The sequence below is a fragment of the Chelmon rostratus genome, chromosome 19 (assembly GCF_017976325.1).
Source record: "Chelmon rostratus isolate fCheRos1 chromosome 19, fCheRos1.pri, whole genome shotgun sequence".
In the NCBI taxonomy this organism is placed as follows: domain Eukaryota; kingdom Metazoa; phylum Chordata; class Actinopteri; order Chaetodontiformes; family Chaetodontidae; genus Chelmon; species Chelmon rostratus.
Window position 1 is genome coordinate 18,335,861 of NC_055676.1, and position 105,212 is coordinate 18,441,072.

At 40.5% G+C, this 105,212-nt stretch overlaps 4 protein-coding genes and 2 long non-coding RNA genes across 6 annotated transcripts; 2 read left to right on the forward strand and 4 right to left on the reverse strand.

The window, feature by feature from the left end:
- The first annotated feature begins 35,928 nt into the window (after positions 1-35,928).
- ptger4b (prostaglandin E receptor 4 (subtype EP4) b) lies at positions 35,929-40,040 on the forward strand. The gene is made up of 2 exons (XM_041960181.1): positions 35,929-37,109; positions 38,450-40,040. The coding sequence occupies exons 1-2, from the start codon at positions 36,330-36,332 to the stop codon at positions 39,011-39,013; spliced, it is 1,344 nt and encodes a 447-aa protein (XP_041816115.1). The 5' UTR covers positions 35,929-36,329; the 3' UTR covers positions 39,014-40,040.
- Positions 40,041-44,664: 4,624 nt separating this feature from the next.
- On the reverse strand, positions 44,665-57,162 carry ttc33 (tetratricopeptide repeat domain 33). Its single transcript, XM_041960370.1, has 5 exons — positions 57,073-57,162; positions 56,382-56,609; positions 52,550-52,631; positions 48,462-48,593; positions 44,665-45,875 (listed from the first exon to the last, which is right to left on the reverse strand). The coding sequence occupies exons 2-5, from the start codon at positions 56,606-56,608 to the stop codon at positions 45,501-45,503; spliced, it is 816 nt and encodes a 271-aa protein (XP_041816304.1). The 5' UTR covers position 56,609; positions 57,073-57,162; the 3' UTR covers positions 44,665-45,500.
- A 610-nt stretch (positions 57,163-57,772) lies between these two features.
- prkaa1 (protein kinase, AMP-activated, alpha 1 catalytic subunit) lies at positions 57,773-70,283 on the reverse strand. The gene is made up of 9 exons (XM_041959769.1): positions 70,113-70,283; positions 67,580-67,721; positions 65,625-65,718; positions 65,175-65,319; positions 64,069-64,156; positions 63,732-63,956; positions 63,067-63,586; positions 62,729-62,855; positions 57,773-60,743 (listed from the first exon to the last, which is right to left on the reverse strand). The coding sequence occupies exons 1-9, from the start codon at positions 70,207-70,209 to the stop codon at positions 60,460-60,462; spliced, it is 1,722 nt and encodes a 573-aa protein (XP_041815703.1). The 5' UTR covers positions 70,210-70,283; the 3' UTR covers positions 57,773-60,459.
- A 5,048-nt stretch (positions 70,284-75,331) lies between these two features.
- Positions 75,332-87,157, reverse strand: aif1l (allograft inflammatory factor 1-like). Its single transcript, XM_041960179.1, has 6 exons — positions 87,017-87,157; positions 86,770-86,831; positions 84,461-84,527; positions 81,297-81,338; positions 80,599-80,761; positions 75,332-77,434 (listed from the first exon to the last, which is right to left on the reverse strand). Exons 1-6 carry the CDS (start codon positions 87,039-87,041, stop codon positions 77,347-77,349), a joined length of 447 nt encoding a protein of 148 aa, XP_041816113.1. The 5' UTR covers positions 87,042-87,157; the 3' UTR covers positions 75,332-77,346.
- Positions 87,158-100,318: 13,161 nt separating this feature from the next.
- On the reverse strand, positions 100,319-102,581 carry LOC121623529. The gene is made up of 3 exons (XR_006007829.1): positions 102,404-102,581; positions 102,097-102,139; positions 100,319-100,569 (listed from the first exon to the last, which is right to left on the reverse strand). It is a non-coding gene; the product is annotated as an uncharacterized LOC121623529 (long non-coding RNA).
- On the forward strand, positions 102,372-104,016 carry LOC121623530. The gene is made up of 3 exons (XR_006007830.1): positions 102,372-102,558; positions 103,815-103,865; positions 103,966-104,016. It is a non-coding gene; the product is annotated as an uncharacterized LOC121623530 (long non-coding RNA).
- The last annotated feature ends 1,196 nt before the right edge of the window (positions 104,017-105,212 follow it).

Below are 105,212 nucleotides of genomic sequence, written 5' to 3' on the forward strand. Positions count from 1 at the left end.
ACTCCACAGCTGATGTCATCCGCAACGAATCAAACGCCTCCGGAAGTAACTCAGATCTGATGCTTTGTATTGTCTATACTTATCAGTGCAGGACTCATTATTACTTGTTCCTCGTTACAAATACTTCATTAGACAGCTACAGGTTGGTCTTGAGTATTTTTACCAACTGACCAATCAAATATTATCAAAACCACTTCAAGCCCTGCAAAAAAAGATCTGATTCACAAGATTCATTTTCTGGCTTTAAGAAGTATTCAGGGGCCTTTAAATAAAGCTTTATTTAATCTGCTCAGGAAAGGCTTTATCGATGATCATGGAGATTTTCTCTGTGGAAACTGTGGACGTTGACCTCTATCTCTGTATTGATGTTTATTTGAATTGTTAAAGGCGCTCTTCATGCCAACATGCTCATCACGAGGAGTACCAAACAGTTACAAGGTGCAGATGTGGAGTTTGACAGATATGCAATTTTGAATCAGGAATGGTCTAATGAAAGATGCTTTGAGTTGCATTATGAGAAAATGGGCTCCAGCATTATATTTAATGATTGTTTCTTACAATTCCCCTAATTTCATTGCACTACAATACTAATTTGCTGGAGTATCTTTCCAACTGAAAGCTCTGGTGTGATGATTGTTTTGCTCTCTGAATAAATTGGGAGCAAAGGTTCATAAATAAGAGGTTTAGTCTAATTCTGGGTGATAATGTGCTGTTTTCTTTATTACTCCGCTTTAATGCCACGGTTTTGAACACAGTACAGTGCAACTGTATAATTAAGATAAGCAATTATTGTGTGAAATGGTTGTAGTAATTGCATAAAATTAAGTTAAAATGAAATAAGGTTTCTTTAAAGTGGTATTCAATGCCTCTATTAACAAGTTCACAGTTGAATAACAGAGCAGAAATGACAGGAAATGTAAGAACCGAGCCCTTAAAACCACAGCCTATAAATAAAGCTTTATTTAATCTAATTCAATTTTAGTTTTAGTGTAATTCACAGTTAGGAGATGGGGTTAATGACCGTGAAACAAGGATTGTTACTGAAATTGAAAGATTTTGTTTCATTCTTTATTTCGTTCAATGAGACATTTTTCCATCCTCTTATTTTTGGTGAAGTCGTTTTAGTTAATTGTTTTAAAAATACTGAAAACATCATATTTTTGATGCACTGACTAATACTCAGCTTTTCAGAGAAGCCCAGTCTTCCAGCATCAGCACAGCAAATTATGCATAATATCAGAAGGGGTCCCGAGCTGTGTCCATGATGAACATGATGCCTGTGTTTTATTCACTCACCCCCCATTATTTAGAGATAATGAACATATTGATGTCTGATCACATGTGTCCATCTTTGATCTCACTGAAGTCTGTAAGGTGGAGTTTTAAGAGATTCACTTAAGAAAAAACAAAAACCTCTCTGATTGAGGAAAGCTGCCATCTGACAAAAAGCAAGTTTTCATATGAAAGAAATATGAAATCAGAGGGAGGTTAAAGATGGACAACTACACATGGACAGAAAATGAAAAGAACTGAGATCACAGGATTCCAGTCTGTCATATTTCATTAGAGAGGAAGTGTCCTGTGTGTGTGTGTGTGTGTGTGTGCGTGTGTGTGTGTGTTAAATGCAGCTGGCAGTAAATAATAAGCCATTCTCTCTTATGATTTAGGGATAAAAGATGCTCAGTTTTCCCAGGAGGATAATCTAAAGTAGCAGCTGAAACTTTGCCCTTTGTGAAGGCAGACAGACTTCTGAGCTGCTGCCGACTGTTGCGGGAACAAACGCCACAGATTTGTCGGAGACAGCGCAGGATGCAAAGATACGAGCACAAAAAGGACACGGACGAACCCTGACTTTCACGCTGGATTTCCCTCCGGCAAGCCTCATTGATGTGATTCGGGCTCATGGATGGGGTCACCGCAGGTGCGTTATTGACTTTAAAAAGGCTATCAGAAACAGGAGTCCACTCAGCAGCTCCTGGACGTGAATATTTCAGGGCCTTTGTGGCCTGGTGGGCCGGGCATGGTCATATTCTCTGAGGCCATTGGAGGTCGAATCAAACATTCATCAAACACAGCTGGGAAAGAAAGAAGGCATTAAAAATACAACAGGCTGCCACCAAAAGTCTCCCAGACACAGACAAGGATGCGATGAACGTGTGTGTGTGTGTGTGTGATGTGCATGCATGCATTTGTGTGTGTGTGTTGTGTTGAGGAGGATTGATGGATAAGAACACTATAGGATTTTGTGTAGACAGGCAGTTCAAAAATGAGCGTGGTGGGATTTTAATAATTCAAAAACTTAAACCCTTCTGGGTCTTACAAAACATCAAATCCTGTGATGCCTCAGGTCAAAACAACAAAGAGGTTAGATGCAGTGGATAATGCACCGGGTGGGACCTATTTGACAAAGAAACAACAGTAAGAAATGTAAATGTACACCTACAGACTACAGTTTGGGCAAAATGATGAAAACTGATGTTTCCAACGTGGATTTTATGTCTTTCACATGTCTCATGCTTTTCAATACTGTTTGTCCTTTTTATATTAAATGATTTCGCAGCTGTTTCTAACACTGCATCTGCTCTGTCAGAGCTTGCTTTGTTCCCTCGTGTCGCTTTGAAAATTCACATATCAAAGTGTCGCTTGCCACACCTCCTTCAGCTAGAACATGCTGCTAATTGTGATTCAACCTAGTGGACACACCAGTGGCTTCAAGTCTTCAGTGCAAAGTTCAAATATAGTCCGGATACTGTTTCAGAGCTCATCTGCTACTCAGGCATGAAGGATATAGCTCTTGAATGGTTTCGCTCCCACCTTTGTGAAAGACGTTGCACTCCTGACATTGGGAGGCCTCTTTTGGCCTGCCTCCCTCATCTGTGGTGTCCCCCAAGGGTCGATTTAAGGTCCTCTTTTATTTTCAACAAGTCCTCCAAATTAGAGTACTTAAGTACAAGTAACAACAAATATTTTCAGTTAATTTAAAAGTGAATGTGATTATTCTGAATCAGTAGTTTGTAGCAGTTGTGGCTGATTCACAGCATCTTATTTCCTTGTTAAAAGACAAGTGAAAAGCCGCAAAAGTCACAGAAACAAATATAATCTAAGAAATCTGAAATGTGACAGCTTGGATTAGCAACATGCTTAACGTACTAAATCCGTCTGAATCAGTGACAGTGTGGCTGCATGAACAGTTTACTTACTGTCGTACATACCGAAGTGCCTTTGAACAGTGATGTGACTGCTTAGCTTTAACAAAAAATGTGCAGGAACTACATAATCAGTGGCTAACGACTCTTTAAACTTTGTAGCATTTTTAATGGTTTTGAAAAACTCACTTTAATCGAAAAGCCTTTTCTCAAAAATTTTCCTTTTTAACCTGTTCTGTTCTCATATTCTGGTTATGTAAACATATTTTCTTATTGATAATTTTACAGTTAAACACTGTTTTCATTTTAACAAAGAACATAGAAAAGAAATGTTTTATTATTATTGTTATATTGCATCGAAATACCGACCACGCTTACTGTTTTTGCACTCACTGTACGTGAGACACAGGATCCCTAAATCAGCAATATTAATGGCAAATACCTGTAAAGCAACATAATAAAAACTGATGTGAAAGGGTTTATTTTCATGATTTGTTGGCATGGAGACCACCATCTGCCCTGACTTGGCGTGGGGCCACAATTAAGACCTGATTGCCATGGTGCTGCTGCAGAGAGAGAGAGGGTTTGTGGGTAAAAACATCTTTTCGCCGGCTGCATCTCGCTGGCTGCTCCTCTGCAGAACTGGCACATAATCGCACATATGTGCATGACAGTTATAAACCTTCATATTAATTTCAATATTACATATATTTATTCCGGACATATACTTTAATTGCAATAAATCATTGCAGACTTTTGACATGGCAGGGGACGCACAGGTGTAATTAAAAACATTTAAGAGCCCCAGTAAGTCATGTGAGTGCCAACACCCAGCAGCGACACTGCCAACAGGCGCCATGTGCTCGACGAGTGAAACTGTTCACCTTGAGAAAGGTTAATGTGCAATTCAACATTCATCTTTATATAATAGACATCACATGAGTTTTTGAATTAGAGCAGTTAAACCTCCTAAACATGAATTACAGTATATGTTATTGAGTGAAGGTAGTACTTGGATCAGTTGACCACTCCTATATTTCAGAGAGAAATATTACTTTCTACTCCACTATATTTAACTGAAAGCTGGAGTTATTAGTTAAACTGCAAATTAAGATCAGTTCATTTGGACTATTATAGATTAAACTACCCAAACGTTGCATTAAGTAGTGTTAGATAAAATTAACTCCACCTTGACTGGTTACAGCATTAAAATGCAAATGAAACTTAAAGTTAGTGCATCAGTAACAATCAATTATAATTAAATTACAGATCTTATTGCTTAGCACTGACAGTGACCTCTCCATCGCGTCCATGTTCCCCTCTACCCTCCATACGAGCCAATCGTTGGTTTATATTAAACTTCTTTATAACACTGTGCAGCATAGGAGAGAGAAAGAGTGAGTATCTTTCATTGTGTGGTGTGTGGGATTGGGAATCATGATCACAAAGCAGAGTCCGTTACTGGCACTGCACAATTCTGTGAAAAACAAAGTAACATGTTAAGGTGTTTCACAGCCATTAGTGCACATCTTCAAAGAGAACAAGAAAATGGAGGAAAATAGGTTTTCATGCTGCATTAACCGAAGAAAACAGGTCTTGAAGCGGAAAGCACAGGTGCACAGACAACGCTCCATCACTGAGGAGTCCCTCGCTCGGCCCTCCCTGGTATCTCTGTGGTGTTTCTCTGGGCCAGCCGACACCCTGCTGAGCTGACAACACCAATGTGTCAGCCCGTTGTGTGTGTGTGTGTGTGTGTGTGTGTGTGTGTGTGAGTGCGTGGGTGTCTGCACATGCAATTGACCGAGAGAGACAGAAACAAAGAGGCAGAGAGTTCAATCAATCATACAAGCAGAGAGTTTTACAGGGTCAGTTATGACCCTCTGTACAGTATATATACAGTATCCAGGATATCAGACGTAGGATTTACCTTTCTGTTATTTCCAGACATTATCCTGCCCGGCATCGTGTCTAGACGTCGGATTTTTAAGGAACACCAGGCAGAAACGAGCAGCAGTATGTGTGTGTGTGTGTGTGTGGTTGACTCTTAGTCTTGTATTACATATACCGCTTGGAGAAAATGAAAAGGGAGCTAACTTAAGGCTTTTACATCAATGCACATGGAAAGAACATATTGTTCCCGCCATACAGACATGCATCTGCGAGCCTGATTAAGATTCAGTGCATTGCTGTTTTGATTCTAGAAGCTTTTCTGGTCTCATTTGCTGGTTCAGGATGAAGCTTGTGTATTTTCTAGGCTGGCAGTCACAAGCTAGAAGAGACAGAGACACTGCAAAGTCAATAACCTCCCTCCTTGGCCCTCTAATCTGCACTTTAGAAAGTGATCTCCTGCAGAGGCTGAGAAAGGAAAGGTATTATTGGCTGGAGAGAGGTGAAATGGCTTTTTGGTAACGATCCCAGGAGGCATTAGCTCTGATTTAAGGACCAGAACAACATCCAGATGCCACAGAGGTTTCAAAAAAAAAAAAAAAAAAAATCTGTGCATGCAGTGGTGCAAACTGCTGTGAATGTCTGGGATGACACAGCAGGAAAAATGGGAGCGATGCTTCATGAAGTCACCCATTTTTAATGTATAGGAAAGTGTTTTTAGTTCAGACCATGTTGGCAGCTGTTCAGTATCTTGCAGAGGAAGAGTGCAGGAGAGGTTTTGCTTCAGACTCACAGCTCCCTCTCGTGACAATGCTAAAGAATGCAGACTCTAAAGCAGCTGACTCAGGATTTCATTAAGAGTTTACATTTTCAGTGAGATTGAAGATTATTTAATTAGCCATGTTACTTCCCATCATCCCCCATGTGACCACAGATTTGACTATTCTGTGGGCTTTTAAAAGCATTTATATTGTCATTTTATTTATTTATTGTAATGTTTTTGTGTTCATTCTTCTATTAGATTACAAGAAGCTAGAGCTTAATTCAAGTAAAGGATCTGACTACTTCCTGCCCCACTGCTTAAATAAAAAGAGCAATACCACTCTGCAGAAATACTCATAACAATGGAAATAACTATGTGAGCATTACCAGCAGAAGGTACTTAAAATATCAAAAGTAAAAGTACTCAAATGTCGCAGAAAAATATTTTCTATGATATGATTACATTATTATTGATGATTAAGTTGCACTTCACTGTTGGATGGTTGAGATGGAGCCAATTCAAAGAACTTTATACAGTTTCATCAATAACAAGCATGGTGTGAAGTAAAAAGTACAGCATTTGCTCTGAACTGTAGTGGAGTCAAATAAATGACAAAGCACTATAAACAGCTTTGTCGGGACAAAGCTGTTTATAGTGGGAAATGCGGACACCTGAATGAATTACACACTGGGGAAGTAGTTGACTCTACAACCTCCCTCAAACTGCCAGTTTGTCTTTATCTTTCGAGGGCACCGATTCTGATCACAGAGCTTCCTCCTCAGTTAAAGAGCTTGCCGCTGGTCCTGGCCGGCAAAGACGAGAACATTTCATTGCCGCCCACGAGGGCTCAGCTTCCTATCTCTACGTTTGATCTGTCTGAGTCACGACTACGTCACTGGCTTCACCCTGACACGGCCTTGATCATTACAACATGTACTTCCGATCTGATTCGCACTTAAACTGCTCAAACTTGTCATTACCTGAAATTCACACACTGACGAGAGGTTCTGGCAATGGCCTTTAGATAATTTACATAAAGCACAGAGATGTACACTCTGTGAGGTCTTCTTGTTGCACCACTCGGCTTTTATTATCTAACTGTATGGAGGCGCTTTTTCCACTGGAGCAATGTGAGGTAGGCCCCCAGCAAAGCCAGCCTGTTTGTTAACTGAATTCCTGTATTTTTTGGGCCTTCATTTGTGAATAAAATACAACCAGGGGGTGGCGCTGTTGTGCCATAAAATGAAGAAATGACACCTGCAGACAGAAGGGAAACTACTGCATCCACAGAGTGTGTGTGTTTCTTTGTGAGAACCACTTTGACATTGTGACATTTAGAAGGAGCACAGATTAGGAAAGTCAGATTTTGAGGCTTTAAGTTTACAGTTAAGGTTATGAGAGTTAAAAGGAATAATTGTCAGACATTGTGGGAAACACATGTGTTTACTTTCTTGCCGAGAGTTAGATGAGAGGATCGGTAACACCTTCAGTAGCTTAGTTTAGCAGAAAGACTGGAAACAGATACAAAAATGAATAAAATCTGCTTACCAGCACCTCTAGAGGTCACTAATTAACATGTTACATGAATTTTCACAAAAGCCAAAGTGTAAAAACAACAGTTTATGGGTGATTATGTGCAACAAGACTGCAGGTAGTCACTGCTTCCATTGAATCAGCTGGTTAGCTTATCTTAGCATACAGACTGGAAATAGGGGAAAACAGCTAGCCTGGCTCTTTCCAAAGGTAGCAAATATAGCTATCTGATTTGTTTGATCACAACAAAAACTTAGCAAACAAACATAATAGCAGTATCAATCTGCTCATCTAAATAAGGGATTTATGTTAAGCTAAGCTAACTAGCTGCTAGCTTCATATCTACCATACGTATATGCAAGCGGTTTTGATCTTCTCATCTGACTCTCTGCGAAGAAGAGAAAAAGCTTTATGTGTGGGACTATTTCTCGCACAGAAACAGTGACTTCCTGGGGTCTTGTCAAACTACTCCTTTAATGTAAAAACATAAGATTACATTAAGATATGAGTAAATTATGCATTTCACTTGTTTTCTGATCTTTGTATTTGGCTTGATTGTGCTTTTTGCTGACACTACATGGCTTTGACTGTTGTCTTTTTATTGCCCTTGTCTTGCACGGACCCCTGGTAGCAGCCTTTTTGTATAACCTAATGGAGATCCAAATAAAGAATAAAGAGCAGTGCTGGTGTTTAAGCTTTGGTTTAGGAGGTGGGGAACAGATGTTACACTATGTGCACATACATCATCTTACACATGTGCACTCTGCTTTGTGTGCCAGCTGTTTCCATTTCAACAGGGGCATTAAGACAACAGTGGGTAACATTAAATCCACCAACACCAGTTCAGTGGATACACTTGGCACCTGCAGCACAATAACACATGGCAACACCCTTCCCGACATCTCAGTGTGCTGGAGCAGCTCAGTAATGTCGGTAAGTAAACCGAAGGAGAACACAGAGACTTCAAAACAGAGAGTTTCCTCAACCAACGCTGGACCAAAGCACTGCAGCAGAGAGTAAAACCTGTTAATGCAGTCAGACAGCAGAGGCCACCTTGTTTGGCATTAATCAGTGTAAATGGTAGATAATTATTATCAGTTCCTTTTAAAGTCATGAAAATATCATAAATGTACCTTTAAATATTCTCTTATAGGCCAAACAAAGTAGTATAAAGATAGTTACTTAATAAATACCACAGATCACCTCAGCACTTTCCATTCAGGGAACATTTACAAATAAACAACTTCAATCTTCCAGTGAAAAGCAAAGGTTTTCCATTTTGTCTTTCCAGTCCTTCCTGTGCTCAGCACAGAAAGTTAAAACATGTTATTCCGTGCTGATTAGTACAGAGAAAAGTCTCGTGGGTCCATGCTGTGCTGGTTTCTGTGGCTCTTTGTCCTGGTTCCTGTCGGTTAAAAGGCTCAATGACTTCTTATCAGACTCCTCAGCTGTACGTTATCCAAAGGCGGGCTGACTGATGTTCATCCAAAGCTCTGCGTGTGCGCGCGCGCACACACACACACACACACACATTTTTTTGGCTGACTTAATTTTGACCTGCCCTACGAAACACAAAGATAGGTATCAACGGTCATCACAATAAAATAAACATACTATTATTATGCACAGCTCTGCTCAGTAATTTCTTTCACATGTTTTTCTACACTCCAGGTGTATCTGAGCAACATTTTAAATGAAATATATAACTTAATATGTCCACCTTTCAAGAAGGGTTAGGTGAGAGGTGTTGATTAAATTTCATGGTCGTTATGGGGGCTGTAGCGTGTTGTGCTGTGAAAACTGTATTGTGCTGCACTAAGAGGAGCTTTAATATTCTCCTTAGCCCATTTATGTTAATGATGGGAGACTAAATATTAGAAAGGCCTCTCTACACCTCTGCAATTTAGTGTAAATTACCCTTAGGATTTTAATTAAGACTTTATTATTACTGTAACACTGAGACAGGTAGCTGCATAATCTCTACTGACCTCAGGATGACCATTACGTTTTTTTTTTTTTACCAAACATTTTACTTATTTCATATGTCTTGTGTTCTGTAAACTGCATCAATGGGAATCAGAATCGAACCATCAACAGGATGGAAATTAAAGCTGCTATACTAAGTATTTTCATATTAACAATGGATCACATGGTGACTCTGTAGCATTTGTCGTTTCCAGATGCAAAAGGCAGCTGTTTTCAGACAAAAAGCTAAGATAAGCTAAGTAAAGCGCCTCTGTATGCTACCTGACCAGCACCAAAGTGCAGACAGACAAAGTTAGCAACTAGCTGGGGAACAAAGTGGAGCATTTAGCAGCTAAAGAGCTACATAGAGCTACTACCAGAAATAAAAGGAGAGTGAATACTGGACTTACGCTATGCTCATCAGTACAGCATACTCTGCTGCCCCCCCAGTGGCCACACAAATCAGTTAACACAGGTTTAACGATCACGTCATACACTGTCATTAGCTTTTTCATGTACTTAGGTGTCAATACTCAGCTACATATTTGAGTCTGCTCATCTAAAAGTTTTTTCTCAATGCTCAGAGAAACTGATGCTCAAGTTTAAAAACATGAACAGTGAGTCGAGGAGAAAGTTGAGAAGGGAAAGGTAAAGGTAATTTAATCTCATCACAGAAAATTAGTTATATACAGACACTGAAATTATTGACATACATTTATCACTTTCATCTGGGTTTTCCTAATAGGTAAGTTTAATTAATTTAAACAGCGGTGTATATTAATGCAAATTTATATCATTTCCAAGTCTGACAAACATTAAGAAACACACCAAGAAAAAACAGAGTACACAGCTGAATCTGACTGAAGTTACTTATTCAGAACTGTATTTTTCTGACTGATACGTGCAGAAATAAACAAAAATGTCTCTCTGGGTTTGATTGGCTGTTTATGCAGTGACCTCACAGCGGCTCAGGTCTGACATCTGGGCATCAGATGGAGTTACAGCAAAGCAACACTGTGATGCTGAAGATAGCTGCAGAGTTTCTGTGGAAATGACCTTTACTGGAAAAGTCCTTGAAAGGTTCATTGAAAGGGCTGGAAAAACAAGTGACTGCACACCCACACACACATCACATTAACAGGACAGAAAAACAAGTGTTTGCAGTGAGATTGTCATGTTAATACGTTCAGTAAGTAATGAATGCAAAACACAAAAGCAAAAAGAAACACAAGACTATTCTACGGAAAATAACTACTGAAATACAGTAATGAGAATGAATATATATGCAGAGAAAGTTACTCATGGAGAGTTAAGAAGTAATTATAAATACATGCATATTTCATTAACAGATAAAAAGAATGAAGACTTAATATTTTATAAAATATCCACATCTTTTATTAAATTTAATGTTATATATATTGATTATAAAGCCTGTACTACAATTATAGTGCATTATAAGCAATTTATTTCTTCTTTATATACAGTTTAAAAATGCTAAAAAGAGGGTAAATTAAGTGGTACCCTGTGTATAGATTTAACCTTAGCCTCTGTGTCATCTCAGCCAATATACAAAACCAGCCGGCCAGCAAGCAGCTGAGTCACTTCTACACTGTTAAATTTGCAGACTTAATGAAATTAACAAAATGTTCTCCAGTTTATCTCCCCTTTCTGTTGGCTGACTGTGCACTTGACGAGTCAGGCTGGTTTTATCACTGTCTTTCTGTGTTTTCAGTTCCTTATTCCCAGAGGAACGATTAAGGGAAGGAGCACTGTTAATTTTTTCCCTTGCCAAGCAAAACCGGCTAACAGCACAACACAGGGCTAAATCAAAAAGCAGATGTTTGAACTTGTGACTGTGTTCAAAGTTCAAAGTTTTTTTTTTCATCGGGAACAAATAAGTGCTTGCTCAGTGGGTCCTCTCCATGCCTCAGCATAGACTTTAAAAGTAAGGTCATGAGCCTCTTCATCTCCCAGACATCAGAAAATTCAGTAGAAATTTGTGTTAATTTTGATATTGTGCAATGTTCAGTTATTTTTCTCATCTCAACATTGTCCTCCACTTTAAATGAATGCAACATATGTAACTAAGGCAGCTTAAAACCTGCATTAGCTCTCTTTTTTTGGACACTTTGGGTCAGCAGAAAACAAAAAAACACAAAATTGATATATTACCACCTTAAAAACTAGATATAGTGAACGTGTTGGCAGTTACTTATCCTTCCAGAAAATACAAAGTGACAGTTGAATTAGCTTGGAGTCTTGTTTCTGGCCACCTGGAGAACATAAGTCCAATATTGACTTTCTTTTTAGCTCAGTTCTTGGTCTCCACCAACTCTTGAGGGAAATATCTGGATATTTAGAAGCTGAATCTCCACCAGCTAGTCGCCAACCATCCAAACTTATGTCCGTTTGGTGCTGGGAAGGGAGCACAAGCTGGATTAATCAGAGCTTTTTCACTGAAATGTAGCTGAAAACAGCAGCGATGAGTGAACAGGAACATTAAAGTTACAGAAAAGAACAGCAGAGTTGGGTAAAAACTACCTTTCACATTTACATATTATCAGTTGATCTATTGATTACATAAAAATATTGATTAGAGCAGCTTTAAACGATACAATCAGTATGTGTTAACAGAAAAAATACAGAGGACGTGACCTGCATGTCGTTAATGGCAGATACAGCCCATGCTGCTCATGCATGAAAGATGTGTTTAGCATTGTTGGTTGGCGTAATTAAAACTGTTTTAATGTCTCACATGGCCTTTCAGTCTCTCTTTACATTTTAAAATGCTAAATCTCTGTCTGCGTTCTCTTCTCTTCTGGTCTCAACAAAACCTGAACCAGGCCTGTTCTGTTGAGTGTCTCCTGGTCTGTGTGGCAGCAGTGGTAAGGCCTGGCCAGTGTTATTGTCATTTGCCAACAGGGATGCCAGCTTGTTACTGTGCTGATCTTCCCTCCAAGCCCGCAGCGCTTTTTGGCAGTGTTTACAAAACCAAGTAAGGCGAGCTCTCAAAAGGCCGAGGGACAGGCATCCTTGGGAATGTTTTAGAAATGTTTTCATGAAATCGTCAGGGCGAAATCGAACACGCACATTACGGTCACACGGGAGCGAGTGGCAGCTAAGAACAATTTGTCAAGTTAATCCTCAAAGAGAGCCACCGAATCACCTAATCTCACTTCTCATCTAGTTTCTAAAGAGACTTACTGGTAATCTCTTCGGGTCTCATGATAAACAAAGGTTTTTCTGTGGGTAGCTTGAAGAAAATGCCTGACCCAGACATTATTCCTTTGGTGAGAACTTTCCCAAAACCAAGATGCACATTTGGATGAAGACCAGCTATGAAAAGTATGACAACATAGCCTCCACACTACTGCGCCGCATGTTTTTTGCGACATGAGCGTCTACAGGCGAACACACTGATGATGGTGCGCTAATGCAGCTCGCTGCAGGTTATAAAACGGCTTGTGCACTTCCCAAATGTATTAAACAAAATAGTGTGAGGCTTTAAGAAAATAAAACATATTCACATATGAAATAGTTGGGATAAGCATGTAGAAATTCCTGCTTGGAATTGGTTTAGTGTTAGCATATGGCGCACAGTATTACCTGCCGGTTACAGCTGTCACCTGATCCTTCATTCCTCGGACATGACACATACACTCCCACACTTTCAAGGCTCTTGACGAGAGATGGAACAAAATGCTCACTGGATGAAGCGATCCCACACAGATATTCACTCCTCCGACACAAAATAGGGCATTGGCGCAAAATGAAGCGGCGAAAACACAAATTTGGACAGCGAGAAGTCACACGTGCCTACAAACATGCTCACCCCAGAGGAAATTAAGAGGCATCAAATGGCCTCGCACACTCTGGGAAAGCATTTATCTTCGACAGATCACACAGTTAATTGTTTGGCCTGGAGTCCGAGATCAGGAGGGGACACCAGAGCCTGCATCCTGATCACAGACGTAGTCCAGCCAGGGTCACTCAAAGTGCCGTGTAGCTCTGACTGCTTTCCCACGGAAACAAGGAACAGCCTGTCAGGAGATGGCAGACCAAACTGCTGCATGATTTTGCTTCTCATATAACATCCGTTTGCCTTTTTAATGTACAGCAGCTCACACCTTCTTTAGATTTTACAAAGTATGTTTAAAATGTCACCAAAATGCTATAACACTGCGGAAAAATACTTCACAGATAGTTTGACATCTGTGGAAATTTGCTTTCTTGCTGAGAGTTAGTCAATTAGCTTAGCTTAGCATAAATGCACAAATGGTTCTGAGTGAAGTATTAAAATCCACCTTTCAGCAGCTCTAAAGCTCACTATTTAGCATATTAGATGGAAATTCAGAACAAATTTTATACCCAAAGGCAATCCAAAGTGCTGTGCAGGGGAAAACATTAAAAGCAAGCAAGCAAGCGAATGCGCAGAGAATAAAAACAATCACACAAGCTAACATATTTGATTTAAAAGATTCATTCAGAGTTATATGAATTCAAAGTAAAGGTAAACAGGTACGTCTTTAGTTTGGATTTGAAAGGAGTCGTGCAACAAAGACTGCTGCAAGTCACAGTCAAGAAATGTTGCTGCACACCTCCCATATGCTTTTTCACATTTTTGGCCACTCTGATGTTTGTACACTTAATATGAAGCTACAATCAGCAGCTGGACAGTTTACTGGAACATAAAGACTGGAAACACAGGGAAACAGTTAGCTTGTCCCTTTTCAAACATCAAAAATGCTCCTCCATGCACCTAAAACTCACTAATTAACACAATACATCTTGTTTGAACTGAAACTGAAATGCAAAAACGACGAGGTGGTTGTTTACGGGGGGGTTCCATGCTGTAATGTTTTGAAGCTAACCGGCTGGTAGCTGCTTCCTTTAATGACGACAGACAAAAATAACTTTTAGCACTCTTTCTTTTATGGTATCAGTAACAGTATCATGTTTTCCAAAACCAGCTGTACACTGTAAAAAGACACTGTCACAGGTGAAAGTCCTACATTGAAAGCATTACTTGAGGAGACATATGTTAATATAATCCTGTGACTGTTAAACTATTATATATTATGTCATTAGATTATTGTGAGTCATGCATTCATGTTAAAGCAGCACTGACTGTATCAATCAAACTGTGAGTCATTTCACTCAGAGCCTGCACCTTAAATCAACATGACTGGCACGCAGCAACAGGTAATATCTTCACAGGGACGGGGTTCATATAAACATAAACTGCAAAAAAAAAAAAAAAAAAAAACGCGAAGAAGTATTTCAACACGCACGAACTTTTTTCCACAAGAAGTGCTGTTATCTGTTTTATCTACACTGTCTGCAGTACATTCCTTCTGTCGAACATCTCAACTTCCTCCTTACACGCCATCACAATGTCACATAAATCCAGCGCATACATTCCCCTTCGTGTCTCGACTGGTTGTCGTGGCAAATGGCATTCATTGGTTTGTGGGGCGTCCTATTCTTTTAGCAGGGATCAGCATCGGTAAAGACTAGAGTGCATTAAAAATAGTGCCAAAACAAAATGGACTTTGGAGCAGAGAGGCAGTGATGTGGGAGATATGCTGCAAAGCTTTTCTCATGAAAGAAAACCACAACGTTTCCAGATGAATGTGAAGGGAAAATGGGTGATTTCCTAAGATTCCTGAATTAAAAGTGCAATTTTCTGCTAAATGCACTGGCTCAGGCTCTCTGTTGAGTTTGTCCAATATGGCGTCAATTTCCCTCGGGCTGATGATCCATGAGTTCATTTGCGCTGCTTCCCGCGTACTTGTACATATCTTCATATCTCTTACCTCCTCCTGAACGCCCTATCGTTTCATCCTGCTTGTTAATACAAGTTGCAGCCGTTGAAGTGCTTTTTCAAATCAGCAGCTGGGACATTTACGTGCTTTGGTAATTCTAAGGCTCACATTTTGAAGGGCTCTTGGTGATAAGGTCGATCCAAGTGATTACCACTTGTGCTGGACTGATATTCAGCAGATGTGGCTCCCATGAGATTAGGATTTTGATGTACAGACTGGTGAGATACTGGATGCTTTTTACTGCAAACAAACTTTTATCTAAAAGACTAAAAGCTTTGTTATGACTTCCTAATGTCTACTTCATATTTTGATAAATATTAGATTAGAAATTCTTCACTCGATGCTTTCACAACATTTTTGTTTCATTCGCTCTGGGGACTCTCTGTCCACCCGCCTGAACCAAGGTCCAAAACCAGCTACTGGATGGATTGGAATAAAATGGAATGAAAGACATTTATGACCCAAAGAGGATGAATCTGACTGACATTTGTGGTTCTGAGTTAAATTTATCTTTAATTTCTCTAATGCTTTTGATTATGACTGAGTACCTGCAAAACAAATGACATATTATCATCAGCTGCAGTTCTTGTTTAGTGGTAGTCAGCAATGTTAGCATGCTAACAATTTCACACTGTTTGTTTAAAAAGTCAATGTAGAACATCAAATTTTAAGAAGATACTTTAAAAGCTGCATTTTTAACATTTTTCAAGGCACCAGTGTTCAGCAGATGTAGACGTAACAGCTAACTGACCAGCAGAGCATCTTCTGTATGTAGGTATCTGAATTTACATGTAATTTACATGACACAGACATGTCCAAATATAGTGTGATACACTTATAGAAACTTACAGAAATCATTGAATAGAACAGACAGCGGCCTAAAATATTCAGGCCTGCATCCATCATTCCCCGAGGCATGAATCTCATAATTATTTGTAGACAAATAAAATACAAACAAATCATTATCATATTATCATGTTTGTAGCATTTTTAAAGTCAGGCTTATCAATTAATCTGCTTTAAGCCCTATTGGGGAGCAATTCTTTCCATTCACTCTTGCTAATAAACATGCACATTCCTTGATACAATTCGCTCCGAGGGACAGTAGTGGGTGGTCGTACGGCTGCGTGTGAATGGACCGGATCATCAGCAAAATCCTGGGTGGCTTGGCCAGCTGATTGGCCCGGAGCGTGGCCAATCTTAAAAAGGCTAAACGAAAGTAAAACACTGGACGGCTACAATCCCTCAGAACTGTAGACCATCAGCCTCCTTGTCTGCTTTTAACCCAGTGGTGTGACATCTACCTGTCACTTCATGCGATTGGCTTCAAGCACGTAATCATTCAGCTACAGTATGTATGTATGTATGTATGGAGCGTGCATATCCGAGCAGCGTGCAGAAAAAAACTGCCAACAAGGGTGAAAGAGAAAACATGCTGCTACATTATATATTTTCACAAGTGTTTTACAAAGAAACAATATAAATAATATAAAACATGGTAACATGCTCTCTGCACATTATTATTTGACAGCTATCCTCCTGAGTTGATTGCATGTTGTGAACAACTAGTTATGTCGAAAAGGAAAGTAGGAGATGCATATGGATGAAAATAATACTGAAAATGAAGACCTGTATGCTAATTTCTGTCAGGTGGAAGTACCTCAAGTTCCTCAGAGCTACCAGAGCTTCATAACGAGCATTCCTATCAGATCTCTGAGGAAATGTCAGGTTCAGAACACATGAGCATTTACCTCCGTGGCCTTAATTATAGCAGTTGACTAACACTCAAAAATCAAGAACTGAGGCTGAGGTTAGATTCCTGATTATTCCCAGCAATTATCCCAATCCGGCAGATCAGGAGCATAGAAGCTGCAATGTGTCCAGAGAAGCTGCCGTTCATTCACCACCTTCACATTTATGCGTGATTTGGTTAAAATTTTAATAATGTGATGATCCACAAGTTATGACTTCAAATTAAGGTTCAGATTTTGGTTCAAGTGGACTATGGAGCAGCAGCAGGAATCATGGGTATTTTAATCAATAGTGAGATAGCACAAAGGTCAGGAATCTTAAGAATCTGGAGAGGAATGCTGGCACATATTGTATCTCTAAAAAGCAGGATATCAGCTTGTTGGGGTTTGGCTCTGCACAGACTCAGTGACGTGCACGAACGTCTAGACGGAGATGCTGGGCTTGGTTGCACATATCCCTGTGTACAAAAAATGTCATTATACTATTAATCACTTCAAGAAATCTGGTCAAAGTCCTTTCCCAAGCCAAGCAAACATTTCCCAGGATTATACCACATCTCCACGCTGCCAGGAAAGGCCGATCGTGGCAGGGTCAGCAGTCTCTCTCGTAGCATTTACTGGTGATGATGAAAGTCGGGCATGGGAACGTTTGCAAGGTTGCAATAATTCACGAGAAGGAAAACGAGCCGAGAAGAGTATAATCAGGAGCATCTTTGTCGGTAACAGGAGCTTTTCACCGGAAACTTAACAGCTTGAATCTGGCTGGTTTGAGGTCAGTATGAGTTGACGCTTGGAGAAAACTTTTAACGCCAGCAGCTTTGTGATCAGTGATTGGATAATGAGTATGGAGGCAGCTGAAAAGAGTCATAAAAGATTTGCTAAAAATAAGAACTGGGCAGTAAATATGCAAATAATATATTTTTTCTGTATTTAATTATTTCCATATTTATTTATTTTCACATATATTTATTTTTGAATTATTTGTCATCACATTACATTCATGTCCACATGATGATGAGGGTGGTGTTAATAATAATAATAATAGAAATAATGGAAACAAAAAGAAGTAAAGAAGTAAATAAATGTGGAAATAAATAAATGTGAAATAAATAGACATACATAAGGACATTTTTAAAAAGTAATAATATTTAGTTCTTATTCTTCACTTAATTTCCAATTAGTGTATTTATTTTTCTTGTTTGGCAATTTTATTATGTATTTTTTTTATTATCACTCTCATTAATTAATCAATTGATTTAACTATTTATTTCCACTGTTATTTTATGTGATTTTTTGACAGCATAGAGGTAGCAATAAAGACATCTTACGATATTGTAATTGGTCTGTGTTCATGTCCTGCAGGTTTAACCCGTCTGAGGGATTCAGATGTGTTTGAGACAAAGCTTTCACAATCTGTGGTCAATCCTGTTCACAGAGGCTCACGTCTGCAACTACAGGTTCAGACAGATTAATTACCAAATTACATTACATAAGGCATCTAGTGATGTTTCAGTTTCCCTCCACATGCTCTATTTCTAGGTCAGCCAGGTCAAATGACGTAAATTGACCCATTTAGATCCATCTAGGCTATCGATTTAACCTTTAACATGTCACTGTGATGGTCTGAGGATGACACAAAAGACACAAGCGTGTTCACGGGCAGCAACGTGGAAAGCAGGAGGTTAATTATGGCCTCTTGTTTAAATCAAACACAAGCTGATCCTACAGCAAACGAACCTTCGTGGAACAAGACAACACTGAGGATTAAGACAAGACAAGAGCAAATAGCATCAAGAATATTTGCCAGAGTGAGCTTTTTAGAAAGGAGGAAGAAATGTTGATACATATTTCCTCCCTCTGGAGACATTTTGACATCATCTGTCAGAAGAAATGAGAATAAAAATGCATCGCACAAAGGTTTGTTCAATTCAAATTCAAGTTTTTGTGAGGCAGCTTCCCTTGTTGTTATGGATAATACAGCCGGGGCAGCAGACTGCATTGATCATCACCTTTTTAAGTTAATGTGGTGAACTTATTAGCTTCCTTACAGCAGTCGTGTTTCTCTCCACCTGATGAGTGTAAGCCTAACATTTACTCTTTTTTTGGTCTCTACCATCTCCAGAGGGAAATTTCTGCCAATTTAGCGGCTAGATATTCCGCTATGTTCACTAACTTGTCACTATAAGTGTGTGTTTGGTGTTCGGTGCTGAGCAGGTACTGCACAGTGGAGCTTTTTTTCGCTGCAAACAGCTTCCTGCTCTGGTGAAAACAAAACTCTGAGAGGTGGGAGCGTAACAAAACTCAGTGTAACCAGCTAGGTGCTTGTTAAATATGAGCTGGACAGACGTCAGATGTCAGAACAAGCTGGAACCAAACATCCCATTCAAACCTTTTTTTTTTCCTCTGTTTTCTTTCACTTGTGGTATTGAGCTAATTTGTTCTCCAAGTTATCATCAGATGTTTATGCTCAGTTTGGTGTCAACACACTGAGTGAAGTGGAAGATAACTGACAAGTGGCTCACACAACAGCAGCAACAAGACTGAACAAAGGACGGGTTTTCAAGGTTTGCTGCAGTGGCTCTAATCAACCAGATGATTAGATTCACCTGTGCTGAGTGAGGGGTTGTGGGTGAAAAGATGACATTATAATAATAATAAAAAAAAAACTGCCTGTGTGACATTTGGCACAGACACAAGGGGAATTTCACAAATTATGAGAAATATTTTCCTACATTGGTTACTCCAAGTTGAATTCAGCACATGCTTCTCATGTTGCGCCTTTAAATGACTCGTTTGGGGTTAAACATTTGAAAAAGTGAGAGACGTGATGTCATGTCTCGCTGCCAGATTACACCCACATCGGAACTTTTCATCACACAAGTTCTTAACGTCTGACCTAAACCTGGCATTTGTTGCAAGAGTTTGTGCAACAGGAGTGAACAAGAGGATGAGCTTCAGGCCTTGATCACACGTATATTATGGAGGTTTTCTCTTGAAAACTCCATCTAGGGTCACTAAAACTTTGAGATTCTTTAAAACACCTGCTCAAAAGTGGAGATTTTTCAACACTTCAAAGAGCGATTTTTGGGAAACAATGACGTCATCACCTCAGTTCACTCATGGCAGTTGTTGCTTGGTGTCATGAGGATGCGTCTGAAAGGATGACAGCGGCACACAGCTGGTTAGATTACGTTTGGTTAGCACTGCGAGGCTGTGAGCCAGAAAGGTCTTTCTAACTACAGATAATCAAATAAATTGTTGGTATTGTTTTAATTTTTAAGTTACCGCTGACAAAGGAAAATAAGCACATCCCACCTCCTCTTGAGTGCTCCTCTCTAGTATTTGACAAATGGTTGAAGTCGACTTTACCGCCACCTACTGGCCGGGCATGCTTATTTGAGCATTTGGAATCATTCGTGCGTATGATGATATTTTGTAAATGAAGGTCTTGTGGACAGTTTTAGTTGGTTTTTTTTTTTTAACAGAGGGTAAAATATTTGTATACATGTGGTCAAGGCCTCCGCCGCTGTCTCTGATCAGCCAGCAGATTAGATTCACATATGCCAATCACAGAGTTAAATGGAGACAAAAAGCTTTAAATGCTAAAAAACAAAAAGACGCTCACAAAACTATCACGTTTTTGCCTGTATTTATTTTCCAGATTGGAATTATACACATTGTTTTGAGTGTTTTTATAAGCCTGCGAGTTGCTAAAAGAACCTTTTGGGTTTGATTCTCTTTAAAAAAAAGATGAAAAGTCCGTAATCACTGCAAACCAGGATGTCGATCCTTTACTAAGCATCTCACAACAAAATTCCACCCACGTAGGATTTTTTTTAAATCTCACATAAACATATTTGCCCACAGCATTGAAATTCCACTTGTGCGAACATGACATAATTACTTTTGACCTTTTCTTAACATTTGTTCCGATCTTTTATGCCTTTTACACGATGTTACTGATGAACTGAGCAGATACAGTACAGGCGTGTTAGTGTGGCTTGTGGCAGGAAAAAGCACGGGATGCATAAACGTATGTGATGTCACTGTTGCATTCTGTTGTACTAGTTGCCAGGATGCACAATATTAGTTATTAGTTACACCTGTGTTTGAAAATTACAAAAAGTGCCTTTATGTAGTCACAAGTAAGTAGAGCTATGATATATCGACTTTTATTGCAACACATTTTACACTGTATTACTCCCTCACGTAAACACTGTCAGCATATGGCGAGTGTGGTAACTTTAAACAAGTCTGTTTGATTTAACTGTGGCAGACTGAGTGTGAGAACAACCAGGTGGGCTCTGCAGACATTCAGTCCAACATGAGGTCGCCCAAGTGCAGCAGTTTTTTTGTCTGTGAGGTCGGACCTGAACTGCAGTCACAGCTGTGGCACTGTGGGGAGATTTACACAAACCAGGCTTTCTTATTATGTTGCAATCATATCCAAGAAAGGGAGAGCCTCGTTTCAAAATCAGGGGTTCGTGATGGAGCGTGAAGCCTCCGACACACATGGATGCCCCCTTCACACAGCCCTCTTCGCTGAGGCAGAACCGGATTCAACGGTATTTGTGTTTTCGCGAACCCACTGCTTGTTTTTGTTAACAATGTGTCACGGCGGCGTGATGAAGATGGATGACACTCTGCTCGGCCTTTCCCCCGCCGTCTTGTGCTCTCTTCGGGTTTCGAGCTCAACCTGGCCGAGCTGGTCTGACGCTCAGGAAGCCGCCTGTGCAAGCTGCCTGCCTCAAACAGGAAGTGCTTTGTTTTTCTCTGCAAATATTTCATCACTCTGCCTACAGGCCCCAACGGCCCCCTGCTATTCTGAAAGGGATGCATGAAAATACACTCACATCTGCCTTATATGATGTAACGGTATATCTTTCACACACCGTGGGTGTTCTGGACCACTCCTTTTCAGTCACTTTGCCTTGTTGCACCCGTTTTGTTCTGAGAAGGACTTACCTTTAAGCATGAATGTATGTATCAAAACACTTCAATGAGAACTTGGCTGTCCTGTAATGAGCAACAGCGTATTTGCATAGTTAATATAGGGAAGTAAAAGATGCAGTATTCATGGAATAAAGTAGCTTTGGCCGTAGTAAGTTGCTGTCCTCTGATGACCTCTGAACTGTGATCGTGAAATACGACGTGCCGTGATTGGTCGGGGTCATAGGTGTAGTCTCGGCAGTCAACCGGCCAAGACACGTCAAGATTAATATGAGTATATGAAATATGAGGGATAAGACCACTGGCCTTTTCAGGATAGTGACTTCATTTCTTCTTGTGTGTGGGACGTCAGCGCTGCTTGAGCAACGTTTCTCTTTGGCACAGAGTAAATTATTTTGCTGTCTTTTCCTGCAAAGCTCAGTTAAATTCAGACAAACGTAAGCAGAGAGTGATTTGTCTTTTGCCTTCCTGCATTTTCCCTCCAACTTCTCCATCCCTCTCCTCCTCCTCCCTGGCCTTTTCCCTCTGACTTTTCGCTGATAACGGCCACAGATGTGAGGGACTGTGCAATAAAGCTGAATAATGAAACATGGATCATCCCTGTTTGGCCACACAAGCTTATCATATTTCATCTGCAAAAAGCTGTTGTATTTAAAGCAGTACTTTCATGTGACGGAACTTTTAAGCAAGTGAATCATTGAATGAGTTTGTCAAAGTTTAAAAAAGGTTTTGGATGTTGACGAGTTTTGGTTCTGTGCAACTTGCCTTTCACACTCTACCTCTGTTGTAAGGTGCATTCAAGATGAAATGCAGCACAGTGTAAATATCCGGAGTGACTAAAGCAGCCCACATAACGCATTGTTCCCCTTACCTTTTACCTGTATCCTTTTCCTTTAGTTTAATGTGGTGTCACAGATGAATGTCTGTCCAGAGGACCAGAGTTTTGAACAGATGGGCAGGAATCGTACCTGCATGTCAGGATGTGAGGTCGGGTGGTCGTAGAAAGCGGCAGAAATTTCCTCCTCGTTCCAAAACACACATCTTTCTATGAGCAGGCAGGGCAAAACTCACTTTACAGACATATCCGGTCTGCAGAAACACACACACACACACACACACACACACACAACAATACTGAAATTAAAGATTTTGAAGATGAGATTTTGAGGGATTTCACGTGACTTCAATAACTTAAATGACTTGAAATGCATCCATAATAAGCACAGTACAATCTTAGATGTTTCTCTTTAAAACTGGATCACCTCATTATGCAGAGAAATAATTCTGATAGCTTTTTGCTTTTTTCAAGCTTAAGGCTCTTTTTTTTTCCGAAAATAGCAATAAAAATAGCTTGATGGAGGCGCACTTACCGTTTGTAAAATGAACCAGAAGAACTGGTTATAATCATTGTACTGAATCTCATTTAGGGTTTGAAACATGTTTAATGTTGCAGGTTGTTAGAGGAAATCTTTACTGTTTTGTTTTTTTTGTGTGACAGATAATCCACATTAAATAACAAACGGTAATCACAGCTATTCTTCCTACAGTGCAAAGTGTCAGATTTTTCTATCTATCAGCAGTTTGGACAATAACGAGGTGTTCTGCAAACTAATGGCCAGATTTCCATGAAGCGTCGTGGTCCCAGCAACCGAGCAAACAGAAAACCAAACACTGGAAACAAAAGCCTGGCTCCGATTTTATATTTAGCCAAAAATCTGACAATTCTAAGAAATATTTGTTTGGTTTGTTAAGATTGTAGTTTAAGTAATTTAACAGTAACTTGGTAATCAAAAGGTATCTACAAGAGTTTAAACATGCGTTCACCCCGTGGGCATCGAGGAAGAAAATCAAGTTTGTGGACTCAAGCGCTCAAGTAGAACGACTACTTTGTTTTTCAAGCAGTTGTGGTTCATCGTTACTCGTCGCAGAAACAGACGAATAAAGTGGCCTGGATTGATGTTCTCGCTTTCATGCAGCTTGTTTGCCGATAAAAGGCTCTTATTTTTATTTGCTGGTTGATGAATGTGTGAGAAGACAAGTGCCTCAGGAAACCCGGGCGAAGAATCTGAAATTAAAGTGATTATTTTGCAAGCTATAGCTGGCATGCAGATAAGTCTGAGCGCCAGTTTATTTAGACAAAGGTTCCTTGTAGGTAGCAGCAGCTGTTATATTTTGTTTTGAAAGCCGTAGGATGCCCTAGGGATAAAATTGTGGAACGCACCAATAAGAGAACATTACCACAGTAGTTTTACTGAGTAAGAGAGAGAGACTCACACACAAGTGTGCAGATGAACACGCTAACCTGCGTGCACACACACATGCACATTTCTAAATAGTCTAACTGGCACGTACAGCAGAGGTTTGTAGTGCAGCCGTCCGCATCAGAGCACATTTCTTGTCAAGGAATGCAGAAGAGGACAGGTGTGGTATCACAACTGATGCCAGCGCCCAATGCTGAAAACTGAAGGTTGGCTCATTAAACTCAAGCCGATATGATCTGATCTGAAACACAGATCTTTAAGATTCAGGCACAACATGTGTTGAAATATGGTTTGCTGTTCCAAAGGTTCAACATCAAACCTACAGTAAGCTGACTTGAAGTGATGATGTCAACAGGTGATGCTTTTTGAAGTTGGTACGTTCACCGTAGACAAGCAACTAAAGAGGGTAATATATTTTTTTAGATACTTTGGGCTGGTATTGTTGTGGGGGCTGAAGGTGTCGGGAGGTGTTTGTGAAGACTCTCGGTCATCCAGGTCGTGGTTATCTAAGGAGGGTTCGATTTGTGGCAGTTGGACTTGAAATGTGAAAACTTTTCATTCTCGTTCGAGGTGGGGAGTCCCAGGTGTTTTACCTCTGTGAGGTCATTATCAAGGTCACTCGGGTGCTTAGTACTTTGGGCTGTGTAGCAGCAGTTGTTAAGAGTTGTTGGAGTCACCTGAGGCCAAGTGTAAATGTCAGTCATTGGAGTTGTCATGAGGCCAGAGGTGAATGGTTGTTGAATCTCATGGGAAAGGTTGAAAGAACAGCATTGTAGGTGGGGAGTAAATGGTGTCTTAGACTTCCTGTCTGTTGAGGGATGGTTTCTTAAACCCAATCTCACTCCCAACTTGTCACATATGGACCCCTTGCTGTCTTTTTTTAAGGCACTGGGTACCCCTTTAGCATCATTTTTCAATGGGTAGTCCAATAGACTTCTACAGACAGCCCATTCTCACTCCCAACATGTGAAATGACATTATAAACAGCAAGAAAAGTCCAGAAAATTTGGGTGGTTGGATGGATCAACCACAGAACTTTCACCCATGAGGCTGGGATTTGTGTCCATAATTGAAGCTGGGATTTGTTTTGCGTACTCATTTTAAGCCAGACCGTGACTTCCTTCCTCAACCCACCGAAGTACTTTTGTTATTGTTCTCAGCAAGCTTTATTTTGAAAGTGTGTTGGACGTTGCAAAAGGGGGTGTTAAAAAGGGGGTCCTGATCTCGTGCCTCCGTATGTGACGAGTCGGGAGTGAGAGTTGGTTAGCATCTACCAAAAAAATTAGAAATGTGCTTCCCAGTAAGTCAAAAGTTGAGGAAGACACCTCTATGGAGAACTTCAGGGCTAAGCTAACGTTAACTGTTGATGGTCACTAAATACTTCCTAACTGTAGGCTGGCTGCTTGTCACACCACAGTGTCTTGTTTTCTATTTCTATATGCATTAAATACAGACGTACACAAGAAATACAAGTAATGAGTAATGCAAGTAATTACTTCTGCTGTTGAGTAAAGTAATGTTGGCTACTTCCTTATTACTTTCCTTTACCTTTTCAATTTTGCAACTGAGGGATGGTATTCAAGCCATCACTGTCACATCATACTCAATGCAACTGACATTTAATGTCATATGGATCCTTGGTTTGGTCCTTTGTCCTTAGGGGAAAAACCCCATCCCAGATATGCCTTTAACTTGTCCATCACTCTTTCATAACCTGGGTGGGGTCTTGTTCGGGGCGGCACCTAAAGCAACCAATCCCCAATTCCACCATCGCCGGTTACACGATCACCAACGCAGCCTCTCCGCCGCCCAGCTCGAGGAAGCGAAACAAAAACAACGTTTAAATTCTATTTGAGGGTTTAAGTGCTCAAAGCAACAGGTTTCACTGTCGTAAGACATGCAGCACGCCATGCAGAATGAAGCCCACGCTTCAGCAGTGTAAACAGCCAGGGTCAGACGAGGTCAGCTGCTCGTGTCTGCCAAGGCCTGTTGGGATCTGGCTGAACCTAGGTGAAGCACAGGCGTATAACTTGTAGCTGTGTAGGATGAAAGCTTTTGGCAAGCGTCTTAATTTGGTAATTATACAATGCATCTCCCCGTCTCTCACTCAGCCTCACACATACACAAATACTGTGAAAGCTGTGGGACGTGAACTACTTGATGTTTGCTCTTCAAGCTGCCAGAGGGAAATAGTTTGCAACTGTTGAGACATGTTCCTCTAAAGCTTATGTTAAAACCGCACCTGAGTGTCGAGCTGATGAGCATAATTATAGCCATAAGTGTCTGAGGCGCTTTATGAATGTACTGATTGAGAGGAAGGACTTAAAAACAACGTCTAACAGCAAGCAGAAGTCTGAATAACACACACACAGAAGAAGGCGGCAGGGAAAGCTCGGCACTTGTCGCATTATTTCATCCAGGAACTCAGGAAGGAGTCTGTCTCTGCAAAAAGTGACGGGTCAGATGTGCAGCAGTCCGGCTTTCCTCCTGCAGGACTGCTGGGTTTTATCTTTAAACACACCCTCACACACTCACATACTCCATACGGCAGCAGGCAAAGATAAATCTCTTTAAGCATGTGTTGTCAAGATAGTGCACAACAGGCTGTATATTCGGTCTACGGAGACAGTTGGGCGATGAGTCACGACTCATAAACATTACATCTGCTCGGGGGTGGGAGTAACTAATTACATTTATTCCTGTTTCTGTAATTGAGCGGCTTTAAGTGCACATTCAGGGGAGAAAGCTGGTTGTCTTACTTTGAGTTTTTTCTCTATCAAAACTCGAGTTGTCGGCTCTGGAGCATCAAGATGAAAACAGTGAAAAAAATGTGATGCAGTCTCAGTAAAGACAAGTCTTTGCTTTGTGCCCAATACAAAAGAAAAAGGAAAGCAGTTCGGTGCCTTCAAACTGCGTTTCTGATCACGGTTGTTTGAGCACACCTGTTTTTTTTGTTTTTTTTTACATGAGTACAACTTCGGGACAACAATCTGCTGTTTCAAAATGGTTAAACATTAATATCACAGCTTGTCCAGGTGCTTCCAGTAATTTGACGCACAACCAGCGTTAGTTGCTCAATAAAAAACCTTCATGTGGGATTTGTTATCAGGCTGCGAGGGGTCAACCATTAACCTTTAAAAAACATATGTGCTTCTGTTAAGGCAAGACAGCACTGGGAGCAGACGTCATGTCACAAGACCATGTTTCAAAAATGTGTCTGGTCTGTGATCAGATCCAACTGGAACGGATTTAAAAGCATTTTGCATTGGCATGTCATGGATTTATGATTTCCTGGATGGTGACTGAGATACATGAATCCAGACATAAAGCCTGCAAACTGACCCGTCACTTCAACCTGTGGCATTAGATCAGTTTATCATTCAAAATATTAGTATAGCCAAACTACCACCAACCAAACCAATCGCAAAGACAGTGCAGGAGAATCAAGATGGACTGGGTTTCACCACACATACGTACAGCCAAGCCACACACACACACATTGGCCTACCATAGATGCATACTGTAGCACATGCTCAATACATTGGCATGCTTGTTTTAATGCAGACACCACAAAGTGTCCACAGCTGTTGACTCACTGGCCTCTGTGGTGCCATTTGGCGGGTCAACACCAGTCCCCACAGCTGCTACGTGTGTCCCTTTTATTAAAAATGCGTCCATGTCCACGTATTCTACTACTTAAATCACTTTGGAAACGGCCTCAGACTGAAAGTTGTTGTGTGCACATTTGATGTATATTCCCTACAGCCAGTGAAGATGCAAAATGATGCTCCTTGTTTTACTGTATGAAACTACAGAGCAGTCAGAACCTAAAGGGGACTGTACATGAGCTCATAGTTGAAACTCCCTTGACACTGTGTCCATTCCTTTATTTATCTTTATTCGGTTTGTTTATTCATTGTGCGACATTCACTCCACAGCATGAATTCCCTGTGGGTGCACATAGTTGCCCTTGGATGCCATCTGTGCGTCCCCTGCCCCTTGGAATCTGATTAAATATGCAAATGATTCTGTCGTCTAAATAGAAACTGGGCAGCTCGTCTTGCTATTGCTGCATCTGTGGAGATCCATAATTTTTTGTCGTCACTGTGTCTCATCTTAATGAGATGTGGTTGAAGCGCGCACATCAGCGTATGCAGATGACGCAGCTGTCTACGCAGAACTTTCATGTATTGGGGGAACTTTTGTTTTAACACCACTTGTAGGTCACATGTTGCTCTGACCACTTCCAAATATCATTTGTTAGTTATTTCTGTGGTCAAGCAGCTAAACCCATTCTCGCTATGAATACAGTACAGAAGAGCACACATGAATATTTCTCATGAATATTTTTATGTGTTTGAGAATGTACGAAAAATGTCAAAACACATTTTATGTGATTACAACTGTGTTTTGCTATATTGCATTCTATTGCAAGCCTTAAAGTTATGTATAATTATGAGCTTGGCCGCTTTGAGTGACAGCTAGCTGCTAGGTTTCAGCAACCAGGCTTCATCTGACCTCCACCCACGCTTCACCTCTTTGCCCATTTTTGGATTAGCCGAGAGTTTGAGTTCAGAATGGCTCTTCAGCAACCTGTGGGTGACGACATGTCGACTACATCCATGTTTTGTACAGTCTGTGTTGTTAAGGAATACAGTGATAATCACTTAAATCTATGTACAATTACATTACAGTGTGTTCTAAACATTCATTTAAGGGTTATATACTGGTCATAAATTTTAAACAGGAGGCACAGTTTCCTTGTGTAGATATTACTGGACTCTACAGTAAATTCTTTCCCATCAGTTGTCTCTGATTGTTTACAGATTCTTTTTTATTCTCTTTACAGCTGACCCCGCTGCTGATACAACTTCTCATTCAAAGACTTCCACCTTTAATCTATGCTGTTTGACAGAACATGGGGGGGGGGGGGGGGGGGGGGGGGGGGGGTGGTCTGACTCCCCGGGGTGTCCAAACATGGACACAGCCAGGCCTATTCGTCTTTATTAGCAGCCCCACCCCCTCCCTTTTTTTGGGAATAATTAATATTGAATTTGATTGAAGGAATGCAAGAATTGACAGACGAGTACGGACAAATCAGGACTTGCCATGCAGTGATCTGTTCCCTTATTTAGAACAAAGAGGATCTTTAAGCTTCAATAAGGCTCACCGAGTGTTGGCACTCAACACCGTGAGAGAGCAAAACATGCATAGTCATAAACCGCAACAGTAAAATAAACAACAAAATACAGATCTGCACTTGTAGGAGAGAAAAGAATGTGATACTCGCTGGCACATTCACACTCAAAAACAGGCGGATCATTGAGCTGATTATCGATTATCGACGTCAATAAATGCTATTCAGGCGCTCTCACAGCGTCGAGGTGCAAGTGCACTTCAGCAGCCAATAAATTTCTTTATGGCGTTTTCATTAGTTCCCAGGGGAAGACAAGGGACTCTGAGGTTCTGTCACATGACCTGACTCATGCATGACCCTACTCCACAAAGTGGACCTGAGTTGAGGTGGGGTGGGGGTGAGGAGTGGTCAGCTTGGCGCTTATACCTCCCTGAGGAACTCAAAAATGTCTTTGGTTTTCCCAGGCTGGGACAGGACTTCTTTTCAGTTTTTTTCTTGTAGAATCAGCATTTCTTCTCTACATACACAAAACAGTTTATGCCCAGCAATGATCACTTCAGGTGTTAAAATGTTGTTCAGACCTACACATGCTGTCATAAACAGGTGCCAGCTCCACCTCTCTCCAAATTCTGAGGAAAGGATAATTGCAATAACACCGTTCAACTGAGAATTTCTCATGAAACTCCGTCAAAGTCATTATCTGAACAGCTGGAGATCTTTAGGTCTTCACTTCCCTTCTGGGAACAGAGAAAAATGTATCACGAAATCGGAATGCACCAGCAGGGTGATGTCCAGTTACTGGAAATGGATAAAAGATGAGTCACACGAGTCTCCCTTTTTTCTAATGTTTGAAGATTGTGTTATGCTCTCCTGAGGCCGTTTTATTTGCAAAAGGCAGGAGAGGCACACAGATTTTCACATGGCCACATGCTGTATGCCGATATGGAAAAATTAATAACCTGTAATGAGTCTCTCTCAATTGCTCCTGTGAATATTTCAGCATTTTTCGGAGGTTAACTGATTCACTAAATCTGTTGTCAGGATTCTGAGGCTGCAGGTGCAGCGTGGCGGCCTGTAAATATAGCAGTCTGCATTGTTTTGTGGTCAATAATCAGAGCATGCTTCCTTCCTCTCAGGTTGTGGTGCTTGATGACCTTTCTCTTCTCTCATCTTTCCTTGTGTTTCATGCCAGTGACATTAAGAAGCTATGTGATTGTATACTGCTGCGTCCAATATGAAGCCCCCTGTGCTAGCACATCATCAGCGTACTGACCGAACACTGGAAAGCGGCTTCTCCCAGTCATCCATAAGTGTAGCTGAACTTGCCTACAGCATGTAAAGATTTAACCCCACCTAAAACATTTGACTAATTTGTGGAAGAGCCGCAGCAGACATGTCCCTGAGCTGACATCATTGTTCTTGTTTTGGACTACTGTTTTGCACCCTTGGGTGTTTATTTCTCTCTGCTGCCAGCCATCGTGCCTCAACAGTTTAATGTTGTGTTGCCACTGCCTATCATTGTGCCAAAGCCACATCAAGGATGAACCAGACTGCACTACCTGCTTGGCCATTTTGTTTGTGGAGGAAGGTAGCGGCTGCCCTGCAGGGAAAAGTACAACCTAAGAAACTGCTATTATCGAGCAGAGGTTAAATTTTAAAAATAGCCCTGTGCAGGATGGAAAACATGAAAAGATTATTGTATAACTAGTCATAACCATGTATGGGCATGATTTCAAGTCAGTCTTCCATGGGAATGGCTTGAAATCCAATCTGTTTATGTACATACAATTAAAAAGATGCCTTTCCTAACTCTCATCTAACCTCAGGAGTTAGTTAATTTAAAGTGTGATAAGTGTTTGATAATGTGACTCAAAGGGGAAGTTTAAAAACAATACTAACATGCAAATGTGTGGGGCATTTTGTCCCCCCTCGCTTACACTGGAATCGCGTTGAGAGGGTATCTTCGTGGTTGACAATTACGTCAACCAAACTGCTTCAACGCACATGTGAACATGAGTGTGTGAGTGTTGCTTCATGTCAGAGTGAAACAGTAGTATGTGCACCTCACGCTGCATCAGGTGTTAAATTAGAGGCAGTTGCATGCAAACATTAAATATCATGAAATGCGAAGCACACTTGAAGATTATACATTTCACTTCCTGGTATCTTTTGAACAACATGCCCCAATTAAACCGAAAGGACAACCTGGTTTCATCCGAAGTCTTGAGTCTGTGTTCATACTAATAACAAAATTACGTTTTTTCTGTCTATTTAAGATGATGATGAGTTGTGCTGTAGATGGAACAACAGTATTTTTTAAATCAAGGCTCAGCATTATGAGGTCGGTATCATAATTATATAAGCACCACAATATACTTGCCTGCACTAACTACGTACCTGTCGATCCACAGGCATGCAGCAGCTTTGCTATTTTGCTGTCTGCTACTGGAAGTAAGTGAGCTTTGTGCTCATTTTGATTGTCCAGAATCAAATCTGAGCTACTTTTGGAGGTTTGGTGGCAACGGGTGGTCCACAGGAAGAGGATATTTTGAATGGAGCTGCGGAAAAATCCGCCGTCCATGCTCCCTGCTAATCGCAGGAACATTACAGCATTAAAAATGCCCTGAGTGTTTACATCTGCAAATGCATTTCTGATGTTAGTGCTTGTGGAAGGATCCATATCAGGGTCAAATAAAGGTTTGTATTACTTTAGAGGGGTTTATGAAAACCATTGATGGAAACCACATAGCACAGACAAGATCTGAGCATGCAGCCATGATGAACTGTGAAACTATAGAATCAATAATCTGATGAAGCTCCTTTGCTGACAGGTGACAAAAACTGTGACTTTTCCACACTGCAAGAAGAAGAACTGGAATTTTAATGTTTCAACACAGCGTCCATTATGTCATTAAGGTTATCATCTCTTCCTCATAGCACAAGATTCACATGGCATGATTTGATTTTGGAGCAACATGCGAAAATGAATATATTGATTGAGGACAATGTTAACCTTAAAGCTTCACTCAGTGTTTTTAGGGCACTAAAAGATCAACCAGTGGTGCAGAGATATATTAGACGACCCTGATTATAAGACAGTTATGTGTATATTACTCACTTTCCTCCGATGGTCTGAATAACTCGCCAGATTTGTCCCTAGTCGCTCTTGAGAAAAAAAAGTTGTCAGGGCGGTGTGTTTGTGTGTCAGGTGTACGCCAGGTGCGTGCAAGCGGGTGAGAATCGCAAAGTTTGCCACAAAAGAGTCAGTGGCTGCATGAGCTCAGTCACATTTCATATTCACATTAAGTATTTTGGCAGCAAGAAGGCAGTGGGCCAAACCGTACCAGGCAAACCCCACAAGGCATATGAGGTGTTCTCATAAGCACCTGTGCTGATGATAGACACATCGCTTTGCATCTATAATCACCACAGGTGCTTCATCACAATACTCAATTTTCCTAGCAAACGCTGACTGGACACTGACAGACAACAGTGGTTATATTTTAATTTTTTCATCAAAATTATTGCTGGGGTAGTTCAGGAAGTGCTGGGTGTCGGTTGGGATATGTCCCTCTGAAACTCTGAAGACTACTTTGATTTCACTGGTCTAACAACACATTTTGAAGGCTGACTAACCGCATAAAACACAAACAGCAAACTCACTAGCCTCGCAACACTGAGGCTACAAACAACCCATGATGCAACACTCTCTGCAGGAGACACTTGTTCCATTCAAAAAGAAGATTAGATGTTGCACACAGGTATTTGATTAATATGAAACATCTTACTTGATGCAGCTTACACTATTGTAAAGGGTTCATAGTAAAATTCCCCTCGTGGGAAGACATGCGTTGCATATTGTATGCGATTTAGTAGCTTAATAACCAGGTCAAATTGTTTGAGAGAATGCTCTATCAGTGCTACCAGATTTTTTTTTCTAATTACACAAAAGCCGACTTCTATTCGTAAAAATACGATTCACCTCTTACTTTATTGTGCATAATATTTAGAGCAAAGTTAGCCAGGACTGAGGGTATTTCAGTGCTGCAAAAGACATCCGCCCCCTTCCTCTTTTTCTGAGAGAAAAACCTCACCCCGAGGTCAGAGGAAGTGGTACCTCTGTCAAGGTTTCGTCAGTGTTTGGTGGTGTACATGACACACTTTCAGCACGCACAGCGGCTCACCCCGCCACTTTGTTACGGTGTACAAACACTAACATCCTGCTCTAAAACATTTTGTTTACGGACCTTAAATAACACAATCGGTTCACTCTCTGTGTGATTCAGTGAACACGCTATCAACTTCCTGACAAACATTTAGATATTTATCTGCTGCAGCTGTTGTTGGTCAACACAATCTGATGATGTCCAAATAAAATATAATGTAGACATTATAGCATCAAAATGAATGCCAGAGATACACGGATAATGCAATAAATAATGCACTGTTCATCTCTTCAAAGTTGTGTTCACGTGCTACTTAAAAGCTCAACAAATGTATTAAATGTTTTTGCACAAATTAGTTGGTTTACTTAAAATGCGTTGAGGTTTTGATCAGCAACTTCAAGTCTTGAACTGACTCAGTGGAATGTTTACAAGATGGGAAACAGTGGTTAAAAGGTGCCGTTACCACAAGTCAAAAGTACATTTTCACTGACGCAGCTGTGTGATCACGTGCTTCTCGCCGTGCGAGTGTGACAAACACAATTAATCAAGAAAGACCATACAGCAGGTTACTTAATTTGTTGTCGCTGACATCCTCTCTGAAACTCCAGAAGTACAATTGCAGCTATTTATATTTTAAGGATCACACCTGTTATTGTCACGGCTACACTGACTCATTCTCTTTTCGATTTAATAATAATAGCAATTTAATAATCTCATGAGAAATGCATCATGAAGTGCAGCTTTGAGCTCTACTTCTCAGATGAATCACCTGCAATGGCAGAATCCTATTCATGTCTTACGTAAAGCACTCTGCTTTGTAATTGAAAGGTGCTACACAAAACACACTTGCCTGGCCTTCAATGAAGTCAATGGTGCAATGCAGAAATGTTTATAGAGGGAAGAACTCCTGCATTTCAAATGTTGCTTCAGTAAACGTGAAGAAGTATTAACCAAAAGGAAGAAGAAGGGCAGACTGTCGCTTTTAGAGTGTTTTAAATTATGAGATTATTAATATTGACATATTAACATGTAAGCAGCATTTTAATGTTGCAGCTGGTTAAGCTAATTTGAACTATTTCATGCACTTTATGGATATTTGTAACAACGCATCATACTTTTTAAATTGATCATTCTTTGTATGTAAAAACAGAATCTGCACAGCAGCAGTGGAAAGTAAGTAAGTGCATAAGTACAATAACTAAGAACATTTACACTATACTGTATATATATGTATACAGCAGAAGTAGAACTTTGAATTTTTTTTAAATGAATTGAGTATTTTTATAGTGTAATTTTAAGTATCTGAAAACTTTTTCCATTTTCCACCACTGCTGCCCACAACAGTTACCAAACAAATGCAGCAGAGTAGAAGTAAAAGGAAATACTCAAGTAAATTATCTAAAAACTGAGTCAATGTGGAGGCCAAATACACGATGTTTTGAATAAAGATCAGCTGTGCACCTCTCACATCATCATCAAAGACAAGTCCTCCTGATAAATACTCTGGAATCATTGGACGACTCACAATGAATCACGACCATCTCACTCTGGAGCTGATTGGACTCATTTCTGCAGCCATCTGCTTCGTCAGCAGGTTTTCCACACTCATGCAGTTTGGCCACTCTCAAGCTGAACCGTATGGTAAGTGGGTTAAGTGCAACAAGCTGTGGCCTCTGTGTTCACGTGTGACCCATTTCTTGCATTTAGATATATTAATATTGCTGATGCATCAGTGTGTGAGCAGCATTTTACTGCTGTAGCCTAAGTGGACGAGGTGGAGCAGTTTTAACTACTTTGTGCCGAGTTCAGTCTTCAACAGTCAAAAGCCCCAATCTCATAAAGACAGCAGTGTACAGGTGGGTCTTTGAAACAAACAAATAATGGAAAATATATAAAATATACGAAGAAACTATACAGGACAATTAAACTCAATATTACATCAGCAATTAGGGAATAGTTCTCGAACAAGAACAAAACAAGTTTTACTGCATTAACATGTTCAGAGTATTTCAACCTGTTTTTGATTCAAATAAACCCGCAGAACTGCATGCACAGTCTCTTTAAACAAGAATATCACACAGGGCATTACAGCACATGTATCAGCCATGTTGTCGCGTTGGGATGATGAACAAAGTTCAGACACCAGGCTGAGATATTCTTATGTTTTGAGAAAATAAGGGGTTAGAACTCCATTATAGTCTGAACTGCAGACTTTAGATTAAAGAGATTTTTGCAGGGAACAAATGCATCATAATTTAAAAGTGATCATGTGTCTTAATTAGTAAAAAAGTACAATATTTCACTTTGACGAGTAGAGTACTTCAGATTTTATCTCCTACGTTTGACATCTTCTTCATCTGACACTTCTTCATAACTTCCCTGATCTTGTTTAAAGCAATCGTCGGTTATGACTTTCCTGATGACGACGATGGGGACAGATTCACGTCGCCGGAGGTGCGCGCAATGCGTTATGGGCATTTACTGGGGCGATAACGAAGGACCGAAACTTGGACTGGAAACTCGTGTACGAGTGCGGTGTCTGTCTGACGGGTGTCCTCCCGCTGCTCCGTGTAGTGCTCTGCTGCACCGTCTCCAGCAGCTCACTGGCCAAATCAGGGGGGAGAGGAGGAGCTGCCTCAGAGAGCCAAGAAGAAACTTCCCTGTCAGTTGTGAGTGTGACAGCAACGCGAAGAGCAGCTCGCACACTCGGAGCATGCAAACCAAACCCAGCAGAGTAAACATCTTCATCCAGTGGACTGCGCGTGTTTTCATCAAGAGCTCTGGTGGATTGTGGAGTTTTAAATCCGTGCGTAAAAGACACTTTGGAAACAATGGATTTGCTTCTTGATGGGGCACCTGGACAATGCGCATTAACGGAAAATGTCACTATTTCGGAAGTTTGAATCTGTGTTTAGTGTGCAACAGTGAAAAAAGTCCCTGCAGGTATGAACTCCACAGCAACAACGGGAACATTTCAACCGCCCACCATCCCAGCGATTATGTTCATTTTTGGGGTGGTGGGAAACGTCGTGGCCATAGTGGTTCTGCGAATATCACGGAAAGAGCAAAAGGAGACGACTTTCTACACGCTTGTGTGCGGCCTGGCAGTGACAGACCTCCTGGGCACCCTGCTGGCCAGCCCTGTCACCATCGCCACCTACATGAAGGGCTCGTGGCCGGGCGGCGACCCGCTGTGCCAGTACTCCGGCTTCATCCTGCTCTTCTTCTTCTTGGTCCAGCTCAGCATTGTGTTCGCAATGTCAGTGGAGAGATACTTGGCAATAAACCATGCATATTTCTACAACGAGTATGTCAACCAAAAACTCGCTGCGCTCACTCTTTTGTCCATTTACGTTACCAACATTGGGTTTTGCGCGCTGCCTAGCATGGGGCTCGGCCAGGTGAAGCTCCAGAGCCCGAAGACCTGGTGTTTCATCGACTGGCAGAATAACCACACAACTGTCGCGACCTTTAATCTGATGTACGCAGGTGTGAATTCAGTCATCGTGCTGGCCACTGTCATTTGCAACGTGATGGTGTGCGGGGCTCTGATCCTGATGCACAAGCGGTTCATCCGCCGCACCTCTTTGGGCACAGACCAGCGGCGCATCGCGGAGATCCGGCGCAGACGGAGTTTCGGACGACTAGCTGGAGCAGAGATCCAGATGGTGATCCTGCTCATAGCCACCTCCGCGGTGGTTCTCATCTGCTCCATACCTTTAGTGGTGAGTATCGGAAAGAGTGAAACCAGTCACATGTTGTGCGTGCGCAAAGGGTTGTTTACGCACAAGTTTTTCAGCAGGGTGCAAATACAGTTCATTAAAAAAAAGGCCAAATCAAGTGGAACCTAATGAAAAGGGAAATAAGATGACTGTGTGCCTCTGTGACAACAAAACGAAAAGAAGTTTACCCAATGAATTCAATGATAAAAACAAACAAACAACAACTAATAATATGCTACCTGAACTTTGTGTTCCAGTTGTAGATCTTTGTGGTTAGATGACGCATGTCTCTGATGTATTAGATCGTTCACACACCCTATGCAATCATTCCAGCAGTTTACAAAAAGGAGCACGTACATAGTTTCAGTATGATACAATTGTGGCACAGAATCGATAACCGTCAGCCCTCGTGTTGTCTGCAGTCGCTGAGAGCTGGCGCGTTTCAGTGCTCATCAGCAGCCTGAGACCGTGAGATTTCCCCATGCGTTTGCTCATGCAGTGCAGAGTGACCGGCACACATTCCTGCATGTGTGGGCCAAATCAGTGGTCGTATTAAAGGAGAGGATTAAAACAGTCACTCATAAAACAAGAGTCAAGCGCACAAAAGTAGACTGAAACAGTCTTTGCATTCCTTAGCTCATACTGGCCATTAAGAGATCCCTGGATGAATCTTTTTAGTCCAAAATTCCCTCTTTTCTGATCCAGTTCTGATCCAGCCACTGCTGCTCAGTATGGAAACACTGTGCAGGGAAACACAAGGTGGGAGTTTTTTAGTATAAAGACTAACTTTAGAAGCACCCACTTTCTTCTCCTGACACAGACTGAAGTCTCATTCTAAGTTCAGACAATCTTTGGAACATACTTTTGCACAAGGACAGGGACTGCTCTTTTGATTTGCCATGTGAGAACGTGAATCCATTCTTTAAGGACTGCGCGTCGATAACTGATGAGATGTCAAACATCAAGGCTTTTGTGACTCTGTGATAATATATTATTAGACCCCGTGGAAGCCCAATGACCAAAGGCTCTCTTGTGATGGATGATGGTGAGAAATATAACTCTGTTTTGATTGGCCTCTTGCCATCTCTACACTGCTGTGGTTGCACAGAAGTTACATTCAGCCAAGTGTCTTTTTAGATTGGACCATTTCATGCTAACCATAGGACTCTGTAAAATAAACAGCTGTTTTGCTCCTTTAAATTAAATGTAGACAGGTTCGGGCTTGTAAAGACACAAGCTCAGATTGTCTCAGCATTTCACATCGTCGGTGATGTGACACTTTGTTGATGCTTGTTAAGTTCCTAAATGTATTTACTTTGCTGTTTTCTCTCCTTTGCCATCAGTTGAGGATCTTTGTGAATCAGCTGTACAGAAACCAAAGAGAAGAGTTTGTCGGATTGAATAAAGACCTGCTGGCCATCCGCATGGCCTCCGTCAACCCCATCTTAGACCCTTGGATCTACATCCTGCTCAGAAAGACAGTGGTCCTCAAGCTGATGGAGAAAATTAAATGTCTGTTCTGCAAAATGGGCGGGCGGGGGCGAAGGAGCGGCGGGCAGTTCCGCTGTGCCGAGGGGCGCCTCTCCTCCTCCATCGTCTCCCGGGATTCTCCGTCCTTGGTGTCACGCGAGCTCCAGGAAGTGGTGAGCACCTCGCAGACCTTCCTGTACCCGTCTGAGGAAAACCTCAGGAGGTCATTTCAAGCGGGGGCACAGTGCGGCTCCAGTCCGCCAGCTGCACAGACGTTACAGGAGGTGGAGGTGCTTCAGAGGGGGCGTTCACAGACTGATTTAGGGGACGCAGTGTCAGGCAGGCCTCTGAAAGACCTCCCAATGTGCCCCAAGGACCCGGCTCTACATGTGACCTTCACAGACGAGACTGCAAACATACAGGAGAAATGCATATGAGAGCCCTGCAAAGGCATGGCGATAATGGGAAAGCATCTGGACGCTGAACTGATCATCCATCAGTCTGTGGATATTTAGCGCTAATAAAAGGATGTTCGACATGTATTATTGATCATCAGCATCATCAGTGCATTACTCCTCACTCATATTTCACCACAAACACCGCACCACTGAATACGCTTCAGTGCAGTCACAACAGTTGTATCAACAAAACCACATAGAACAACAGGACGTTGTCAAGGAGCTCTTTTGTTGCACTTTTTGAATTGTAAAACCACTGCTGGGCTGTTCGAAAATGTCTGGTTTTGTTGCATTTTCATGACCTGCACAACGGGCCGCAAAGAATTGACGTTAAAATGTGAACAGTGTTCTGTGATGTTAATTTATTGTAAGTATGGATTTGTACATTATTGTCTTCTCTGTGAGAAGGTCCAGATAGTTTGGAGCCATTTTAAATTGGTACAAGATGAATATGCTCATAGTTTGTTTTTGTTTTGTTTTGTTTTTTGGTACATTGTACATTTGCACACAATTTGGCCAAACTGGTTGACAGAGCAGCTCTAACATTAGTGAGAATCATACCATTCCCTGCAATAAAAGGCAGCTATACCCTGGCTTCCACAATACAGACAGAGGAGGATGTTAGGAGGCCTCCTAATGTAATGTCTCAATAAAAAAAGGTGCTAACTGACTCTTTTCAGCCCTTTACTTTTTATGGATTAATCCAACTTCATCTTATATCACCTTAATGTGGAGTCCCTCTCATCTAATCAGACTTTATGGGGAAATTAAGAAGGGGAATGAAAATTGAAGATATTAAGTTTCCGGTCTGATAAGTTTAAAGGTTGGGCCTTTTCTTCCAGTGGACTTTCTGGTGTAACACAGCATTTAACTGTCGCTCATGCTCGATCATCTCATGTCCATGTTTCAATCTTACAGCCGGTGTCAAATTTACCACATGAGGTTGACTCACTTGTCAAAAATGTTCCAAATGTGTATGTACCAAACTCATAAACTGAAAATAAAAGCTGATAAATATTTATATAACTTCAGAATCTGTGTCACTCTTTTGCAAACTGAAACAATTCATCACAAGGTTTAGAACGACAGTGAAGCATGTGTTGTAATCTCTGTTCGTGATGTTTCCTTAAATATGCACAATGAGCAGTAAGGGAGAAGAGACTTAGGGCATATATATAGAGCTCCATCGGTCAATTATGCAATTAAAGGATGGACAGAAAATGAACCTGATAACTGATTAATAGTTTCAGTTATTTTTTGCAAAAAATAACCATTTCAGCTGCTTAAGTGAGAGGATTTGCTGCAGGAAATCAGGAAAAGGTCCTAAACACATTTCACATTTCACTGTTTTCGAACTAATCATCAGTTGGAGCCCTATCTGCTGCTCAGCTACTACTAGCGACCGCGTCTATGAAGCTGAAAACAAAACAGTGATCAGTCTTCGACAGAACGACTTTGATTCAACACTAATCACTTGAGGTCAATGGATGGATGTCACATCTTTTATCAATCAAAGCAGCTGAACCTGCTGCAGAGTCATGAGGCAGGAAACTTAATAGCTTGTGTAAAAACAGACGTCGATCCAGAGATAGCTCAAACAGATCCAAAGTGAAATTCAAACCTTTAAGTAAATGCTCTGCAATAACATTTATTCTTGCTAGAATGTCACTGTCATCTCTTTCTAAAACAGCGTGATGGCTATAACACACTTCTAACCAGTTTGAGGTGGCATGGCACTGCTCACCTGCAGACAGATGGAATCTGCACCCCAGAAGACTTCCAGGTCCAACGTGGCCGATATCCAGAGTCTTCCCAAAGCAGTAAACCCTCCCTCTGAGAACAATATCCCATTAAAGAGAGCCGTGACCTCAGCCTGAGAATTCTGTTAAAGCTGGTGAGTCACTCGGGAGGCAGAAAATAATGATTGACTAAACAGTTGTGATAGGATTTTAACAGAGGGCGAAAAGAAAAGTGATTCTTCTTGGAAACCCTCTTCCCCGCCTCATCAGCTAACAGCAGCAACACACTTCAGTATATGTGACAGGCTGTTTTAGACATTTAAGCCCCTGCCAAGAGGAGCCTGTGAATGCAATCGGCCATTGGAACATGCCACTCAAAAGGCAGTGAGTGTCCATGATGTGGCCTTTTAGTACAGGAATGGAGTCAAGAGCAATGAGGCAATCCAGGAAATGACTGACGCAAAAATGATACCACTGGTGATACCAGTGTGAACTATTATATCAGGGCTCAAGGTTAATTTTAGGGTTAAGGTGCATGAGGATTTAAGATAAGGTCAGATCTTTTGGGGATTTTTAGGCAATAGATCATGCTTAGCATTACCAGAGAGAGGATGCAGCAAATAGTCCAGAAAATAGACACTTCCCAGATTTACAGGGTCACAGAACTTAATAAATAAGATATAATGGATTTTCTGGCACACTTAACTTCATCAGTGTGTGCGTTCCTTTATCTTTCATCTTTTTCATGTCTTTCAGACATACCAACACAGTGTTTCTGCCTAATCTGCCTTCGAAAATTTTTCTATTTTGAACATTTCAGTGTATAGTGTTCCTGCAGGAATTGGTTTTAGATTCTAGTGGAGATCTTCACATGCGTTCAAAAAATGATGCACAAAACATCAGTAATATTTCCAAATGACGGAGCGGTGCAGCCACAATCAAGACTATGAGTTTACAGCCACGCTAGCAGCTACGCGAGGCTGCACCTAGGCACAGCGATGCTTTGAGCAAAATGGTAACGCCAGCATGCAAACATCAGCATGTTAGCGTGCTAGCACTTGCTAATTAGCATTCAAGACAAAGTAAAGGAGAGGTTGATGGAAATGTCATTGGACAAACTGAATCTGTGACCTGGCTGTGGCACTCGATGGCAAATCAGAGCATCACCAAAGTTATTAAAATTATTGTGAGGTGGACAGTCGGGGAATCACAAATGTCAAGATTTATCCTCTTTCTGTACCAAATGTCCATACAATCAATCCAACAGTTGTGAAGATATTTCAGTAAAGGAAAACTAATGTCAACCTCTTGCTGGCGCTAGAGGAAAAGTCAGGAGGTCACCAAAGTCCATAGTACTCGTCCTCTGGGAACCATGAATGTCTCTGTTAAAGTTCAAGTAATCCATCCAATAGATGTCGAGATATTTCAGTCTGGACCAAACTGACCAACTGACCATTGACCAACACTGCCGTCCACAGAGACACACCGCTGGCACAGCTCAGAACACTGAGTGCTGAGTTTAAATGCTTCAATATCGAATAACTCCACAGATGAGTTGGAGCGAGCCAATACAGAATCTACTGTATATTTTACAAATGTATTTACTTGTATGTTACGACTAACATTAGTGATAAAGTGGTGTACGTTCTCACGCCAAACATACAAGCAGCAGTAAAGCAGACGGAGTCGGATTGGTCGAGCAGAAGCCCTCAAACAATCAATTAAATTAGTTTCTTTATTCCTTTGAATTTTCAAGAAACTTGTTTTGTTTGTCTTCCTAAGAAACTGACTCAGCAGCAGTTGCGCCATGCAGATGCATGTGTATTTAACCTAAAATCACTCGGCACGCCCTGATTACACACAGGTGACCTCCATTTATCTCATGATGCAATGGCTGAATGCAACAGCTACAATGGCGGTGATTTGGGTGCGTCAGGCAAGGCTGCAACAACTTATATAATCATGTTTTTTGGTTTTATATTTGTATTTAATTTAGGTCAATTTGTCAAGATTTGTTCTGTTTGTCTCTGCCACAAAGATGTGTTTTTGCAATTAAGGCTACAACTTCGTTTGTCAATCAGCACACGACAGCTCTGGCAGTTGTTTCTGTTGCACCATGAGTCCAGTTTGCTATATAGACTTTTTCTCCCTGATGTTTCCTGAACAGGAGCCGTAACTATCGTTGTACGTCTACGTGACTACATGCATGTCTCATATCCAATTTCGAGAGTTATTCACACAGAACCTGCATTATCTCGGGACTTCCAGTGGCCCTTTTATAGAAACTCAATTATTTCTATATTTACGCTGCCCTGCAAAGCTCAGGAGCACCAACTGCTTGAGAAGTGAGACTGAAAATGACCTTTTCTCTGTTCCTTTCCACCGAAAAGAATGATTTCCTTTACGTCTGGACTTCAGAGCCACAGAAACCCTGGATGCTGCTGCAGTATGCATTTAGATTAATGACTGATGAAAAATACAGAAGCCACTACAAAGAAATACATTTAATGTCTTGATATTCCATGCAGGTCAATTCTGTTACATTTTTTCAAGAACATAAAAGGCAACAGATTGACAGGGAAAGCTTCACCCAAATTAGGAGAAATATGCTGGAAATGATCAAATCCATCACCACCAGCACAATTTCACAGTGTTACAACAGAACAACAGATGTGTTTGTGAAAGTCTAATTCATCATTTTTCATCCACTTCTTTCCAGTAAAAGTGTTGTTTCTGCCAATTACACTTATTTTAATAATCAACTAGTAATGCTGATGTTTTTACTTTGACTGTTCTGGTTATTATGAGGCATTACTGGAGAATTTAAATGAAAACAATGACTTAAGGGCTGGTTGAAAGGACATGCAAAGCACTCGGCAGCTTGTGCTCTACTGTGTTTAATTCCACATCCTTTGTGTCCTTTGCCACCACAACTAAATCCTGCGGTTTGTCTCTGTAGCATTATATATAGAGGTGTGAACAAATGTAACTTTTTTTTTTTTTGGCTGTAAATCACATGTCTGTGCAATGTGGAGCACACATGTATGTATTTAATTATATATGTATTTATTAGTTTCGTTTGGGCTTGAAGCGCTGCATGCTAGCGGTGTGGCTTTGCAGACGGCAGTGTCGGTCATTCAACAACTCAATAACTATCGGACTGATTGACACGGAGTTCATGGTGGCCAGAGGATGAATCTTAATCACTCTGGTGACTCAGACTTTTCCTCTGACACCACCCCAAGCTCGATGGTTTTCATTTTAATTGCGGTATCTCGACAACTGTAGCTGTCCACGTTGGTGCAGATATTCATGGTCCCCAGAGGATGTTTGATTGTTAAAACTGTGAGCTCTGAGTATTCATCTAGCGCCATCTTCAGGTCAAAATTGAGCTTGTCCAATGTTATGTGCTATGGCCAAATAGAGGGAAAATTAATAATATTCCTATGAGCCTCAGCTGTTTAGTGCTAGTTAGTAAATATTAGCATACTAACATGCTACACGAAGATGTAGACATTGTACCTGCACGCCAACATGCTGACAAATAAAAAAAAAAAAGAAAGTCAAGGAACAAGAAGCCTGTGGACATAAAAACTGAAGTCAACGTCGACTCCCAGGGTGCATTTTACTATTCTAGGTCTGGATTCCGGGTCAGTTTTGGATTAAATCATTTTTGAACCGGCTCCTTCTCCATAGCGTCGGTAGCTGAGGCTGAGTCATCCACCAAACTGACAGAGAGAAGAAACTTTCAAGATCTACTCGCCTACTAATGATTATTAATGGGAACAACTTGGCAAAAATGTTCCAACTCGTCTCCAGAGGAGAACAAGACAACCACTGCACTCAAAAATCCCTGAAGGAAAGAAAACTGCAGGAAACGCAGGGAACTGATTCATGTTTATTACTCGCTCACAATGTGCTGAGCACAAGTCGTCTTCTACAGTAACAGCCTGTTTCACAAACACAGATACATGGGAACCTCACACAGGTCGTTAACATTCCTCTATCAGACTTGATGTGCACAACACAGGAGAACTCTTTTATTCCATGACATTTCTAGCACCTCTCTTTATTGATTTTGCTTTCTGAAAGATACATTTAATGTGCTATAGAGGCAAACAGCTTTAATGCAAAAGTCTGATTGTGTTTCTTCATTAATGTGTAAACAGCTTTTCACTGCTTCATCTATAGGATAATTACAGCACAATTGGAGCTTTTGTTTTCCTTCCTTTTAATTTCATTAAAACCTACAGACTCTATCAAGTGTAAAGTCAATTCTAATGCAACCACAGCGTTCATTAGCTATTAGCTACAAGTGCTATTGCACATATTAGAGGAAACAAAAGAGGGTCATAAAATAAATGTCCACATTACAATGAAACAGGACTCGATGTTACAGTTTATAGCTCCAACATCTTGGTTGTCTGGAAGCAAATTTGACTTACAGCAAAAAAAAAATCTAAATCTTTAATCTTTGCGTGTGCATGTAAAAAACTTTAAATGCACATTTAACACAATTAACATTAAAGGGATGGAAAACATAAAACAACAAAACTCAATTGTCTTTTATTCTGTTGCAAACAACCCGTCACTAGAGTTAGTCAGTTCCCATGGTGTCGTCTCAAGATATTTTCTTCGTGCCATAGCTTCACACACTCACAGTGGTTTCAGACAGAATGCCATTCAGTCCTGAAAAATGCAACCGGGACAGTCATGCTGAGACCAGTTCAAAGTCCTCTTGCTTTGACAAACTGTTCCTTTGGTAGTATCTCTGTGTCCTCTGATCCCCCTTCTCCAGCGACGACATTTTTTATGTTTCCCTCAGCGTCTATGACCACGGTGGTCCTCTTCAGCTCCTCGTAGCGCGTCTGTCGCTCGGCAACGGCCTCGCAGGCGGCCAGCACCTCATCAGACTCAAAATCATAGTCCTGCTCGAGCTCAGGGGCATGAAGGATCTGTTTTTTGGCCTCCTCCTCTTGCCGTATTTTCTCCTCGGTTGCTACGTGCTGCTTCTGTAACTTGCATGCCCACGCCAGGTCCTCCTGCCACAGGGTGCGCTCTGACGGGCACAGGTGGATAGCAACCTGGAAGGACCTCACGGCCTGCAGGGACAGTAGAGATCAGGACTCAAACACAAGCTTTGAAGAATGATCATGAAAGATAGGAGGCGTTAATCAATCTGCCAATGACGATGAGTTTATAGTCTCTGAATTCTTTCAGGCCTGTTCGCGGGTTCGCTGTAATTCTCACAGATGAACGGTGTGACGCCAGCATCTGTGCAGCTGAATCAGCAGGTGGGTGCATCATCAGCACAGGCAAGACGCTAACATTCTTCATGCTGTGCTGCAGGCAATTTATGGTTGCATTAAGAAGACATCAATATCTCTTAGCTGGCTGTGCAGCTGCAGATCAATGAGAAGGTTATTGTCCCACCGAACTGAAATACAAACGGCCTCCAATCATTTATGGGAGCTGATTTCAGCCTTTAGCTCTGACGATTTGCTGTGTGGTGAAATCAATCCATCCCTACATGCTACCAGAGGTGACTGATGAGCTCATAAATGGATTCTGACTGATGTCTGAAATCTGTCAGGTATTTTGTAAAACTTAGGGATTGAAAAAAGATACAGTTAAAGTCATTAATTTACATATATCTTAGCCATTTTGTTTCTATCACCTGTGGTGCTATTTATCCTTCTAGCATGTGTTGGTTTGAGAGCTCTGGAGATATCGGCTGAAGAGATGTCGGCCTTCTCTCAAATTTAACGGAACTAGATGCACTCGGCTTGTGTTGCTCAAAGCGCCGGAAAAAATCATTTGAAAAACTCAACAGCAACGTCTTGTCCCAAATAATGAGCCAAACTACACCTGCAAACTGAATCACTGCACAGAAGAAAGCATGCACCTACTCTCCTAACACTCATTGCTAACTAAGACTAGTTTCTAGCTGACCAATACGGCTCATGTTACAGCTCAGCTGAGGAGGACGCCATGCGCTGTCACAAGCACAAGACTCTCGTCCATGCGGAGATGACTCGTGTTGGCAGGTGTAGTTCAGAATTTACTAAATCTGAGTTAAATCTGAAAATGGGAGCTTGTTGCTACACTATGAAAACATCATCTTCATTAAGTACTTTAGTCTATTTGCAGTAACTTTCAAGGAATTTCTTCTTAACATAAAAATAAACTGGTATGAACCTAATACTTGATTTGATTCATCAATCTATCTCATCGGCCTCTTCATGGGAATCTCACATCAAGCCAACATCGCTTACGTGAAACTTCCTCCGCCTGCAACATAAATAAACTGCACTGTCAAGATCATCTGATAAACTGTCTTAGACAGTTAGTTGTCATATATTTTTGACAAATGAAACCGTCTTGTGCCCAAAACAAAATATCAAGTTTCATCTTGAACAGATTCTCATCGGCTCTCTATTTATATAATAATCCTCCAGCAGACAAAATGTCACAGTGGGCAGATAAACCAGCTTCTCAGGGGAAATAATGGCCAAAAGAGAACTTAATGATCATAATGAGAAGATGAACGGTGACAGATCTGTCATTCTGCAATGCTGTCAATGTCAACATTTTTTAAAGATAAGAGAAGTTGGATCAGAAGATGAATGTTTGTTTTCCTCGAATGAGACAGAGAGGAGTGGAAATTAGAGAAGTGGAGGAAGAAAAAAGGGAAATTTGGGAATCGCTGCACTCACATTTGCACAAGTAGGCACTACTCAAACATGTTGATGCATACAAAGCTCTACAACGCGACTGAACAAGCCTCGCTAAAAATAGATGTGCGATTTTTTTCCCCCTTCCTTGCCAATAGCTTCATTATACAAGGAGGTGTGTCTATATTTGGTTTAGTTTTAGTGCGACTACCTTTCAACACTTCCCATTGTTGTTTATGGTGCCGTAGGACAGGTCTCTCGCTCTAGGAGCTACTTGGTGCCATTAGCTTGAGGCCCTCTGTGTTCAGCCCTGTTTGTTTGACTCTCAATGGGGCGACTAGTATAACTGTGATCAGCAGGTTTCATACACCCACAGGTCCCGGCGTGTTCTGGGGCAATTTAAGCAATCGTCCAAGCCTCAGGCACCTGGGTGTGATTTGAAAGAGGGACTTCTTCTCAGAGGCAAGGAGTTTTCAAAAAGCAGTAAACAGAAATTACTGACGTATCTTCACTGCTCTCCAAAAACGAGGACACAACCCACTTACAATCAGCTACAAAAACAGGTTCATTGCAAAATCAAACACTGAAGAATGAAATGGGATGAAGATCATGAGTGAGTGACTGAGCAAGAAGGCATCAACCGTTATGCAACACTACTGAGTGTTGGTATTGTCTATGTGTGCCAGCTTGAAATTTGGTGTGTTTGCACCTGCAAAATGTCTTTTTGACTGCAACCAAGCAATGCTTTTAGTTTTAATCTCCGCAGTGGGAACAGTCTCAGCCGCCCCTAATACACTATCACCTGCAATTAGCAAACAATGTTATGAGAGTTTTTATAGGCTCTGTTGTTTCCTCATTTCATGTCTCCTCCCACTATGACTCATTAACTCTTCCATTGAGTACTTGTCAGTACATTTGCTTGCAGCCCTGAATTCAATAGCAGTTTGACAGCTTTTGTGAACATGCCGTACTCTAATTTGTTTTCATTTGGAGTGTGGTGCCAGCCATACTCACCAGGTCCACCTCTCCCATGTTGAGCTGGGCACGGCCCAGAGTCTGCCAGCCCTCCCACCAAAGGGGGCGGAACTTCACCGCCATCTCCGCTGCCGTCACAGCGGGGAACACTTCATGCAGAATGGTCAGTACCTGTGGAGAAGAATAGACGGTTCAAGACTCTAAATCTGTCTATGGAGAGGATGGAGTAGCCTTCACAAAGGAAAAAAGTGGGATTCCTGTGTGATCCTGGTCACCTGACCCATTCACCACATGAACATGCTGCACCGTGTAGAACAACAGTCACGTTCACAAGATTACTCTCTGTAATTTACTTATCTATGCCTACATTTAACAGTGTTGCACTGACCTCATTAACCTCTTCAACCTTGCAAGACCCAGCAGAGGCTTATGAAACATCTTTTATTCAGACACTCAGTAGATAAATGCATGAGGTTTTATGGGGATACTCTTTTGCTCTCCTGTCATGTAGAAAACAAGCTGTCATGTTCCTTTGTGCATGCACTTGCATAAAAATTTGTGAAAAACTAATTTGAGACACCAAGTTATTCAAGACGAAAATGAATGCTTGGTAGTGCTGGAGGATTTTCATTACCCACTACAAGTGTAGTCTTATGTCTGAGGCTGTGACTGAAAAACTCTGTATTGCTGCTATGCCTGTCAGAAGATCATACATATAGGTGTAATCGAAGTGAGACGAGCTCACACGTCTTGGTTTCAGTCTCACTGTGATGCACATTTTGTTAATCTGCTCACATTCGTCTGAGACACATGTGAACTCTGAACCAAAGAAACCACAGAACTAAAATGAGCGACGAGCAGCGCCTCTCAAGTGTTCTGCGGCTTTCTCTGGAGCACTTCAACAAGAAATTAGCACCGCCGCATGATGAATTCACAGGGGTACACTGACCCCAAACCAGCCCCAGCAGCTTGGGATGACTTTCATCATCGCTTTAATAGCTTTGCTTTATACACAGGCACATCCAGTGATAGGCCACTAAGACTCAGACATGTCTGTAGTGTCAAAAGAACACTGAAAACTAGAGTCTGGTGATGTCTACAAAATTACCATAAGTTATACTTTCTTTTTATACATATGTTGAATATTACTATTTCTTTGTTTGGCACATTTGAGCCCATTTACAGTCCATCCTCACCTACTCACCTTGTCTTTCCTTACTTTCCTTACCAGTGATTACCAGATTTTGAAATTGAGGTTCTTCTGCAAGTTTTAATCCTCAGCTTTGCGATACACATTAAGACCCAACCCCTGATTGACTGCAGCTGGCACAAACCAGGTAGATTTGAAAACAATTTTTGTGTTTGCGGCTAATTGAAAAAATGCCTTCACTGGGCAGTAAACAACGTGATGACGTAAGCTGGTTTTCCTTTAGTAAATCAGGCGCAAGAGCCATTATAATAATTAGAATAAACCCATCCTTCATTTTAGCACTCTCTGACTGACAGTCCTCAAAATACAAAGAACAGTTAAAGTTGGCTTTTTAGTCACAAAGCTGTTAGTGCACTTTCGGTAATGGGGTGGGGGGCTTTTAAATCACGTTGTTAGAGGGCTGATGACTGTCACCCATTGGTAATGGAAACTAATGAAAACCAAAATAGCATTGGAGCTGTAAAACCATTAACATGCGCGAGACACAGACTGTTTTTGCGTCATACTGATGGAAGATTTTAAAGACACATATCACAACAAGAAATGTTAATTGGAAAAGCCCAATTCACCCGATAACCTTTCAAAATATCCAACCGTTTTGACCTCTCACTATCAGCAGGAAGATCAAGCGATGACAGTTTTGTCCAGCGCTCACTACAGTCTGCCGTGATAGACACACAGGGGATGTATTAGGCACAATGGTGATTGAGTTAAAGAGGAAGAAAGTGATGAGGGGAAGTCAATGGCCAGCATCAGTGTAACCGCCCTCGTCATCTGGGGCCAGTAATGGGAGTACAATGAGCTCCGGCCTATTTTTAGCCTTATGAATGTGAGTAACATCAACACTAATAATGGACACTAATAGGTTATACGTGCTATGTGTGTCTATTCAAACACTTTGGTGCTGAATATAAGCAGAAACTGAAGTCTGTGCTTATGGTTTAAGTCAGTCATAGCAAAGTGTGTGAGTGTGTGTGTGTGTGGGGGGGCTTTTTGTGGTGGTGTTTTCCAGGCATGATCCTCTAATGATTTCCTTCTCAAATGTCCGATAATGGATAATATTATATTAGGCTTACAATAGTCCAAGTGATACGAATGGTTATGGCTACAAAAGGAGAGATTTTATTGTGTTAGTTGTAGTAAAGGAACAAGAAAATAATGGAGAGCGCTCTGTCTGTCTGTCTTCTTCTTCTGGCTGTGCCAATTTCCACAAATACATTGGAACTATTGTTAAGACGTATTCGTTAGAAGAAAAGAAGAAGCGACAGCTGAGGAATGAGGGCAGGGTGAGGGACAAAAAAAAAAAAAAAAAAGACATAAAGGTATCGACCCAGAAGAAGAGGAACCGAAAGGAACAAGAGAAAAGAACAAGGAAATGGCACTAAGAAGCCAAAACATTTAAGCTGTTGGAAACATGCTGCAGACTTTCAGCGGAGTCATCAACGTGCTGATATCAGACATCCGAGCTTAAAAGCATACCAAAGTGGCAGCTGAGAGGTGGTCTATGTGGCCATGATAGCTGATAAACAATCACACACACAGTACACACGCAGGGATGTGGAGAAGTGTGTACGCAGCATGCTGGTGGTCATTAGCGTTCCCAAACCAAAGCATATGAACAGAATATGTGTTCAGTTATCCTGAAATTTCAAGCTGCAAAACAAGTTGCAGCTTGTGGATGATTTGCTGTATGTTGGCTGTGAGTTCCTTTGTATATAGTGAGCACAAAAACCCTGTCAGATATGTCATGGTATAGCCAGATGTAAAACTACACCCCCAAACAGAAGGCAGCTGTTGAGCTGCATCAGTCACATCGGATACGCTTGTACTTTCAGCGCTGTGCCAGGAAACAGTAGAAACATATTGTGCATCAGCGTTAACCACATTAACTCGAAGACTGGCTGCTTAAAGCCTCACAGTTTTTTTTGTCACTACACTCACATGCACGTATATCCACTGAATGACTCTGGTTGCTGCTCATACTGGCCGTCCCTTCATAAAGCAATTTAAATTGAAGTGACAATGAAGCAACATTAAAATTGTGTTAAAAAGGATCTTCAGGGCCAGTATAGAGAGGAGGAAAACTATTTAGATGCACATATGGGAGTTTGATTATTGTTTTAAACCAGAACTCCACTGATGTCGCACATCAAAGCCTGTTTACAGGTCTTGGGGAGCACTACTGCACATGTGAAGAAAGCTGGATAAAGCTTTTTGTGGCTCCAGTGGGAGCAGCACGAAATCTGATAAATTGCCTCAAGAGATGTCACTTGAGACTACAAGTTTGAGAAAATCAAAACTGTAGGAGTGTAGATTCAGAAGGAAGTGAGCTTGCCAGACCTCAATAGCCTGCTCCTCATCTCTGCTTGACGCTAGCGGCTGCTAGCATAAAAAAATCCATATCCCTACCACAACCGTCCACGGTTCAGGAGCATTATGGGCAATATAAGCCCCAGGTTTTGACAAGGAAGAAGGATGTGAGGATTTTTTTTTTGTTTTAAATCAGTGGAGTACTCTTTTAAGACGGACTTGAAAAATGTGATTCTATCTTTTAAAGGTCTCGTGTGTAGGATTTAGTGGAATCTAGCGGTGAGGTTGCAAAAAACGTGAACGGCGCTCTGTAGGGCCAGTGTTTGGTCCATTCTGGGCTACTGCAGACACATGGCAGACCCCGCGGAAGAGGACCCACTTCCTCTGTAGATATAAAGAGCTCATTCTACAGCAACAAAACACAATGATTCTTATTTTGAGGTGATTATACAGTCATAAAATCATACATATGAATCTTATATTTCATGTCTGCCAATAGAGCCCCTTCAATCCCACACTGGACCTTTAAAGATTAAGAGTAGTACACATGATAATGGTGTCATGGTGAGAAAATGAATAAATATTAAGATATAGTTTCATGACATACCTGAGATTTCATCTCATACAGGACTGGGTTCTCTGGAGTCAGCTGAATGGCCTCGTCCCACTTCTTAATGGCCTCCCAGTGCCTAAAGAAAACACACACTGTGGTTCAAACACACATGGTAGTGATTAAAGACACAAAAGACATAAACCATTGCCTGGTTGTTACTGGTTCATTGTATGCTGGGGAAGCTTTGCACCTGTGACACACTTCTTAACAGCCATGCATCTGAATTATTAATGATGCATGAATGTTTGTCAGCAATGATTTGAAGTTACCCAAAATTATCACTCAGACATTGCTACACAACATGGTTGACATGTTTACTATCACCCTTCCTATGTGTTCAGTGTATTTAGTTATTCCCTACTTTCTCTCAAATACAAAGCTCTAAATAGAATTGTTTGATCTTTTGTTGTTTTACCTTATAAATAGAGCAAAAAGGGAGAAATCATTCCCAGAACAACATGCCACATGGGCTTCTTAGTGCTAGAAATCTGCAGGCGCACTCTACAACACCTGTCCACCTGTCTGACAGAATGGCAGCACAGAGTGTACCAGGGCTGCAGCAAGCTAAATAAACCCTCACAGGTCCACTGAGGAAGACCCTGTATATGGGTCACAAATCAAAGTCCTTCAAGGGAAACTGATGATGTAGTTTCTTAACTGAGCTAGAAAGACACAGAGATCAGCAACTAGCAGCTTTTCAAACATGCAAGGAGAATAGTAAACAGGCCAGAAGTCATATTCAGCGTCACTGCAGCCTCACTAATGCAGTTTAAGATATTCATTTTTTCAACACACTGGATGGACACGCACGAGTGTGTTCATGCTCAGTCTATCCACCCTCTCCTCCTCAGGTCAATATTGACTCAAGAATCACTTCAATAGCCTGATCAAGACAACGACTAGGCAAGATTATGAGGTGAAATCCTGGGTTTGACAACAGAATGTGTCTGTCAGGGGAGGAGGATATCCTGAAAAAATCATAACCAATTAAATCACAAAGAGACCATGAACACTGATCAGTTATAAAACTCAGATTGCAGCCAGGACTGGGATTAAGCGTGAGAGAGCACTGTTATTAAACAGTCACATAGAGGAGTGAGGAAATGGAACTAGAGCAGTGTGGAAATCTTACCAACAGATGAGGCAAAACACGCTGCAAAATCATGAGAGGAAATTAAGCAATAAGTAATACAACACATGTCTGAGAGTTAAAAATGACACCTCTGCTGTTATCACAGCTCTGTACATCAGTCAAAGGAACGGTGGAGGGAGAGAGGAAAAAAAAAGAAGTGCACTCTCACATGTAATAAGAAGCAGGGAAAAAATACGAAACAAACTGAGCTATTCGCTGCATGTTCTTATTCTAAAAACATGCAGAGATTATGACCGTTTCGCACACTCTGTCCAAAAGAAGGAAACATCCCCGACACACGTTACGATAACACGCATTTCAAATCATCTCTGAGAGCCAGATTAGATCTTCCAAGGTGAGTTTTATCCTGAAAAAAACTGACTCAGCACGGCAAGTTGGAAGCCAGACAAATCAGCAAACTATGCAGAGCATTTGGATGATGATGTGACTTGCTGCCTCACACATCCCAAACACCTGTTTAAACTAGCTGTTAAAGAATTCTCATAATTGTGCAACTGCATGGTCTATTTTTTCAGCTGCGTGTTTCTATCTTTTTGCACGACCTATTTGATTTCACGGTTTCAAGCAAGCCTGCTGAGCCTTGCTAGAGTTTTTGTGTGACTACTGCTAATGTTCAGAAGCCTAAAGACTGTGAATCAGCTTTGGTCAAGTGGGCAGTAGTGGCCCAGAATAAAATTACATTTACAAATGATTATGCAATCTGAATCATCTAGTATGTTTTTTGATTGTTTGCTGGTTCTGTTTGTTCAAGCATCCATTTATCAGTCAGTCAGACTGACTTTCCAATTTTCCTTTTCGTCTGTGCAGCTCATGAATAAAAGTGACACCCAGCTCATTCATGCATATACAACAACGACAGAGCAGTCAGCCATCCTTATTAAGATTCTACTCTGCACGGCAGCCAATGTTACAGAAAGCGTTTCGGTGTGCTGCCGTATGAAGATTACAATGTCTGCAGAGATTTTACAACATTCCTGTGTGCTGTTCAAGAGGAAAAATCTCACATACGGTTAAAAACGTACACTGCCATCTTAATATTGACTGTGATCGCCTTGGTAATTGTGAGAATACAGGAAACTGGGCCTCATTGTAACTTGTGACCTGAGTAAATTCATATAAAACAATATGTCGACCTTAAAAACGTACAACCCTACATATAACGTTCTGCACATAGTGTGACTCAAGAGGAGATTCAGATCGCAAATGGGTACAAGAGGAGCTCTTCAATTACATCGGGAACGTCTTAACCTTGGTAATGACAGACTGACATCAGAGGTCAATGCTGGAAGAGGGGAAAACTCCTGGCTAACATCCCGGACCAGACACCATCTCAAATCTCTGAACAGCCATTAAGGAGCACCATGAAAGACATCATTTCCCCAGCAAAATCCACTTTCTCCTTGCAAATACAATTACAGGCAGGCACTGAGGGCAACGACATTACATCTACTGGACAGGGGTTGGAGGGGAGCTCATAAAGTGATTGTTACTTCGCTAAAAAGGTCAATCATCGTGGAAGATATATCAGATAACGCTTCCTTAAGGAGGTCTATTTTGTGTTTGTTTTGCAAAGGCAGCTGAGTGGGTTTTTTGCACACAATATGAGGTTAAATGTAGCACTGGAAGTCTTAAAAACTAACAAGCACATAAATGTCACTTAATAATATTGGTCACCACTCTTCAACCTATCACAGGTGCTGTTGGAGCAATTTGTTTATGTCTGTTTTTTTAACACTTTCTGCTCGAAAAGTATCGTCCCATGTTTTTATTTCCCCCCTAATATTAAATATAGACTGACAGGCCCAAGCACCAGCTTGTTGCAGGGCCCAAAAATGCATTTTGTTGTTTTTATCCATTTGCAGCTATTTGGCTTTTGAAATCTATACAAGAACATATGGTTACAGACACCAAAATACCCTTTTACTTTCACAAAAAATCTATTATATAATCTATCTACATACAATATGGAGAAACACACAAGCTAAGATGGCATGATGTTGACTGGGCCTTTGAAATACAATAATGAACGTTTATGCGCAAGTCAGTAGAGAGCTATCAGCTGTCTTAGGTGGTCTAGGTCTGTGTGCCCTGTACAATGGTGCCCTCCCTTGGAGGAGTTCTAATATCACATGTGCATAGTTGTCAAATAATTAACCAAAACAGCTGGAAGTGTTGCTGTTCTTATTACACTCTCCTCTCCCTTCTCTCTCACAGTAAATTTCCTAATTGATTGTTTTTAGCAGATCTTGCTTCAGAGAGATGAGGAGCCAGTGGTTCAACATCCATGGTGAGTAAATCTGCTTGCAATAAAATTGGCACAGAGTACAGAAAATGTCTTCCAGTATGAATAGTAGCATATGGATGAAGCTTGTTTGTTTAGCACTAGTCGTTTTTATCAAAGCAACGGGTGAGCAAATATCTCATGCCTAGGATTTAACAAAACACTGAATTTTTCTAATTAGGAGTTAAAATCACTCACACAGGAAACCGATAGTTCCATGTAGACAGATATTAGTTTCTCTGTATACAAGTAATTAAACATATGAAGAAGTTTCAAAACCGACCAAGTGATGGGATGCTTGTATGTCTGTGTGTTATTTTTTAATGCTGTCACTGACATGATCTGCACACAGCAAGCACAGAAAGCTGCCATCTTTCAACAGCATCCCTCACCTGCCATGCTCGGCCAGCTGTGCTCCCTCATCCTTCAGCCTCTTGCTCTTGGCTGCACAATCGTCCAGCAGGATCTCCCTCCGTCGTTTGATGGCGCGCTGCCAGTCCACCTCCTCATCCTGACTCGGTCCATCAACCCCAGCCTTCTCTGCTTCAGCCTCAAACTGCAGCACCACTGACTTCGAAACCTTCTCGCCAACTTTCCTCTTCCAGCCAAATGAAGCCATCCTGTAGGTAAAAGGGGAGCAGGGTGGGTGGTGAGGGTGGCATGCCCAGTAATCCTACCTCATGTGAAATCAGTATACAAAGGCTATACTGCAAATTCCATAGGATTAGACTTTTATTTTGAAAGATCATAAAACTAGCTAAATCGTTGGCATCGTTTCACTATTATGTAGTCATGTAATTTATAAGATTTAGCACGTCTGCTACTTTAAGGTGTATCTCTTATTTATGTACAGGGCATACAGCTAGCTAGTTATCTAACAACTACAACCTACATGGCTAGTTAATAGAGAAAAACAACCGTGTCAAACAACGCTATCTAATGTTAGCTATCTTAGCTAACATTTGCCAAAACGCTTGACACCTCAGTACGTTTGTTCACACAAACGTCATTTTGACATAACAACATATTTCATATTGTTCTTTCAAAACAGTAAAGTATGCTGAGGAGGGAAGTTATACGCACGGACTTCTACAGCTTCCCGTGGGCTAAACTGGACAAGCTAACGGACGCTAACAGTTCGCCATATTTGGTGACCCTTCAGATTTAACACCCGGAAGCTGTGGAAATGTTTACATCGTCTCTTAAAGAAACACGAACCGTATTTTGAAAGTTCAGGATAGTAGCACGTTGATGGCACGATCAGTTCAGATCAGTTTTTTTAACACTTAATGAAAATGTGTTGTTTTTTTTTAGTTTTCCACAAAAATGTAATATCTGGGAATGACGCTCAATTTTTCCCACTAGATGGCACCTCAGACATGACTGAGGTCAGTTTACTGACATATTTGAGATGTTGTCTGCCATACAAGATGTCATCTTTAATAAACACCACAGATTTAGCTGAAATTATCATTGCTGTCCATCACAGTAATGCCATATTACACAGTAATGTACCAAGAATGTTATAAAATGACCTGAATAGTTAAATTAGTGGGATTTCAGAATAACACTGAGGACTTCAATTTCCTTGTGAATTAAAGTGTATAAACGTTTGTCATTGCAGTTTGACAGTTTACATTTTCTATATTGCATTAATGCAATGAAATTACATAATTGTTAATTTAGTTTGCAGTTTATTGTACAACTGTGATGTTACAACTGGCACTATATTTCAAGCTAATGTAAGCCTAGAAACATACAGAGAAAATTCAGCAGAATTGTGTGCAATTTAGCAGTTTATTAGGCAGTTGTGTATACAAACGATTTCAACACTGTCCATTCAGATTTACACTGGTCCATCTGGTAGGGTCCCTTTACACATCAAACAAAAATAGAACAATATTTATTTGAAGCAGTTCAGATAAACAGAATAGACAGGATTTATCTGCCAACAGTCCACCAGACACTACTCCATAATCTTCAAAAAGATAATGGTTTCACACATTCATCTTTTCTACAAAACCCAACATGAAATCCATGAAAAGTTTTGTCATCAGAACTCGCAACTGCCCTTTAAACATGTTGTTTACAATATCTTTCCAAGACCATAGTGTGTGTTTCTTTACCATGGTCACTATATTTTATAAACTCTAGTTTAAAACTGAGACATAACGGTCAAATGTCAACAAAATATTTTCAGTCCAAACCTGCCCCGCAAGACAGCAAGAGGAACAAGATGATCATAATTATTGTCACTCTAGGCAATTTTTGTTGAATTATATCTCTGAAATGTAAAATTGTTTGTACAAACAAGATAGTTTACATTTTTAAAGCCATGGAGAGCTAAACACTGGAAACAAAGACTTCAGCAACTGCTCGCACCCCTTAATAAAAAGAAAGCTTTAAGTGTCTGATATTACAATGAGAACATGCAAAGTCCTTTATAACCTGGTTTAACTGACTGATGACAAAAATGAAAATGATTGAATGAGAAACCAGTTTACCTTTTAAGTCTGCTTTGTTTTTTCCTATTGCATTAAAGGGTGGTAGCAGTTACTGATAGTTTGGCAACAACAGAATCAGATGTATATTTTAAGTCTTGCAGTTAAGAGTTTTCTTTTCTTTTTCTTTTTTTTTTTTGGAATGCCAACACTTAAGAATAATCTGTAGTTTAAAGAAACATTGTCAAAATAATTTCTGGACTTTAACCTTTAAAATTGCAAAAGATGCCAATAATTCTGACCAGCACTCAATTCAATCTTTTACTGACATAAAAACTTAACAGTACTGATAACGATAAGGCAGCCAAACAACAGACACCACTTAAAACTTTAAGACTGTGGACAGGAAATGGAGCGAGACGTGTCATACTTGTGAACAAAGACATATCCCAGACTTTGTGAGCTTGCAAGTATCAGGTTCTGTCTGACATGTTCAAATTATCAAATATAAATCAGCTACACATTTATCTTAAAGCGTGAGTGATGTTTTTACTTCAGAATCAGAAATGCAATTTAACCAGCAGGATTTTCCAATACCAAGCTCACAAGTCTGATTCAGGTTCAAATATCCGTACATAAGCCTTTTTTTCAAGGTCCACGCCAAGGGAATGCATGGCCAATCAAATCATGAACATATGCAAAAATGATTATATTTTGGATGTATTCACCTGCCAATACACATTGTCCATGCACTGCATGTAATTGCTACTACTCATTTTCAAATTGAGCTCTGAGACCTATACACTTGTGATGGATTGGCATTTACAAATTGAATGTAGGCAAAAGGCATTTCACTCAGTAATCATAATCAAGTCCTAATCCTTAATCTAAAAAAAAAAAAAACAACAAATAGAGAAAATACAACAAAAAAGTCAAAATCAACTTGTCATTTTAATATGTGACACTCAAAATGATATATTTCGAGATTTTGACTTTCATGGCAAAATACCTCTTAAATGGTAAAAGCAGGCTATGTTTATCTGGAAAGACAATCAAGTATCAGAATAATTGTGATTGAAGGAAACAAAACTGTGATATTGATTTAAAAACCAGACAGTAACAAAGGAAAATATATACCATCCAGCAATAGATCTTAATGCAATAAAGAAAAAAACAATTCTATTTCCAATAGAACCAACACTGCGTCCACTTAACGCACTGATAAATATATTCACGTCTTTATATATAAAAATGTAGGGGACAGACATATTCAAACAAATTTTACAACAAGGACAAAACCATGACTATTTAGTCTCTGACAACTCAGATTCTCAAAAAAAAAAAAACAAACAAAAAAAACCAACTTAACATAAATTGTGTGAAGCATTCGTTTGTCCCTGACACAAGACAGAAATACGAGGGTCATTGCACTTCTTCAGAGTCCAATGAATGTGATGGGCATGGCAACCCTACTTATAGCCAGTGCAGTGCCCCGAGACATCTGCACCACTTCTCTGATCCCCACTGAGAGAAATACAAGGAGCAGCAGGAAATAAAAGATACTTGTGCAAAAGTGCTTCCTGCATCCTATACGACTGCCACCCAAATACCAAACACTCAACATGTGGCTTCCTTCTCTGCAGGCAAAAACTTGATGTTGTTCTCTGTACTGGAAAGCAGTGCTCACTGGCTACAGTACAGAAAATTCAGTGTAATCACTTGCGCATATATGTATAGGTGGGGATGCGGACATTTGCTATTAAATTGATCAGAAAATTGTAAAACACCCTCCTAAATGTTTGTTCTGTCCCAGCTATTAAGTAGCTTGTCATTCATCATTCCTAATGACCCCGTCCATTCCCTGCCAGCTCTGAAAACATCTCTTCTGCTTAAGGAACACTAACCTGCATCAGTGCCATGGAACAATCACTTCATCCGCAGTTGGGATGAACTGAGCCATGAATCAGTTGCATGCTTATTGCTATAAAGACACTCGGAGAGGAAAAAAGGCTAGCGATTGTTTTGCAAGCTATCGTGCAAGTAGTTTAATAAGATTTGCACACATCTCAAAGAACTCGATGGTGTGGCTTCCTGGTCGGGGGACAGACGCGTTTTCTCCACCTCCCGTCGAGTCGATGGATGAGGTCAAGGATGAAGCTAAGGAGCCTTCTGCGGCCTTTGTAGACTGCACAAGGCTAGACATAGCCGGAGCGTCCGCCCCATCTACATCGTTCTTAATAGTGGTGCGGTAATTGCCCACAGACCCAGAGCGGAGAGGGGTAGCAGTTCCAGATTTTGTCTCCAGCATATCATCTGAATAACACAAGACACAAAATGTTTGTTACCAAATACACGTGCAAACAAAACTTTCATTTCATTCCAGATCTATTTCTATAACCAAGATATCTGCAGGTCATTAAAGTCTTCAAAAGCATTGAATTCCCTCAAAAAAAGGTTTTAAAAGGTATTAAGAAGTTAACAAATTATATTATATACTTTATAAACATATCTAACATTTTGTGTATTCGGTTACAGTCTGTTAGGAGACTTTATCCATCTATTATCTAAAAGCAGGACCGTTCCAACAGTGAAGCGTGTGTGCAGGAGGCTGCTCAATCCAGTTTTGTGGAGTTTTAGCCAGAACCATCAGACCCGTTGCAAACACTGCCGCTTCTGCTAGCTTCAGTAGCCAGGAAGCTCATCAACTCTCAATAGGCAAGTGCAAAATTTTGGCAAAAACTTCAATAAAATTGGATTATTTTATATATATTTTTTTCAACTGGCTAATCCATCCACAAATTCTCTGCCAATTATCTGGGTCCAGGGCGTGTGAATTGATTATATATATTACTGGCAATTATTGTAGGGATGTCCTGATCAACATTTTTTGGCCCCGATACTTTAAAATTGGGTGTCTGCCAATATTGACTTTGATCAAATACCTATATTTACTTAAATGTGATTTAACATGTATCTGACTTGTTGAAATGACACGTGTAGCCTACTTAATTAAGGTCCTGCTTCAAAAATATCAAGTTTTTAACATAATATTATACATATGATATGAATGAAAGATAAAACTGACAGACTGAGAATCATTAAGTTCATGTGACGCCATCAGTGACAGAGAGAAGACGTCTGCTGGAGTTGCTGCACACTCGGTCACATGACTGTACAGTGGTGTTACAGATACAAGGTTCCCTCCTCACAAATGATCTTTGGCTGACTAAAGACACCAGCTGTCGAGAGAGCACTTTATCCAGACAACAACAGACAAGTTTCATTTGGTCTGTCATCAAGTTACACACAGAATTAACATTAATTTAAAGTTGCTGTTGCTACCTGAATGTTTTGTACACTGCTCTTTGCTAATAATTAGTGCTGTAGTTTCAATGCTCACACTGTAGAGCCTAGTTGTGGTAAAGAAGAGCCGCACTGCAACACTCATAGTCTGAGTTGGACAAAACACACACTAAAGAAAGGATTGGAGTTATGATTAGCTTTATTTTAACCAATACTGATACTCTAAAATATCTAAAAAATTGTATTTGCTTCTAGGAAGTACTGACAAAAATGTGATACCAATATCAATAAATTCATGTACATAAATAACTGTAGGCCTTTATTGTCTGTACTGATTTTCTGGAAATGGTATAAATGTTATTAAAATGGTCTCTCAAAGTCTTTTATTAGATGAAAAAGATTGAAACCTTGTATAATGTCAATACTCAGCTTCAGCATTTCTGAGCAGTCAAATTCAATCAGCCTCAAAGACATCAGTTACAACAGTAGCTAAACTAAACACTGTGGCTGACTTTGTTATAGCCTAAGGTCAAAATTTGGTCTCATGACCTTTGCACAGCATGCCTGTGCCTGTGTTAGTGGCCTACAACAACACTCTTATCTCATATTTTCCTTTGAGCTACCGCTGCGCAACTATACAGACTGTGTAAAAGCCAAAGCCCTCAACCCTGAGTCAATCATTTATGAAGTCTGCACTGGTGCAGAGTACTACAGGACAGAATCCAGGTAAACACCACCCAGATAGAGGGAGCTGAATTCAGGGCTTGTCTGAATATCTCGTCAATATTAACAGCTTATAAACTTTAGAGAACTGTTAGTAAGTTTAGCTTCAATGATACAACTAACATTAGAGAACAAAACAATTTTTTTTTAATCTTTTAAATTTCTGATTTATTGAACATGACTAACTTTTTCAGCTCAAAGACTCAAATATGTAATCCTTGATTTTCGGTGTTCTGCACAAGCACATGCAGAAAGGTGCAGTTAAAACTTACCGTCTATGCTACGGAAGTCAAGGAGGTAGGTTCTACTGTCCACTTGGTAGAGTTGAAGGCTCATCTTGGTTTGCATCCCAGTAATCGGATTCTTCCTTCTCACACGTAGATAATAAGGATTCACAACCTGCAAGAGTTACAAAGGGTGAAGAAACAATGACTGCATCCCTTTAAAAGGTATTCTGATATCACAAAGTGTTGTTTACAGTTAAGTAACATGATCTCAACTTTAACTGCTGTTCAAACATGTGATCCTGTTTCATTTTAATGCAACAAATGAAGCAGCGTCTGTGGCCTATTTTCTCCTACATGCCGCTCTCATGGAGTTTCTTCCTTACCTTCCACTCATAATCCAGCTGTTTCATGGCACGGCACACTTCTGACATGATATCATTGGGTCTACTCTGACTGCGGATACCCAGGTGCCACTTGGCCCTTCTAACACCCTGGTGCTTGGACTTCTGGGGGTTCAATTCATCTAGTGTGTGACGAGGCCTGGGGAGCGTCTCTGCCACGAGGAAGGGTACGCGCTCAGGGTGGGGCTTGATGACGCCGGTCACAGCTGCACCGGACGAGGTCAGGTGCTGGTCGTCTAGAAAAGAGTCGGGAGGGCTGGACGCCAGGTAGAAATCCTTGGCTTCATTCATGATGCGACGATTGTCAATGATGAGATGGTAGGCGACGGCCAATGGATCCTGATGGTTGCGACTATATATGCAGGCCAGGACCTCCTCCTCTGGGCACTCAAACTTCTCACATACCTCCTTCAGGGCCTCATCATCAATCATGTTGTTGCTGTAGGAGGGGTCCTCAGGGAACAAGTACTTGGGTAGGTCCTGTTGGAACCACTCATCCTCTCTGTGGTAGGAGAAATTGTTTTTGTAGTAAGACAAACAAACCATGAATGCAACTGCGTCAATAAGACTAGTTTCACATATTTACTGTGTATTATAGATGGGGAAAAAAAAGGAAAAAAAAGACATGTTAAGCTCATCAAGCTCACCGGATCTCTTTGATGGTGGCTCTTTTCATGGGGTCCACCTGCAGCATGTGTTTAAGGAGGCTTATTACTGAGGGGTTCAGATACTGCGGGGTAAAAAAGATCCCATCGCAGATCTTCTTAAAGAGTGTTGGCACATGGTCGTCATCAAAGGGAAGTGTCCCACACAACAAGGCATAGAGAATGACCCCACTGCTCCAGATATCTACCTCTGGACCAGCATATAACCTGAGGACGAGTAAAACAGGCAATCGTGTAATATCAGCAACATCACTGGAGAACGCTTAAAGTTCTGTTTAAATGACAACTTCTAATGATGGCAAAAAATACAAAACACTACCTTCCTGAGATGACCTCAGGAGCAGCATAGTTCGGAGAACCACAGCTTGTTCGCAGGAACTCTCCGTCTGACATCATGTTTGATAAACCTGCACAGAATTTTACACCATTACATAGCATACACATGTGTATGCAGAAGTGCCTTACTTGAACATGTATGTACTTTACATCCTGTCAAAATGACAACATGTGGAGTTTTGATATCTTGAGGACATGTGCTCCACGTCATCCTGCCGGTGCCAATGTGAGGAAGTGCGACATGGTGTGTTGTAGGTAAAGCAGCGATTGATTTAGCCCCAGTTAGCTAAATAATAAAAGTAGAATTAATATCAATATCGTGTCTTGTTTATGTCAGCTTATGCAACTGTAGTCTCCCAGCAAAGAGCAAATGCCTTTCTATCTCACAACAGGAGTAAAAATGAGTCACCAAAAAATATCACAGAGCAGTGACAATGTATAAATAAATGGATCCACTAAGTATACAAAATACTTACTAATAATGTTACAAAAGAATTTGGAAAAAGCATGCTGAAGTGGCCTGGTTTAAGATAGGACATAACAACATGCAGCACGTTGTGTAAGAAAAACAAGGGAAAGTTTGAGTTTGAAAATGAGTTCTGCATGTGCTGAGCTGTACTTAGCTTAAAGGTAAGTTTTCGGTGAGGCACAGTTATATTTACGTTCGGTGTTTCTTTTCTACCTCAAGGAATTGTGTGTATTTCATGGGGCTTAACAAATGGAAGCTTCCTCTCTTATACAATATGTTTAAACCTGGATTGTTTGCATCCATCTTAGCTAGCTTTTAGTTTTCTTCTTCCTTGCCTTTGCTGGCACATTAAAATGTTTCTTTAGATTTTTACTGCGACATATGTCCTTGTGTGCATGCATGTGATTAGGGATGCACCAATCCAACCTTTTCTCTCCTGATACCAGTTCTACAAACTTAGCTCACTGGACAATTCCTGATCTGACATCACCACCCTAGTGGTCAAAAACTCCATGTGGTACATTTAATCTTATTATTGAACCAAGTCCTGCAGTACTGTGTTTTTTGTATTAAAATAATATCTGTTAAGAGTCCTGACTTTCAGCCTGAGACACACTTACCAAAGTCTGCAATCTTGGCATTCATGTGTGCATCAAGCAGCACGTTTTCAGGCTTGAGGTCTCGGTGCACCACCATGTGTCTGTGACAGTAGTCTACAGCTGAAATAATCTGCTGGAACAGCCGGCGGCTCTCTTTTTCATCCAACTGTCAAAGCAGAAATCATCCATTAGGTGAGATCTTCACTCTGACTGAGTTAGCACATCACAGCTGACTAAGCAGCGCTTTGTGTTGTGCTTTTGCAGGCGCTGTTGGTTTTCTGGTTCGCGGGTTACTGTATCTGTACAGAAGGCTGCCAATAACACCAATCACATAATGCACTTCTGTGTTCTGGTCCACTCACTGATAATAAAACATGCAACATCTGCTATGACAAGATGGAGAGAGCAAAAGAGAATGTGGGACATCATAATAACAGACTATATGACATTTTTCAGTATACAGTGTTTTACCTTTCCATTTTTGCAGATGTAGTCAAAGAGCTCGCCTCCTGAGACGTACTCCATCACCATGAAGATATCTGTAGGGGTGCTAATAACCTGATACCTACAGACATCAACACAAAGTTGAGATCATGTGGGTAATCCACAATTAGAGGGTATTACAATGCTCAAATAATGGCAGTTCTGAGTTTTCATTTCATCATTTGTACAAAGACAAAATAGGAATGTTTGCTACTAAATCTCCTGGATTTGGTATCCAACTGTGGAAATTGTTTTGTGTTCTCCATGTCTCAGCAAAAACAAGCACACAACGTGTCTAGGCTCATGGCATGTGTGTGCTCCATTTCCAGTAAAATGGAAGAGCAAAAATATGACTAAAACATAAATCCACCTTTAAAAAGAGGAACCATGTGACATACTTTACAAACCTGCCTTTCATTGCACCGCCTCATGCCCTCTCCCTTGCCCCAATTGTTGTTCAGGAGTAAATAAATGTTCATAAATTATGTTTAGGGCAGTGTCCAACCCACTTTCGACCTAGGCAAGGAGGAGGGTCACAAACCCTGAATAGCCTTTGTGTGTATCACTGTGCCAGTTTAAAGGGAACGTAACACTTAATGCAACTGTTCATTAAAGTTGGTGCATTTTTAAATCAGTGCCATAACAAACATTTGAACGATGTGATACTTCCTCCTTTTTCATATACATTAATGCCCCTAAGCAACAAAACCATATCTGTCAATGACAAATACCACATTTTACTTCATCTATGATACAGAACACCCATGGTCTACAGAAACAAATGTGTCTCGCAGCATAAATTACCACAGTCTCACCACATGTTGACTAATGGCTTCTCTCGTGTGTCATGATTGTTACAAACATCCTGTACACCAAGTGAAGCAGCGCTGTGTTATTGTGCTGCATTTGTCTGACAAGACAGGCAATACTATGCACTCTGTCCCAGTGTTTGCGGACTCTGTCAAAGATGAGACCTCACCCTCTGTCTCTCTCGCTCTCACAAAACAGAGTTTACATTCTTGTGCATGCATGACATGTAGCTGGTATTTCAGGCAATTAGCCACACCTCCTGGCCAGTTTAACAATCCCTTAAATGTAGCAGCCTGTAGCCTGTGGACATTCACATACCAGGCAGGAAGTACTTCTGCAATTTTCAACTATATTTTTTTAAGATCCGTGACTCTCTCTCTCTGCAACAGAGTACCACCACAGCATTTTTGTGTCAAATCGAGTGTTTACAACAGGCCAGTAGTGGTTACCATCAATGCCGAACGTACCTGTGCATTAAAACAGAAACAGCATACTGAGTTGACCCTGATTGGTTTCAGTCAATTCAGATATGTAAAGCAAAAAAGCATCTCATTCAAAATCAAAAAGTCATGTATCTTTTTGCATTAGGGTAGCAATGGTACAAAGGTTTGAACATTAATGGTTATCCTTCCATGTACATCTGCTTATCTACAGTAGTGAATTCCAGAGATGGTAATCATACCATGAAAATCTCACATAACCCCAATCTGCATCAACACATGTAAATGTTGTCAGCAGTGCCACAAACTAAAGCAGGACAGATAATGTTTGCTTTGAAAAAAATACAATTTGGATCAGAAGTGACAATTTCTTCCTGCTATATTCCAGCTGCACTATACAGACTGATGAATTCGATGAACACACTTTCAATCATTACTAAATTTAAGAAGAAGAGCTCATATAGCAGTGATAAAGCACTTTTTTTCATTACAATGAAAGGTCAACACAGGGATAACCAAAACAGGCAATAAAGCTGAGGAGTGAAGGGAGAGGAGACTGGGTCAGACAGATACCGTCCTCAATGGAAGTATTCTAAAACACACTATTAAAACCTGGAAATAGCTTAGTGGGTGGCATTAATGTGGCGGCAGGGGGATTATAGAGCAGCGAGCAGGGTGTAATCTAGGACTTACAGTTTAATTATGTGAGGATGCCTGAAAAGCTTGAGGTTCTGGATCTCCCTGCGGATCTTTCCCACCACGTCCAAACTGCGGATCTTCTGCCTGTTCAAGATCTTCACTGCCACTTGGTGCTTGGTCAGCTCATGTTGGCCCACTGCAGGATTACAACAAAATGAGCACATGTGAGTAATACCAATTACAACCAAGGACACAGAAAAGACAAACATACAACAACAAAAGTAGGAAATATTTTTGATGAGTAATATTTACTACTATCGCTATGGGGTGAAAACCTTGTATCTTCAAAATGCCAGTTTTTCTGGAACTGTAACAGGTTTAAGAGGATGTGTTTTAAACCTGCCTGTGAACAACATTAGTGTTCATTTAGAGTCATGTTTCTGACCAAGTGATGAATTTAAATCCAGCATTGACTCTCCTTTTAGCTCTGGTCTGGTCTCCATTAAGTCCAAAGCTATTAAACGCTCTACTACATTCACCAGCTAGTTGTTAAATATTTCTGTTTGCTGTTTAGTGTTGGGCAGGTAGTATACAGTAGGTTTCTCAAAGCTTTTTACTGCAAACAGCTGTCTGTTTGGAAATTATGTTGAGAAAACCAGACAGTGAACCAAAGAGTAAAGTTGCAGACCAGAAAACAAAAACAATTAGCTAAAATATGCTAAAATGCTCTTGAGAATTGTGGGGAAAATGTCGTGGTCATCTGATTTATTGTTTATGGGAAAATACTAATTATAGCAGCTTTAAATGGAACAAATGTCATGGAGTGTTGGTAAAAGCTAAAAGTACATTTGCAAAACACTAAAATATCTATGTGTCTGTAAACACAACACTCAGTACTCAAGACTGAAGACCAAGAACTATTACGTGGTAAAAACAAAAACAGCTTGTTTTTATCGTAAGGACTTGGTTAGTCAGTGGCTTTTGAAGGAGGTTCCCAACAAAAAAAGTCTGATATTTATCTAAACCTAACACTGCATTCCTTCAGTCTAAGTGAAAATAAGCAGATCTAATATTGAAAGGATGCTACATGACGACAACAACAGGCAGGAGAAAGGTATGCAGACATACCTGAAACATATCAGAACAATCTACAACGCAGAGAAAAACAAACTGGATGGAGGCATGACAGCATACTTGCACATACTTACTTAAGGCCTCTGTGCCTCTAGGAACCATATGCCATTGACCAATGTCTTCCAGGTCACCCTGGTGTTTGATTTTGTTTTTCATTCACCAAAATTCCTGTAACACACACTTTTTTCCAGGGTGGGGTAGTTAACCACATGCCTAATACTAATAGACTAATAGACTTAGAAGGATGGGGGGCTGCTTCGTCTGCCTCCTCACCTTTGACATGTCCCGTTTGGTCATACCTGCCAGGGTTTAAAACACTATTTGGCATAGCTCTCAGGGCCACTCGAGTACGCAAGACTCTACGGCATGTCAAGGTTGTAGTCCAGGAGAGGCACATTTGCAGTTGGCAATTAGTAAACAGCTGCTACTCATTTACCAGTTGTGCTGGTAGTGAACAATTAACCAAGTCTCCAGTAATCAAGACCATAATCACAGAGCCAAAACTCCAGTGTACTGTGATCCTCTTCTTTGGAAAAAAAAATTACTGCGTGCAGAGAGATGACTCACTGGGAATTAACTGACTGTAAACAGAGCTAGTGGTTGTTCTGACTTTTTTTGTTGTTTTGTTGGCTCTCTTCATTTTGGTATATCAGGGCTTAATCATGTGTTCCTAGGAGACGAAAGGCACCACACAGTGAAACAGAAAGCAGCCTAGAGAATAGGTTTTAGCTTCTAACTATCACATCAGACGATAGTAGGAAACACATCTGAAAAGACAATGAGCAAATACAAATAGACGTTCTCTGAAGTCCAATTGTTATTTAAGGACAATACCTGTTGGTACAAGCAAAATAGTATAATTACATTCTAATCGTACCGCCCTCCAGACAACACTGGGCGTAGATTCGGCTTGGTTTGCCCCACTCCCTCCCCTCGCGCATCTTGAAGCAAACTGTCCCTTCAACAGGATGGCAAATACAACTTATAAGGAGAGCAGAGTTGAGATCAAATGTAACGGCGAGCTGCACAACTTACTTATACCATGTTTAGAAACAGAGGCGAAACGACAGGAATTGAGATTTGAATGTGTTCCCTGCTAGCGCTAACACCGAGAGGGTTTACTTCCCGGTGTTTATCTTGACAAGCGACTTGTGGCTCTCTGGCTAGCTTACAACGCAACCGCCGCTAAGTGGAATTTAAGTGGCTAACAGATGCTAATGTCATAAACTTGCATTGTGTAGTAATTGTGTGGAAACTGTGGGTGCATCCCGAAAAACGTCATGTTTGTCAATAACAAGTTGAGCTGACCAGGAGGACAACAAGTGTGTTTCCTTCCTGGCGTTGCGACAAGTTAGCTTTCCTAGCAGGCTAAATTAGCAGCTAAGCTAAAAGCTACCTCTGCCACCATCTTTCAGTTGGCAGGATGCACAAGCGTCAAGATAGTCAGACGTACCTTTAACCTTTCCGAATGTCCCCACTCCGAGTGTGTCTCCGAGAATGTAATGTCCAATTTTAACTCTTCCTTCATGTTTCGTTTTTTCCGTCGCCATCTTCCCGCAGTGGCCTTGCTGCGGGGTTAGCTCGCTGCGGGCAGAGATGGACTGAACTCCGCTATGTGCGTCTCTACTCTAGCGGCTCTGTTCCGTACGGAGGGAGGGAGGCGCCCCGGCTCCTGCGCGATTCGTCAAAGGCGTAGGCGACGTAGTATGTTGCCTTCAAATGCTCCCAGTAAACTACTAAATCAGGGTCTGATTATGAACGTCTTGTGATTTTGCTTGGAAAATAATATGTGTAAGGATATATTAAAATCAGGGTCACAGAGTTAATAGAGAAAAAATGTTCAGTAGACAATCATATGATGAATGAGAAACAAAAGCAAGGCGAAATGGGAACATGCATAAAAAATAAATTGAGCACATTGTCAGTAGCAAACATGAACCAACGCAACAAAATGTATCATTAATTATTTACAGAGAAAGCGAAACAGCACTGTGGGAACTGTGGGTCAACTCAACTCTGTAATGCCATGTATGGGCCATACTTCTTTATCAGACTAACCGACCTCATTCTCTCATGACCTTTGTCTCAGAGAGAGCAGAGCAAATTAGACTATAACTAGTAAAAAGTCTTGGGAGTTATAGACACAGAGCTACATTTGTCATCTAGCATTTAATTCTTTAATTTACGATGATATTCATAAGAATTTGAATCTGTGGTCACATAATGTGGCTCAATTTTAAATATGTGCCATGCCCAAGCATTACCAATCACCAAAACTCTTGTCTGCAAACTTTCCGGAAACAATCTCATTCTAGGTTGTTCCATGAAAGTGTGTTAACCTGGTGACATGTGAGGTACTACGGAACTTCATACATACAAATAGCTGAAGATGAAAATCATGTTGAACTTTATGAGAGCTTTACCTAATAACACAGCTGAAATGTGCCCATAACCCATAAACTCACCACTTCTCCACCGTGAGCATGCAGATCTTCTCAAATTGAATATCTGCTTTCTACAACTCAAAAGCAGAGTAAGTCAGATCAGAGAAGAACATGTTGGTATAAGTTCAATAATACAGGCGCTTAATCAGAGCTTTGCTACCAATGTGTGTCTTAACAGGGCCCAAATGAAATGCAAACCATTTAATTACATGTTGTTGTCTTCAATGAGTTCTCACTTTTCACATTTCTTGACTTTCACTTGATTTTTTATCATTATCATTTGTTTTAAGGTTTAGTCACAAAACCATGCATATGTGTTGGGTGAGTCCAGTAGAACGGCTCCATGTAATGTTCATTTTGTATAATAAGGGATTATAATTAGATAGATAGGTGCTGTCCAACAATGTGTGCAGGTGGCACAGAGGAGAACAGTAGCTGTGAAGAAGCTGTCTAGAAAAGAAGCAAAATCTGTTAGAAAATGAACCACATCATGCGCAAACTTCATGCTAATGGCTGAAAGGAATGCCAAAAATAAATCTGACTGAATGAATCTTCATCAGTAAATCTCATGTGTTATTGTGCTGTGTTTACTGTCTTATGTAATTCCTTTCCTCGTATACTACTTCTTCTTTCTGCAACCTGGTGGGTATGAAAGGCTCTTATTCATAAGTTGGACATACATTTTGTCTTGTTACACTCTTCTGTTCTATTTTAGGAAACTATTCAAGAGTTGGAAAGATGAACATTTGGTAGGATTAAGAGCATTAAGGAGACTCATCTGCCTCCAGAGACTGAGATTTGCACAACTTTAATATTCATGAGAACAGGATTTTACAAGAATTGTGGTTATTAAAATTCTTACATGGAAATAAAAGATGGAATCAAAGTAACTGTTTATGTAAATAATGGCACAGATTCCTATGGTGGCATTTCACATGCAATCTATATACATCACCTATAATCTCCTATAAAAAGTTTTTTGTCAGCCTACTATCTAAAGTTTTGATTGGCTGCTTTGCTGAGACATCCCAGATGTTCTTTAACATGTGAGACAGATGTGAAGTCCTCCTGTGTTCGCTTGCAGATCTCACGGATGTGACTTGTCCACTGCCGGTCAGGGTTGATCTCCAGAACTAGTAAGTGAAAAGCAGCTGGACCTGGCTGTGTAGTCCCAATGTTGGTTGGTTTGAACACAGTCACTTCTACTGTATCGCACAACCTGGAAGAGTGAGAATCCTCACAGACACGTTGTGAATAACAATCAGCTTGTCAGGATGTGAAGAGCTGCTCAGTGACAGTAATGGATGACCTTCAAAGCATCTCATGTCCTACTCCAACGCACACAGAGGCACAACATAACGTACTTCAAAGGATATCCAAAATAACTTCAAAAAAGCCTTTACTTTTTTCCAAACTAAAGTATAACTCAGAGTACAGGCTGAACAAATACAGGTTTCACTCTGTCAGCGAGCGATTATTAGAGAAAGAATGGTCTGGTGAACAGTTACCATGACTCCCCAGAGAGGTCTGGTGGGAATTAACAGTTACTACCAAAAGTCCTCCTCAGTGACACTTGGTGTACGTTTCTGTGTGTGTGTGTGTGTGTGTGTGTGTTAGTGTGTGTGTGCCGTACTCCTTGTATGTGCTTTGAGATTATGGGATACTGATTAAATGAAAACTTTTATACACAAGGGCACAAGAAGTCCTTGATAAGAAAAGATAAGATAAAGCTTTATTTATCCCCAGCCGGGGAAATTTGGGCATTACAGCAGCATGTGTAGCAGCGGGAAGAATAATAGCAGCAGAGATACAGAACATTTGAAAAAAACAAAACAAAACAAAACAAAGAAAAGTAGACTATATATGTACATATTATACAATCAAAATGAAATTTGACTATATAAAAGAAAAATAAGGTATATAAAAAATGTGTAAAAAGTATGTATTGCCCCAATAGCAGTAGAAAACGAACAAAGTAAACTGCCTTCAGACTATAAATAGTGTTACTACTGTTGCACCGAAGAATAAAATATACAAAACAGTAAATGATCTGTAAAATTGCACAAAAAGTAAACGGAAAATGTAATAGTGTACAAACAGTACGGATATGAGCGTAATTTGTCAAACAGCATCAGCACAGTCTTATGTTAAGTGGTGCTGGAGATGAATAATCTGACAGCTGATGGAATGAAGGAGAGAAGTTTAACATCAAGTGCAGGTACTCAGGTATGGTTAGTTCTGTTTCTGCTTTCATTGGACATTGGAAATTTGAGATTAATGTCAGTAAAGGTCTGTCCATTCATTTGTTTCTATTTCTTCCCACTCACACATCTTAGCAGCCCAGATTTGATCAGAAATTTACCTTTGATTACCCAAAGTCTTCTCAGTGGCGACATCTTGTGGTTGTTTGTCAGTCTTGCCGGTGCAATTTGTCCACCGAGGGTCTGGTCAGCTCCTCTTATTGCTTGGTTGCAAGTTTTGTGTAAAAAGTGTGAAAATGAACGACAGCAGTGCAGAAAGTTTTGGGTGTGACTCAAGATTAAGTATATAATAGCACTGCCTACAATGTACTCATATATCATTTTTTTTTTATTTATATACTTATATTCATATTAACATTTTGTTTTGGTCCATTCATGCATGTTAAATCAGTCAATCTCTGCTGGTTGTCTACATCAGCGACTCAGTAATCACAGCTTCGTTTTAATGCAACATCATTACAAATGTGAATTAAAAGCAACCTGAACTTTTAAAACAAACTCAGTGAAGAAAATGATTAAACAGATAAATTGAAGAGTTATTCCTTGAATTCAAACTCAACTTCCGTGACATTGGGGAACTCATAAGAGACATGTTAAAAAAAAAAGAATGGACGAAATTGAAGCAGCACAGGCTGAGATATCTGGACATTTATTCCCTACAAGCTCCAAACACACAGGCTGGATCCTACATTTCCCATAACGCAACTCAACAGTGTCTGTCATTAGACTCGCACTGCCTCCTAAATGTGAACTCTCCAGAGCCACAAAACCCATTAAACAACTGTTTTCACACATCTAGTGAACTGAATCTCATGTGTACAATCAGTGGAGTGTCCCTTTGAAATATGAAACTGATCTAGACTGTGATGTTCTCTGAAACACTCTTTGAGAGTGAATATGTCCGGATTTTTATCTGAGCCACAGACTGTGAACTTTTATGCAGTTTGCAAATAGGCCCCGATTACAATTGACATTTGCTACTGCCCGTATTTGACATTATAACAGTATTATAGCTTCCTGCTGATAATGATCTTAATGAAGCCTCACAGCTTCATTAAGATCATTATCAGGTTGGATTTTTTTAAACACTTATTAGCTTTCTTATCACTACCGCTCCATGAAAGATGGAGTATCACTTTCCTTAATGTACTTATTTAATTTGCATTGTCTGTGTCACTAATGGCGACAATGTGCTTCCTCATTCGTGAGAGAATTCATTTGAAGCACTGCTTTACCCCCGGTCACTTTCTCATTACCAAACATCCCACTGTGCCTAACTATGAGCGACCTGTAGATGGCAGCATCTGTGCAAGAGAGCAGGCAGTGAGGAGGACCACATCCTGGTGCATTCATTATTCCCGTGTCAGCCATGTACCATTAAATACTGTCACTGCAGAATGATACAGCTTTTGAATGCTGGTCTTGACTCAGGAATAAGTAGCAAGATAAATATAGCATATATAGCATCTATCTGAATCTTCCGAACACATGGCTGAAGCAGACTGATTGATGATGTACAGAGAGAGAAAAAAAGTTTTGAGTGAGAGGCGAGGAAGTGAGATGGACATAAGTTAAATGACATGCCACTTTCTTTCAATCAGGCTGACACACAAATTACATTTTGAGATCTGAAAAAGCAGAACTAACTGTAGCTGTAGGAGACAAAGCTGGACCTAACGTGGGTCCAGCTGGCATCACAATTAACTGGATGCTATTTCTCCTTACATGAAAACCCCAGCTCCGTCCAACTCCTGTTATATCTGTGCCTACTTAAGCTCCTGACAGTTTATTACATGCAACGCTGATTATCATTTTAATTAGGGGTGCTTATTATAATCCGTGCTAGCGTGCTTGTTAAAGCATTGCTTACGCTATTCCACGCCCAAGCACCTGCTCTCCGAACGAAACTCGAACGACCTTTACATACAGGCAATCAAACAAGTTTCAGCAGCTGTTTACCTTTCCCATGAAAACATTTTATTGCTCAAGAGTATGTATGCATACAGCTGCACGTACATTAAGCAACATGGAAAGTGGGTGAGAAAATAGAAAATATGGAATGAAAGCATTGTTACAATGAAACATAACCACACACCATTTATATCTGCCTGTGAACAGACTGGAAGATGAATCCATCAGCGCTGACAGCCAAAGATGTGCTGCACAGTGACCCCTGCATTGATGGACAGACAACATTTATGAGTTCTTTGTAACTTCTGTCACCTCATAAGACAAGGGGCTCCAGTAAATAGCATTACTGCATTTATGACTACATCTCACTCTCAGTGTAACAGCTTTAAACATACATAATAGTGGAAATGTGTTATGAACAAACACTGGTGTTTACTCGTGAAAAGAAAAGAAAAACACTACACTCTGCTTAATAAACTTGTTAAACTGGTCATTTTTCAGCCAAACTTAAAACTAGTGATAAGTTTAAAAGAGACTTCCATTACTGCAGTGAACATTTCAAAACGTAACAGGCCAGTGTAAGAAGAATTTAATTCCTTTGGTGTCTGCAGACAATGTGCATCTTAACATCATTAAAAGGTGTAATATACCTATCAGGCTGAAAACAAAAATAACATGATGGTTTATAACATGATAAACGGGTTAAAAATACTACAAGTACCAAATTCACAGTAACAAGTAAAATTTAAACTGGAGAGACAAACACTGAGGCACAAAAAACTGAATTCACAGGAGCATGAAGCCAGTCAGACAAACAGGGACGGCTGGCTGGTGAAAAAATACAGGGGAGGGAATATGAATGCAAGACATTGCAAAGACAAGTATAGGTTAACCTAAACAGTCTTTAAAAATCACTAAACACTTGCTGTGATGTAAAAAAAAAAAAAATTAAGAGAAGGGAAAACACCGAAACTGTTTAAAAATTCACTCCCTCAGAATGTTCATATCGATATATTTCAACAAACATCATTAAACGTACCAAATGACAAAGAACGCTATTTCATCTTTCTCTGGAATTAGTGAGCTAAGAGGACTGCTTGAACTGAACACTTGTGTACACTCCCTCCTTTTTCAATCTGCGTGTTTAAGCTCTACAGTATCTGCATGTTGAGGCACTTGGAAAGAATATGATTGATTGTACTGTGTGAAGTATATTATGTACATTTGTGATGCCCGTGTGCCTGTAAATCACACTCCTTCCAAAAGTAACATGTGCTTAACCTTACAGATCTAAAACTGAGTCAGATGTGCTGTTCCTGAAGCCCACGTGCTGAAACTGAACATCCCATGGTCAACATGATCTCTTATTCTCCTCTCAGCTAGTGTGAATGGATATCCAGAACGCATAGCAGTGCAGTATCTACCAAAAAGAAAGAATGCTTTTCAGATCATGAGGCGGCCATGTTAACCTACTTACTGATTCCAGATCAGTATTCCGGCACCGAGGGCGGACGACTTTGACCCAGAGGAAATGGGCTGGGCCTGTAATCTCTGGCACCTGATCTAAAGCGAGAAGCTGACCAAGATTAGCCTGGCAGGAATCCATCCAAGACCACTGAGGACAGTGCAAAAATGTGTTGGAAAAACTGCTTCTTCTCCTTGTGCTTCTCCAAAAGCGTCCTACTCTCACCTTAAAACGAATGTGTCCCAAAACAAAGAAACAAGGAAGGAAAAACCACCTCTGGAGAGTCTTCCCTTAAAATATAACCATGAAACACTTACTACAAAATTCAATTTATCAGGCGGATTACATGTATCAACTATCAATGCTACATTTGAATTAAAGGAGAAAAAAAAAGATGAATGATAATATTCACAGTCAAACATCATTTAGTGAGTTGTGGGCTCAGTCTTCCCAAATAACAGACACACACCGTATGTCACACGATAACACCCTTAATCACCGGTCCCACACTAATACAACACTCCACATGTTAAGAAAACGACTCAATTTCACGCAGCCACGGATGGTCCTCTGCTCCGCCAGCAGTCCGGAGGCTGACATGTATGCTTAAGGCAGGCTAGCAATGTCCCGCTTTGGAGGGGGTCCATCTGGTTTGCAGGGAGAGCCGTTGGCTTTGTCCTCAAAGAGCAAGACTCTGCAGAGAGAGAGGAGACAATAAGAAAAATAAATAAAACTCTGGATTTTTGAGGCCAATAAAAACACAGATATTTGTGATGAGAAACAGAAAATATACTTTCATCTAAAGACATTATTTAAGCAAACAATCTTCATGCAGATCCCTTAGATGTGTGTGGTTTTTAAAATATGACCGAGATACATACAGAATGGAACATTTTATAGTTGGAAAATTAACTTGGCAAAATGATGGAAAAAGGGTAAGAGTGATATTGCGCCCCAAAATGAAGACTAATAATACGTGTACGTATATATGTGTAAAGGTTAAGGACACAACCAACATTTATTTTTATTCCCAATTTATATACAGATTATTTTCTCATTGATGGGCTGATTGTTCGATCTATAAAAATGTCCCTTTACAATTTCCTACAGCTCAAGTTGACGTTTTTAAATATCTCATTTTGTCTGACCAACAACCTGAAACCCAAAATGATCAATTTAGTATCACATGTGAGAGAAAAGCTGCAAGTGAGAAACTGGAACTGGGCCATTTTTAGTATTTTTGCCTGGAAAATACCATACATGATTTAAACAAGGCAGAGGTAGAGCCAGGGAAACTCGGTTTGACGGCTTCAGCACCATGGAGAGAGGCTTAAACAATGTGAAATGTAAATGTAAATCAGGAAGACAGAGGTGAACAAGAGACGTATAAACAATACAAGATGGATGTGTGAGTGAGGAGGGATAATCAGCTCCTGGAGGACACCAAGCAGCACAGTTACTGTTGGGGTATGAACTGGCTGAGCAGTAAGTGAAGGAAAAGGAATGAAGGGAACCCACAAAAGGACAGCAGGGAATAGCGGTTTAGGTTGTGCACAGTAGAGTGAGCGATCTGACGGGAGCTATTCAGAGCGAATGCCTGTCTTTAATTTCCTTTTTTGGAAAACTCTGCAAAGCTCCACTAAGCCCATAAGGAGCAATGATCCCAACGACGAAACCGGCACTCAGCAATTCAAACTCTAGCACATCCCTCTGGCAACCGCTCGCATTCCCCCCACTTTTTCTTCACACTCCTGATACCTCCTCTGCTACAAAAAGTCTGCATGAAGTCAGTCAGGTCACTCCTTACACTTATCAGTCAACTACTGATTAAATGATGAGTCCAGAAACAAGTCAAATGTCCTGCTTTTGTAAATAATTTCAACACTGTACATACATGAATTGCAAGTTAATAATCACCATGTATGATTTTAGCATGCTAATCTGCTTTAGATACACTTACTAGATAACGTGACTACCTTAATCTTGTTATTGTGTACATCCCACAGACTGTGCATAGCAGATAGCTGTTTAATCTGCACAAAGAGTTTTATGTTTTGCGAAAAGCCTTAAACAACAGTTTTGTTGTGCTAAATCCCTCACAGCTCTTGCTACTTGTTAAGCAATCGCTAGCATAAAATATAAGATCTGTAAGGCTCATCTGCCATTCCAATTCTTGGTAAGACAAACTGGAGTGACTGTGCATCCTCGTGCACTTGTGTGCTGCTCTAATAGTGACTTCATTCAAAGAGTTTTCACAATTATGGAGCATGACCTCAATCTGGGGTTCAAACAGCTTTAAGGCAATTGTCACAAATACAGTGAATAGAATTCCACGTATACCCACAGCAATCAACGTATATATTCTCACTTTCTTTAACCAGCTGATCATATTAACTTTGCATGCTTTGATCAGGATTACTTGATGTTTGCTCATTTCCATGCCAGCAGACAAACAAATATGGCGATGGGACTGCTTTCTTTCAAATAGTAGAAGATTTTTGGTTTACATGAGTGATTGATTCAATGCAACACCAGATTATGTTGAACAATCAGGCAATTTTCAAGGAGTATATTCAAACTCTAGAATATGCCTAACCTTGAAAACATGACGGTTAGAATTAAACATTTTCCAAACTTTCAGGACTGTCAGTCATTTTTCTAATTGCAACTATATCAACTGCTGCCCTGCGAAATGCTTTGAATAACATTATTCTAAAGCTGTTTTGTATCCCCAGGATCTCCCACCCCTCCCCTCCCCTCTCTCCAGAGACAAAAACAGCAGCACACAACAGAGGCGTTGTAGACTGTTGGAGCTATCAGGGAGTGGGGAGCAGCAGGCTGCCAGCTGGAGTTGAAAAGGCACAAATCACCAAGAAACAGAAACATACTGTATGTAGGTAGATAAACCTCCACGCTGGGACCAATGCTTTCTTTTTTAACCAAAACAAGGAGTATGTATATACATATTACTAACACTAAAATCAGCCTATGAAGCCAACAGCTTACTCAAATTAACTCTCCTTTCCTGTTTATAAATGTGGTATTTCTGCAACATCCTGTACAGTCGAGAATTCACAAGAGGGAACAAATCCTTCATCGAAATACTGATCCGGAGTAGTAAAATGAACCTGAGATTTCAACCCGTTCACTAGAATGCTATCAAGTGGACGAGTGAGGCCGTCAGGGAATGAGACATTTATAAATACTGGCTGGGGGATTATGGGATATACTTTTGCAAAACGGTTGAGGGCAAAGGAGGAAAAGTTATGCATTTTCTCTGCTTGGTGTTTTTGGGATTATGGGATTTGTCTAATAAAGGGTCCAGCCAGCTTAGTCCAGCCGAGCGGACATGCAGCAGCCGATACCCACTGCAAGGCTGCTTTAAAAGGCTTACACTGCCTACACTAACCCGTTTCAAAATAGCAGGAAACATGTCACCTTATCCTGCAGGGGCCGTTGAAAAAAATGAGATAATTTAAAAGAAATAATTTCTCTTCTAAAACACAAACTTTGCTGACATAGTATGATGAGTGTTGACGCTTTCATCAGTCCTACACGACTGTCAGTGGATAATCAGCCTATAGTCAGTTACCTAAGCACATGATCCCAGCTAAGGATAAGGATGGGTTGACTATGGATAGGCTACATAGGTGGGTTTTGTTACCATGGAGATTAATGACGAACGCAGCATGTGAGTAATGACATCATCGCTAGTCATCCCCCCTGCTGGTGGATGAAACAATTGGCTGACACTGCACACGATTCATATCCTCCCTTTCAGACACGCGAACTAGCAGATGGCTTCAAGACACAATGAACTCTGTGGTATGTGAAACGCATGCACAGAGGTTTACTTACAGTTTGAGCACAGCTGAGCGCTTGCCCAGCATCATCTTGACAAAGTCCCTGTAGTTGATAGCGTTGCTGCTGCCACCCGTCACCTCCACAATCATTTTTTTCAACTCCAAGTGGGTCTTGGGCACCCCCAGCTTCTCCATCATCCGCTTCAGACCCATCAGATCTGAGAGAAGATAACAGTTGATGAGATGATGAGAGAAACTGAATTATTTTTTATGCATTTATCAGAGGGTAAGTCTGCATTTCTCCCAGAAACTGGATTCTAGGGTGACTGCAACACAGTCAATTCATTTAGCCTGATTTGGTTATAAAATCACCCGATCCAGGATTACCAAAATCCTACCATCACAATAGCTACACTGCTAACGTGGCTACAAAAACACAGTTTGTTAGATGGGACATTTAGCAGACCGACAGACAGACAGACACTATATCTGACGTCTGCCTCACACACTAAGGTTCGCCTCACATCTGCTCAACAACTACAGATCTTTCACACCGGTGTACAGTATGCTCACTTTACACACAGGACACAAACATGACACATGAGCCTGTTCAAGCCCTGTGCTCACACTGGTCAGACAATACACACACAGACACAGTATTAATTACTGTTCCCTCGTGTCGACTCTGCACGTCGGTCTGCTGACAGTTGCTATCTGGGGTGCAGTTGGTGTCTCAGCGCTACTGTTACTCACCAATCTCTCCTTGGTCGTTCAGGTCAAACTCAGCATATTTATCTGCAAAACAAATAGGCACAAGAGAGATTACTAACAGTGGTAATTCATTCTCAGCTCAAACACACATACGCCAGAGCAACATTTAAAACAAACACCACCCCCCTGCTGGCATTTTACACATCAGCAAAACTGTTAACGCACTCAGTGATCTCACTGTCTTCCAGTCTGCTGACAGCTGACCCCGGCAAAAGGAAAGACACAAGCAGCTGATAATGACAGGTGTGTGTGTGTGTGTGTGTGTGTGTGTGTGTGTGTGTGTTCTGGATGTCTGCCAGTGAAAAGCAGGCAAAGGGCTGCTGAGAGGAGGATGATATGTGAGACAGATTAATGAGTGAGAGGGTCAGGAGGTTAAAAGCGACTCTAAGGTTCAAACACAGGAAATCAGGAAGGACGACACAGATGACTGGGCTGAAGTTTGGATAGTTCTCCCTCTTACTAACTATTGAACTCTAAGTCAAATAAAGTTATTTTCCTTTTAGGGTGGACTCTAGATTTATAATTAGTCATGTGCTCATGGTTCATTCTTTCTCTTATCTATATGTATTATTTATTATTAGCTGTGCATTTTTCCTTCAATACACCTTTCCTACAATTATGAGCAATATATTATTCAGTCATCCGCCCAGTGACAGCACAGCAGCTTCCCCATACACGAACATGCCGTTTTACATGAATACATTACTTTTCCTTTAGCTGGTACCAGAGTAGGATTTTCACAGTTAGTTTTGTAGTTAAATATTAATGAGGCAGGACTCAGTTTGTAAAAGTTCACAGCCTGCCATGCTATTATCCTGCATTACTCTGTGTACAAAGCATATTATAGCTCATTATTACATGCTACTGAAGTGGCTGCTGCTACCATGAAATCCCAAAGGCAGACATTTTCCCGCTTCTCCCTAAATTTCACCATTCTCTTTTCTAGAAAAAACCACTTTAGTCAGATTACACTTGCTATTTTTGTCCCACACTGGAAGCTCTGTGTGTGTGTCGGGAGGCAGAGAAAGAACTGTGTTAACTGTGTGAACCCAGGGGGGAGTGGGACAGGACAATGCTAACCCTGTTCGGAAACTCTGAGGAGTGGGCCTCCATACACACACGCACACGCGCACACACACACACACAGAGCTGTTCTTGAGTGGGCCACTTGTCGTAGAGCAGCCTGTTGATCATCTGCAGCCACAGAAAGTGGTTCAACTAAACAAAACGTAAGTCTTCAGCGAATCCTCCTCACCCACATTCCTTTAGCAACTGATACAGCAAAACGACAGCGGCATCAACTTACAGACCGCCAGCCATTTACTGCCTTAACTCTTTTTGATGTTCACAAGGACGTCTGTGATTTAAGTTTGATTTAAGTTAAATTGTTTGATGGCGAGTTTGTCTACCAACCACTTTGGAAGCTATCATTTGAAGGGGTTTTCCACTGCAACAAAAGGACCTTGTAGATATAATAATTCAAATGGATGGATTCCTCTGTCACTGGCCAAATGACAAACTATTTTGCCTTCTGAAAAACACTGACCCTGAGGGCAGATAAATGCTTCAGTGAAACATTTGACAGCTACACCTGTAGTTTTGCTGAAACGGTCCCTTTTATATGCTGTCAACGCTGATTTGACTTTGATTTGTCCACACAACACACACACAACTCAAGTCTTGGCGTTTTGCTCAGGAAACTGGTTGGCGGAGGTGGTAAGAAACTGATGCCGACTCTACTGTGTAATCAGCATCCGACTGGCGATTACGAGACTAACTTCAGACTGGTGCAGAGTTTTTCTCAAACATCAGTGTCTGTTTGCAACTGACTGGGTTGTTCGTCTCTACTTCTACCAACCAGTAGCAAAGCAACATTCCCCGAATTTGTGACGTGAAGATAACTGCAGGCAACATGGTTACAAATCCACCATCGCTGACAGTCTAAAATCCAATATCACGATCAATTCAGCTCATTTAAATAGAAGTGCTACTGTGTAAATAGAGATGCTATGTACCACTCTGCCCATTCTGTCTGAATGCAGCTTTAATTAGCCTTACATTATTTAAAATATATTTCATAAAAATGCTTTATTGATAACCATCAACACATAATCCTTGCAGTTAACATGCTCATATTTTTAGGCATTGTGAAATTTGGATTTGCAGCTTATGGATAGTTATATATTTTTTATATATGCACTCTTTCCTACTTTGTACTGCAATTGCAGCAACAATTTCCTTCCGAATAAATAAAGTTCGACCTATCTTGCATTAAACATGGTGATATACTAGCTAATAAAAGAACACACATTCAAACTGTGTTAATCAAAAATGATGAACAAAATACTTGCTGCAGCCTTCATGTACACATTGAAGTAGGGCATGTTTAAGCATTTTATGGTCATGAGTTGCATTGATGTGATTCGTATGGTGGTTCAAAGCCCAGGGTTTAGATACTGACCCCTGGGTCGCTGGGACAGTATGAAAAAAGAAGGGAAAAGATAGAAAGAAAAAAAAAACGCAACCCTCTCAGGACCTGGGTGTCGGGCCCCCTTTCTGTTTATATATTACTGCTCCATTTCCTGCGGCAAGATCCAGCAGAGATCCTAAGTAGGACACTGGAGCATGTTTCTCATATCAAGACGTATGCCCCCTATCAGAATAAACAGCCCCATGTTATTCTGTGTGGATTCCAGATAAAAAACTCACATCGACAGAAAAAGAAAACACGCACCCAGAGCATACATGTGTAACATCCGAGCAATGGGGTGGGGTGCTTTGATAAATCACGCAATTTTGTTCCCGTAATTAGCTGCTATTCGCAGTGTTTTTTTTTTCTACTCCCAGGAGTTACGAGTTTACCCGACAAAGTTCTGAATATTATAACAACAAGCTGAAGAACGCCCCAGCACATTCCTCCGAGGCCACGGAGGACTTGGCCTCGCAAACCTCTCAGAAATCACAGCAGTCTGCCGTTCCCACAGAGAAAAACAAAATGCTGAAGACTTATATGTGTGTGCGCAGACTGCCAACAAACAAACAAATGCTGAGGCTAAGACAAAAGCCGGGAAGAACGGACACGCCCTCGCTGAGATGACCACATATTTGCAGATACGAATACTTAGGGGAGGACTTGATTTGCTTACTTTTGAGACTCTCCAGCTTTTCAGCCAGGTCTTCTTCATCCCTGTATTTCTGGTCTTCCAGGTATTCCTGAGGAGGAGGAAGAGGGGTGAATGAACAGAAAGTGATCAGAAACAACAGGTCTTACAAGTTTGACTAAAACTGAAAACCGTTAAATTAGCTTTCGGCTCATTTCATTCGACAAGTAAACAGGTTCACTGGTAACAGGTGACCTTAGAAAAGCTCAAGCAAGGATGGGGCGAGGCTTAGGGCCGCTGCTAATGATTATTTTAATTGTCGATCAATATGTTGATTATTTTTTCAATGAGTTGATTGTTTGGTCTTGAAAATGTCAGAAAATGGTGAAAAAGGTGTTTCCCAGAGCCCAAGAAGACGCCCTCAAACATCTTGTTTTGTTCACAATGCAAAGATATACAGTTTACTGTCATAGAGGAGTAAGGAATGACAAAATGTTCACATTTAAGAAGCTGGATTCAGACATTTTTGACTTTTTTTTAAATTACTCAAACCGATGAACTGATTATTAAAATAGTTTGCGACTTATTTAATAGATGACAACTAATTGATTAATGGATTGCAGCTCCGGCAAGAGTCATCACTTTGCAAAACACATGAACTGCAAATGATTGCATTCTGCTTTTATTTAGCATCACAACCTTTTTTAGAGGCTGGGTCACACAATGCACAACCAACAAGGAAGGAAGCCCAGGCACAAATTAAGTACATTAATCTGATCGTGTTCTGTCAAATGTGTCAAAAGCTTCTAACTTGAGGATGATGACTCACTATCTTCAGATGCTCTTCCTCGCCTGGATTGTCATTACTTATCACTGTGTTCATTAAGTGGAACACCTCGCAAGGGTGTAGAGAAAAGAGCCTGAAGGGAGCTATTCTAATGAAATGTTAATGACGCAATCTGCCATGTGGGAGTCGGCTCGTATCCACTCAGAAGGGAAGGGATAGCCGGAGAGACAGGGAGCGAGGCTGTCCTCTGCATCGACCTGATTAAGGGTGAAGAGGACAAACACCACAACTGGACGTTCATCACGGACGCCTGACTCAGCCATGCTGAATCACTAACCGCTGCGCCGGAAACACACGAATGTCCTCACAGTCACGGCGTTTCTTTACCAGCAAGTATGTTTGAGCAAGTTTTACAGGGCACGAAATCTCTGCCGGTATCTCCACAAACAATGTTTGCCAATGCAGAGGTGAAATGCAAACTATGCTGCACCTGCATAGCTGAAGGGTCAGAGTTCAGAAGTGCGTTGGGCCAACGACTAACCAGCATTTTCATGATCAAATTATCACCAAATTGTTTTGGTTGTTTGGTCCATACAATCATGAAAAAAGAAAATTCACAATTACATTGATTTGAACCAAATGGGTTTCAAATTGTACAAAATTATAAACATATTCACATTAGAGAAGCTGGAACTTCCTGTCTGTCTGTCTGTCAATTGATAAATCAGTTATTGCACAAACCATATTAGCTTCAAAGTATTTATCAGACGAGCTTTTCATGCATGAATTAACCACTCTACATACAACAATGACAGGATTTGAAGTTTCATTCCCACGTGTGCAAAAGCACCCATGTTAATATGATGGAATGGAAGTGCCTGGGTTTAATCACAGCATTACTGTTATTTTTAGCCATTTCTCTAATGAGCAAATGACGGATTTTGAAGATGAATCTCTGTGAAGGGGCGGTGAAAGGTCGCAGGCGCTCCCGGCTGCCCTCTTGCCGCGACCTGGTTTTCCATGTGGGAGCTGATGACAGGCGACCAGCCAAAGCGAAGGAGGGAAACAGAGATTAAACAGTCATCCAGTTAATCTGTGGGAACTACTACAGTTATCTGACGAGCCGAGGCCTGATGTTAGAGACAAAGGGCTTATTCAGACACCTGTTCCCAGGCGGGGGACGGCGGAGCGGCCACGAAAAAACACGCTTCAAAACGCATTTTACCGAATGAGCTGCGGGTCGATGTGATCAGGTCAGAGGGTGATGCTCGACACAGAGATGCGTGACAGCATGCAGCCGTTCAACAAGTGCCACGAGACCGCAGGAGGGGGGATCAATAAAACGCATCAACAGCATCGCTATGCTCAACTCCAATACATGTGTGTGGCATTTGGGGGGGTGAATAACTCACAGCGCCACTGATGCACTTAAATCTAACTGCCTTGAATCGTCAGTGTGGCCGCACGTTGACAAACAAGGCCAATGCCAAGTCAAGTGTGTGCGTGCTCATTGGATTCAAATCCCCCGTGAGGCGCCGTTAGAGACGCTGACGGCCAACACGCATACCTGGTTTATTTCCTCCAATTTTTGCCTCTGCTGCTCCTTCAAGAGTCCGAAGGCTTTCCCTCCTGAAAAAGGAAAATTACGTTATTTTCACGGAAAGCTGGTTAATATCGACGGAGGCTTAGCTCGGACAGTAGCCGGTCGGCCTCCTGATGCTCTATTGTAAAGAGTCTAAGCTTTAGCTAGCGACAGTCATTAGCAGATGCCCGGGAAAGTCGACAATGCAGTGCGTTGTTGTGTTATTTATTACCTTGCGTATTTTTATTTGAAGGCATCCCGGAATTTATCTGAGGCGTATACAATCCAGAAAGTGAGGAATATCCGAGCCAGAAGGCTGCCGCAACTGTCCGCCGGGGCGATACTCCTATTCTCCGTCAGAGATTGGGCTCAGTGGGCCACTCTAGCAAGACAGACGCAATTAGGCAAGGAACATCCGGTCAAACCTTTCAAAATAAACTACTGACCTCCTTTACACAAATAAGACAGACGCAAGACGGGATGAGCCTGCATTGCTCCCAAGAGGAAAAAAAAAAAAAATCAAGTATCAAGCATAAAATAAAAATAAGAATATAGTAAACTTAGAGCAGTGCCAGTATCCACAATAAGCAAGTGACCAAGTGACGTAGAGAATTATGAGGTTAGTAGCAGCAAATTCAGAAAAGTACACAAGGTCAGCAAAGTATGTTGAATAATATGATACGTCAAATACAATAATCTATACCATAATATATATATATATATATATATATATATATATATATATATATATATATATATATATATATATATTATTGATTAACCCATAAACCCATTACAGTTTCCCACAGCCCATGGTGAGGTCAAAAATAGCCTGTTTCACATTCGAGATGACATGTGGCAGCCACAGCTAACACATACAATCCCTTTGTAGCTTTTGTAAAGAATAAATAAATAATAAAAAGCTCTTATTTTGAAAGCCTCAACATCCAAATTCCCGTATCCTCATTAACGAACGATGCTCTCAGAGTAAATTGGGACGCTTCTAACTCGCGTTTACCATCACATGCGTATGGGGAAACTGCACATAATGAGGGTGTGACCCAGACAAAACCGGCACAAATGGATAAATAGACCCAATCAACCGCGAACAGAAACTAATTTCAACGAATTCAAACCATTTCAGTGTCCAGACATACATTTAAAAACAATTAAGGTAAGGCAGCCATATATGTCACAACCACCTTCCAACAAAATGTGACAGTCCATCATTAAAAATGTCTCTTTGTGCATGTTTTTCAAAGCAGTAATTGTCCAGTAAACACTGTAAACTGAAATTCATCATCACAATTACATGCAGATAATTGCAGATAATTAATATTATTTTTGTCCAAGGCCTTCACTCTAATAATCATTCCTTTGTCTGCTCATAATTGGGTCCATTATTGCCTCAGATGATTTTTTTGTGCCTCTTAATGTGATGCAGTCATGTCATTTCAGCCTCATAAAGACCCTCTTGACTCATACAACAAAGCAGTGGGGGGTTAATTTTGTTTTCTGAAATATTATGATTTATACCTGGATCTTTTTCAACAATCTTTACAAGTCACATAAATTCAAAATGTGTTTAAAATGATTGTCTTAAATTTGTAAATGTATCATTTATTCTGCTTATCTCCCATCTATTATTATTTGTATTAGAAATGTTTTATTATATCATATCATATAACAATGATAAGGTAATATATGACAAAATGAATGAGTGAATGAGTGTCATCAGTTAACACATTGTTTGCGTGACTGAAATCATTAATAAATGATACATTCAATAATGGCGTATCTATATATGTATCCATCATAAATACAAAATGCAATATGGTTGAAGAATGTATTCAATTAAAACCCTATCCTAAATGACATAAAGCATTCTTACTTTTCTGTCACTACTCACTCAGGTTTCAGTGGTGTTGCTGGAGCATTTCCCTGCAAGGGTGGAGAGCTGTGTTGGTAACATTTAGGCTAGTTTGTCACCCCCTTGTGGTCAGTTACTGTAAAAGCCTCCATTTTATCCAGACAGAGGAGAGCATGTACTTCACCTCTTTTCCTCCTTTGGTGAAATTTGAGCTCCAAAGAACTGCCCATGTAAATACTTCAGAGTTATAATATCTGGTTGAAGTACAGCTATAATGATAGTTGTATCATGTTATAGTTGTATCATATAATGATGTTATATAATGTTCCTACTGAGTCTCCAGTGTGTTATATGTAACACATTTTCCACACCAACTGACTTTGTTTAAGTTTTACAGTTTGTTTTATTTGCATCCTTTAATTAAAACCCGCCACAGCCTCAGGTCTTTATTGGACTGATGCTAGAACATTAGACAAGCACAGAAAATCAATTAAAACACTTGATTATGGTTTAATTAAGGACCAGGAAATTCCTAGAACAACTGGCAATTTCACTTTTTTGATGACAGATGTGCATTTTATCTTAGCATGCAAAGGCTAACACTTAAAGGAGCTGTATGAAGCATGTCACCATCCTGAGGTGTGTAGGAACAGACTGCACCTTTAAAAATGATTTTCTATAGGTGCTACAGTTGAAACATAAGTGTGTCATGAAAATCGGTCAGCTGTTATTATTTTACTGAAGTGAAAGTAAGTGTAATCAGGAAATCAGGAAAATGTACTTAAGGTATTAAGAGAAATCTATGCAGAAAAATGTCCCCCGTGACTGTTATACTATCATATTATGTAATTAGGTCAGTATTGATCATACATAAAGGATTGACTGTTGCAGTTGGTTGAGGTGGAGCTTATTTTGAACTATTTTTTTTTGGGCTGCAGCTAATGATTATTTTCTTCATTAATTGATTGATTGTTTGATTGTTACCCAGAGCCCGAAGTGACACCTTCACAATGTTTGTTTTGTCCAACCAACAGTCTAAACCTCAAAATGATTAAAAATACATTTTAATGACTAAAACAAGTACAAGAAAATGGAACTGAAATGTTTTTACATGAAAAATGACTTTCCAATGGCAATTAATTTTCTGTCAGTCAGTTAAGTGAGTAATCATTTCAGCTGTATTTGCACTTTGCCATTTGATTTGTGTGCAGAAATCTGAATTTGAAAATGAACCACTAACTACATCTGTCAAATGAACGGAGAGAAAAGCACAATATTTCCCACGTGGAGTAGAAATGGAGAGGAGACACGTCAAATAAAAGTCCAGTTCCAAAAACAGTCGGGACACTGTATGTCCATTTTGACATGTGTACATGTGTACTGAAAACAGTACAAAGACAATATATTTAATGTTTGGCCTCATCAACTTCATTAAGTTTTGTAAATATCTGCTTATTCTTAATTTGATGCAGCAACACGTTTCAAACAAGTTGGGACAGGAGCAACAAAAGACTGGGAAAGATGTGGAACGCTCCAAAACACCTGTTTGGAACATTCCACAGGTAAACAGGTTGATTGGTAACAGGTGATAGTATCATGATTGGGTATGAAAGAGGCATCCTGGAAAGGCTCAGTTGTTCACAAGCGAGGATGGAGCGAGGTTCACCACTTTGTGAACACATGACTGGATCAAGGATGTTACTACATGGACTCGGGAAGACCTCATAAAACTGTTGTCCCCACTATTTTGGAATCAGATTGTACAGGTATGTCACATTTGAGTCAGTACTTGAGTAAATGTACTTAGTTACAGTGCACAGCTGATAATGAAACATAAGATGCTGTCTGTCTGTCTAAATGTAACTCTGAACTTTTTCCAATGCCGCAGAGCCACCACTGCACACTTAGGGGAACCCTGTGAAAGCCCTTTTTTTTGGTTTATTGGATTCTTTTCCAAATAGGGCTCTTAGCTGCAGTGTCTTTGGGGGTGTCACATTCATTAATTGTTCAGTCATGTAGGAATTGTGAAGGCTGTTTAGAGTGTAACTGTGGGCTATTTTGTCCTATTAGCTTTTTTTTCCCATTAAGCTTGACTTGTCACTACCACCGTTTTGAGGCATATGTGTTATTTCTAGAGTGGCAAAGTCTTACCTGATTAATTAGACATCTGTAATTTACATATGATAATTCAAGAACCCATACAAAACACCACAATTAAAATTTAACAGCCTCAAATCCAAAGAAAAAGCTTTTCTGTAAATGGCTTTGTCGTGAATGCACACTGTAACATAAGGCATCTGAGGGCAAAGGCCTTTATCAGGATTCAGCACATTTCTGAATTTATTTCTTCAGTTGAAATAAGACTATAAAGAAACACAACAGACCCGTGTTTAGAAAACAGAAAAAATATTGCACAATCACACGTCACGTCTGTATGTGATTACGAAGACATTTTTATTCGCACGCTACACTTTGTACTCCTGCACCGAGTCGTATCTTTTGTCACTGCGGCTGCACAACAAAACACAAAATTTACATAAACGACAGAACGTGTTTTGAGTGTTTATGGGAGTACACTCGAAAGCCAGTTTATTTAGTTTACCAAAGTGCCTTCAGTTTTATTACAGGAGACAGTTTTTACACTAACAATTCTGATTTACATGAAGAGGTCTGCTGGTCTTCCTTCACAGCAGCTAGAGACGAGACTGCATCGTATTAATCTCGGCCGAGGCTACTCCGGGAGCTACTGTTTTTTACATTCATTAATGCAATGCTAGATCATATAGGGCTGCTCGGTTTTAAATAAATTATGACCGCGGCAAGACCACAGTCCAATGTTAAACGGAACAGACAGCAAAGCACTTTCGAATTATAATACGCTGCCCTCCCAATGATTTTCAAGCTGGCTCATATTTTTGTTGATGTTCATGTTGATGTTTGATGTGTTTAATATTATGTTTTGCATGAGCCTTATACCTTATACTCATTCTTTAATATAAAAAACAAATGTACAGCCCCTGACGGATCTTTGAAAACAAAAGGTGCTTCCTCTTCGTGAAGTTTAATTGGCACAGCAGCTCTGTGAGGCTGTACTTAGCATAATGCTAACCTCACTATGCTAACATGCTCACAATGACAAGCTCCTGCATAGCAGACATAATATTTGCCATATTCACCAGCTTAATTTAGCATCTTAGCGTGCTAACATTTGCAAATTAGTATGAAAAACTAGTGCCCAGCTGTTTTAGGCAATTATTTACCTTTTTTGTTTAAAACATGGGAGCGTCACAGTCAGAAAAGGGACTTGTTGACAATAAGGAAATTATAGACTGATAGCATCCTTCTCCTTTAATCTATCAACGTCGGACTTAAATGTTTTGAATCTCAGCGTGAGAAGTGTTCCACAACTAGTGAGGTTCACATGCTCCTTGTTGTTGTTCTTTGAAAGCCCCCTGAGATCCTCAGGACAACAATGAACATCTGGTGGTTCAAAGTGTCGAAGGCAGCAGAGTTTGAATGGCATGCAGGATGAAAGAGAGCTGCAGCAGTGTGCTGGTGTTTCAGTGCAAGAGTCTGACTGGGAAAGCTGGTGAGCTGGTGGCATGTTCAAACGTTTCAAAAATAAATAGAAGGTGAAATACTGGTTTCGGACAATCAGGCTTAATGATCTAACAGAGGGTGGATGGGAGGAGGTCAGGGGGGCAGACAGCAGATATGATTGTGGAAATTAGTTTTGGCAGCTGTACAGATGCAGATGCTAATTCAGAATCACTGAATGAAAAAGGAGGTTGGAAGTGGATTATGTAAAGGGTTAAAGGGTAATTGCGTCCTTGGAGGGTGTCAGACCAGGAGACACAGTCCTCCGTGGTCAGAGAACAGAGATGAATGGCTGCAGGGAGGTTGGAAAAAGGTTTTAACAGCATCTAGAAAGTGAAAGGAAGGTGGAGAAAATGAGGGAATGGAAGAGGAGGTTAGTGTGCATTTTGCTGAGTTATGATGAGGAAGGGAAGCAACCAGAGTAGAGGATGATGATTGACTGAAAACAAAACATGGTGTGAAGACAGTTTAAATAAGAAAACAATTTAACCATTAAGTGACCCGCGGAAAAATGTGAACAATCTGGTCTTTTTTGGTATCCTGAGAGTCGAACGCACCACATGAGGGCAGCATTGCTTCACACCGCTGCTGCCTCTCTGGGAGAGGGGCCACATTTATACCGCATGCAGCACAGCATCTCAGAAGCAGGAGGTCAGAGAAACGAGTCAGAAAAATTAGAAAGCACATTAAAGAATCCTAGTGAAGGAAAGCAAGTAAAATAGAAATCATAACACTGAAGAACACAGAACGCAGACAAGGAGAAAATATTGATGCTGACATCATAATGGCATGAATATAAAATCTCCATCACTGGTCTCTACGGGTGGTACCCTGGTAGATTCATGCACAATTATGCTGAGAGCTGAATACTCCGAGGAAGCAAATGCTCAAATAAAAGTCAGGGATATTGGCGCCGCAAAACTAGAGTTAATCATAAGGAGTATAAAGGCCAGCTAAAGCGGCAGTAGTCAGCTAATAGTCTCCTCAGCATATATCCTTGATAGAGTAAGAGACTTACTTCTCAAAGTTTCATGCTGAGCTGCCGCACTTACAAAGATGAATGTCAGAATATATTGCTAAATTCGTTCCTAAATCACAACTGAAAGTCCAAATCAAGTCTATCATAACATGACAAGAGGGACAGAAGGAAAGAAAAAAACAAACTTTTTGATGTAACACTTCCCCCACTTAATCTGTGTATTAAACAGATTAGTCTCAACTTTACTTCAAGGCCTTCTATGATAATGTAGGCCTGTGATAATCTATGATAATTCCTGTTTCATAACTCAACAGTTTAAAGTGCATTTAAAGTGTTGCGAGTGACGTGGAAACTTGTAGGTCGCATGTTCATACCTAAAATTAAGAATATAAACTATATGCATCTTTTGACAAAAGATGAAGTGACACATCTAATTCCTCGACAGATGGAGCGTAAATACAAAACAGATAATTAGGCTTGTTTTCTTAATATCACGTCATTGACGATTAACTTCATCATTTCCATTGAATTGAAATTCCAAAATTAACAAATAGGCCTTGCTGTATAATTAGATGGCAATTAACTGCTAAACAATGACTAATGCGCTGTTTAAAAGTGATTATTAGTGTTACCAAAATTCATTAGCTTTATCATTGATTGGATCATGGAATCATCTTAGATAATGAAATGATAATAATATGAATAAGGATGTTGGTACCACTAATCAAACTGAGCTTGAAAATGTGCCATCACATTTACAGGCTCTGCTGGTTGGGCGGTTGGTCGGTTCACAACTTCAGTTCATGCTGAAATTTCTCTCTATATATAACTTTCGGAATTAATGCCATGAAATTATTGAAACTGATAAAATTAATCGTTCCTCATGACTTTGGTGATCCCCTGACTTCTCCTAAAGCATCACCATGGGGTTGACATTAGTGGTTTTATGTGAAACTATCGCACAGATAAAGAGAATTTAGCGCCATCATCAGGTCAAAATTTGTCCAGTAGTTTATGCCCAAATACATGAAACTGGCATTCCAATCATCTTCAGCTGTACTTGTGTTTAGAGCTATTTAGCAAACATTAGCGTGCTAACACACTAACCTAAGATGGTGAACACTGTTAAAGGCCCAGTGTGTCAGATTTATTGGCAGAAATGTAACATGATATTCATGATTATGTTTTCACTAGAGTAGAATAACCTGAAAATAAGATTTGCTGTGTTTTAACCTTTGAACGAGCTCTGTATGTCTTCTGAGAGAGCTGGTCCTCTTCCACTGAGTCCGCCATGTTGCACCACCATGTTTCTACAGTAGCCCAGAACGGACAAACCGAATACTGTCTCTAGAGAGGACCTTTTGTGTTTTTCAGCAATTTTCGGTTGGTTGCAATCTACAACCTTACTCTAGAAGCCTCTAAATCCCACACCCTGGACCAATAACAGTTTATCTGCTTAACATCAGCAAGCTAGCACAGCCTCACAGATGTTCATGGAAGTATTGTTGACGTCTAACCTCTCACTTCTGAAATATCCATCCATCCATTTTCTTGATGCTTGTCCAAGTAAAAGCAATAATGGCAACAGCAGAGCAGCCATGAAAACCACATTATACCACCTACTAAATAATAATTGGTTATTCTGGTTCAGTATCACTCATTATGTCTCCATCTCTGCCTTAGAGAACTCCTTTTTTCTGCCTCTTTGACAGGAAATGTCTTTGTGCCTGTTCTAAACACATGGGTGCGATGGAAACGCCACCAGATATTTGATGAATACAAGGCAATTGTGTTACGTTATCAGATTGCACTCACATACACATTTATGAACAAAATGATAAATGAAGACCAAGGTGAAGAAGCTGCAGCTGGACCCTGAGGTCTTCTTCTACGACTGAACCCTTCACCCTATCAAGCTGAGTGAAATCAGCCACCCTCTAAGAGAATCTCATTTTATCTGCTTGTGTGTGCAATCTTTTGGTGACTTCCCAAAGCTCTGACTCTGGGTGAGCGTCAGATTTAAGACTGACCTGTAAATTGAGATTTACTTTGCACCTCAGCTCCTTGTTCACAGTCCCATACAAAGTCTGCATTACTGCAGCCGATGCCCTTAACTGAGGGCAGCTTTGTGATCCTTCTTACCATCGCCTGTGAATAAACCACCTTTTCGTTCAGCCGTTTCTTGAATTGCAGCCTTATCGTGGTGGAGCGGGTGTTTTGTGCCTCAGTGACCCTGGGAGCAATGCTTTCAGGAACATGAGCTCCTGTTAGGGACACCTGAGGCAAAGTGGTATCAGATGAGGAGTCAGTAAAGAGAATCGTGCAAAGAATAAACACACGGGGCCCGTTCTTGGAGCCAGGGCTGGGGTCCCAGGCTCGTGGCCCCATACAGGAGACAGGATAAATCTGCACCATTGTAGACAATGTGATAAAGAAATTAATAAGATTTTCTGTATTGCCTTTTGTCCTTAATTGTGAGTCATGGCTCAGATTAAAGAATCTGTCAAATGTGTGACCTTGATTATACTCTCTTTGCTAGTGTCGCCTTTGTAATGTGCTATTCATGAGTGGGCTGGCACAATCAACATCACTACAACAGCCAAGTTGACCTTGTATGTGTGTGTACAAATGTATTCAACAATTCTCTTGAACAGTACAGCATGTAAAGCACAGAATACAATGACTGTCCAATGGATTTAAAACAGCAAAAACTCAATGATGACAGCAAAGCCCTAAGGCTTGTTTTTGCTGCTGTTCGTTTGAAGATTGTGTGTGTGCATGCGTGTGTTCTGTAAGGACTGTGCACTTTGAGACGTCATTGTGAAAGTTCAGCAAGAGTAGTTATAAAAAGGCAGAGTAAGAGCTTCAGCTAGCGTCACTGTTGCTTTCCTGTTTCCGTATCTATTTATTCTCAGTGGAGAACTTTGGATTCATTTTAGTTTGCACAGATCTTTTTGAACCTGTCTTTCTCCTTTCATACAAATATCCAACTAACTAAATAATGAGCAAATAATTAATTTTTCCATAAAAGAAAGAAAAACATCCTTACAAACAATAGACCTAGATTGAGACAAGGTCCCCCAAACATCTGCCACCTGTTTGCTGTCCTCAAAGACACCCAACAATATCTTTAAAACCAATTAACCACTCACTAAAACCCCTCCCCTGAGTAGCAATGTCCAATCATAGCCTTGCAACTGTATCTAAGCACATGCCGGTTCTCATGGGGCTGTGGTCAGATTGGTCCATTTTAAGAGTTTGGAGGCCATGTTGTCTTTTTTTTAAGCCTTTCCAAAAAAACATAAAAGAAAAAGAATGAGGCATGGAATTAACAGTGTATTTTCTCTGCTCTAACATGAAACGCAAATCATTAGCTTGTCTGGCTAGCTGGCTCACTATAAACAGTAGCAACCGACCATGACTCCCAAGACAAAAGAGCACCTCATGAACTAAACTAACAAATTATTTTGTGGGGTTACAGGTGTAGGCCTAGTGTTTCTGTGTAGAAGACATTTGAGTATAGGAAACAGGCGCTCTGTAATGCTCTTTATTGGAATCGGTTAACTAAACACTCCAGCACCTCAATCAGTTTACATCGAGGTAGAGGTACAGTATGTTTGCCAAAGGCAGCAGTTAGTATTCATACTAAAAGCATTTTGGCTTGTAATACAAATGATAATCCAAACAAGTATGCAAGCTAAGCAGCCACATGCTTATTTGAGAACAAAATAACAGTTCAATTTTCCGAATCATAATTAAAGTGCTAGGACGAGGCTATAGAGGCTCGAGGCTAAGAAGCAAGGCTATACATGATCAAGCCTACAATTCTTCTTTCGTATCTTCTATATGGATCATCATTTTTCACCCTCGGCATGTAGCTTTAGCCTCAGAGTTTTGGCATGATATTACCATTGCCATGCATTGATGGCTGCTGGCTAGAAATGAGAATCTGGCTTTTGTCCACAAATGTACGAAAACAGGGAGCTTGACAGGTGTAGCAACAGTAACCAAATGAACCAGGACTTGTGAAATGCCTTTATTCAACCACCGGACTTATGATTAACTCAGTAAATAAATAATAAATCAGTTGTGGGAGGTCTAAATGTAAAACAGGAACCTTCACACTCCCCTAAGCTTGCAGCCACAGTTTATGAACAGATATTTCAACCCAGCGAGGATCGTCCTCAGGTCTCCACAGGTGACCCGAGAAAGATGTGTGATCATGAGGTTGTAATGATAGATCCATTGGTGGGTCCAGCAGGATTGGGGAGACACAGTCTTCTGCTAATTTACAAGGAAATATCTTTTTCATAGAGGGGTATTTGGGTAGCTTTCATCTCAAATGCACATCAAGTATCTGTGGTGGCGAGCAATGAATTTTTTTTTTACTAGGTATAAAACAAAGCTTTTGTTTTGATTTGATCAGATCGTTGGACATCATTTTGAAGGTTTCAAGATTTTTACCTGAGGACAGACCAGTTACAGTCATGTTATTATCCATGTGATAGTGCATCTGTACAGACCACAGGGGATGAGCAAGGCTGGAGCCTTTGTTGTAAGGTATTCAGCAGCTGATGACAGCAGGCAGCAATGCTACCTGACTGGACGGGAGGCTGGTTTTTATAAAGTGCTTGTATCTGCGGAGACGGACATATGCTGGGTGAAAGTGCAGACAGATGCAGGGTCTTGTCTCCTTTTTTTCCTGAGTGAATAATCTCTTTCCTTACCAGTCTCCTGGTACTCCTCAGTAGTGAAGTCTGTTCCGGAAAGCTGGGCTGAGTGGGTAGTGTCGGTGTCCAAGTGTCAGCGGTATACTTTCGCTGTGCGAAGGTTGAGTGCATGTAGGGATTAGTGGGAAGTGGTGTTTGAAGTGGGTATTACCCTTTTTATTCACCTCATGTGTATCTTTTCTTTATTTGTCTGGCATGCCCAAGCAGCTGACAGAGTGGCATGTCAGGGCACAGCAGGGAGGAAGAGGAGAAAGCCAGGTCAGAGCTTCACATTTACCTCATTTCAACTGTTAATGAAATATACAAACAATTAAATTCCCATACTGTTAGCACATTTGTTGTTTTTTGTACTTACTGTACAAGAAGGTTGCAGACCTTTTAAAAAGTTTCTTTCTCATGGTTATGCAGGTTATGCTTTTTTTTAATATACGCTTACTTGAAGATCAGATGCATTTATTTGCTGTTATCTGGCATGAAATGTTTGATTTTAAAATCTGCATTAACTTGGGGCTGCCTCTTGGGGACATATACTCCCCTTTTCAGCTGATGTGATGAACTTGTTGGCAAACCGTTGCTTACATCCAGCAGACACAGAGGTAACATTGGCATTAATTAGCATGCTCTTTGTACTTGATTATTAAGTGTTTACAGAATGAGATAAAGAAGACAACACACAAAAGATCCTCAGTCACAATGAAGCGGTGCCACATACATTACCTGTTAGTAATGCAAAACACATAATGAACCAGTTGGGCTTTTGTCTTTTAAAAGCTCAGACCTTCACAGCTCCACAAGGGCTGTTTTTCTGAGAAGTGGAGTTATTGAGGCTATACAAGCTCCCTTGACAGTCCAGCTAATAAACGCTAGATAACGTAAACTGCACTTACCTGTCTAGGAGAGAAACAGCTTGGCTTCAGTTTTCTTTCCTTTAGTCTCAGGTTTCTTCCTCTTTCAACACAAATTCCAGAGTCTGTTGTTGTTTATGACCTGGCTTTGTCACTGTCAGTTTGCAAGGCAAACAGGAGATGTTTGGGGATTGCTGTTCTGTCATATTTTGAATTACATATGTCCTTAGGATGACTTCCTGTGTCTTTCTAATGGTGTGAATTTCACAACCCCCCTAAGAAATACACAGAGCCTTGTGGAGAAATGACACCATTTCTTCTCAGTGGTCAATTTCTCAATTACTGTTTCTCTATTCTTCGAGCACTGAAAAAGACATTCCTTCTTCGTTGTTTTCTCTGAAGCATCTACATGGTTATATATCCCTTGGTGAAATTGAGAAAATATTTGGGTGAATGAACCCTGAATGAAAAAATAATGTTGTGGACAAATTCCTGTCATGGTCCAGCTTGCACTATAGCACTGAGTCAGCTTTCCTCAGGGTGTCTAATGATCTGCCAATGTCTGTGGATTTCAGTAATTGTGCCATTTCATTGTGTTTGACCTCTTTTGCCACATTTGCCGCATCGCAGTACACTCAATGCTGCATGCGTGTCTCATGGTTTGCATCTTATTTTTGTTGTTTTAGTTCTTTGTCACATACAACAATCATACTTAGAATTCCCTGCTAGAAAAACCAGCATAGACCAGCAAGGCTGGTTACCAGCATAGACCAGCATATGTTGTGTTTTGATGTTGGTGACCAGCATCCCATGCTGGTCATGCTGGTCCAGCATCCCATGCTGGGGACCAGCATCCTGACCAGCATGGGATGCTGGCCAGCATAGACCAGCATATGTTGTGTTTTGATGTTGGTGACCAGCATCCCATGCTGGTCATGCTGGTCCAGCATCCCATGCTGGGGACCAGCATCCTGACCAGCATGGGATGCTGGCCAGCATAGACCAGCATATGTTGTGTTTTGATGTTGGTGACCAGCATGGGATGCTGGACCAGCATGACCAGCATGGGATGCTGGTCACCAACATCAAAACACAACATATGCTGGTCTATGCTGGTATAACCAGCATACCCCATGCTGGTTTTGCTGGTGACCAGCATGGGATGCTGGTCACCAGCATCAAAACACAACATATGCTGGTCTATGCTGGTATAACCAGCATAGACCAGCATATGTTGTGTTTTGAGCATACCCCATGCTGGTTTTGCTGGTGACCAGCATCAAAACACAACATATGCTGGTCTATGCTGGTATAACCAGCATACCCCATGCTGGACCAGCATAACCAGCATACCCCATGCTGGACCAGCATAACCAGCATCCAGCATTCCATTCTTTACTAGAAATAAAAATTAAAAAAAAAAAAAAAAAAAAAACCCACAATGTAAGGGTTTCACAAAAATCTATCTTTAATTAAAAACTATAATACATAGAAAAAAATACAGTACCACCAAACAAATTAGAACTGATTAGACATACCATAAAACAGATTAGAACTGATTAGACATACCATAAAACAGATTAGAACAGTTAATTAAATAGATTAGAACATCTCAGGCGATTAATTCAATTCAATTTGGAGATTTGTGTTTTTTGTCTGTTAATGTCCATGATTGTTTCAGTTATATATGTCCAGCCTTTCCACATCTTGCCTCTATCTCTTTGTCGTCCACCTTTTTTGCCTTGAGCCACTCCCTGAAACAGACTGAAAAGATTAAAAAACTATTAAATCAATAAAAAACATGCTATCAAAATATCCATTACTTATAAATACAGCAAGGGATTCATTCAAATAATTCAAATTTGTATTATCACATACATTAATTTTGAAAAAAATTCCTCCATTATTTCTAAAATATGCGCTTCCACAGGTAGCAGCAAAGTCTGGTAGCTCTGAGTGCTTAATCAACCTTTAGTTTACTTAATTTTTATGTTTTTGTTGTGTTTTGTCAACTACTGATGGATAATTCTGTGGGGAGAGGAATTTGTTCAGGAAAGGATCTTCTTTCACTGAAAGTCTGTAGGATGCCACCCTGATCCAGCTGAGACTAAGAGGTCTTTTTAATGTTGCCATGCTGTTGCAAAAGTAAAGGCTTGGAGGTGGAGATGTTGTCCTTTCTGCTGTCAGTCATCATGGGAAATGCCAACTCTCTGCCCAACAAGAGTGATAAACTGGGGATATTGGTGAAGTTTGTAGCTTATCAATTTAAGTTTTCACTGTTTATATGGAGGTAAATGTGTTGGTGAATTTGCATTTACAAACCGGTTACCAATAATGGCAATACGAAAGAGGAATACGCAATAATTTTCATGTAGTTTTTAATTAAACATAAATACATATTATTTAATAAAATAGTCCCGCTGTGAAAAAATAGTCCCACCTCTCTGTATGTTAGTGCTGCATGTTGTCTATTCCTCACCTTAAGTTAACCTTAAACATGTGAATTCAACAAATTTAGTCTATTTGTTAACGCTGTCAAAACACTACAGCAACTTTTTGCTACCTAGTTTGTTGTCATGTAGACGTTGTTGCTTCTCTGACAATCAGCCCCGTAACGTAAACATGCAAGGTCCCCCCGCAGTTAACTATGAGTCCGGAAGAATCCACCCAGAGCCTCAATGAATGAGAGTTTTTTTAAATAGCTTTAGCTTTGAGTGATCACTGACTTCATTAAGCCGACTATATGTGACATTGCGGCAGGCACCTGGAGACGCAGCAGCGGCATTTGAATATCATGACTTTAAAAGCGCCAAATTACTTGCCTTAACAAATTTCGTTAGTTGGCCTAAGTAATGTGAAGAATTGTAAAATATCATGTCCATGAGGCTGTTCAATCAGACAGTGACAGATCAGCCTGTAGAGCACTAAGTCTCTGTCAAGGTGCTGATCCTGTGACTGTCATTATACGGGAGCTGTCTGTGGTCCGCTATTTGACTCCTAATTAGCCTACTCATTGACGCACAGTGCAGGATTTTATAATCTAATAATAATAAGTGTACAACAACATGTTTAAATGCTGTTAACAAGGTCAAAAAATAAACATCCAAACATTGCTGCTTCCCTGAAGTGGAGTGATCTGCTGTGATAAGGCTTTTTAGAATAGTAGCTGTGATATACCCTTATTATATCACAGTTAACAGCCAATCAGATTGCCGAATTTCACCTTTTCGTTTTATAATTGTATTTATAGTAGCAATGCAAGCATATATTGTAAACAGAATAATAATTTACCTCATCTTTGTTTGGGGATTCAGCTGGCTCCATTGGACTCCCACTGTCAGATTATGCACACACACACACACACACACACACGCACGCACGCACACACACACACACACACACACACAGAGAGAGAGTCTCTGATCACCTCCCCCTCAATAGTGTTCCACTAAGTATCACATTAAAAGCTCCTGAGATGAGCATAATAGTGTCTCTTTAAGTTTTCAGAATTTTTAATGACAACGTTATTATCTATTTACATAGCCTTATTAGTATTTACATTCCGTTATTATCTATTTACATTGCATACGTTAGTTACATTTTTGGCCTTGGTTTCCTCCCGTTCGGAAGACGGATCAGCTACGGAGGTGGGGCTCGACTCCTTGACCTTCCGAACCCTCACTCGCTTTCCCTTGGTCAGCTCATCCTCCACTGCCTCTCTGGTGTCTGGATCAGGGGTAAAGAACACAAATGGTAAGTGGAAAAACTTGCTTTCCATATACATACACATTTCACATTTACTCGTACATTAATACACACCGCGAGGGCTTTCTCCGTCTGTTGTTAATAAGCTAGCTGCGCTAGCTAAATTGTTCACTAGCTTACGGCTAGCTAGCGAGTCATTTAGCTACTACGAAGAGTCCCATTAGCGACAGTCAAATAACTGAACGTAACTTAACACAGCGGTGTCGGCATCAAATGAGATGTAGCCAACTTTGATGAATATAATTTAGGCTCGACAGTAGCTAAACGTAATGTAACACAACTGCGCCGGTATCAAATGAGATGTAGCTAACTTTGATGAATATAATTTGGGCTTGACAGTCATATAGCTAAACGTAATGTGACACAACGGTGTCGGTATCAATGATACACACCGCGAGAGCTTTCTCGGTCTGTTCTTAATAAGCTAGCTACGCTAGCTAAATTGTTCACTAGCTCACGGCTAGCTAGCGAGTCATTTAGCTACTACGAAGACTCCCATTAGCGACAGTCAAATAACTGAACGTAACTTAACACAGCGGTGTCGGCATCAAATGAGATGTAGCTAACTTTGATGAATATAATTTGGGCTCGACAATAGCTAAACGTAATGTAACACAACTGTGTCGGTATCAATGAGATGTAGCTAACTTTGATGAATATAATTTGGGCTTGACAGTCATATAGCTAAACATAATGTGACAAAACGGTGTCGGTATCAATGAGATGTAGCTAACTCACCTTTGATGAATATTATTTGGACTTTGTCGAAAGCGTCTTTCCACCGCACCCAGTAAATCTTGTTACTGCTGAAGAGGTTAATGTCGAAATCTTTAATGTCCGTTGTCGGGACAATCTCTTTACAATCGTCGCTAACATATTTAACATACGCACACATTTCGCTTGATAAAAAGCCAACGGTTAAAGCACTGGTAACCTGCACTGGTCGCGCGACTACTTAATGGTTTGAGGTGGGGCGCGAGGGATCTAATCCAGTGGCGGTAAAACCGACAGCTGCTGCTGTCCAGGGTTATTATAGTTATTAAAACTAAGACAAAAACTAAAACTAGCAGTGAAAAAATAATTTAGTTAACTGAAATGTAAAAACTGCTTTAAAAGAAACGAAAATTAAGTAGAAAGTACAGTCCTTTGACTGTGCAATTATATGAGCCTTATCTCTTCCTATTGTTGAGACAAGCTACTTCAATGTAAAACTTTACTAAAATATATTTTTTGTGCATTCTCAGACCGTGCCTTTAACAAATAGTGGGGAAGGACAAAGCATGGAGGATGTTGAGGTGAGAGAGCCACGAGTGTTTGTGGTTGCATCATAAATTTGACATAATTCTGATAGACATAGCACTGTGCTTATATCACTTCCTGTCATCCTGTGAACAGACCATGTCTCCATCTCGGCACAACAGCCCTCCTGCTGGCACCACTGATCTGGTAGGTCCTCATACTGTCCTCCCCTCCATCATACGTGAAGCTGCATTTTGTTGTTGTTTTCTAAGTAGAGCTTGTGTGTGTTCCTGTCCGGCAGTACCAAGAAGAAGACGAAGATGTCAGCTCAACTTCCTTGTTATAGTCATCAGGGGCTTTACAAGGATGGGTAACTTTTGGTGACGTCATAGACATGCACCGCAAGAGCGCAGCTGAGAGCAGCTGTTGTTGGTAGGCTACACGGCTATTTTTGTGCAACATGGCAGAATATTTATCCGATGTAGAAGTGCCTGACGACGAGAGATGAGCGAGTTTCGCAGCAGATAATGTCTAATTTAGGGGCTTCGATTTCTGGCCCTGTCCGCTACTATGGCATGAGAAAAAAACACAGACGGATGGATCTAAATTGCTCGAAAACGGCTCCAAGCTCCACCAAAATTGTCTGGGTGAGACTATGAGCATATGTAATCCTAAAAATAAAGTCCAGGTGTCAAAAAACCAAACTTAACCTTTAATGTCACAGAAAACAGTCGCAGTTAAAAATGTGTATTTTAAAAAGAGGCTCAAGCTAAAAGTAATTTGAAAATTGGGGTTTGTATTTATGGAAGGTAAAATCTGCCAAAGTTAAGGTTAAAATCATTGCTTTAAAATGTATTTGATTTATTTTGGGTGCTTTAAATATGGGTATTTTATTCTTATTTTCAAGGTTAATTTGTAGTAGTTAAAATTTAAATTTAAAATTGGTATTTGAATTAAGTATTTGATTTTGGATTATGTTGATTGATTATGGTGTCTTGGGTTATATTTTTGTCTGAATTTCTATTTGTGTTTGTACTTCAAGGTTTTTCACCTTGTTGGCCATGATGACTTTCAAAATAAAAGAAAGAAAAGAACCAAAGTGAAATCCTGGTCATTGAATGAATTCCTGCCCAAATCTTCTGAAGCAAACCTGCCCTTTGAAGTGGGGGACGCTACTATTAAACTATTAAGTGAGAAGCACTTGACATTTTGCATTTAGGTTGCCCACAACCCCCACACCCCACCTTTATCCAGGATGTTAATTTTAGAACACTTTAATATTTTATATCTTGTACATATGAACTGATTTTCTTTATGCAATGTACTGTTTTTGCTTATTTCTTGTAGGATGTGTGTATGTTACCCATGCCATTGTATGCCAGACAATGGACAAAACAACAGTC

What these genes read in the sequence shown, in the direction of transcription:
- aif1l (XM_041960179.1), bottom strand. Translation starts at nt 87,041, where the DNA reads ATGCCTTCAAATAAAAATACGCAAG. An exon ending in TTCAAATAAAAATACGCAAG is followed by an intron (nt 86,832 to 87,016) that starts GTAATAAATAAC and finishes TTCCTTTTTCAG; the next exon opens with GAGGGAAAGCCTTCGGACTC. An exon ending in AATTGGAGGAAATAAACCAG is followed by an intron (nt 84,528 to 86,769) that starts GTATGCGTGTTG and finishes CCTCCTCCTCAG; the next exon opens with GAATACCTGGAAGACCAGAA.
- prkaa1 (XM_041959769.1), bottom strand. Translation starts at nt 70,209, where the DNA reads ATGGCGACGGAAAAAACGAAACATGAAGGAAGAGTTAAAATTGGACAT. An exon ending in ACATCTGCAAAAATGGAAAG is followed by an intron (nt 65,320 to 65,624) that starts GTAAAACACTGT and finishes CTGCTTTGACAG; the next exon opens with TTGGATGAAAAAGAGAGCCG. An exon ending in CCTGAGGTCATCTCAGGAAG is followed by an intron (nt 63,957 to 64,068) that starts GTAGTGTTTTGT and finishes ACTCGTCCTCAG; the next exon opens with GTTATATGCTGGTCCAGAGG.
- ttc33 (XM_041960370.1), bottom strand. Translation starts at nt 56,608, where the DNA reads ATGGCTTCATTTGGCTGGAAGAGGAAAGTTGGCGAGAAGGTTTCGAAG. An exon ending in CAGCTGGCCGAGCATGGCAG is followed by an intron (nt 52,632 to 56,381) that starts GTGAGGGATGCT and finishes TGTTTTCTTTAG; the next exon opens with GCACTGGGAGGCCATTAAGA. An exon ending in TGTATGAGATGAAATCTCAG is followed by an intron (nt 48,594 to 52,549) that starts GTATGTCATGAA and finishes TCTTCTCCACAG; the next exon opens with GTACTGACCATTCTGCATGA.
- ptger4b (XM_041960181.1), top strand. Translation starts at nt 36,330, where the DNA reads ATGAACTCCACAGCAACAACGGGAACATTTCAACCGCCCACCATCCCA. An exon ending in TCTGCTCCATACCTTTAGTG is followed by an intron (nt 37,110 to 38,449) that starts GTGAGTATCGGA and finishes CTTTGCCATCAG; the next exon opens with TTGAGGATCTTTGTGAATCA.